The 144,179-nt window shown below is 35.3% G+C and overlaps 7 protein-coding genes across 32 annotated transcripts in view; 2 read left to right on the top strand and 5 right to left on the bottom strand.

Moving 5' to 3' along the window:
- The first annotated feature begins 2,492 nt into the window (after positions 1–2,492).
- LOC18433477 (telomerase reverse transcriptase) lies at positions 2,493–32,276 on the top strand. Of its 18 annotated transcripts, XR_016061595.1 has the most exons (16): positions 2,493–3,069; positions 4,119–4,193; positions 5,144–5,209; positions 5,364–5,562; positions 7,285–7,538; positions 9,165–9,294; positions 10,932–11,058; positions 12,127–12,223; positions 13,492–14,865; positions 15,644–16,152; positions 17,055–17,327; positions 17,752–18,028; positions 30,287–30,928; positions 31,089–31,185; positions 31,317–31,735; positions 31,836–32,276. XR_016061595.1 is itself a non-coding variant. In XM_020666788.2 (14 exons), the coding sequence occupies exons 1-12, from the start codon at positions 2,773–2,775 to the stop codon at positions 18,023–18,025; spliced, it is 3,675 nt and encodes a 1,224-aa protein (XP_020522447.1). In that variant the 5' UTR covers positions 2,493–2,772; the 3' UTR covers positions 18,026–18,028; positions 19,767–19,806; positions 19,934–20,662. The 18 variants fall into 18 exon arrangements, 9 of the variants coding, with proteins under 9 accessions (XP_020522447.1, XP_088731045.1, XP_088731043.1 ...); XR_016061592.1 differs by lacking the exons at positions 30,287–30,928; positions 31,089–31,185; positions 31,317–31,735; positions 31,836–32,276 and adding exons at positions 19,384–19,581; positions 19,713–19,806; positions 19,934–20,662; XR_016061596.1 differs by lacking the exons at positions 30,287–30,928; positions 31,089–31,185; positions 31,317–31,735; positions 31,836–32,276 and adding exons at positions 19,713–19,806; positions 19,934–20,662 and having other exon boundaries at positions 13,532–13,651; positions 13,849–14,865.
- Positions 32,277–41,841: 9,565 nt separating this feature from the next.
- On the top strand, positions 41,842–56,260 carry G4 (UbiA prenyltransferase family protein). 2 transcript variants are annotated; one of them, XM_088874923.1, is made up of 15 exons: positions 41,842–42,069; positions 42,192–42,286; positions 42,401–42,452; positions 47,198–47,285; positions 48,325–48,410; positions 48,538–48,624; positions 52,779–52,844; positions 52,946–53,029; positions 53,147–53,208; positions 53,377–53,452; positions 53,537–53,599; positions 53,698–53,779; positions 55,129–55,205; positions 55,557–55,604; positions 55,774–56,260. In XM_088874923.1, exons 3-15 carry the CDS (start codon positions 42,402–42,404, stop codon positions 55,834–55,836), a joined length of 933 nt encoding a protein of 310 aa, XP_088731049.1. In that variant the 5' UTR covers positions 41,842–42,069; positions 42,192–42,286; position 42,401; the 3' UTR covers positions 55,837–56,260. The 2 variants fall into 2 exon arrangements, with proteins under 2 accessions (XP_088731049.1, XP_006843631.1); XM_006843568.4 differs by lacking the exon at positions 42,401–42,452.
- A 1,427-nt stretch (positions 56,261–57,687) lies between these two features.
- On the bottom strand, positions 57,688–67,391 carry MSFC1 (Mitochondrial substrate carrier family protein). The gene is made up of 2 exons (XM_006843569.4): positions 66,815–67,391; positions 57,688–58,603 (listed from the first exon to the last, which is right to left on the bottom strand). Exons 1-2 carry the CDS (start codon positions 67,235–67,237, stop codon positions 58,070–58,072), a joined length of 957 nt encoding a protein of 318 aa, XP_006843632.1. The 5' UTR covers positions 67,238–67,391; the 3' UTR covers positions 57,688–58,069.
- A 2,972-nt stretch (positions 67,392–70,363) lies between these two features.
- LOC18433483 (ribosome biogenesis protein BOP1 homolog) lies at positions 70,364–87,637 on the bottom strand. Of its 4 annotated transcripts, none has more exons than XM_088874925.1 (21): positions 87,349–87,637; positions 85,280–85,397; positions 80,862–80,927; positions 80,649–80,729; positions 80,507–80,572; positions 80,128–80,196; positions 79,892–80,046; positions 79,448–79,565; positions 79,194–79,295; positions 77,547–77,706; positions 77,094–77,202; positions 76,889–76,991; positions 76,514–76,664; positions 76,261–76,393; positions 76,018–76,124; positions 75,864–75,934; positions 75,691–75,751; positions 74,141–74,368; positions 73,984–74,068; positions 73,683–73,861; positions 70,364–70,815 (listed from the first exon to the last, which is right to left on the bottom strand). In XM_088874925.1, the coding sequence occupies exons 2-21, from the start codon at positions 85,379–85,381 to the stop codon at positions 70,730–70,732; spliced, it is 2,232 nt and encodes a 743-aa protein (XP_088731051.1). In that variant the 5' UTR covers positions 85,382–85,397; positions 87,349–87,637; the 3' UTR covers positions 70,364–70,729. The 4 variants fall into 4 exon arrangements, with proteins under 4 accessions (XP_088731051.1, XP_011623040.1, XP_020522393.1 ...); XM_011624738.3 differs by having other exon boundaries at positions 85,277–85,397; XM_020666734.2 differs by having other exon boundaries at positions 85,280–85,386; positions 87,349–87,626.
- An 18,117-nt stretch (positions 87,638–105,754) lies between these two features.
- Positions 105,755–108,959, bottom strand: LOC18433484 (putative protein phosphatase 2C 53). Its single transcript, XM_011624739.3, has 4 exons — positions 107,988–108,959; positions 107,102–107,443; positions 106,558–106,737; positions 105,755–106,438 (listed from the first exon to the last, which is right to left on the bottom strand). Exons 1-4 carry the CDS (start codon positions 108,429–108,431, stop codon positions 106,277–106,279), a joined length of 1,128 nt encoding a protein of 375 aa, XP_011623041.1. The 5' UTR covers positions 108,432–108,959; the 3' UTR covers positions 105,755–106,276.
- Positions 108,960–123,008: 14,049 nt separating this feature from the next.
- Positions 123,009–135,326, bottom strand: LOC18433485 (large ribosomal subunit protein uL22y). Of its 4 annotated transcripts, none has more exons than XR_016061600.1 (8): positions 135,290–135,326; positions 135,053–135,089; positions 134,767–134,807; positions 127,712–127,922; positions 127,199–127,301; positions 127,009–127,076; positions 123,593–123,679; positions 123,009–123,392 (listed from the first exon to the last, which is right to left on the bottom strand). XR_016061600.1 is itself a non-coding variant. In XM_011624740.3 (8 exons), the coding sequence occupies exons 1-7, from the start codon at positions 135,290–135,292 to the stop codon at positions 123,620–123,622; spliced, it is 543 nt and encodes a 180-aa protein (XP_011623042.1). In that variant the 5' UTR covers positions 135,293–135,326; the 3' UTR covers positions 123,009–123,392; positions 123,593–123,619. The 4 variants fall into 4 exon arrangements, 3 of the variants coding, with proteins under 3 accessions (XP_011623042.1, XP_088731052.1, XP_006843636.1); XM_011624740.3 differs by having other exon boundaries at positions 127,692–127,922; XM_088874926.1 differs by having other exon boundaries at positions 123,009–123,679.
- Positions 135,327–143,742: 8,416 nt separating this feature from the next.
- LOC105420588 (protein FAR1-RELATED SEQUENCE 5-like) overlaps positions 143,743–144,179 on the bottom strand; it is a 5,130-nt gene continuing 4,693 nt past the window's right edge. For both annotated transcript variants that reach the window (XM_011624742.3, XM_011624741.3), the window contains exon 6: positions 143,743–144,179. This exon is cut by the window's right edge. The gene's annotated coding sequence lies outside the window, so the exon portion shown is untranslated.

Here is a 144,179-nt window from a genome sequence, read left to right on the forward strand (position 1 = left end):
TACCCGATGAAAATAAAAAGAAATGAAAGAGAGAAAAGGACTAGAAAAAAAGCAAAACAAAAAGGCAAAAGGCTAAAAGGCTGAAAATGAGATCTGCATCAGAGTTGGAGCCGCGATGTGCATAAAGAAAATACATATCTCATCCCTTAATAGACATTACTAGTTGTAAAATTGTAGATGGTAGAGAGAGCATCATCATTGTTAAAGCCTTTTTCAAGCTAATTGAGGACAGCTAAACGAATCTTGGTCATCTATTCTACTATATTAAGGGTCATACTCTTAATGAAGTCGTAAGTTCCCATATCTTTTATTATTGCTTTCAACCATGTTTAAAGTTACACCTCAATCTTGGTCATCCATTCTACTATATTTAGGGTCATACTCTTAATGAAGTCGTAAGTTCCCATCTCTTTTATCATTGCTTTCAACCATGTTCAAATTCACACTTCCTAACAAGTGTTTTAAGTTATCATATATTTTCTCATTACTTTCAACCCAGTTCGTTTGGTCCAACCCCACAATTTATTTATTTATTTTGGTAATTCAGTGGGGATGACATGCCCCTACCGATTTTTAAATTAGTGATAAGTTTTTTAAGCTGTCAACGGGAATGGAAGCTACAACGTGCAACTGAGATATGGGGTGTGTTACCACTGCCACCTGAACCCCTTTCCTAGTTTTGTGTCACACCTGGTGGAGATAGCATGCATCTTGCTATTTGCAATTGGCCTACGAATGCATCCGTAGCAATAGAGGTAAGGTGTGGCTTCAAATTTTATCATGGTATATAATTTGGATGTAAAATGTTATTAGGTTTATCTCGAAATCTATTTTATATCTAATTATAAAATTTTAAATTTTAAAAATGGTTAAAATCAAGTATATCTATAACCATATGACAATCTTGAAAATGGACGGTGTAGATAATATGTTGTAAAATGCACCATTTCCAGGACTTATTTTTCATGGTCATACATCTCGATGTCGACATGATCAATCAAAAGGTTTTTCAAAATTAAAACTACCTTTTTCGATGGATTTTTGAGGTGCATCCGTAGCTCTCCATTATAAGGTTGCAACCTTTTATAAACTTTTCCAATAATTATGACATTCTAAATTACAAATAATGATTATTCTCAAATTACAAATACTATTGATATGGGCTGATTTGAGGCTTGTATGGCAGTTCAACAGGTCGGCCCGCCTAAATGTTCCCATTAAAAATAAGTAATAAATAAAGACTATAAATTAATAAAAAAGTATGTAAGATGATCGTTTACTTTTCGTACAATGATATCACTATCACTTTTAACCACCAGATAAAAATTTAGGTGGTTGATAGTGCGTCGTTCATTGGGCTAAAAGTCAAATGAATTTTTTTTGACAGACCCTGAGCCATTAAATATTACTACCACATATAGGTATGATCTATTTAGTACAAACCACTCCTGCTATACATGATTATATAAAAAATATATTTGTTCCAATGCCGAAAACAATCAAATTGGTTATCTCGACGTTAAGATACATATCATCATCATCTTCCAAGCTTTATCTTAAATTTATGGGGTATATATATATATATATATATATATAGAAAAACTCTTCTTAACGTCTATAGGTGAAAATGAACAGTGATTTCGACTAGCCTCATCACTATTCAAACTTCATCGCATGGTCACAGTTATTCGATAGTGTTTTAATTTTATTTATTTTTTCTACAAAATAAAATTACTTTAAATTTGGAATGTGTGTACATCTTAGTGATGCACACCTAATAAAAATATGAAAAAAATATTTTGTGAAATATAGATTGACCAAAATGCCTCCCAAAATTTATGGAGGTAGTTTGGTCAATTTTTATTTACAAATTATTTGTTTTCGTATTTTTATTAGGTACGCCTAACTAAGATTTATACACGTTCCAAATTTCATATCATTTCGATTAGTAAAAAAAATAATGAAAAATAAAATACTACCAGACAACTGTGACCGTGCGATGAAGTTTGGATGGTGATGAGGGTAGGCGAAATCACTTATCATTTTCACCTATAAACCTTGGGAAGAGTTTTTCACACACATATTTACACCAACATTATGAAAAAAGAAGATTTGGATTGAAAACACTCGATGGAAATTGAGATCCTTTAGAAATAGTGCAATGCTTTTTTGGACCGTCGATTTTCAATATTTTAAAGTTTTCATAGATATGCTTGATCTACACTATTTTTGAAGCTTTAAATTTTATAATTAAAGATAAAAATATATTTTAAGACTATCCCAAAGATTTTTAATATTAAAACTACATTTCTCAACACTATTTGAAGGTGCGCCTTATTTTAATTGTTTAGAGCCTTGGTTATATACAAACGGCACCAACACATAAATCACAAATAAACCTCAGCTTCCCAAATCCTCCGCACCAACTAAACCCGTCCGTACGAAAAAATAATGACTCTTTTCGCCTGCGGCCCGTTAGAGTGTCCGACGTTCAAAAAAAAAAGAAAAGAAGCCCCCCATAAAGCTGCGCACCCATTGAGCGCCTCCCGCCATCTTCCGCTTTCAGAGAGAGAGAGAGAGAGTCCCCTGAGCTTCTGTGAGAATTTGAAAGAGTCCATTGATCTTCTATTAGATTTGGGAGGCTTTTTTTTAGATTATATCCCTCTGGTTCTTCTTTTTCAGAGCCGTGCTCTTTGTTTGTTATTCCTCTGTTCGGTAGTTTTTCTCTGAGTTTAGTGAAGAGTTTTCTCTGATTTTAACGAAGCTGAGAGAATGAAAGCAAACCGTTCCTTAGGGATTCTCAGAAGGGCTTATGGAAGAGATAACGTGAATACTTTGGGGGAACTGATAGTGAAAATGCTTTCAATAAGGCAGGAAGATTTTAATGGTGGATGCGGGTGTAGTGGGTCTGGGTGCTTGGGATGCAGCCCTCAGCCATTAGGGTTTCTGCTCAGAGAAGGAGACCATGAAGAATATATTGACCTGGTTACTAACACCCTAGCAGTTGCTCATGAGCTTCCTCATCACTCACTACCCTTTCTCTCTCAAGTCCAATGGCAACAGGATCAGGCAAGTCTAGGGTTTTCTTACCGTTTATTTTGACATGTATGAGACATAGCAAGGCTAATAAATCTGTTGCAATGGACCTAATAGGCAGGGGATGTCAATGTTTTTTAAATATCATGGTCATTATAACATAACAAGTTAAATATTAGCTAAGTCATTGAATATAAATTTGTAACAGCCTTTATTCAAAAAGGTAATTGATATCATGGTAATGTTCTTGTTGACTCAATATTTTACTAACCTGCAAAAGATTTCTGGATGTATAAATATTCACTAAATTATTGAATATAATTTTATAGCAGCCTTTGTTGAAAAATAATTGACATTATGGTAATGCATAATTGACATTATGGTAATAATTTTCTGTTGGTTCAATATTCATTAAGTTTCAAAATATTCATGAATATTATGGGTGCTTTCTGAAAACATAGATATAATGGGATGCATGATGGATATAACTCTTCTTGTCTATTTTAAACTTGTTATCATTAGTGGCTATATAGCCGGTGCTATATTTGAAATGGTCGTTATTTATTCGCAAAAGATGTTCGTCACAGTCCTCTTGTGATTCTTACTTGAAGTGAGGGGCACGAGCCCTTACTGTCATAACAGCCATTATTTCCAGGGAATGTCGGAGTTATATGAAAGTACCAACATGCTGTCACGATCAAAATTGCACTGTGGGGAGGCTAACCGAAATTTCCTTTCCATATAGGTGCCACCTATTTTAGCTTTTTCCACACACACACACACACACACACCCATGTATGTATAATGTCAACCGAGAGCAATCTAACTTGGGATTTAGTGTTTCAATCCAAGCCCAAACCCGATTTCAAACAACCATAGTATATGGTCCATCACTTGTGATTACACCCTTAGCTTTTGCTTATTGTTCCCATATTCTATCTTTACCATGCTATTATTTGGTTGCCTTTATTCTCTCTATGTTTTAACTTTTTAACGGAAAGACATGTTTCTATATAAAATATCTGAGATTTGATTGACTTGCTAATCTTCTCTAATGGTTTATACATTTCCTCGATCTTCAGCTTGTTATGAGAATTATAGATATGGAAGCTTGCTCGACAGGGTCACAGAATGTGATATGTTTGGGTTATGAAAAGGTAAATTTGATATTTATTTTTTGTTTTTTGTAAGATTTTTCATGCCAAAATTATTAGGGGAAAAAAACTGTCATGTGTGTCTTAGCATTTTAAAGTTGTGATGCAGTTAATGTGTTTAAAAGGTTAATCTGCCTGAAAAATGCTTGACATGAAGGACAACTTGCTCATCTTCCCTCTTATCAGCATATGCTATTTTCTAACTTTTATATATTGTTTCTTTGCAACTACTTGTGATTGTTGTTGTAGCCTTGTTTGGCTGAATGGCACGTGTTTGACTCACTCGGAGTGCTACTCTTTTTCTCTCCTATCAAGCATATTTGAATACTTTCAAATGTTAAGGTCTGGGCAATTTAACATCCTGATGCTTTATTTGTACCTTCAAAGATAAAAGCTGAATGAAAAAAAATACTGGGATGAAATATATTCAAGCTAGTTTGTGCTTTCATGGGATGAGCCTTGTAAGACTCTATTTCTTCTAAATGTCCTGCATCACTGTCTAAGTCTTTTTGAGGGCTATATACTTATTACTTTTTAACTGTTTCAACACTTGTTTAGTGAGATTTTCTGTGCCCCTATCTATGTGTTTTCTCCATCTCGCTTGAAGCAACTGTTCATCTACTTTAAAGAAAATCACACTCAATTTTTTGTCTACAGTGCAACTATGAATTAGTCCATGCCTATAACCTCTGTGGAAGACCACTAGAATGATGCACTGTTGATGCTTATCTCCTAAATTGCTACATTTAAAACATGGTTTAAACAAAATATTCTTATACATCACTCTACACAATCTTTTTCATATGTAATTTACTCAATGTGTACTGATTGAAACATTTTTACAAACAAAATGTTGAAGTTGTTGTGATTTTCTTTTGCAGTATTGTGCTCTTGTAATTACCTTATTTTGTTCATGACAGTTCGGATGTCCCTGAGTGGTAATTTTCTTGCAGTGGACTAATTTCAGCCCTGTCATGAGTATTATGAGTTCTAGAGCTTGGATCCAACTATTGTCAAGGGTGAGATGAATTATCTTAAGTTAGGGAGAAGTCATCAACATGATGTTCTTTTTATCTGTTATTATAGTTTATTTAGTTAATTGTTCCCTTCTTCTTAGGAGATTACCTTGAAACGTAGAGACCAATACTAAGAATTTTTCCTCTGTGATTTCAGATTGGTGATTCTTACATGGTTCATATTCTTAGGCATGTATCTATATTCCTTCCACTTTCTGGTGGGAATCTCCTGCAGATGACTGGTCCTCCAATTAGTAATTCTCAGCAGCTTGTCAAGGGCACAGCTTCTATCAGCTATGTATCACAACTGAACATTGAGAATCGTGGCGTAAATTTGGGCATGCTTGTCAAATCTGGTAAGTTCGAAAGTGTAAGTGTATGTTATCTACTACTTTTATATTTCTATTGTTCTTCAAACACCCTTGTGGAAATATACATCTGGTATCAGTTATGCATATTTCATTGTCTTCTCAATTTCAGTTGAATCAATTCTTCCCATATGAGCAAATTAACTGGTAAAAGCTTTGGTTTGTGAAGTTATGCATGATATCTATTCTAATTGGAAAAGAGTTTTTGAAGTGCAAATTTCAATTCCTACTGGGAACTAAAAATACTGAAATCTTGTTGCTAGGCATTGTGAAAGATCTAGGATTGATCAGTGGAATAATCTATGCCTTTGTTTAGCATAATTTTTTCGTTAAATTGAAGAGCTTGAATTGTGATTCATTATCCTTAAGGAGAGTCGTCATGGAAAATCACCTATTAAACTGCACTCATAAAGCTAGCTCTGTTCTGAGCAATGCAACAAACATCAATTTGCTATTTTTGTCTGCATTACTCCTTCAGGGATCATATGATATTATTGTTTCCGGTAAATTTTGTCTCTATGATGTATATCTCATATTATGGATAACGATATTGATCAAAGAGAGTTTGCCAAAACTAGTTGTTTGTGAGTTTTGGTTGCAGATGGTCTTCTCCTTGGGAGGGTGTTGAGATCTTAGTTGCAGAATCCTTGATCCCAAACCTATTGTGAGGAGGACAAGATTTGGCTGACCTTTTGTCATTGAAATGTGACTCTTGCAATGTGCTTAGGTGCTCCTATTATGGAGCTGACTGCTGAGAGTGGGGCTGGGGCTGTGGTGGTAGTACCACCTGAAGCCCAGTTAAAGGTCACAGCCTCCATTCTTACTAACATTTTAAAAAAATTGGCACTTTCCAAATACGGGTAGGGGCCTTTAGTTCCCCCAGATCTTCCCTCCAAAAAACAAAAAAAAAGCTGACTGCCCCGTAATGTCAATTGATACCATATTGGTGATCCTGATTAAGCAGGAGATAGATGCATGAAATACAATGTGCTTGCAGTTTTGGGGGATATCAATTGGTGCCAATGTGAATTTTGTGGGATAGTTTGATATTTTAATGTCCTTGGGATGTTTGGCATTTTGTGTTTTGGTACGTTTAATAGTTTTATATTCCTCCTTTTTAGTCCTGGATGATTTTTATGATGAACTCAGTTTGTTGAATGACTGTTCAGTGTTACATGAATCCAAATATTCAATGGACACTTCAAAGGAAGCTGTTTTAGGTTTTGAGGAACTTTGGTGATAGAAAAATGTTTAATATTACCTTTTATTGAACTATAAAAGCTATTTCTTCATATACTTGGACTGCCCATTCAGGTTCATGTGTTGTCATCCATGTACTTGCTCATGTGTTCCATCACCTATGTACTTGCCTTTTGTTATTTGTTTAAAGAAAACACTCTTAGGATTGCAAATGAGAGATTTGATATATTAGTAATTTATGTGGGAAATGCTCTGAATTTCTTATGTATTGTTCTTAGTTGTATTCTATCCGTGGATTTCCTTTGAGTGGTTTACACTTGGGTGACTATAATCCCTCACCATGCATGTAGCCTTTTATTCTGTCCTTGTAAAAATTTAGGTAACTATAACATCTATAATTCTATAGGCAATTTGGATTTCTTTTTTGGGTGGGTGTTCTGAGCTTGACTTTAAAAAGCTTAAATGGTTGATTTCCACTTGGCATATGCCTTTGCCTTCATATCCATGCAGATTGTGGGTTGAAGGATCGAGCTGGTGTAAAACGAAAAAGGGATACTACTACCCTGCAACTCAATAGTTCTTTTGGCACTTGTCCCTCCTCGGTTTCAGAGACTACCACGATTGACAACAAACAAAGAAAGCGCAAAAGACCATTTAGTTTTCAAAGGAGGAAGCTGCATGGAAAGGGATTCTGTCCTTCACATGATGAAGACATTTCTGCTACTACAATAACATCTAGCAGGCCAGGTTTTCCTATTGAAGAGGTGCCTCGAAAAGGAGCAAAGAGTGTAACTTGGAACATTTTCTATGTCTATAAATTGCTTGGGAGTCCAAAAATTAGAGAAGCATTACGTTATTGATTTTTTTAAATAATTAATGCTAGCTTTAAATGTAACATAGTGCAGTACTTACTTGTACAATTGTCAAAGAAGTTGGAGAGATTACACTGTAGCATCTGTTTTGAGATTTGTCAAACTGATTGAGTACGTTGTCATGGAAAATGTTTTAACCTGGGTCAAACATAAGATATTTAGCAAGTAGGAATACTGTGTTCACTAATATATCAACACAAGGGGTGCATAATTTGATAAATTTAAGTAAGATGTGATGTAAAGAAAATTTCATCCTCTAACGGTGTTGCTACATTATGCTTGTATGAGTGCCTCCTTGGAACAACTTATGTCAGCTAATTGTCTCACATTGTTGGGCTTGTATATGAAATTTTCCTGGAAACCATAACCATTAAATCCTTGTTTTTGGGATGGTTTCTCTAAAAACCTCGTACATTTAGGAAATTGTACTTGTCAGATCTAGGTCATGCATATGGTCAGAATTTATCCAATGGTATTTTGTATGAGGAAAACAAAGCTACGCCTCAATGCTGAAATGCGTGATGAAACCCTTGTATACAAGAATGAAAGAACAAGATTAAAACACCCCATAAGGGTGATAAATAAACAAAAAAGTTAAATAAATAGTCTGCTGCTGATTGGTTAAACTGGCTGCTGTTATGTGCCAAAACCGGTCAAAGAATAATTGACAAATTTTCATCGAAGCCGACCCCAAATAGTTGGGATAAGGCTCGAATGATAATAATGATGATTCTCATGAATAAAAATATACAGAAAATGTAATTGTTGCAACATGATAGATAAGTATATCTATGTCCTTCGTCCTTTTGGTAGACATAGATGATTCAAGAGATTCTGAGGTATTCATATTTTTGGGTTTAAAAATTCTTTTTTCCCGTAAGTTTAATTATGTTCCTTTTCTTGAAATTTCATAAATTTTTTTTTGTGCTGCGATTAGTTCTGTTTTTGTTTTTTTTATTTTTTTGGTTCTCTTTTTTCTAGGAATTTTTATTATATATATTTTTTGACAATGATTTTGTTGTAGGATTTTAGTGGCTAAGATATTGAAAACCTTTCTTTTTGGAATTGTCACCAGGAAGGTTGAGTCAAAGGCCTTTACATTTGTTATTTGTGATAAAATTCTTAAAACACAAATATTATTGGTGGTTCATGAGATCCTGCATTTAATGGTATGAACTTTTTTGACAAACATCTGCGCTCAATGTCTCCACCGATGGGAAGAATCTCCTTCTAATATCACCCAAAAAGCTTCTCCCTTCTTATATTCTATCCTATGATGGGAATGTCCTAAAGTATAAAACTTAGGAGAAAATGGGCAGTACTTAATTGTCCTCTAATGAACTTCTGATCCATAATTGGTTTTTGGAAAATCTCATATTGTAGTGCTCAATTGAGTGCTAGCTTGATAGCATGCTTTATTAGGGTTTAATGTGCGAATAATATACCAAATTTATTAAAAGAATACAGCAAGATTGATATCTTAGGACACCAAGGTGTATAATTTCCTGTTTAATGCAGGTGGAGATGAGATGCTTTTGCTCCTTGGTATGGAAAGTAAATCAAAGAGTTTCAAGTATGACTAAAATTGATAGACAAGGTCTCCTCCATGATCCTAGTGTCTCTCCTTGTGCTGTTTTTCCTCCAGGTCGTATCCTTATATATAGAGATATTTAAGTTTTATAGTGGTGCAATCTCAAGCTTTCAATTTTTCGGAATCTTTCCTCAGTATTCATGCATCGCCCTGGTTTTCCATGCCTACTAAGGTTGTTGCATACTGCTAAAATGCCATTTGGTAGTATCTCTTTGGTAGATAAATCTGTAGGTTGCAGGATGCTAATATTTGGGTGAACATGAAAGCTATTCTCAATTTGTGGACTTAGCTTTGATATCTTCTTAATTGAGGAGAAATTAGATTTTCATTAATGAGAAATTGGGCTTATATTAGAGTTATCAATACCTTATATCCAAGTTCTCAGTACAAAATGACTAAGCTAACTTGAGGGCAGCATACTGGCAAAGCTACAAATATTTGTAAAAGCATTCTATGCATGTATGTACTTACAATATGCATCTAGCTCAAGAATATTCCTTTGGAAACTGGTGATATTTTGATTTTTTATTTCTATGCAAATTTGCATATTATGGATATTCTTGTAAAAAGGATTAGTATAGATGGGCATTAGTTTTTGTTGGATGGACTGTCTTTGTTCGGGCTGCCAGTGGCAGTTTGATGGTGGATGTTAGTTGTAAACGTGGTTTATACATGTGGAGTAGAGTAATTAGTTGTAAACATTGTTTATACATGTGGAGTTGAGTAATATAGTATGTTATTTTGTCATTTGGATCATATCTGGTCTCTTGATCTTTGCCATATTTTCATATAAGATGTATATATTGAGATTTTGCTAACTAGAAATTCCTATCTATCAATGTTTCCAAGATGCATGTTTTAAAATGTTATGCTCCATTCTTTATTGTGGTCTTGAGGCCTTTACCAGTCCTCCGTCCATGTTCTCTTACAATTTTTGTTGGTGTGGACTCCAGACTATTGTAATGTATTTATAGTGAAAAAAAGTGGTGACTTGGGCTCGTGGTCATGCATTACCGCAGGGTTATGTAGAATGAGAGAGCACGATTTTTTGGTGTCCCTTAATTACATTATATGCTGGTGTGTTCTACCTCACAGATGGGTTTGGTAGTCCCGATTGAGTTTTAGAAGGGTCACATAATGTGAATGCGTATGAGAAGATTTAGCATTACTGTAGAACAAGCCTTTGCACTCTTTTAAGTGTTTCAAGATGGTTCGAACTTTAGAACTCGAAGTTTGGCATCCTTGAAGCAAATGGAGTATGGGCAAAAGATACCCCGGTAAACCGCTGGTTGCTATTGCAATTTCCTGATGTGCTATGTTTCATTTAACCTCTTATCCTTCACCTTTTGTTCTCTTTATTGCTGTTCCATCATCATGTTCACGAATGGTTCTATTCATGTAGTCTGGTGTCTCCATAGTCTCACTAATCTTTCCAATGCCTTAAATGGATATCTTGGGATCCTTAATTATTAATACCTCTTTTTGTGACCCATAAAAAAAAACTGCCTTCTTTATGTCCTTATGTTTTTGTTTAATGGAAGATTGACTCCTTGCACTGCTTTCTGTTTTCTTTATTTGTAGTTCTTTTCAATTATATTTGGATTTGCATGTTTGTAGCTTGGTTTTATGGACTTTATTAAACTTAATTAAGTCGTTTGCTTCATGCTTCTAGCTGGACCTTAATTACATTTCAGATATCTTGAACAAGTTGAAGCCTAACAGATCAGGTGCAATTTCCCTTATCAAGCTTATCTTCAGCCTACCTGATGATTTTGATTCACACGTCAACTATGTTAGTGATTGTCCCTTTGGATCACCCTTGTAAGTATATACTTATCTGGGATTTTTGAGTGAATTATGAGCTTAAGAGTTTTGTATTGTGAAGTTTTTTGCCTCTTTTGTTTTCTAACCCTTTTGCTGCTTTTATTTAAGGGATTTTCAGCTTGTAGCTATATTAATAAAATTCTACCTTTAGAGCAACCTGGATCTGTGATATGCCTTAAGGCAATCATTAAAAAGCTCATAATATGGGTAAAAGAAAACACCAGGAGCAAGACAGTATAGTGGAGTAATGCTATTTGGTAAGATTTTCCTCCATTTAAGAACCAGAACTCAACTTAGAATTTCGGCCTAAGCAAAGTTGAGCTAACTTGGTACTCAGTAAAATTTTCAAATTTTTGCTTACTAAACAGAAGTTCTTTTTAGTAAGATATTGGTGTTGGAAAATAAATAAGATAACACGAACCATGTTTCTGCCATTCAAATGTGGGTTTTGTATAAAAACCAAGCAAATTGATTTCATGGAGCAAAATGCAGTTGTTCTACTTGCAGATCTATGAAACTTTATTGACATATTCTCTCTGCTGTGTTTCTTCACTTGCTCTAAACTTCATTCTTTACATTGTGGCTTCTTTTGTTGTTGCTTCCGAGGCAATTGACTGCAGATCTTGCTTGGTCAGTATGTAAATGTCAAAGAAAGCAATTTCCCATTGAAATTGTTACTCTATGAAATGTGAAACTTTCTTAATTTGTGCAGGGGTCCCTATTTTCTGAGATAACTCTTTAGGGAAAAATCGATTCTTTAGCTCATAGAATTGGATTTCAAATTTTATTTTGTAAGGTCATATTATCCACCAATACCTGATTTTTCTTGGCCTTTACATGATTTTAATTGATTTTGTGATTTGCATGTCTCAATGATATTTTTCATCTTCTACATCATAATTTTATGATTTACTCCAAGTGTGGTTTCACTCCATTATGTTCTCTTTCTATTTGACGGTTATAATTTTATTATGTTTCATGCAGCATATATTTTCAACTCAGCCTACCTATATTCTGCCATCCTTGAATGACTTATATTGAAATTTTCAATTTTTGTTGTGACAGACTCCATACACTTATGAAGTTTCTGAAAATTCTCATACACAATGCACAGCGATGTCAGTATCAAATTCTACTGAGAAGACACTGCCCTCTTCCAATTGTAAGTATGAACAATATCTGTAAGATTAAGATAGCAATGCATATTAGAGGTTGATTGGCACTGTATTTAAGGTTTTGAGAGGCGATTTGTGATTTTTTGGTATGCCTATGAATCTGCGGATCATTCAGAAAGGCTTCATATGTTATGGCTCAGATTTTAGTTGAAAATGGAATAAGAGTAGGATTTATAGGACCCTTTAGAAGGGTATGATGCATGAATGTCAGTCTTTGATGCCTTGGGATCCTTCAGACTGAACACATTAGCATAACACTGTTCCTTCTTCAGGATGGTTTCAACCAGTTTCGAACGATATCATCCATACCCTTTTAGCTGGACTTACATCAAAATTGCAGGAACAGGGCCTTGAGGACCTTTCATTGGGGAATATTATCTGAAAATATCTACACTATAGATGTTCTATCTGTTTCTGATACTTTAAAGCACATCATGATTCACAAAATTTGATTTTGTAATTATTGCCACCCATATCCGAGCATCGTTAGTGAACAACTCATGGGCTTCCTCTTCTTGTTTCCTGTCAAAGGAATAAGGAAGGATTTTTAGATACCATTGTGTTAAAGAGGCTACAATTGACTTTGTAAGTGCTAATCGCCTCTCTGTGCATGGTGAACATTATGATGCAAAGTTTTGCCATTGAGTGTCCAATCCAGCTTACAGGTAAAGCTTAGACTCCTTGCATTCTCATTGTTCTCAACTCTAAAGCAGTGAAACCTCTGATTTATGGTGTGTACATGAGGAAAAGCGACAATAATGCCACAAATACATGTGTGGGTTATTAATAAATAATGGATACGACTAAAGACTTTTCGATGCAAAATGTTGAATATTCCCTCATTATTATCAGCTAGCACATAGCTAGAAATGCAACATGTTCCTTTTCCTACTCCTTTGGCTAGTTATTGAGGATATACAAGAATTTAGCATGATAAATAAGTAAAGGTAGATGCTGCCAAAAGGCTCTCTTTCCACGTTAAGGTCCTATGTAAGAATATGTTGATACACCTTATCAAAATGCTTATATCAAGTCCATCAATGCAGTTATCTTAATTGTGCTGGTGAAGTTATCTTAAAGTTCTATCAGTTATTACTTTCTTTCCTGATCTGTCTATCCTTTGTTACAAGGGCATATGAAATTAAAATTCATGTCGTACTTGTATGCTGTAAGGCCTTGGTAAGTCAATTTTGCTAGTAAACTTTCATCATTTTTCATGTTGTAGTGTTGGCTTATGGACTTCATTCTTTTATAGGTTAAAAAAAACAGAAAAAAGTTATCTGACTCTTTCATAGGTGAAAAAGGTGGAACTCCGTTCCAGCTGTCACAAAGGGCTAGACCTCTGCGAGAATCCTCTAGGGAAGTCATTTGTAATACAAATGAAATTTGTTCCGAGAAGACTCCAAAGTTGGCAGGTGAGCAATCCAAGTTGAATGGATCATATAGTAAATATGAACAGGTAGCTTCATTTGTATGGGCTGTTTGTCGGAGTGTGATTCCAGTAGAATTACTTGGGTCTTCTAAGAATTGGAGGTCTTTGAAAAGAAATATTGCTAAGTTTGTACAGCTAAGGAGATTTGAGAACTTTAACCTTCAGCAGTGCATGTTCCAGCTCAAATTATCTTGCTTCCCCTGGTTGTCTAAAAGAACCACTACTACGTCCTGCTGTACTTGCACAGAAACTTTTATTGATAGTCATACTACAAGAAGTGGACCACCAGAACTTTTTAATGGATTGCAGGGCCTTCAAGATGTTGTCACGAAAAGAAAATTGCGAACTTTGCATAAAAAGCTGTTAGATTGTTGGGTCTATTGGATCTTTTCATCTTTTGTAGTACCTCTTTTACGTGCACATTTTTATGTGACGGAGAGCCAATGGGGCAGGCAAAAAGTTTTCTATTATAGGAAATCAGTTTGGAGACAAATAACAAAGAAAGGAATTGATTGTTTGAAAGAAAACAATTTTGAAGTTTTCACTTCAACATCACAAGAGGAGATTTTCCTTGAAAGGTCACTTGGATTTTCGAGGTTGAGGTTTATCCCCAAAGACGATGGAGTTAGGCCTATCTCACATCTTAGCGCACCTTGTAAAGCTCGTCTCCCTCTTCGGAAGTCATGCCCTGAAGATAGTTATCTCAGAAGAAAGAAAGTGATTGCAAAGTCTGGGAATCCCCAAAGAAGGGATTCAAGATTGAAATCCAATGGAATTTCTTTCAAATCTGTTAATTTTGTTCTTCGTGATGTGCATTCCCTCTTGAAAGCTATAATGGTTGGACATCAAGAACAATTGGGTTCCTCAGTTTTTGATTATAATGATGTTTATAAGCAACTTGTCCCATTCATTTCTAGTTTGAGATTGGGATCAATGTCTTTGCCAAAGCTGTATATCATTGTTAGTGATGTCTCTAAAGCGTTTGATGCAATTGATCAAGACAAACTTTTTGGTATTATGGAGTGGATTTTGAATAAAGATGAATATCCTCTAGAACAATATAAAAAAGTTTCATGCACGAGGAGGTCCTTAAAATTTCGTAAAGAAGTTATGATCAAGGAAAGCAACGATAGAGGTTTTATGCACTCAGCAGCAATTGTTGGCATGAGTACTTCACGATGTGGCCTGATTTATCAGGTATGCTCCTTGTTAAGATTTTTTATGTTAATTTGACATTTGTCATAGCACATTTATCTTTTGTTATTTTGTAGCTAATTTGTTTTCTTGAATTTTTATGCTAATTTTTTATGAAATTTATATATATTTAAATATTTCACTATGGTGTTCCTTTTGTCATTTTTGTTTTAATGCTTTGCTTATTGCTTGAAACTCCTATAATTCTTGAATTGTTGGGACTTCGAGCTTATGAATGTTAAGAAAATGAGGCTCTTCATTCGTAAATCATCTCAAAACTGCAATTTGTAGAATTCAGATGCGTTCAAGTAAATCAAATGCAAGATAGATATTTGTGGGCAGAAGATAAAACCACCACCTTCATTATATTGAAATATACAATTTCCTATAAAATGAACTAAAACAACCTTGAAGTCCAACAATGGATTTGAAAGATGTGAGAGATTTATTTTCATGGATTAATGGTAAAATGGCTCTTTCAAAAATTGATTTGAGTCATCTATAAAAAGATAAAGTTGAAAAAGTCTATTGTGTCCTTGCTTTTCTCTGTCCTCAGCTACTGCACATGTCTGTGTGCAACTGTGCATAGTCTATACAAAAACATTAGTGAGAAATATATGCTGAACTTATAGAACTTCTATTTATGTAGTATGAAGAAAATAATTTTTGAGAAGAATCACAACAATAATATTACATGTATATACATTCTCTTTTGACCATCCTGCAATGTTTTTAAATGGATTCCAGTAATTTTCAAATAATTCTATCTTAATCTTTTCAGGGATCTACTATAATGAAACGGGAAAAGCTTCTCCTTCTTCTCCATGAACATCTGAAGGGAAATATTTTGAAATTGGGTTCTGATTTCTATTTACAGAAAGTTGGTATAGCCCAAGGAAGCATCTTGTCATCCTTGCTTTGTTCATTCTATTATGGTCATCTCGAAAGAAACACCATTTTTCCATTGCTCGAAAATCATGAATATCAAAGGAATGTATGCAGAGGTCCCATTTTCCATAAGTATTTACTACTCCGATTTGTTGATGATTTTATTTTTATATCGACTTCTGAAGAGCAAGCAACTCACTTGTTTTCGAGCTTTCGTAAGGGCTTCCAAGGTTACAATTGCTTTATGAATGAGGAAAAATTTTGTTCTAATTTTGGTTCAGAAATCTCAAAAGATTTCTCAATGCAAGTTGCTTATACTGGTGTGGATGGTAACTCATTTATTCGTTGGAGTGGTTTGCTGCTAAACTGTCAAACAATGGAAATCTTGGCAGACTACATGAGGTTGGTTATTTGCATGTTCTCTTTCTTTTACATGGTTTCAATTTGTTATCAGCTTCCTTTATTTTCCTTGTTTGTGAGATTAATATAGTTGACCTGCTAATATTCTAGCATGTAATCCTTGATGCAGCTTACTATTGCTTATGGACAAGAAATATTCATAGCATTTTCATGGTCATCTCTTTTCTTCTCCTTGATGTTATCTTTTGACAAGTGTAAAATTGTGCACTGAGCCACATATTGGAGAACTATGTTCATGTCAGAAATGACATCCTCATGGAGTGTCGTGCTAAAGTGATTGGAGAAATTTAACAGAGTTAACATTGCCATGTAGCTAATCATTAAACTTGTTATCTTACTCTCCATCAGTATCTTGCATTTGATGGCTGTAAGGTGCCCACCTTAAACAATCAAAGTAAGGCGCCTCTTCAAACCTTGATGGAAAATAGTAGTTTATATTTTGAAAACTTTTATGATGGTTTCAAATTGATTTCCATGCCTAATTATGAAATTTAAAGCTCCAAAAATAGTGGACATCAAGCAGATCTATGAACACGTAAAAAAATCTTAAAAATAGAGTCTAGATAATGTGTTACAAGATGCACTATTTTTAAAGAATTAAAATCTTTTTTTTTTTTTTTTCATATCCAACATCTCAAAATTGGGATGATCAATTTTATGGTGGGTTTTTGAGGTATGCTCACTTCTACAGTATGAGGTGAACACCTTATATAGACTTTTTCCTTAGTTTTATTATACATTATCTAGAAGAAAAACACACATACCTATTTGTTCAGTCTTTGTTTATTTTGGTACTCAGTACTTACATTCTGGGAATTTTAAATTTAAGGGTTCGAAAGAATATAATTGAAAAAGTAATCGGAGTCATTTGGTTTTCTAAATAGGTATTGGGGTACACATATAAGCTCAACTGTCACTGTGTGGCGACAAGCAAAACCAGGCTCTCACTTGAAGGGGAAATTATGTGATTATATGAGACCCAAATGCCATGCATTATTCTATGACTCTAATATCAACTCTTCACCCGTAGTAAGATTGAATGCATACCAGGCCTTCCTTCTTTGCGCAATGAAGTTCCACTGTTATGTTCGATCCTTGCAGAAGATTCCTGGCCTCTGCCCAAGATATTACATGAAGATAATCTTGAGATCCTTCAGGTTAGACACTTCACAATTGTTTCCTAATGACTAGCATGAGCGTCTATGCTCTCTCTCTCTCTCTCTCTCCCCCCCCCCTTCCCCCCCTCCTTTTTCTCCTCTCCTATCTCCCCACATACACGAATTAATATTATTTCTCTGAACTTAAATTGAAAAATCTTCAGGTTTGACATATCACAATTATTTACTCTAATTACTATCATGAGCACCTATGCACATGCTCCGTGTGTATGTTTATGTGTGTGCGTGCTGCACACATATGATATTGTTAGATAATTAAAGATAATTCAGGTTGGTCATTTCACAATTGTTTCTTTTGGCCATTTGCGTGGAGTCATGGACAACCCTCTCTCTGCCTCTCACACACACACATACACTTTCTTTGATACTAGCACATGACCTACATATACACTTTTCCAAGCAGATACATGTACATGCTTATCAAGAGGAGAATGCATACTATCTCTCGCATGACGGATATAAATCCTGTATTTCAATTGAAAAAGAAAGAAGTTGAATGGCTTGGACTGTCTGCATACATTCGTATTCTGAATAAGAAGCATGCATTGTATGCGGAGCTACTTTGCATGTTGAGATCTAAACTGAGAAGTTATGGACATATGGATAAGGTCTCACCTGACTTATGCTATGCAGTTGATGATTCTCACTCCTCCATTCTTTGGAAAATCAAGTATTAAATGGTATGCCGGGCCCCTCTCCATCTAATGTATTTCTTTGTTGGCTCTTTTAGTTGCATACTTCATTGTTATCTCAAATGATTCTTTGTGTTTGTGAATCCTATAAATATAATTGCTCTCTCTCTCTCTCTCTCAAAATAATTTTCATGAACCATGTCAGTATACCTTGTGTTTTTCTTGCATGGGGCCTTTTAAAAAGTTCTATTTGGAGCACTAGTAGTTATTGAACTGCTATGAGATATGTGAGAAAAGAAAATAACCAAAAAGAAGATGCTTACTGTTTGTGTATTAAGCCATGTCTGAGTGACACATTTTAAATTTTTTTCTTATTGCTATGCAACAATACTCCTATTGTGTGGATTTTACATGCAAATTGATCATGATACAGAACCTCCAACCACCAAACTTGCCTTTAAATACATTTAAAGTGAAAATTACAACTCTAATTGGTCCGTTGACAAAGTCTAATGACAAGATACAACAAGGAGATTAGAACAATATAAGACTATACTCATGTACTCAAAATTACAGCACTATGCAAATTATTGCCAAGTTATGCACACCATGGAATTGTATCAAACACTTCAAGACCAATATCCTCTTCACCAAGACAAAAAATACATTTACATAATTGATTTGATCATGGAAAGCCAAGAATTGAGATCATTTTGTTTGATCTACGGCCATAGGATTAGGTTATAATTGCATTATGACATGGGCAAAATAACATTATCTTAAATGTGTTCCAAATAGAACATACTCAATTCTCCATGCTACAAAACATTTAATAATTCTAAATTATGGGAAGCCAATGGTCAAACCATTTGTGCCTGGGTCACATAATCGGACCTTTTAGAGACTTAATATTGTCCTATGGATGATAGCACAAATGGCTTTGATAAACAAGAGCTGATTTCACTAATATAATGACGGGAAGCTTTTGCACACTTAATCACCACTTAATTAGCTACAAAATGTGTGTGTGTGTGTGTGTGTGAGAGAGAGAGAGAGAGAGAGAGAGAGAGAGAGAGAGAGAGAGAGAGAGAGAGGATGACTAATCTTTGATGATGAAAATAATTTTTAGAACTTGCTATGGATTGCACATGTAAAATGGGAGTATATAGCCATGAAGTAGTCAAAATTGGTATAGTTTCTCAGGAGGGATATTCTATGATTATGCTCTCATCAAATGGTACTCAAAATTTCATCAAATGCTGGCTGTTATACTCAGAAAATTCTCAGAAAACAGGTGATGAAAATCTTTAGGAAATGATTCTCAATTTGCGTGAAGGATGGTCTCGATTATGTGTGCCAGATGCAGTAGATAAATAGTTTCATGGGCATACTCAACATAACAGGGAAGCATGGAGTTTATAAATGGCTATTATAGTGGAAAATTTACTGCAAGCAAATGGAATGAAAAGGAACTTATTCAATGAAGAGGACTAGGAAGGTTACCTTATGCACAAGACATCATAGATAGAAAGTTGTAGATCATATGGCCATGAGGGAGAGCATAACACCATAAGGAGGAGGAAGGCAACCAATGTGTGGGGGTGTGGAGCTTTCTCTTTCTTTCTCTCTCTCTCTCTCTCTAATTCAATTGATTTGAATATTTAATTTCAATTACCCAGATACCTAATTTACTCAATTACTATATTCACAGTTGTACATTTACATGAAATAGGTGCATAGTGGATTTGAGGCATATGGCCATGACAATACTAAATCTGACTTGCAGCTCTTCTGGATGTCAGTGCAAGTTCAATAACTTTGAAATGGTAATATAATATTACTTATTTAGTTATTTACTTAATAGTTAATACTTAATAGTTAATTTCATACATACTTAGTAATTAGTACTTAGTATTTAGTAAGTTAGTAACTAAGTGAGCTTTTTTCTATAAGGTGCCTACAAAGAAGAGGAACATATTAGAGTAAAAATGACTAAACGACCTAGTCTTTATTCAGTATAATCAGAAGTTGCAAGGGCGCCATCGACAACTGGGGCGTAATGAAAGGGAGGCTATTGAAGCTTTTGATATTGATGACACATGCGAGTGATTGATTGATGCCGATGATGATAAGGTATACTTTGGAGAGGCCTTGACCTGGGGCTTGGTTCATGAGGCTGTTGGGACATCAATGCCCCCTGTGCATACCACTCAGGCTCAATCTCAAAGCCAAAGGAAGGGAAAGGCCCAGCAAGGGAAGGCAATGGCGAAGAAGAGGAAGAGGATGATGATATCAAAAGAGGAGGAAGAGGAATAATAAGTAGATTAAGAGGAGAGAAGGGATGATGCTCAATATGTTGAGGACAGAGATGACTCTGATGATGATGGCACGGCATCATCATCATCCGATGCTCCTTTGGATCCACTTGAACACCTCGTGTGGTGATGCCATAGAGTTGTTTGGTTGACATTAGAGAATTGGGTGGTGACATGTCACATATATATTATTATTGTTATTATTGTTTGTTTGTTTTTGCCTTCTTTACTTTGTGTATTATTTCTAGACTTCTAGTTTTCTACAATGACATTTGGGATTTTAAGCATTTTAATGTCTTACAGTCTCTTTGAGACTTTGTATCCATAAATCTGTTATGTGATTGTACTATGATGTGATTGTTGTTTAGTTCGTTGTGTGTTGTATTAGTCAAAAGAAGTATTTTTCTATTTCTTTCATTGAGTGTTGATAAAGGCAGCTGATAATGGTGATGTATCGCACTTATTCGTTTGATTCATGTCCTTAGTCTCATGCCAAGCCATCTGTACTTTGTGTATGTAAATGAGTAAGCAGTGTAGTTGTATAAACTGCTGGTAAAGCCAAGTCTTCTTTCAGTTCTTTCGTGCAACTATATGAACTTTCTAATTGCATAATTTGCTGCTCAACAGTAATTGGTATTGTGTTTCTCTTGAAGTTACTTTTGTAGTCATAAATATTGGTAAAGATTTAAGACAAATTACCCTGTATCATTTACATATTAGGCTTTAAAAATCATAAAAAACGCTTTTCTTAGTCTTGCAGCATGCTTTCATCTTATCTCAGATTATCCATATAATTCTCTGTCCTTGTCTTGGACACATTGAAGGGGGAACAAAATGATTGGGTAACAAATTTACCATCCTGCCCCATCTGTTCACCTTCATTTTCTTGCATTTAGAAATTGATAAATAATAATGGGTGCAAACAGGATTTCTCTTTGTCCATCCATTCGCATTCATCTTATCTAAGATTGTCTGTGGAATTCTCTGTCCTTGTCTTGGATGGCAGTTATTGTTTAACAGCATTGAAGGGGGAAAAAAAGGATTGGATAACAAATTTACCATCCTGCCCCATCTGTTCACCTTCATTTTCTTACATTTAGAAATTGATAAACAATAATGGGTGCAAAAGGGATTCTCAGTTGAAGGTTAACAAGTGTGTATCTCTTTGCCCATCCATTCGCATTCCCTTGTGACAAATCGAGTTCCATTGTTTGGGAGTTGTTTGCTGGCAATATCATTGAACATGATTTTTGTTTTTATTCATGGAGAAGAGGCCTCGTGGTGGCTCAGAGCCGAATTGCCAACTTAAGTACCAAAAATTGACTAATAATCATTGATTGATGAATATTTTCTTAGAAACAAGAAAGATCAATGAATAATTCATCTACCATATTGCACATAAGAAGCACTGTACTACTTTATTTGTAGGCAATTTTGTTTATTCAATTTTCTCCTAGGTTTGTTGAATGTGAAGTGTGAATAACTCTATTGCCCAGGATTTTTTTTAATTCTCTCGTCTGTTAACTAGTTATAATTCCCTGTGAATGGCAGTTAGACAAGTTTTGGTAGTTTCAGATTCTTTACGGATATGTTGAGGAATTTAGATGGTAATGATATCTCTCCCTGTGATCCATGGTCCATATCTACCTGTTTCTTTCCCAAGCTTGTGTTTGTTGTATCTAATGATTAATTCTATATACACTCATACAAAGCAATGTTCTCTGCCCAACAAAACCTGCTAGTGATTCTTTCATGAGGAACTCTTTTAGATGTGTCATACATTTGTGCTTCAGTGTGAGAAAGTTACATTTTCACACTTCACCTGTCCCCGAGGGTTTGAATAGCCACTGTCGCCTGACAATTCGTGGCTAGAAGTACAGGTTCTGGAATTGATCCCTCAACGGCATGTTTCCGATCCAAAGGTCAGACCAAAAGAGAACCCTAGTTCCAACCTGAGGCCCGGAAACGAATGTGGGCCATGAAGAGGTTGAGGCACCTTACTAAAGCTTTCCACACCCCGGAAGAGTTGCTTTTGACCCTTCCTCTGGGGATCCACGCTGATTCCTTGTAGTGGTACTTGGTTCTAAGGGCCTTCCGCCAGGTGGCAAAGAGCCACCACCACTGCCCTAACAATTCGAGATTGCAGGTTCTGAGCCTGCATAAACCCCCTCCTTCGATTTTAGGTGAGCAGACTTTCGCCCAAGAGATCAGGCGAAATCCCCTGACCAAAGGAAATTTCTCATATGTTGCTCAAGGTGGGCAACCACCGAAGAGGGCATGAGGAAGATAGGAATATTGGATAGGGTCCCATTGATGAGAGTAATGCGGCCAGCAGAAGAGAGAAACCTGCCCTTCCAGCCTGCAAGGGGGCGGTCGAACTTGTCAATGATGTGGTTCCAAAGCCTGTGTTTGGGTTTGCCAATGCAAAGGGGCGGCCTTAAGTAGGTGGAGGCCCCGATGGCTAGTGAGAAGACTGACCATTTGGGTGTCTAGAGAGACACCGGTCCTGGTCGTTCTGGCTATGTTTACTCCGGAAACCGTGGCCATCACAAATTATTTGAGGAAGAGAAGACCTGTGGCAGACCACGAAACACCCTCGGGGGTGTTCTTGGTTTCCTTCTTTCACCGTATTTTACAATCCCCAGCAACCACCTCCACCCCACCCCTCCCCTCCCACCCTCCCCCCTCCCCCCTGCCACGGCGCTAGGGCATGGCTTACCCTTCTCACCCCAAAGGTTCAAGTTTTCAGCTGGATTGCCATTTCTGGAAGGGCCGTCACTGTGAACCATGGGCAATGTTGGGGACTTCAAATCCCAAAATCAGTGCATCATGTGTATTGACGCCGAAGAAACAAATGCCCACCTTTTTATCCATTGCGGCCTTGCACAATCCCTCTGGGGCGACCTTTTACAAGTCGTTGATTGGCATTGGGTTACCCCACCCTCAATCCCCCACCTATTCTGCTACCTGCACTCTCCTCCTTGGCCGAAGTCGGGTATTCTTTTGTGCCCTACTGTGGAACAAGAGGATCTTTAAAGGGGAACACCAGTCCATTGAGGTTCTCAAAGACAAAAGTTATAACCTTGGTTATTGTTTGGGCTAAAAACAACAAACACTTCAAGCACTCCTCTTCCTCGGACTTCTACCAGGACTGGCAGGTGCTTACACACTTAAGCAGTTGCATACCTCGTACATCCCTCTGGAGATCACCAAAACCCGGCCAAACCAAGCTAGAAATTTTTGTAGCTCTCTTGATTTGCTTGTCCATCAGCTGTACGTTGGTGTACAAGTCAATAGATATGTTTGTAGTCGTACGACTGTATTGTCTTGTAGATAATTTATTGTATAAGGATAAATCCCCCCTTTTATTTTTGGCGGATAATTTTTACACTCTAATATCCCTCTCTCTCATAGTTGCTGAAGCCCCTACTTGAGCTACTGCAGGAATATAATTTGCCTATTGGCCTGTTTTCAAGGTGTTGGGCTTAGTGATAGCCAAATCACTATATTCATATTTTATTCTAAAGATTAAGGATATTATAATAAATAGAAAATGGACTTTTTTGGGAATTGTCGTATAAGGATAAATCCCCCCTTTTATATTTGGCAGATAACTTTTACACTCTAATATCCCTCTCTCTCATAGTTGCTGAAGCCCCTACTTGAGCTACTGCAAGAGTATAATTTGCCTATTGGCCTGTTTTCAAGGTGTTGGGCTTGGTGATAGCCAAATCACTATATTCATATTTTATTCTAAAGATTAAGGATACTATAATAAATAGAAAATAGACTTTTTTGGGAAGCAAGAAAGTGATATAGAGAGTCAAGGAAGACATATTATCGATCTTTTTTAGGGTCACCCCTTTGGCGGTTATGGGAAGGGATCTCCAAGATCGAGATAGGCCTCCAAAACAGAGTCATGACCTCCGAGAGAGAGGCAATATTCCCATGAATTTTGGGTTCGTAAGAAAGGGGCCATCACTTGGTGTAATGGTAAAAGGCTCGGGTAGCCAGCGGAAGAGCACTGGTTTGAGTCCTGAGAGTGGCCACTTTGTGCATAAGCCAAATGTTAGGATCGTTTCCAGCCCACCCCGGGGCCCTGCTTAGGAGGGACCAGCACGAGGTTATGACCCTTTTTTTTGGGTTGGTAAGACTTCCACTTCTAGAGAAGAAAAATATCTCGATTGCTTTCGAGGTTATATTTCCAATTGTGGTATTGCGGTGGAAAAGAATATATTGATTGACGGTATTTCTCAATCGGGAGAGAGGGTTTAGAAGGGAAGATCAGTAGAAGTTTTTACCGATGTCTAGAGAGATGTATATCTCTTGTAACTCAAAATTGTAATATTTATTGAGATAATGGATTTCTACTTGCCGAGGCCGTGGATGTAGCCCTACGGAGTGAACCACGTAAATCGTGTGCTGTGGTGGTATTTTTTTTTATGTTTTCTTTATTTCTCACACTCGATTTATAGTTGTATTCATTTACTTCGCATTTAGCCAATCATGTACACGATCTTGAGTGGGATCCCAGCACTTGGGATTCACGGTTCTGCAAGCGAGGAGTTCCTAAGAACCCTACATAAGGGATGTGACCAACTAAGAGTTCAGTGAAGAGATGGGGAAGCTGATCGTGTTTATTCCATCTATATGCGAAGTGGGCTACATGGACACATTCAGTCGTGAACTATACCACTGTTATCTTGGAAAGGAAAGCTTGCCAACATAGAGGTGATGAAGACTGAGGTGATGATATGGTCTAAGACACTTCTATCTTGACAGAAGGCTCTAGGGTTCACTTCGCAGCTGGTGTAGGGAAGCCAGCTCATTGATGCTTATGTGGTGTGGGTGTTGATAACAAGTATACAAAATTGTGGCTTCGTTGGTTTAGTTACTGATTGTATTTTTTGATAAAGCAAGGATTGGATAATTCATGATGCTTTGAGTACAAAACCCAACGTTCCATGTTTCATGGCTGTGGGGGATGGATCAAGGCCTCTCTATCTTGGTTATCCATCAGTTGAAGAGTTGCAGGTGGAGGTTAGTGAAAATTTGGGGGCCTGCCAGCCCATTAAGCTAAATGGGCCTTAAAGTTAGGCTCATCCCAGCTCGGCAAGCCAAAAAAGTGGCCCTTACCTGGCCCATGTTGGACCTTTCCATTGAGGGTTGAGGGGCCCTTTTTGCATCACGTTGATTGGAAAGCCCCATAAACAGGGCTCATCAAGCCTTCATGCTTAAGGACTGGGCTGAAACCGTTAAGCTAACAACCCTTAAAAGGCCAACTTGGCCTGACATACCTTATTAAGGGGCCTGAACCTGGCGTGCCTGACCAGTGCAGCCCATTTTCACCCCCAGTGATAATGTTCAGTATGCATGGAGTGGACCAGTAAAGTCCTTGTCCAGAAAGATATCATGCTGGTGCAGTTACCCTCCTTAAAATTAACGTTTACAATGCTTGAAAGTGATGTATAGGGCTTCATAAAGTCCTGGTTGAATTCCAAAAGAGAAATTGGAAATCAATCACTTCTTGCTAATCAGATTAATGTAAGCAGTGTATAAATATCCATTTCCTAGCTCAAGAAAACTTCCCGACCCAAGTAGACTTATAAACTCAACTTGTTTTGGCAGCTACCATGTCGACCTCCCGAGTTTAAGTTTTAAACACTGAATTAACTACTAACATTTGCTTTTGCTAGAAAACAACTTAAACTGTTATGATTTGATGTTTGCCTTACGTCAACCTTAAAATTGCCAATCCAACTTTGAATTGTCCAAGTTGGATTGGCGATTCCACTTTGAAAAACCCTGTGATCATCCTAATTCTTCGGTTTTCATATTTTTATTTTGGTTTCGTAGTTTCTTTGCTAAGGCTAGAGAGTTTTGACTCCTGAATCAGCAAGTTGGACATGGCAGATTGGAATTTTGATTTTTGAGTAGCTGAAATGTTTAAGCATTGTCCCTTCAATTAAATCATTAAAAATTTCAACATATGTGGGTAAGGGGTATGGTATACGCACAATATACTTGATTATACATGGGCAGCAGCACATCTACCGTCCATTAAAAAATTGGATACGATATGATTGGCCAAGATTTGATATGATGGTTCATCGTCCCTTTCTTGAGTCTTGAAAGGAAGGTGGATTCGCTGCTTGTAACTCGTGTATGCTACATGCTTCTTGGAGAAGGGTTTGGATTTTGCTGAAATTTTGACAAATGATATGTATTTTGTGAAAATTAGTAGACAATTCATGAAAAAAGTATATTAAAATAGGCAATTTGTCAAAAATTCCCAAAGGTAACCTTTATTGTAAGAACTTTTTTTTAATGCTCAAACCATAATGATCAGAAACCAATTCCTTAATTAATCAACTTCCAAGGGCCTTGTCCTTTATAAATTAGGGCTATATTTCTCTGTGTATCCAAACGGTCTTTATATGTTTCTGGAGCATTTTAATCAGATGGTTTGGTTGTAAGTCAATCACAATGTCATACATTAATTATGACTTAACAAAATCAATATATATTAGCCCGTGACATTGTTTTGACTCATTCTCAAATCACCTGATCAAAGATCAGACAACCATGAGTCTTGAAATCGAATGTATGGAAAAACAAAAAGATTTTCTTGCAATCTAATTCATGTTTTTAGGAACATTGAACTTTCCCCCATCAGCCATGCTTGGCCACGCCTTGATAAAATAAATGGAACTAAAGGGCTTCCCACTGTTAACATAAAATACAACCAAAAAAAAGGAGAAAAAAAGAAGAAAGAAAAGTCCTTCATACAACTGTCCAAGTAAATTAGTAGTTGCAGGAAAAGCACATCACATCTCTTGAGCTATTCCTATTGTATAGCATACATGCAAGAGCATTCTATATACTTACTCCCTCTATTATTCATGTTGTCGTATAGCATACACATGCAAGAGCATTCTATATGCTTACTCCCTCGGTTATTTATATAGGAAGGTTTATTTCATGTTAACTTTTTGGATCTACTTTGAAGTCAGATAAAAGAGTATTTTCAGGAAAAAAAACATAGTTTGGTCTTTAGTTCTTAACTATGTAGATCTGAGCATTCAAAAATTAGGATATCTTCATTCAATATTAGGACGCTTATTTTGCCACTTTTGAGCCGTTTGTCTGTTTCCCCAACCCTGGCCTATGAGGTGATTGCACAAGTAACGGTGTGTTATAGTGGCGTCAATGGGTACTTGAGCGGGTTTTGGAGTTCTTTATGGGGATTTCTATAGAAGTTGTCTACCATGGCTTAGTTGAGGTTTCTTGGCAGATGATGGTGTAGAATTTTTCAAGGTTAATATTATGTTGTGTCAAGGTATTTATGGTTGTAGGAAGTACAATTTATATTTATCTATTTCTTTCTCTGTTTTCTTTTTATACTTACGGAGCTTTACTCATTTTAATTAATAAAATTAACACTTAACTATCAAAAAATTATCAGGGCACTTATAATTTCATAATCCATTGGATCATGTAGTAGTTTCCTTCTTAAAAAAAAATAGAAGATGCTCGTCGTTTTCCATGGAGGTTTCATGTCCTTTGGGAATTAGGAGTTCTCGAAAGCAGCCAAAACGAGTTTTCCGGCCGCCCAACCCAGACCTAGTATTAAGTGCCAAGTGCCGGCCAATACACATTAAAATATTTATTCATGGGCACGTTTGATACCTAGAAGTTTCAATTTTAAAATATAGAGGTTTCGATTTAAGGATGTAAGCCTATTTAATTTTAATATAAAGAGATCACAATTACTTATAATCAATGATGCAATATCCAATAACTTGGGTGTGTTACAAAGTTCGAGAAACTTTGAATTTGGTCAATAAAATAATTGTAGCTACTCATTTTCCATCCAATAGTCGAAATTAATTGTGACAGCCTTGTATCAAAGATAAATGATCTCATTATTTATGTTTTTTTATTATAACACTTTTTGCATTCATAAAAGTGTTATAAAAAATTAATTTTAAATTGTTTTCAATCCTGAAATTTTTTTTTATCAAGATATACCTTAACCTCTTAACAATTTAACACTTTTTGCAACTATTGCAACGCATGGCGATGTTTATTATGATGGGTATTCTAAATTAATTGAAAATATGTGGATAAAATGTTAAATAATTGAACCCCTTTTTCATATTCCAGTGGTCCTATCAAAGAAATAACCGAATCAATAAAAATAAACTTTTATGGGTATCTTGATTAAAAAACAGGGAAAATTACGTAGAAATCGGTTATAGTTTACGTTATTACGGTTATATCAAATAGTTTTCGTTATTACGCAACTGTTCATTTTTTATCTTCCATAACGCTACTTTTTTAAAAGATAACTTTGCCCATTTCTGATGTTCAACATCAAAATTTCTCATATTTTTAGATGTTAAATATTCGAATTTAGCCATAGGTCAAATGATGCTTTTTCCCATTTTCGGATGTTCAACATCCGAAAATGATCGATAGTTGAGCAAAAAAAAAACCTCGCTACTGTTAGCGAGGTTTTCCGAGAAACCCTAGTTACACATCCGAAAACCCTCGCTGCTACTGTAAACCTCGCACCATCTTCAAAATCTATTGTCGCTACTGCTTCGAAGTCTTCAACCCCCTTCATCTTATTCAACAAGGTAAGGTTTTTTATTTTTTTGCTTTTTTTTCATTATTATTTTTATTTCAAATAAATCATTGTGCTCTACTCTGCATCTAATAGTCCTAATGATTCTAAGCATCCAATGGTCCAAAAATACATAAGTATAGAAGTTACATTTTCGTGGTTTCATTTTTACGATTGTTTTTTTATTTTTTACTAGGTTTTGTTGTGTATATGATGAATCCCTAAATATACATCAGTATAGAAGTTACATTTTGGCGGTTTTATTTTGACTATTCTCTGCATCATTTTGGTGGTTTTATTTTTACTATTGGTTATTTTATTTTTTACTAGGTTTTGTTGTGTGTATGATGCATTCCTAAAAATACATTAGTATAAAAGTTACTCAATTTCTTACTGTTGGGAGTGAATTTCTTACTCAATCCCTAAAAATACATTAGTATAGAAGTTACTCAGTATATGATGTATCCCTAAAAATACATCAGGATAGAAGTTACTCATTATACGATGCATCCCTAAAAATATATTAGTTTGACTATTCTCTACATCATTTTTACTGGTGGTTGTGAATTTCTTAATTGTTTATTTACTTTTTTTATATAATATTGGTCTCTTTTAGTTGCATTTAATCAATTTATCAATTATATCAATTTTATGAAATGTAAGGTTGCCCCATTAGTGAAGATTTGTGTTGGTAAGATTTGTGTGTTTTTTTTATTGTTTTTCTTTTGAAATTTGTGTCTTCTATTGAATGCTTATTGCTCGTCTTTTGAATATATGAAATTGAATGGTTAAAAATGGTTAACCTGATATATGCAATCTGTAGTGTTAAAAATAGGTATTAATCCAGATTATGAGTGATAGCTTACCAATGGGTGGTTGGATATAATGAATTTTGGATAGAACAAATCTTTAATTATCAGTAATTAGAAAACCATTGGACCAATTAGAGACTTTCCCAAGTTGGCTTGGACCAACTAGAGACTTTAGTTCAATTTCAAGAAACAATCATTTTTTTCGTTTAATAATAGCATGTAATTATTGTTTGTTCACTTGTTATCCAGTAAATTTTTGTATATGTAACCTTATGATTAACATGTTGACCATATGAGATTTCAATGAATATGAATCGTTTATATCCCGATGGAGGATATCCAGGAGGTCCTCAGAACCCTAGTTTGCTGCAACTTCATCCTGGACATGCATCATATTTTATATGGGAAGGACATGTATATGCATATATATTCATTTGCCCTTTCTATTAATTTGTTATTCTTCAATAAATTGTACTCAAGTTCAAACATTCTATGAGAAGTACATATATATGTATTCGGACTAATATATTGTCTATTTGTTGTATTTCAGGAGAAAGAAGAAATTAGAATTGATGAGAATAGTTTTCAATTAAACGAATGGAAATTAAAAGAAGAGCAAGTTGAATTAGTTAATGCGTCTGGATTGGGTCCCTTGTCTATCATTCGGCCATACCGAATTGATCATCCTTTGGTCTCAGCCAATGTAGAGAGGTGGCGTTCTGAGACCAACACATTTCATTTCAACATTCATATTGGTGAGATGACACCAACGCTATTTGATGTATACGAGATATTAGGACTGACTGTGGATGGCGAGCCAATTACATGTCGTCCTATCAGTGACCTGCTATATTATATAGAAGAAAATTTGGGTATAGTCCCTGATGGCAACCTGACAAGCCTGAGGCATCCATGGTTGAAGGTGAATTTTAGGGAATTGCCACCTGATGCAACCCTTATTCAAGTTTATAGATATACTCGAGCATATCTGCTCTTCCTCATCAGTGTCACCATATTCGCTGATGTATCAGTTTCAACAGTGCCAACAAGGTACTTGTAGTTTTTTGAAGATATTGAGGGAGCCAGCAAATATGCTTGGGATGCTGCAGCCCTTGCATTCCTCTATCGCTCACTGGGAACAGCTTGTACATTCAAGCGAAGACATTTTAGTGGTTCAACCACTCTCATGCAGGTAACATTTTTTTTTGATATATGACATAAGCGTAATAGTTTTGACTGCTTTCCTAAAATATTAAATAATCTTCGTTGTTGAATTTATTACAGTGCTGGTCGTATGAGCATATTATGCATATGTGGCCCATATCGCCTAATATCTCTCCAAATTTTCTCAGGGCCAAAAGATGGGAGCCCTCGAAGAAATATCATGGCAATCCACATAACATAATGCCTCCCATCAGACAAGAATTTGATAACCTCCAACCTAATGATGTTAGTGTATAATTTGATATTGATTACTTCTGAATGTATTTAATCATTTGTAGTTATTTATATTGATTGATTGCATATCATATAGCAGGCAATATGGAATTTTTATTTCAAGCCTGATGAGGTCATTTCAGATGACAGGTAGGAGGCATTTGAAACTGCAATGTGCCTAAAGCTGTACATGCCAGATCGAGTACGGCGGCAATTTGGAGCTAAACATGGCATTCCTAGAAATCCCTTGGTTGTTGGTAAGAGGGCTAGCAGACAAGGTGGATATCAAAATTGGCGAAGTGTGAATGCAGATAAAATCCACCACTGGTTGTCTTGCCATGAGTGCTTGATGCATGATATTCAAGTAGATACTGACAATGGGTTGCCCTCAGAGGACTACAAGGAATGGTACAACCTAGTGTCCCATCCTCTAATACATAATGTCGCTAACCCACCCAAAGCTATATTGCAACCTCATAACTAGGAAGAAGAAGCAAAATATGTGGTTCCTGCTCATGAACCACAATATATAATGAGACCTCGAGGTTATGAGAACCAGTTGGTATGTTTATATTGACCTACAAATTTGTATAGTCTTGTATGTACCGATTAGTTTTATGAAATTGTTTAAATATATTAATTAGGTAATCTTGTTTGTGCAGGTTAATGCAGTTCAAGCATCTACAGTCATGTTAGCAGAGGCACTTACACTTGGACAAAAGTGGTATCCAGAAGTTTATAATCGTGTTAACAACGAATTTGAAACGTTGTCTAAGTTTGTGCCTGTTGATATGGATGACATAGAAGCCAGGATGACAAGTTTACAACTTGAATATCATAACAAAGGTGTACCTAATGAGGCCGGACATGATGGAGTGGGTGAAAGTAGTCGAGTTATAAAAGACCTAGCTACATCCACAAAACCAGCAGTTGAGGAGCCTAGAAGATATAACACAAGAAAGAAACAGTATCAGTCTAAGAGAAGGCGACCAATGTAATGGAGTCTTGACCCTTGTAATTTTGTTCATATCTTCATTTTGAATATTTTGGAACAATTAATTTGTTCATTTTGAGCGATGTAATGTATTGGTCTTTTTGACCCACCTTATTTGTTCAATGAATTTTGTTAAGTACAATTTGGTCTTTCTACTTTGTTAAGTCTGTGTTTTTTTGAAGAACACGTTGCTGGTCTTTGAGCCTTTGCATGTATACACACACACAGTTGAAGTCTTTGAGCCTTAGCATGTACCAAATCTATCAGTGATGGACTCATTGATAGGCCAGATTCTTGGAGCCTTGGCATGTACTGATGTCTTTGAGCACCATTATCAATTGGGACGAATCAAGAGCTATTAACCCTGAATTTCATACCAAAGGCGTGAAAGAATCTAAGTGTAGTGTGATTAGAAAAATGGAGCGAGGCGCAAATTGTGTCGAGAAGGCCGGGGGGGGAGGCTTTTGAGCTGATCTAAGAGAAGGGAGATCCAGTCGATTTGATATATATATTATATATATATATATATATATATATATATATATATATATATGAATGTTGGTTTATACATTCAATTGATGAATGTTGTTTAATGTATATAGCAACTTAAAACATTTTCGGATGTTGAATCCGAAAATGGCATATTTTCAAATGTTCAACATCCGAAAATGGCACTGTCAAAATCTAGGAAGTTCTGGATTTTGGCAGTTAGTTTTCGAATGTTGAACATCCGAAAAAATTTCCCTGTCAAAATGTGATATTTTCGGATATTCAACATCTGAAAACTGACTGCCAAAATCCAGAACTTCTTGGATTTTGACAGTGTTATTTTCAGATGTTAAACATCCGAAAATACGCCATTTTTGGATGTTCAACATCAAAAAACTGATTGCCAAAATCCAGAACTTCTTGGATTTTGACCGTGCTAGTTTTGGATGTTCAACATCCAAAACTATGCTATTTTCATATGTTCAACATCCGAAAGTTGTTTAAACATTGGATTGATCATATGGACATCATCAAGATGCATTGACATGATAAAAAAATGGACCCTAAGATTTGATGCATGGACATGAGAATGATGCTTGGACATGATAACAACGATTGACAAACTCATAATTTCAGAAGGGGCTCTAAATTCTCCATTTTAAGATTTATGACAACAACAAATTCCAATTGCACTGACACAATTTTGACAACAAAAACACTATATTCACTCAATTTATTAATTTATGAAAATCATAATTCCATACAAGAGTACAATATTAACATCAAGTTCACTCTATCGGTTCTTTGCATGTCCCCTTATTATGACGCTCTGCGCCACATTGTTTGCACTTGAAATGCCTGGTGATCGAATGTTTTGTCCTGTATATCCTTCGTTGCGTTTTTGGCCTACCGAGAAGGCGTGTAGTCCTTGGTGGCAACACTGTCTGGTTGTAAATATTTGTCAACTCAATATCATCCGGGACAGGGGCAAAGGGAGTTTCAAATGCTCTTCTAAAGTATTCTACTGTAAAATATTTAAAGCAGTACACAATGGGATTTAAATACATATGGTTAGTGGCCACAATAGCATGGGCACATGAAATGCCACTGAGTTGCCATTTTTTATAACTGCATATCAATGTGTTAAATCGACAACGTACTTCTTCTCAAGATACTAGATCTCAAACTGCGTGTCAATGGCGGATATAACTATGTGAAAAAATCGAACCTTCATCTTTCTTGTGTCAAGTAATTCTTGGGCCTTCGGTACTAGCATGCCTCTACAACTATTACCTAACTCACTCTTCTCTTCAAACCTGGTCATCAACTGTACCCTTATTTCTTCATACATTGTAATGATTGGCTTCTCTCGAGCTGATAAAATCCAAGCATTGAAAGACTCGGCCATGTTTGAGGTAAGATGACTGTATCTAGACCTTGAACAATAGGCATCTGCCCAATATTTGGGTGGAATATTCTTAATCCAATCATATGCTTTTGGGTCGGCACAATGTATATCAAACTTTATTTTTTCAAAGCCACCAATGATCGCTTTACGAGCAACCTTCAAAAACAGCATCATCAATACTTCACTATTTGCTGACCTCTTTATAAAGCCCTTGAAGTTCTCTCCCATATGTCGCATCCAAAATGATGGAAAACATATTGGAAAGCATTTTTGTATTGCTTCTGGTAGGCTTTTCTGTCGATTTGATATAATAGTTAAGGTATACAGATTAGGGTACCCATTCAATAGCTCACTCAATATACTTAAGAACCAACACCAACTCTGGTAATTCTCCTTCTCAACCACTACAAATGCCAATGGGAAGAGCCCATTATTTACATCTAACGCGATGATGCACAATAAATGCCTTGATACTTTCTTTTTAGGAAGGTTTTATTAATACCAATCCATGCCCTGCATCCATTAATAGACCCCATAATGCATGGACGATCGGCAATAAATAGTCTTTTGAACCTGCCTTCATTTGTGTGGATGGGAACTTCGGTTCACGGGTTGGTTCTTTTGATCTTCTCAATATACAGGGGGAGGTCATAGTATTGTTGTTCATGTGATCCATCTATCATCTCTCTAACAACCTCTTTTCCCCGCCAAGCTTGCATGTAGGAAAGCTTGACCCCGTGATCACGTTGAACATCATTTATAATGTCTTTTGCTTTAATTTTTGGTTGGTCAAGAAGACGACCTTTAATATTTTTTGGCACCCAATCACTAGGAGCTAGTGTCTGATGGACCCTCTCCATTAGACCACTACATGTGAGCTCCTTACCCATAGACTTCACTTAAAGTATGCGGTGCTGCCAACTCGTAAGTACCGCACTTGCCATGTGCATCCATTTGCCTTGCAACTTGCCCACACCTGTCCTAATTCAGTTTTGCCAAACTTCAAAATAAAATTATTGTGGATTGCAAAATCAACTAGATGATGCCGACATTCATTAACATTTTCAAAAAATTGCCCAACATTCAATTGAACCTCGTTACCAACTCCTCTACATGGACTCTCTAGTGGTTCAATGTCCGTCATATCACGCTCTGGTACGAGCTCAGGGTTGGGCACCACTCCAATGTTTTGATCTTGCTCAGGTAAAGCGTGATGCCGATTGTTGACAAAAAATAGAGTGTAAGATGAAGCGATAATTTTTGCACATATACGATTAAAATAAAGCAATTTACAGATAAAAAATAAATTGTAGATATACCTATTCCTTGAAGATGGGCCTTCAATAACAGATTCTTGTTGTGCCTCGGTAATATATACTACAATTTTCGAAGATTCCCCTCCCAACACAAAAGATACATCTATATCATCACTAACATCAATCAAATCAAGCCCACTAGTAGACTTGCGTTGTGGTACATAATAACTAATTTGTTTGGATTACACTTGATTAAATTTGCAAAATGACTTTTTAGTTCCTCCAAGGAACTATTCCCATTATACTTGACGACCTTCAATTTTCCTCCTTTATAAATAACACGTTCGTCATCTGCATTCGTCTCAAATGACCCCCTATATCGGAATACCAGTAGCACTCCCTCAGTAGCCATCATCAATACTACTGTATTAAATGAATAGCAAAGTTAGTGTTACAAAAAATCAATAAAAAAAAACTACAAAAAAATGGTATATTTCTAACTACTTTAGGGTTCATAAAAGCTGAGTATTGCATAATAAATTGAAATAGTGTACTACTAAAATTGTCAGTAGCCATCGTCAATAGTCATGTATTATATGAATAGCAAAATTAGTGTTACAAAAAATTAATACAAAAAAATTATTTCTAACTACTTTAGGGTTCATAAAGTCTAAGTATTACATAATAGATTGAAATAGTGTACTACTAAAATTGTGAGTAATAAACATTAAGCAAAAGAAAACAAAAATACTCACATAAACACAAAATAAACAACGAATTTTAATTCAAACAAACAAGTTTAACAATTATTTAGCCAAAACAAGGAATACAATGTATCAACAAGATACAAACAACAAATAATTATATAAAAAAACAACATCATCAATATTAAACAAATTTCATTTATTAATAAAAAAATACACAACAAATGTTATCCACAAAATAAAATATTCTAAATAATAGTAGATATATTATTCAACCGTATAAAGAAAGAGTAAGAACGGTACCAATCATGTCCAAATAGTGATTCAATTTCTTTAACTTTGTCGGTTACTGTATCAAGGGACAGTAAAGGGAGTACGATGCTTCAATGATTGCTTTTTCCCAACTTTATAAAAATAAATTTCCACCTGTGCGTGGGAAATGTTGGCGTGCAAATATTTCAGATGTTGAATATCAGAAATTCTCAGAATTTTAATTTCGGATGTTCAACATCCGAATTTGTGAAAAATTTGGATGTTCAACATCCAAAATTGAGAAAAGTCACTGTTGTAGCCGCGGTTGTTTCGGATGTTGAACATCTGAAATTTTCACAAATTCGGATGTTGAATATCTGAAAAAGGGAAAAAATGTCTTTTAAAAAAAACACGTTATGGAAGATAAAAAACGGACAGATGAGTAATAACGGAAACTATTAGGTGTAATCATAATAACGTAAAGTATAACGGATATGTATGTATTTTTCTCAAAAAAAAATGAGGCATTGTACCTTTTATCTCCCAATGGATAATCGCTGATTTTGTTTTTTAGGACATTCACATGTCACCTTCCTTTTATGTGTTCAATGTCACCTCTTTGCTCAAACCTTTTTTAGGTGGTTTTTCTATCTAATCATGTCCTTGCTTTAACTTTTTCTAAGTGGTTTTCTATTTAATCATGTCATTTCTCTTTTTACAATGGAGAAAATTACAAAAAGGGAAATTATTATAAATATACCTATATTTTAGCTTATTTGGAAAAAAAAACCCCAATTTTCAAAAACCTCGTCTACACCATTTTTCTTCATTTTTGGATTTTTTTTTACGAAAATAACCTTCACAGTAGTCGTTTTACCATAATTCATATTAAGTTTTACAGTATTTAAACTACCATAATAACTTGAGTAGTATTACAGTAATTAAAATACCGTAATAACTTGAAGTAGTATTATAGTACTTTAAGTACTGTAACTGTAATGTTTTCATTTTATACGATACTTTAACTACCATAATGTTTAACTCATTTTATAGGGCACTTTTAGTCCCACGTACCCCTCTTTGTCTCAACTTTCCCCCTCTATCTCTCTCAATCGCCCCAACAAACCATCTCTATCCCGTCCTTATCTCTATTTCATCTCCATCCATCCCTAAACTTTCTGTCTTTCTCTCCATGCTACTTTTCTTTCCTTCTTTCTCTCTCAAATATCTCTCTCTTACATGTAAAACCCCTCTCTCTTCCAAATCTTATCTCTCTCCTCTCCCTCATTGGTGGAGAAGGAAGCTTTACATGGTGCCTAATTATGGTAGAATAATGCAGTAAAGAAAATGTTATCTATTACAGTACTTACAGTACCGTAATACTACTTCAAATTATTACGGTATTTTAATTACCGTAATACTACTTCGAGTTATTACGGTATTTTAATCACCGTCATACTACTTCGAGTTATTACGGTATTTTAATCACCGTAATACTACTTCGAGTTATTACGGTATTTTAATCACCGTAATACTACTTCGAGTTATTACGGTATTTTAATTACCATAAAACTTAATATGAATTACAGTAAAACGACTACCGTGAAGGTCATTTATTAAAAAAAAACTCGAAAATGAAGCAAAAGGGTGTAGACTAGGTTTTTGAAAGTTGGGTTTTTTTTTTTTCTAATTAAGCTAAAATATAGGTATATTTGCGATAATTACACTTACAAAAAAGTCTTTCCAGACAACCTATTTCCAATGAGTTTTTAAGCAAATTGTACCCCAAATTGAACTTTTATAGCAAATACCCCCAAATCAAAAAGTAATATTTTTTAACGAAAATGCCCATAGTGTCGGACTGCATGTCCAAAGTGTTGGACCGCCTCTATTTTGTGTTTGACCGCATGGTTTCCAGAAGCGCAAAGTGTCGAACCACCCCCATTTTGTGTTGGACTGTATGCCCAATTGCCAGATCTCTCCTATTTTACGTCGGACCGCATGTTTTCCAAAAGCAAAGTGTTAAACTGCCCCCATTTTGTGCCAGACTGTCCCTATTTTGTACCAGACCGCATGCTTTCTAGAAGCAAAGTGTTGGACCACCCTTATTTTGTACAGGACCATATGCTTTCTAGAGGGTATTGTGGTCTTTATTTTTTTTTTCTATGACTTAGGGGGGGTATTTTCTAAAAAAGCTTGGGGTAAAAAGTGAGAAAAAAAAAGTGGTTGGAGTAAGTTGGATAAAAAGTCTATTCTTAAAGGTTATATGTAATTTTCTCTTTGAATTATCTCTCTCATAAGTTTTATCTCGAACTCCTTTTTCTCTGATGTGTTTCTTTCTTTAACTCATTTTTTATATAAAGGAAAAAATTTATATAAGGGCCGACCCTAAACAATTAAATTAAGGTGCACCTCAAAAATTCGTTAGGAGAGGTATTGATGCTAAAAAATATTTAAATCGATCATCTTGACTTCAAGATCTATTTGACATGAAAAGAAATAGATTTCAAGTATTGAAAATAGTACATTTTGTACTATATTTTTTGATCTTCAATTTTCAAGATTTTCATACGTTCATTAATATGCTCGATTTATACTATTTTTTAAGCTTAAAATTTTATAATTAGAGATGAAAACAAATTTGTAGGCCATTATAAATATTTTCAATACTGAAACAATACCTTTCAACACAAGGTGCGCCTACTTTGATTGTTTAGGGCCTCAATCTTCTCCAATGGTGTCACTTTCTACTTTTCACTCTCTAACCTGCCCCTTTCTCTCTCTAACTCTCCAGAAACTATACCCATTCTTTATCAGTGGCGCCTTTTCTAGCCCTAAATCGTCTCTCTAATCATGCTCATTAGCTCTAACTCTTTGACTCATTTCATTCTCTAATCATACTTACTCTCTTTTAACTATGCCTGACTTTCAACTCTCTATAAAGTTATCTTTCTAACCTTCCTCTGTCCCACTCTGACCTTATACTCCCTCTAAATGTGCCACTTCTTTCTCTTTCTAAATGTTCCCACTCTGACCTTATTCTTCCACTAAATGTTCCCACCATGATAATAGGAAGTTGTTCCCACTTTGATAATAGGAAGTTAGGGGAGGAAGAAGGAACTTCGCCATTACTATTAATTACTGCACAAGTTATGTGTTTGATGCTTGGAACTTATACAGTACTGAAATTCCACCTAGAATTTCTTTGTTCCCTTGTGTTTAAGAAAAAAAGTTCCATCTAAAATGATAGAACTTAAAATAGGAACTTAATTCCTCATACCCTATTATGCCTCCCTCTTTATAATTATATTGATATTATTAATTTATATTTGTGTTTGTATTGTATTATATTATATTATATAATACAAATAAATGTTAATAAAGTAATTTATTATATTATATATTATATTAAGTTATATATAATATATGTTTTACATTTTATTTTATAATATATAATATATTTTATTTATATAATAGATATTTATAATATTATTATAATAAAAATACATATTAATATAATAAATATATAAATACTATATATAATATATTATATTATGTTATATATTATATATTTATATTTAAATTATTAATATATTTTTATTATATAGTATATATTTATGTAATAGAATATATTTTATAATATATTATATAATAAAATAAATATAAATTGCACTATATTATATATTATACATACAAATAAAAATAAAATAAACTATATTATATATAAAAATAAAAATAAAATAAACTATGTTATATATTATATTATATATAATATATATTTATATATGTTATACATTTATGTAATATAATATATTTTGATTATATATTATATAATAAAATAAATATAAACTACACTATATTATATATTATAGTATGTTATAAATATCATATATTGATATTTAAATTATTACTATATATTTATTTTATAGGGTAATTATTGCTAATCTACCTATATTTTAATAAAATTGAAAAAAAAGTCCAACTTTCCAAACCTCGCATGCACCATTTTTCTGAATTTTCGCTTTTTTTAGGATGAAAATACCCTTTACGGTTGTCTTTTTACCATAAAATATATTAAGCTTTACGGTAATTGAAATACCGTAATACGTTGAAAAATTATTACGGTAAAAATAAAATAAAGTAAAATACTGAAATATGTTGAAGTACGTAACGTGTTGAAGTAGAATTACGGTAATTAAATTACCGTAAAGGTTCCCACATTATTTACGGCAATCTTAGTACCGTAATGTTTTCAATTTTCATAAACAGTGGGACAATGAAGAAAAAGGTTTACATAGATAAACCAATTTCTATAGAGAGACAAAGAGAGATAACCTCAATTCGTGACATGCCATTCCCCAGGAAGGCGTGCATCTCTTCCATAATCTCTCTCTGGAAAATTTACAAAATTTCGTCGAAATTAGATAATGAGTATAACTCAAAATTCTCAAGAATGTGAAATCTTGGCCAAGGTTCATCCTAAGAGTTGATCGTAACATCCTAAGAGTGAAGATTACAGTGCTTCCAAGGCAAGTTCACAGAACGCAGGAGGAGAGAGGTAACCTTGATATTAGCTTTGTTTGAAGCTTTTCAATCAATACGGGTTTGTAATTGACAGGAAAAATGTTACGGTAATTAAAGTACAGTAATACTATTACGATAATTAAAATACCGCAATACTACTTCAAGTTATTACGATATTTTGATTGCCGTAATACTCATTTAACTTATTACGGTATTTCAATTACCGTAAAGCTTAATATCTATTATCATAAAAAGATTACCGTGAGGGTTATTTTGGTCCGAAAAAAGCCAAAAATTGTGAGAAAGGGTATAGGCAAGGTTTTGAAAAATTGAAGTTTTTTTTTTTTTTCCAATTATAGTAAAATATAGATGTATTAGCAATAATTTTCCTATTTTATGCTAATATATAATATATACTTATTTAATATAATATAATATATTACATAATATAAAATATAATATATGTTAGTTGTATAATATAATTTATGTATGTAATAGATATTTACAATATAATATATATATTATATGTTATTTTATGTCTGATATAAAAATAATATTTACATAAATATGACTTTATATTTCGACGGGAGGTTGTCAAACACAAGTACTTAGAACTTCTTTGATATTCCAACAAATGTCTAGAACTTCTTTGACATTCCAACAAGTTATCAAATATATACACTTAAAACTTTTTAAAATAACTTCTTTCTTCCCTAGTAAAAAAAGAACTTCCATTTTTTTTTTGGGACATTTACCTTCCCGTTATCAAACTGGCTCTTCCCTAGTAAAAAAAGAACTTCCATTTTTTTTTTGGGACATTTACCTTCCCGTTATCAAACAGGCTCCTAACTGTGCCTTTTATATCTCAAACTCCTCTCTAATAAATGTACATTTTCCTAACCCCTTTTGTCACTCTAATCTCGTTATTTGTCTCTCCAAGTCATCTCTCTAAGCCTTCTCTCTCTCTCTCCATAACGGCAACGGACACTGCACCGGTAGTTAAAGAGATAAAACCTCTCGTCAATGTCGTTATCGTTTTGCACTCTCTTGCTTGCCTCTCTCTCTAACACACTATGGCTTCCCTGTCCAGTGGGATTGCCTGTCTTGGAATACCTCAACCCCAGGGCTCTTGCAGAAAGATAGCTTCTCTGCAACCTGTTAACCATCCTCTGCATTCTGCATCCCTTCATATTCATCGCAAATTTCGTTTTTTTCCTGCTTCAAGACCAAGGTTTAGTGTCAGAGCTACAGAAACAGATGCAAATGAAGGTGCCTCCTCCTCTCTCTCTCTCTCTCTCTCTACAATTGCATATTCCTTTACTGGTTTTTTTGCGGTCCAACTGTGTCTGGTTATCGAGTGCGCTTCAGAAGTTCTTTGGTATTGTTGGCAGTTAAACCTTCAGCTCCGGATAAGGTGCCCGGTGGAAATAATGGTGGTTCCAGCTTCAACCAGCTTCTTGGCATAAAAGGAGCATCGCAAGAATCGGTGAGTTTACTCCCTTTATCTCTCTTCTCTCTGTCTCTCTGTCCCTCTCTCTCTCTCTCTCTCTTCAAATTCTAATTCCAAGTCATTCTTGCTTATATGAGCTATGAGTTTCAGAATGGAAGTGTTTCAAGGCAGAATTTCAAACGGCAATGAGCTTGAGGATTTGGTACAAATTCGGTGGCATTTTCTTGATAGTGGTTTCATAAGCATTTTAGAGTGTTTAGGTTTCTTGTTGAAAGAATTTCATGGCCAAATATTTTGTGGAACATGCTTATTATTTTCCTAGCAGGGATGTTTTGAAATGTGTTCATAACCATTTTAGAGTTTTTCGTTTCTTAATTGGAAGCATTTTAGACTTTGGATTGAACATAGTATCTGAAAGATTGGTGGAAATTGCGGATTATTCCCCTGAACTGGACTCAAAACCGGTTTAGATTGTTCATGAATGTATGAGGATTAAAAAATCTGTCAATTTAGTGGCATATGTTCTCAAGCTATTCCTGTGTAAATTTGTTGAAAACTTAAGGCAATGGAAACTGAAATTTCATGACTCTTTGATTCTGTTATCCCAAAAGAGTTGGTAATGCAAGTTCAAAGCATCCATATGCTAAATCAATATTAGGTTTAGGGGCTTTTGCTTCAAAATTCGGGAGTATGTTTTCAGAGTTCTTTTTGTCCCTGTTCTCCTGTCGAGCTCCGCACATGGCTTCTTAACCTCTCAAATTTTATAATATTATAATCTCTCTCTCTCTCTGCCCCCCCCCAACCAACAATTAAAAAAAAAAAAAAAACCAAAACAAAAAGACTATTTGGATTGAAAGTTGAACATTTGGATAGAAATGTCGAAAGCTTTCAATATTTGTAAATATCCTGGTTCATACTTCATAGCCCTCTAATTGGCTTCCTCAATGTATAGTGTGATTAATGATTCTATAATCTTTGAACAAATACTTTGATTAGCGCATGTATTTGATTATCATGCGATTGAGTTTAACTGAGCTGGTTTAACTGAACTTAACTACTCATTCAGCTCAATGACTGTAATCTTTATTTATTTGTTTATTTTATATGAACATAATGGTGCACAAATACTTCAAAAAGGGTGCTGTATCTGTGTCACATACTTCAAAATGTATGCAAAATCACCCAAAAAAAAAATTTGTTTTAATCATGTTCACATCCGTACCCATACCCATTCAAGCATTACAAATATTGAAAGAATATCCCCACTCAGAAAAAAACAAAAACATCTAAGGTATTTAGCACATATATTTGATTATCATGCGATTGAGTTTAACTGAACTAGTTTAACTGAATTTACTCCTCATTCAAGCTCAATGGCTGTAATCCTTTTTTTTTTTTTCTTTTAACTGAACTAGTTTAACTGAACTTACTCCTCATTCAAGCTCAATGCCTGTAATCCTTTTTCCTTTTTTTTTCTTTTTTGATGAACACAATGATGCAAAGATATTTCAAAAAGGGTGCTCTATCTGTCACATACTTCAAAATGTATGCAAAATCACCAAAAAAAAGATTTTGTTTTAATTATGCCCATATCCGTACCCATACTTGTGCATCATTGAGGACAGCTAAAACACCAAAAGATGAATGACAAGGACAACTAATACTATGGGGCATAGCAGTATTAGGATCAAACTGGTGGAGTCACTTTAGTGTTTTTCTATCTGAACCAGTTTGAAGTTCTGCTACCTGAGTTAGCTCCTGCTGGCATGGTTGAATCCAACGATACGAAATGGTTTTATTACTATTTCTACTGTCAGATAGTTATGAGATAGTGAGACCATCTAAGTAGCACTGTTTTTAGGGCAATGATTCTCTTATGCTTGATCTTGAACTAGTACTTCACTAAGCCAGTAACCACATTGTTCTGGTATATTCCAGTAATTTAAATACTAGCTTTGGTATCCTTTTTAAGTCATTCTCTTCTATGATTGATGGGCTTTTGGTAAAAGCTACTTAAAATACAAGGCAATTCATGGTCCTTGTCTTGATGTAGCTAAAGGGCAACTATACTCTTTTTTCCTTCTCCCAAGAGGGGATTTGAGTGACAATGGAAAGGCCATACCACGTTATCCAGGAAGGATATTCAATTTATCAATTCTTCAGAATTTTACATGCTCATTGCACTACTTACCATATCAAACTCCAAACTGCTAGTGGTGACAATGTTTGGGCCAAAAATGTCTCATAATACAAGTATGTATTTGATAACTCTCTTGTAGAAATTCGTGAATTCTCTACACCACTGTACCAATTTGGGCTGTATTCATCTTCATATTATTCCAATTACTCCACCTGACACTGGCTCTTCCTTCTCTTAATTAGTAAAATATTCAATTGAAAGGTGAGACTTGATGAACATCCTTAACTAGGGCCTGCCTATTTAAATAATGATCAACCATGGAAAATTCATCGAGCTTATCAACCATGGAAAATTCACCGAGCTTATCAACCATGGAAAATTCACCGAGCTTTTGCCTTCCATAACCTGATCTGATCCTTCCGAAAATCAATTCTTGCCCCAAACCATAGGAAAGAACATACTTCCCTTTTGAGCCCTAACAACTCCCGATTTTTAGGCAAATTAGTTAGTCAGGATAAAGAACCAGTGTTCCAAAAACCACTGGGCGGCGCCTATACAGCTGGGGGTCTAGGTCGCCTAGCGCCTAGGCGACCACCCAAAACCTGGGCGGTCTAGGTTTAAAAGGGGGCAAATAGTGTCCAATAACCTTGTTTTAGGTACATATTTTGTACAAAATATGTTTATTCATGCATTTTTTATAGTCCAAAAATGTTTCACTTGGTCCCATGAGATGGCCTTCAGGCTTAGGAAATTTATCTTCTTATTTGCTCTTTACATTGATTCTAAAGGTAATCTCTTTGAAACATCTCTTTCCTATTTGGTCCTGTGGTACTTATATTTGGCACTTATGTTAAACAAAGAAACAAACAACAACTGACTAGGATGCTGATGTTGAAAGCTTTGACAGGACAACATATTGACCCTAGGACGAAAATTTTTCCTTTCATAGCACCATCCATCTAACCCCTCTATCAGTGTAACCACATGCTCTAAATGCTCAATTGACATGCTAGCATAAACCAAAATGCATAGTCTTCAACTTCTCTTGACCTGTAACTAGTAAATATACCCCACTTATTAGTGAAACAGCTTTGGCCTTTAAGGAGGAGCTTGGGATTCTTTGGGGTTGAGTGTGGGAGAAATGGAATGGCGATCATCTATGATGCAGGGATATGCCTTTCAACATCGTTCAATCATTGATTTTTTGTTGTTTTGTATATTTCTTAAAGTGTCCAACATGGATACAGCATCCATTTTGACATATCTGTACATCATAGCGGATCAGGGAGTTGATGTGGTGAAAAAGAATCTCAAGGGTGTGGAAAAGGATGTGTTTTCTAAAAGCAGATTTCAAGAAGGAGATTAAGTCTTGGATTGTTTATGAGGGCATAAATATAATGATTGGATGTATGGTACAATGTGGAAGCGATGAACATTTGATTCCTGCATATAGCTGGTATGGTCCCTCATCCTGGAGGAAAAGAATGGGGTTTTGGGTGGTTCATTTCCTTTTCTTGAGAGGGTGATCTGCTGGGGTGCTTTTTTAGAATAGTTTATCCCAGTTAGACTTCTTAATAAAACCAATGGAAATCAGATAGTTTGAGCTTTTTTTTTTAGTAAATCCGTTCTAATTCTCTAGTGGGCAGAGGGGTGGTACGTCTTGCCCTTTTTCTCTTTGGATGGAGGTCACACGAGATGAGGTTATTGTGGACTAGCTCCAAACACCATCTTCAAAGATGTAGAAGTTGAAGTCCAATTGTTCCCTTCACGCATAGGGTGGACAGCAGCTGAAACTGTAGGTGTTCCCTTTCTTGAGATGTTCTCCTTCTATATTGTCCTTACACAAAAGCAAACAATGAGAAATCTTCCTGAACTTACTTCAGTTTTTTTATTTTTTCTGAGTGGTTATGCCCTCATAGGTGGATGTGCCAATTAGATACTGGTCTTGTACATAATTGGTCAAAATTGGTTCTTTACTTGGAAGCTGTTTGCAATTTTAGGGATTCTGTGATTCTGTAGGTTGTTAACTTCAAATAAATTTTTGGCTTCAGACCTGGTTTATGGACTAAGCGAAGAATCTGACTTTCTTGGGCTAAGCTGCTGTTCGGTATCCTAAAATTTTACTTTGATAGCGTCTCCCAAGATGGGCCTCTTGGACTGGGTGGCTTAGTTATATAACCAGCCAAGGCAGAGCTTAATAGGACCCTTATAGGACCTACTGGATTTTGTGACCCTGTTGAGGCAGAAGAACAATTTCAATATTTTGTCTCTATGGTCTTTTGCTTTTTCTTCGGTCCCTTGATTGTGGAAGTGTTCTGCTCAATGTTGTTCAATGGGTCTGCAGGTTGATGGAGCGTCTTTGTGAAAATATCATGAAGAATGCTTTTAAGAGTGGGGATGGAAATTCCGATCATGGAATGGGGGGGGCATTCTTTATTTAGGGACTTTTCCTTTTCTCCTCTATTTTTTTCTTTTCTCTTTAGGTTTGTTATTTATGAAGTTCTCCTTTTCAAAAAAAATATTATGCTTTGCTATTGACGTAAAGCATTCATTACAAACTACTGGGCAATTGCTTGAGCCACCGGTATGTACCAAATAGTACAGTATCATCCAAAAATTATCTTTAAATAAATGTATATTGTTAGTGAACCATGCCTGTAAGAATGTAAGTATAAACCATAGAATGTGTAGCATTGATATAGCTTTTTTTTTAGAAACCAAACAATACAAAAAACTAGTTGGTATATTATAATCCTTGAAATTCTTGGTTTCCGCATTATGAATTGATTAAAAATATGAATTTGCAGAATACATGGAAGATTCGTCTCCAGCTAACAAAGCCTGTTACTTGGCCTCCATTGGTATGGGGAGTGGTTTGTGGAGCTGCTGCTTCTGGTATGTGCTTGAATCCTAACAATTTCATGTTTTGTACCTTCTCCATTTGTGGTAGAAGAAGTAACAAATATGTGTAATAAGCAACATGTGATCCTGAAGCTTAAAATATTTTTTCTGCTTAGGTGGACATTTTACGCAGGTTGAAGTTATGTAAACATTTTTACATATATATATATATATATATATATATATATATGTGTGTGTGTGTGTGTGCGTGTGTGCATGCATGCACCAGATACATTCATATGCTTGCACACACGCACTGAGCATAGCAGACTCCTCTTTGCCTTTTCTTTTTAAAGGAAAAGCAAACATATTTTGAGCTTCTTATATGGGCCCCATATCTGTTGTCCACTAGACAACATAGATGCATCGATTTTGATACATTGTGAAACAAAACTTGAGAAGATACTAATTCAGACAACCAACCATTTATATACTTGACTGGATATACAAATCTTGGCAATAAGGACCCTTATGTTAAGTATTATGGAACTAATCAACCAAAGAAGATAAAATTGTACCATAATCCTTACACAAGAAGGCAAAATGAAACTAATCAATTGTAGAAGATAATTTAGAAGATTACCATCTTGGGATTCCTCATTCTCTCATAGTGTTCCAAATACCATAAGATAATCAATCTACTAAAAGGGGCCATGCCAGAGTTCATCTGTTTATTTTGCTTTGGAAGCTTGAGCTTTTTGTGTACTTGTACCATTGCTTTGAGCAATATCTCCCACATTCTTTCTATTGTTTGTCCTTTTCAAATATTTCCCCAATTGATTGCCCATAAAATTATCCTTAGGATCATTCACATCTCTAGTTATATAATTACATAGTTTGGGTAGCACATTATGAAGCATACTATTTTAAAGAGCAAGCATCTAATAGTTAACTAATCAATTCCTTTTGGTTAACAAAGAAAAGGCACAAGATGTTTCCCTTGAATTATTTTTTTGTTAATAAGATTAGGCATCTATCTGCATTGTAGATAAGTGAGTCCAGCATATCATTTCAAGCCAATTTCTCAATGCAGGCAACTTTCACTGGAATATAGAAGATGTGGCAAAATCTATTGTTTGCATGTTGTTGTCTGGACCCTTTCTTACTGGTTATACACAGGTAAGTTCTTTACCATAACATCATGAAATTAACTTATATTAGTTATCCGGCTTTGACTCTCAAATCTTTATTCTAAGTGGATTTCATATTCTAGATTTTTCTTGAGTTACTCTTGTGTTGTATGCAGACCATAAATGACTATTATGATAAAGAAATCGATGCGATTAATGAACCCTATCGTCCAATTCCATCAGGAGCAATATCAGAGGGTGAAGTAAGTGAATTACTCTCTGGTTTGTTATGATCATATATTGCATTTTCTCTTCTTTGGTTGACTCTTCTGCAGCTGGTTGTGGTTAATTTCATCGGTATCTAATTGCTTATCTTGATCATCAACAAGACTTGAGCAATTTAATGGCAAAGAAACGGATAATTGCATTTGACTGGAACGATGTGATTCCATTGAAATTGTTGGTGGTATAAGACCAATGGGCTAGAAATGCATTCTTTTAAAAACTTTCCATTGTATAAAAACTCAATGATTTAAATGCATGAATATCTCAATACAAAACCATAATACATATATTCCAGCCTACAAACATGGTTTATACACATTTGAATAATAAAATTCAACCCTAATAGGTCCCTTACAAATCCCCTACTCAAAAACTCAATTAAACTGAATACAATATTCAAATATGCACATTATACATCTCTACAACATATTGCATGACTTGCACTCGCAATTCCTCATTATATCAAAATTATATGATAATTTCATCTTCATTCTTCATCCTCATCATATATCATAATATCTCATACACATCATACTCTTGATCATAATAACGCAATAAGATTTCAATTCGCATAAACAATAATGAATAGCATTAAAGCTCATACCGTAAGATTAAAAAGCAATCTCAATATTCACACAACATACTCAATTGAACCAATCATAAATCTATTTAATAACTGTAAATACATCAAATTAACATGCAAACATACATGGAGAAACCATGGTTCGAACCCCTTGTGCCCGGGCCACGAAAGGGCCTTTTGAGGACTTAATTTTGTCCCATTGTCTAAAGCACGGGTGATAATAATAACTCAAGGAGATCAATCCAATGGGAAGCAATAATCACATTTATTTCACTTAATAGGGATCAAATCATGAGAGAGACATGTATCAAAATAACCCTTCCAAGTTTGAGAGAGATATTACACAAAATAAGAAAGTTATGGTGAAACTACACTATGTGGTCCATAAGGGACCACACGAACTTTTCAACATTAAAAAGATAACTCAATGGACTATTTCTTATGCTCAAATATGATGAAATAAACCTCTCATCAGTTGTATATTCTCAGTAAAAATTTCAGAAAAATAAGATTAAGAAATCAAGTTGAAACTACTCAAGATCATGGAGTAAGTAAGCTAGTCCACACATACTATGTGTATGGACTACTCTATTGTTTTGGGACTCTTCAAATATCAAGTTTTCATGACCAAAAATGAAGAAAGCTACTGTAAATTAAGAATTACAACAAGCTTTGATAATGGAAATGAGGTAGGAATTAAAAATATGAGAAGAAAAAAATACCTTAATGAAGCAATAGTATGGGCTTGATCACATAAATGATGGACTATTCTATGGAAAGGTTTCAAATGAAAGCTCAAGGAAGAAGATAGTCTCATGGGTGACCACATTTTTTTCAAGGGCTCTCTCTCTCTTTCTCTTTAAAGTGAATACTCAAGTTAGGGTTATAATTGATCCCATAAGTTACTTTTATACTTAGATCATAAAGATGGATTTGATCTTGATCCTTGATGCCTTAGATTAATAGCACATGAGAGGTTTTTATCCAAGCTACTCTTCCATATCTTATCACCAAGATCAATGGATGAGCTTTTGACACCTTTCACTCCTTAAAACCTAGGTTTATAGTCATTTTACCTTGAAATCCTTAGCTTCATGTTTTATTTCCCATTAAGTCCAAATTCATGTTTACACTTATACCCCTGGTTTTTGAATAGTTTGTGAGAGTCAATAAAATAGAAGGATATGGACATAAATGTAATATGAGACATCCACACATGTGAATAAAATATCTTATGACACCACCAATAGGATTTTAACAACACTAACGTTTCACATGGGTCAAGTCCATAAGGTGGTGCCACATAAGATACACTTACATGCTATAAAATCATATGTGGATAATAATATGAATTAAATTAATTCTCAAAATTTCATGACTTCACACATGCCAAAAATGATACATATGAGCCAAAAAAAAAACATGTGACTTAAATCAAACGTAAGTCATAACAATATATAACACTTTAAATAACAAGACAACATGTTATAACATAATACCAACAAAAGAATTAATGATAAATAGGTCCCCACATAGATATGATGTCAGCATGATGTCATCCACGATTGGGGAGGTGGGGGTGCCACATGGCATCCCTATAGCTACTTGGGATCCATGTGGCATCCCCATAGAATGTCTTTGTTTGGTATTTATGTCAAACAAATTTGAAAATCATATTTTATTGTTTAAAAAAAAACTGAAAAAATCTCCAAAAATCCTAAAAATTCTCTAAATAATTTCTCAATATTATTACACAATTTTTCATCTATATAAAATATTTTCTCATCAATTTTAGATTAATATGGAGTCTCTAGACTTATAACACTAGTCGGAGTCTTCCATTGGGCTAACTTGAATGACGTTCCACCAGTATCTCAAGCTGACCCAATGGAGCTATGCTCCATAGTCTATGACAGGGATACATAATTGCTCACATCAAAGTCGCTGAGCCAAAGCTTCCCGCCACCAGGGGTTCAATGGATTACTGGTGTACTCCTGTGGAACATGTTCCTACTCAAATACAGGGGTCCTCTCAAAGCACATGCGCACTAGCTCTTCTAAGTTGGATAATACTATAGAAGAGTAGCTTCCCCACACGACTGTGGGTGCACATGCCATGGAACGGTCTCGTGTCATGATACAGGCTTATGTCCCATTAACCGACCATTCCATACAGGGGGAATACTCTTTTAAATACTTGGGGTTCTATTATTCTCGATTAGGTTCTCCAAGTCCTGGCTTATCACATCAACTATGAGGCATTCCAATCAATATAGTCCTGACTGAGAGGTGACCCTCACACCTCCCTGAGAGTTCACACTCTCAAAACGTATTTTCTCAATGCCTCAAATACTCGGGGTATATGAATCTAGGCCCCAGTGCGTCAAGCACCTAGATTTAGTCTCTCTCTAACTCCCATTGAGCGTAAGACTATTGGTTTTAAGGCCTTGAAAGGCCACATAATCAATAGAAATTATATATTTATTTTTGTTACAGACGCTTCTTTATGTAATTCAGTTTATGTATCTGCCTAATATATTTCATATTAGTTCAATAATCCTTATCTTAATTAGCTGATATTTTCTAAACGTTTAGGGTAAACAAAAGTACGTTATTCACACTAGCAGATGAGGAGCTGTATATTCATTAACTTGCTCATGTTCATGAGTAGCACCACCTGTCACCATTCCTTATCTGTCTCGCTCATACTTGGATTTGTCCTTTTCAACGGATAGAGTTGTATCTTTATGTATGTCAGAAAATGCAAAGATATTTGTTTTTAGGTGCATGAGCTTGTGCACGCTTGCCTATGCATGGAAATATGTATGACATATTGCTTAAATGTGCATAGTACATATGGATATGTTTACCCGCATGCAGACAAACAGATGTATCTGATAATGTGTTCTCTTCAAGTCATTTTGAGATCTCTATAGAAAGGATACTGAAGGAGATAAAAAATAAAATATTTTTTTCAAGGATACATGATCAAAACTTAACTTTAGATCCATCATATCAAAGTCCAATTATTATGATTTTCTAAACGTTTAGGGTAAAAAAAAGTACATTATTCACACTAGCAGTTGAGGAGTTGTAAATTCATTGACTTGCTTATGTTCATGAGTAGCACCACCTGTCACCATTCCTTATCTGTCTCGCTCATACTTGGATTTGTTCTTTTCAACGGATAGAGTTGTATCTTTATGTTTGTCAGAAAATGCAAAGATATTTGTTTTTAGGTGCATGAGCTTATGCACGCTTGCCTATGCATGGAACTATGTATGAAATATTGCTTAAATGTGCATAGTACATATGGACATGTTTACCCGCTTACAGACAAACAGATGTATCTGATAATGTGTTCTCTTCAAGTCGTTTTGAGATCTCTATAGAAAGGATACTGGAGGAGATCAAAAAGAAAATATTTTTTTCAAGGATACATGATCAAAACTTAACTTTAGATCCATCATATCAAAGTCCAATTATTATGATTTTATTGTTAATCTCATTTGGGATTCCATTTTTTTTAACAATTTGGCATGTTATTAGGTGATTACTCAGATTTGGGTTCTGCTCCTTGGTGGCCTTGGTTTGGCAGTTCTGCTGGATGTGTGGGTGAGTCTTTGTAATAAGCGTTTGCTGGGGTTTTACTAACTTGTCCTTGATGTGCTACTTCCACTTAAGTACCAACTTCTGAAACATTAGTTTCATTTCAGGCAGGGCATAGTTTTCCTATAATTTTTTGTCTAGCAGTGGGTGGATCCTTATTGTCATACATATATTCTGCTCCACCTCTTAAGGTTCATCTTTTTCCTTCTTCCTTTCCATTGTAAATTTCGTTCCTTTATAGAGACATGCTATGGCATGAAGAAGGAATCTTCTTCATATCTCTCGATATTAATATTTTCTCCTTGCAGCTCAAGCAGAATGGATGGATCGGAAATTTTGCGCTAGGAGCAAGCTACATAAGCCTGCCTTGGTAGTTTATTCAGTTGGAAGATTTCTTCTTGAGAGTTGTTGACTAGATAATTTCCACCCCTTGATGAAATGACGTCATTTTTACCCTTCCTTATCAAATCAAGTTTGACTTAGTCATGCAAAATTATCACCTGAGAGGACCTCTATGTTGAATGCAATTTGTTTATAGGTGGGCTGGTCAAGCTTTATTTGGAACCCTTACTCCTGATGTAATCGTATTGACAGTGTTGTACAGCATTGCAGGGGTATGACTTTTCTTTCGTGCTTGTTTTCCTGAAATTATTCACTGTTCATGGATCATCGAACATGGATTTTGTTTCTCAATGCAGCTAGGTATTGCTATCATAAATGACTTCAAAAGTATAGAAGGAGATAGAGCACTTGGTTTGCAGGTCTCTCTTTATTCCATACTCATTTGTCCAACAATATAACGAGAACATGGTCTGAGGTAGTTTCTTACATCTTATGTTATATTTTAATGTTCTAACAGTCACTTCCAGTGGCATTTGGTGTTGATACTGCCAAATGGATTTGTGTCGGTGCAATAGACATTACACAGATATCAGTAGCTGGTATGTTGGTCATCCTTACTAATTATTATATGAAGCTTCTGAGTTACTCTTTTCTGTGTGTTCCTATTTGGATCAGTTGGTTTCTGCTGTTCATCTGAACACTTGGTAGATTGCACATGTTCTTTTCCTGCTATTTTCCTATTTTTGTGGGGATTTTCTAGTCTTTGTTGAGGCATGCTTTGACCCTGAATTATTTAACTGTAACTTTACAACTTCTTTCTTCTATGAATCGGTGTCTCCTGCATTTTATATATTCTTTTAACCAAAAGAAATGAATCAAAGCATGAGAGGATTTTGCTGTTCAAATATGTGAATCTGCAAAACAAATGATAAATGAAGAGCAAAATACAAGGAGGTCAATTATAGTACAAGACATTTGAGGAAGAGAATGTACACTGCCTATTATTTCATCAGATCCTACATAAGAAGGCATACAATAAAAAAAAAGAGACGACTACAAACAACAATATATAAATATATAAACCCAAATGACCTTTTCATTATTGGGCATATATACATTTCCAATAGTGCGCTTGAGAAGAAGACAGATACAAGTCAAATAGTTTGCACGATGGGATTAAATTAACAATTAACATACCCATATAACCCATCCCGCCACCCCTCCACCCACCCTAAATCCCAGAACTGATGTGACAGATCCATTGCCAATGTGCTGGTTATAGCCAAAGTATAGATCTGCCAACTGCTATGAGCAGACTTATTGCCAAGAGATGTGTAGGTAAACTTTTCCTGGATGAAGTGACCATCAACCTCAATTTGTTCGGGCAGGAGCACTTTTAGACTTATCTTGGAGTCTACATGTTAAGGGATTCTTCTAAACCAGCAGGGTGCCGGGTCTGAGTGAAAAACCTCAGGAACCAACTGTGCCTCACTGGTTCCAATGTTTTTTTTTTGAGAAATGGTTACCTCACTGGTTCCCAATGTTAGAACAATATTTTAAAATCATTACTATCAAGTTAGAATAGTCATTGTTCTAACCATGATATCAATTATTTTAAACGCATAAAGAGTTAAACATCTGCGTGTTTGCTTTCACAAACTGTTACCTTTTTTTCATGGCTCAGCTCTGAGTTCTGCATGATTAGATTGGAGGACTTCGCCTATTTGTTCTTCAATTTTCAATCCCTTAAATGTGATGTTGAGTTTTGGGCCCAACTCAGGTTTTCTACTGTGGATAGGTTAGAGATTATTATGCATAATACACAATTTTCCACATTGTAGAATCGTGATGAGCTCTCTTCCTTTCCATTTTTCTTTTAACTAAAAAAGAATGCCAATGGATATACCTGCGGATGCCGTTGATTTTTCTCTGTTGTTAAATACTGCAGGTTATCTCTTAGCAACTGGAAAAACATATTATGCATTGGCTTTGATGGGCTTGGTCATTCCCCAAATGATTTTCCAGGTAGAGTAACAAGTACAGGTGTCGTCGAATTGTTTCTTTTTAGGCTTTTCTTTGATATTAGTTTATTAGATGGCCCCACAATGAGTTGAAAGTATCTGCACGGACCACCATAGTGCCATTGCGAATGGTTGTAATATATGTTTAGTGTAGAATAGCCTAGTCCTGGCAGCTCTATCCAATTTTCAGGTTTAGGTAGTAGTTGTATCGGGACAATTTTTTGGCCTTTGGCTGAGGACTCTTCATGATGTCTTCCAAGACTTAAGAAGCGCAGAAGAAATTTTAGGAGAAAATATTTTCTTTTCATGGCAACATATTCAGCATGCACTAATATATTGGTGGATGATGTTTCAGTTTCAGTACTTCCTGAAAGACCCAATAAAATATGATGTCAAATATCAGGTAACCTCCTCTTCCCATTGATTACGTCTTGATTTATTTCATTTTTAGACGGGGGTAAAGTAGTACTATCATCCAATGGAGTTCAATTTTCATCTGCTTGATTCCTACCCCCCCATGAAATTTAAATAGAAGTCCTTAAAACTGGTTTTTGTTCATCTGTTTTTCACAGGCCAGCGCTCAGCCCTTTCTTGTACTTGGTATTTTGGTGACAGCCTTGGCATACAGCCATTGAAGTATACGAATTTGGAACTTCCACTATGCTTATCAGTTATCACATTGATATGCTGCAAAGCGATTGTGTGCTCCTGTGTCTGATATGAGGATGACTGTGGAACAGCATTTGGATGCATCTTTGGGAAATCATGTACTGGTATGCAGCATAAATGAAGATCCCTGGATGGAATAAGAGGGACCAATGATGTATAGCTGTGGTACTTCGCAGTGCAAGGTGGGTTTTTCCTTGGTTGGTGTATATCTGGTTTCCCTGAATAACCATCTCATTTTTGCTGGAATATATTGCTTAGTGTCTCTCTCTCTCTCCAGAAGCGAGGGGAAACCCTTGAGGTGGTGAATAAATAGTAATTCATGTATAAGACCATCAGCCTGTTGAAAGTTTCAGGCTATTAATGCCAGTGTTTCTCTCTCGGTTCTAGAAAGAATGTGAACTGCAACCACCAAAGAGTTCACTAATTATTCCTTGCTTAGGCCGAGTATGATTTTCTATATGATCGAATCATTTTATTTTATGTTATTGTATTTAAAGTTGACAAAATCCAAACAAAAACAGAGCATGGCAGTTGGTTAAATGCTGGATCCGAATTTAGTCATACGAGTAATATATTCGAGCTAATCGGAAGGATATAAATAGGCACTTCATGTGCTTTAGAAAGAATATCCTCTTTTTTCCAAAACGTATTCGGGCCAGAACAACTTAGCAAAAGATCGAGATTTAGCATGAGACATGAGTGGAATGGGGACCACATTTGTCTTCTCAGGTTGTTTGACTACTGCAGCAGCATCCAATGCGTCTTGTATACCATAACTAAACCATCAAAAAGAAAAAGAAAAAAAGAGCATGAGGAAACCACAAGGGCTCAGTCCTTGCACCCGAAGTACTTGCATTCTGTAGGCACTGCATTCCTCAATGTAGAGAGAAAGGGAGGGAGGGAGGGAGGGAGGACCTTTACATCGATTATTTCAACTTGAACATTGGAAAACCTTTACATCAATTATTTCGACTTGAATATTATGGTTGTGGAAAAAAACGAAAGAATTTCAAGCTCTAAAAATGGTGTCCGTAACAAATTGTTTAAACCATCAATTTTGCCCTAAAAATAAGTGTCCATAGATTTGCAAGAACTGTTTTTTTTTTTTCTCAAATTTTATTGTTGGTGTTGGAAATTGATTTTAAGAGTCATCATAGAGATTTCTTTTGCCAAAAGTGCTTTCTGGACAATGATTTGAGATGAGGTTTTACTTTGTTTTCTTGAAGCTTAGGCCTCATGGAAACCTCATCCTATATTGAATCCAACCAAATTGCACATACTAAAAAGATGCATTGTGGAAAAGAATCTGAGATGGTGAATGATCAATTTTTTTCCCTTCATTTTCTATAAAATCTTTTATGTTTGGAATAGAACAACCATGCAACACCCATGCTTTCTTAAAGAGAACAACTATGTAAGAAGAGCTACGAAGGCATCTTTTTTTTCTGCCTTGAGTCATTTAGGATGAGATTTTACAATGGAAGAAGAAATTGAAATCCTACATGTTAACTACTGGGGAGTTAGTTTCACATTTTTCAAGCATGAATAGGGAGCTAATTTTACGTTTTTCAAATATGAATGCACTGATGGCTGCTTAGAGACACTTAAGGCTAGACTAATTATTAAAGGACACAATCACATTGTTTGAGTCGATTTTTCTGAAACATTCAATCTTGTTATTATGCCTACAAGTATTTAGATTTGCTCACCATAGCTACTGTTCATCACTGACCTATCAAAACATAAAAGTTTGCTCTCCATCACACCTTTTAAATTAAATAAAAATAATTTTGCCCTCCCCATCCTTAGCTACGCAATGCAATGTAATCTAAATTCATTATTTTGCTTAACCATAATGTCGATTGATTTAGATACAATTGCAATGAAAGCAAATCGAAGCCCCAAAATCTCATTCTTGGCCCCCAAAATTACAAAATTACAAAAAGATCTCCCAATGTTCTTTTAAAATACATCCCTTCAAATCCTCACATAAACGAATTCAACAAAGCAGAGGTGGAATAAAACCGACGACCCCAATTCTCGCTTTTATTTCATCTCCAAGAAATAAGATTCCACACAATGAAAAGGACTAATTTAGAGAAACCATCAGAGAGGAAACAGAAGAACCTTTCATCTCGCCTTCTTTAGATCCAATTATACACTGGCCCATGCATGCATCTTCTTCACTTAGAATTACAGTTATACAGTAGCCTTGTGTATGTATCTCCTCTCGTAGAGGCCTGTGACCTGATCAGCTACAGCCCACATGATGGCTTGGCCTGGAGGTATTCTCATAAGCCTAGGTAACAACCCCTTCCAAAGCGCCAATAACCCTTCCTCTGCATATATAGTTCGAATAGCATGAACCATGCCTTTATACTTGATTTCTCCAGATTTGCTTTGAGCCATTAACCTTGTTTTTACTACATCAAAAGGTCCAGTGCATATGGGGCCAGCAGTTCCTGCTAAAAAACCTGAAATCATTGATTGCCATGGCTGCAAAACCTTGCCATCTCCTTCATGCTTCTTCCAGAGTACAGTGTCAAAAGCATTCTTGGCTGTGAACATGGCGGCTTGGTTTGTCCCATTACGCATCACTGTAGGGGCAGCCCCTGCCCATAGACCTAGAAAACCTTCTTCACGAATGATCATCCGGGCACAATGGATGGGGCCCTTGTATTTCAGGAGTTCAGGGCTTAGTCCTCTTTGCTGTTGCAGTCTGATTTTCACCACCTGCAATAGATTTTGATTTGTATGGTTGGTCAGTTAGTTAGGCGGGTAGGAGAGAGGGAGGGATGTAAGCTGGTAATGTTGAAAGGTGCAATTCTTGTTACAATCATAGAGAAGCAATTATGACCAAAAACATGGATAAAAGAACTGCAACAAAACCGACAGGAGGAAGACATATATATTAGAAATAATACAAGAACTCACCAAATCACAAGATTACAACCCATATTCTACCACTGTATAATATAAATTTATTATTATAATTAAAGATAAATATTTTATGAGCTTCTTGACCTATGGAATAGTTGTAGCCAGGACGGCCCCAATTGAACCATCAAACAGCCAGCATTCAATGCCAACGGTAGGCACAGTTGACCAATTTTTCTTTTTCTTTTTTTTTGCATTTTTTTTGTGGAAGGTTTAGTTTAGGCGCACATGCCCCAAAAATTTCAGATCAATCAGATTCATAAAAAGAAAAAATAAAATAAAAATCAAATGCTCACATGCCACGTTGGCCATCCAGATCAGCCGGATTCAACCTGAGCTGTTCAGCCAATATTGTTCCATAGGTTGGAAGGCTCGCAATCTCCATTTTTTGGCTAACTCCAAAACATTGAGACTTTGCCAAGCCAGACTTCATCTCTCATTGGGCAGATATAATCAAGTTTACACCCCCCAAGCCCTCTCGTTCTTCCCATTGGTGTTCTCACAATCAGGGTGCCATCAAATTAAACTTTGATGGCTGCTCGTTCAGTAATCCAGGACCATGTGGATATGTTGGAATTTTCCATGATTTTATTGAATAACATTTCTTCCTTCAACAGCTTTCTTGGCATCGTTGACTCCACTTAGGCCGAAGCCAGTGCTTTGCTCAAAGGTCTCTTTAGGTTTGACCCCAGGTGGGGGGATAAGTTAATTGTGGAAGGGGATAATAATGCCTATATCATTCTTTGGGCCAACAAGAGAGCCCAGTGTCCATGATGTCTCACTCATATTTTTCACTGTGCTCTTCATTTCTGCAGGCATTCAAGTCAGCTTCCAATCTGTCATACTTGGCAGAAGGCTAACACCGAGGCCGATGCTTTAGCCAAAGAGGGTGCCTCCATCTCATAGCCCTCGCCAATTTCATGACCTTTTTTGTGTTTTTATTCTTGACTGATTGTGGTTGCCTCTCTTCTCCACCTCTCCTCTCTTTTTTCCTCACTCTCTTACCGCTTTCTTCCTCCATCTCCTCCTCCACACCCCCCCCCCCCCCCCCCCCCACCCCACCCCCCTCCAAAAAATAAAAATAGAATAAAAGTATGCATCACTGAATCCTTGTAGGTGACCCCAATCCCTCTCCTGCCACTGTCTTTCTCCTCCTACCCTGAAACCCCTCCATGTTATTCTCTTCTCCTCCTCCTTTCTCTCTCCTTCCTTCGTACCCTCTCTCGATCTCTTCACCCACTTCCCCACTCACTTCTACCCAAATTAGCCTAGTATCTCCACTCCCTTCTCTTCTCACCCCTCTCCGCCCGGTCCTCCATTTGATTCTTCGCTTTGGGGTTCGGAAGTACACATTGATTGATTATACAATACAGTTTTTTGTATAAGAGCACCCAATTTGTGGGTTGCCATTGTCTCACTACTCGTGAGAATGTTCTGTGCTATATATAATTTAATAATATATTGTCACCATCTTCAGAAAAAAACATAATTTTGATGTATGGAATCTTTGCCTTGTGCTCTCTAATTCTAGCTCTCTCAATATTGTGGGGCCCACCATGATACTAATTCACAATCCTAGATCTGTATTTCTACCCTTGTATCATTTGGTCACCACAGCCCCCTCCTCACAAGAGTTCTATAAGGGAAATAACTCGTTTTATCAATTCTTAACATCCACTAATCATTTGCTGCCGCAAAAAATCCACTAGCAGTCGGGCTTATTATTCTTTCATTTCAGAACGTAGTTATCTTGAGTGGGATGGGGAGTGGAAGCAGTAACTGGAGTGAGGAATCACTTGCCAGAAGCACCTTAGTTGGGGAGTGCCATGGCAGCCCCCTTAAAAATTTTAGAAATAAATATACTTTTAGAATAATTGAAGGATATTGATGCTCGAGTTCTCTATCAAAGTTGATCTAGAATCAAATTGATCCCCATTATTTAAAACGCAAAATATACCTTGTGATGCATTATATAGATGCACATTGGACCCCATCAAATGAGAGGAGAGATTTTCTTTAACAACCCTAGTAGGAGTTCCCAAGAAAAGGAGGAACCCAAGAGAACGGAATGTGCTGGAAACATGTTCTGGCTGCCAAAAAGTGAGTGGGAGTACCACATTAGATGGAAGATCCAGTACACGTCTCAATTGCAATGTTCTATATGGGTCCCAGTCCTTTGGAACTATGTCTATGTTGTAGTCCTCATGGGGAGTAATAATATTCGATACTTCCATGTCGAGCATATTGAATTTTTATTACGCAAATCTGAGATTAAAAGGATAAGTATTACTGGGATTTCCAGGAAGACCTTGGACAAGTTTGGTCTTCATGAATCCATGGGAATAGCCACTCCTAGCATGCACAATACTCATCATATCTCAAATGTAAATTGTTCATTCATGAATCCACATGAGTTGCCACTCCTAACATCCACAATACTCATAGTATCTCAATTGTAAATTGTGGCCAACATCTCAATGACCCTAAAAAAGATATAACTTTTATTTGGGTGCCGCACTAATTTATATCAAACTCTACTAGTAAAATGTGTGAACTTTAAGGGCAACGGTTCATGCAAACCTACCTTAGCTTTCTGAATGCAGGTAATTGCATTTGAAATCTGCATCGAACAATCTCGTGAATTGGTTTATACCACATCCAGTTCAGTTCAGGTTGATGCCTTCTCAAAGGCTTTTAGCTGCTTATTTCTTTGACAGATGCTCAAGCTTTTGTACTGCAACTTCAATGACTCTAAATGGGACAATAGTAAATGGTACATAACAAACAAAAAATAACCTAAAGATTAACCTAGGATTTAATTCACACTTGTGAATTTCTAACTATATAAAGTTGGCATAAGCAAAACTTCTCCCACTCAGCCATTTTCTGATGTAAAAGAGCAGTTCAGATAGCCTCCAATCCAATATCCCATGTACAGAATCCCTTTGGTCAGGAAAAGGTTTCAAGCCAAAGAAAACTCTATTGTACATTGCCGCGAACCCCCGCAGTACCTCCACAAAGCATCTGTCGACAAATTATTGGGATCCAACAGGTATCCAACTCCAACGCATAAAATCATGTTTTATCTCATGGTCGAACACAAACTCTACTTTTATACTGCATCAACTTTGGAAAAGGTGGTCCAATATTGGTCATCTCCTTCCTTTTTGATGAAAATCAGGATTGTAAAGTTCCTCTAGCGTTAGAACCTTTTCCTCCAAAAAAAAAGTTCCTCTAGCATTTAGGGACCCAATTTAGCTGAAAATTTATTAAGAAATTAAATCCAAAGCTCCCCAACCAATCTAGGAGTGCAGAGTGAATAGCTCGGTGTGCTCCACTATCCAAGGATGTAGACTTTTCTACTCCCCTGCTTATTATAAAACACAGACAAAACTCTCACAATCCCATGCACAAATGAAAAACAGAAAATCATTTATTCTGAACAACTCCATTCTGTAATGGAACTTTTTTTTGAATGTCAAAACAGCTCCTAAAGGTCAGGATCCCTTTGATCAGGAAAAGGTTTCTATCCAAACAGAACTCTATTGTACACATTGCTGTCGACAAACCAACTCAGTGACTCCACAAAGCATCTGTTGACAAATCATTTGGTCTGACAGGGATCCAACTCCAATGCATAAACTCATGTTTTAACTCATGGGCAAACGCAAAGTCTATTTTTATACTGCGTCGTCTTTAGAAAAGGAAGTCCAATATTGGTCCTATGCCTCCTTTTTGATAAAAAACAGGATTGTAAAGTTCCTCTAGTGTTTACAAGCACATTTAACGGAAATATTATTAAGAAATGAGTCCATTACTCTCCGATCCATCTAGGAGTGCAGAGTGAATAGCTTGGTGTGCTCCACTTTTCAAGGTTATAGGCGGTTCAGCTCCCCCACTTATTATGAAACACAGCCAAAACTCTCACATTCCTATGCACAAAAAGAAAAATGAAAATCACTTAATCCAAGCAACTGCATTCTGTAATGGAATTCTTTTGAATGCCTAAACAGGTCCTAAAGGTCTGAAACAGTGAAGAACCAGGACACAGGGATCAGGACAAACTATGCTCCCGAACCTAAGTTATCTGATCTGACTCAGCCGAGTTGGTAGAAGACTTTTGTTATAAAATTACCAAAGACAGTAAAAAAAGGTGAGAGTAGGGTGCTTCCGATGTTCTCCCCACACTCTCTAGGGTCCCGATCCGAGCCGACTTGGTGGAGTCCCGAGTTGGGCCGGCCATTTTTTATCACTGATCTGAAATATTGAGAATTTAAGAGACGAATTAGCACCCTGATAAGCTGCAGAGTCCATCTCACAAATAAGTTATCATGTCTCCATTGACCTCTAGTTTAACATACCCTTGATTTCTATGTCCCATCAGTTCTCTAGTTATTTTTCCCAATTGCATTCATACATGTACCCAACAGAGATGAATAGGTGGGGTACATTAGCTTGGTTTCTGGGAGGGACAAACTCAAAGATTTAAATACTTGATCTCCATACAAACTGGTTTCAACACCATGGGAAGAACGGCCAAAATGGACAGCTAGACTCACATGATATATTGATTAAGGAGAACCTCGAAAGTTATAATCTCTATGTACAGGGTTCAATTCGTTAGATACTATTATATATGTACATTTCTAGGCATCAGCTATTACGCACCATTGATGTAATCATGATCTGGTTTAATAGAAACACTAACAAGCAGCATTATTATAAAAACAAAAAAGAACAGAACAAACCAGAATGCAAAAGGAGTAAGATACAGTTTTCTTGACATTCTCAAGAATGAGATAATGCTCTCACCAAACAAGGTCAATAGTTGAGTTTATAACCATAGATAACCATAAAACTCTAAAGCATTAAAACTCATCGCTCAGATTATATTTCAATATAAAATTAAGAAAACACTACTTCTATGCATTTGAATAGGTTTCTCTAAGACCTTTCAATACTTATAAAAAAAGTGAGTGTTTTTACCCCAAACAAGTTTTTAAAATAATTTTAAGACTAAAATTTTAGTCTTATTATTCTTTTTTTCATTTCCGGATTGATGACTTAAGTTTATCTCAAAATAAAAACCTGCAAGTTCAAAAATGTTTGCTAAGCTCAAAATATCAGGATAAATAAAAAAGGAAATTACAATGGGGAATGTGCTATGAATATTTGCAGCCTTTGAATTCCCACTTTCACTAATGAGCCAGCATAGCAATTTGCTTTTCCCCGAGTATGCACAGAAGTTACTTGTATGGTTGTACATCTGTCCCAAATTTCATCAAAACAGAGAGCCATGGGGTCAGTGTCTCTCCCTTTGTCCATGATATAACATTGGTGGAGACTACTGCTGGCCACCTTAGGTCCATTACACTCTCCCTAGAGCAATGCAATGACCTTCACTTCATTAGAATCAGTTAAACCTACGGGCCCTGAAAATGTGATTAAAACATCTCCCATATGGTTTCGAAAAATCCTTCCAACACGGGCAGGGCCTGAATTTCCTGCTGAACTGCCATCAAATTTGAGTTTGACTGTCCCAATTGGAGATGGCACTAATTGCTTGGTCTTCTTCATATTGGTTTTGTAAGAACAAAAAATGTCCACTTGTTTTGCTCTGTCCTTAAGAGTCCAACAAATAGCAGCCTGGCATAGTTTTTATAGTAAAGTCCTCTTGAAGGAAAGGGAGGACAAGCTGTTCTCTAAATAGAGCAGCCGCGGTAACCTGCATTATCCATGAGAACCTGAAGATTTCCAAGAAGTGTGCCCAAACCTCCTATGCAGCATGTAGGAAATGGTTACTAAACCATCTCTTCCTGGTTTTAGCACATAATGTCTCCCTTGCGCAATAGCTGTGTAACCCTCTCCATCAAGTTGTTGATTTCCTTGTGCAAACGGATTAGATTGGGATCCCTACGACTAAAACTTCCATGACTGGCCATCACAATCTCTAACCGTCTTCGAACCGAGCTCTGATACTACTTCATGCACGACGGAATGGTGGGGAATTAAATCCACCTTTTCCCGAACCTCAAACAAGAAAAAATCAGCAATAATGGAGGAAAAACATACATGTAAATAATAAAAAGAAAAAAGAGAGAAGAACTTTTTTCTTTCATAAAATAAAATTCATTCCAATAACATAAGCATCCTAGAATGTGATGTCCCACCTTTCATAAGCTTATGAAACCCTAAAATTAACTAGAGATCCAAGTAAACAATTTAAGATTCAATACTAAAATTTCAGAAATACCCCTGTGAACAGTAGCCTATGAATACTACCCATAAATAGTACTCGTGAATAATAGAAAAACTCAAAATAAAAAAATAGAACTATAGGAGATTAACCTCATATTATAGTTCGTAAAAAAATTAACCCTAATAAAATAAAAGATGTACACCCACATCCATGAAATTAACAAAAAAAAACTAAATTAAATATTTCGATCATCTAGCTCTTGATCTCCATCAGTACTAAATATATGGAGATTGATCATTAGTTCTGTGGCCCTAGTTAATCATAATATCTAACTCACGACTTTTTCTATTCAGGCCATAAGTAAGAAGTTGTGAATCCCCTTAATTTGATAACCATAATACTCCCTCATGATGCACAATCCAGCTTACATTGGATCATACATTCCCTCCCAATGAAGCCATCTAAAACCATGAAACATAGGCATTTCCTTTATTTAAAATTTCCCAAGAAAATCCACCAAGGCGCTTTTCAACGATCAATATAATACCAGAAGAATGCAATCCCAACTTCAAATGAATCCACTCACATCATTTCCCAATTCTCATATTAGAACAGCGTCTCCTTCTATTTGGCTAATGGCACCTGCTTTACAATGCTTCCAATTACAAAGTATGAGTATCTCGGAGAAGTTTCCAGTGCAGATGCATGACTTGCCATTTGAGCATCTACCCCAAATAAAATCCATCAGTGTTAAATCTCATGCAAAGCGAATACTTCTATATAAACCTAATTATATCTTCAAAACTGCTCAAGTAGAACCAAGCCGCAAGGCTCCTAAATAGAAAGATGATCGAAAGGAAGTCAGGACAAGACAATGGACCCCTAATTTTTCTTTATAATTACAAAAAGGTATCTATCAAGAAAAAGATACAAAGTGAACATGGGACAATCAAGGAGAAGAGCCCATAGTTCCTAACTGACTGGCTTGCTATGATTTGTCTCCCAAACAAAATGTTACGCTGCCCCAAAACTCTCATCATTTGGAGTTGATAGAGAAGGTTGCTGCATGTGCTGAGGATTTCAACAGCTCCATTGCCATTATGTACTAGTACTGCCATCTCATAGCATGAGAAGTAAAATTGCCATTTCCATTTCCCCAAAGCTAACACTGACACAAGAAAACTATTCTATTTAGTTGGTAATGTAAATACATGAAATTTGATTGAATTGATGGCATATATGCTTGACTATTCAGCATAAAACCTCTACCAAACCAACATCCACTACCTCAACATGTGCATTGGGACATTCTAGAGAGAGAGGGGTGCTGGCGCGTGCACACACACACACCGAGATTTTCACATTAATGTGATTTCAAGCGTGGGCAGTGTCCCTCCCTTCCACCACAGTTCACAAAGTGTCTGATAGGGGGAATTTCAAAGTTCACTTATGATTCATCCCAAACATCTCAATGAAAGAAACCGTAATCCAAAATTCTCAGTTTGTAATGCAATTTTCGCCGCCAACCGTAAAAAATATTTGCCGCAACCGAGACACATCAAAAGATGACGTCCGAGGTTTAGTAACCGTGGGTCGAATTCTAGCATGCAAACCTTATATAGAATCAAATTCATTATATAGAACTTTCTTCGTAGATCAATTCAAAAAGAAAAACTCAAAATCTGAAATTATTTCCACAACTCATGCAATCCAAACCTTGAAGGCCACTGTAGTTAGTGACAGAAATCCGCAATTAAACACAAACTGGATTATGATGGCAAATGAAAATAAATTACAGAGAGAGAGACCTCAAATGGGGTAACGATAAGCAGAGCCTCGAGCACTCCCGCCCCAAATCCAGATGCCATTCTCGCTCCATTGCTGAGCTTCCCAGTCTTTGTATCTACAAACACAGACTGAAGCAAAGCATTCGAACCCATTCTCAGCGTGTATTTTAGGGTTAGATGAGTCGCAAAGGGTGTAAGACCTTTCCATAGCGCCCTAATTCCCTCTGTTCTTGCAATGGTGGTACCACAATGGAGAATCCCCTTGTAATTACCACTGGTATCAAGCTGCAACCTAGTCTTTATCACATCAATGGGTTGAAGGCAACAGGCCTCAACTATACCACCGAGTGAACCAGAAATGGCTTTCACATAAGTGGGACTGGTGGGTTTCTTCTGAGAAGGAGATGAGGGCCTGGTCTCTGAATCAGGCCCCTCTCCTGCCATCGAAGATATCGAAAGAGAGGACAACAGCCTCCCTTTCTCTCTCTAAAAAGAAAGAGAAGAATTCCCTTCTCTCTCACTGGTACATGAAAAATGCTCCCTGCAACTATACAGAGGAGAAGAGCAAATTTTAGAGTGAGAGAGCAAATTGTAGAGTGAGAAAGACGAAGGCGAATTGCAGTGACCTGCTTATATGAGCGTCCTTTCGCTCTAAGGAGTAAGGTGCACGTGTTTTAGAAACGAGAAAACTAACTACCCAAAAGATATTCTACTCCCATAGGAGCATACTGTCCACTTACTCCCCCGGATAAAACCCCATGTAAGATCAGTTTTAAGAGCCCAAAATCTTGGAAGATAACGGATAACCTCTTTAATATATAGATTAACTTCAATAAAATTTTCCTAATTACACTATTGAATTTCTTGATTAAACATTAATATCTCAAGATTGAATAGGTTATAATATCTCAAAATTGAACTATCCAATTTTTAGAAGGTGAAATCTAAGGGTTAGAAAACTCAAAGTTAATAAAAAAAATTTGGAAAATAATTATTTAGTGATTCTAAAATTATCAAATTTTCATATTGAAAAAATCCTCTCAAATAAGTTTTCTGACAAAGAGAGTAGAAGTATACTATGCTCTTGAGGGAGTATAGTACTGGATGTCTCCCTCTCATTGGGTCTAAATAGATGGCTGCTGGAAAAAATTCATTGCACGTGCCACAAAAATCCATTCAAGGGGAAATCAAATGGACAAATATAGATACGTCTCAACTTGGACTTTTTTAGGTATCTCATGATATTTTTTATATCAGATTATTAATTTTAAAATGGTTTATTTTTTCATCTACCTATAAATAAAAAGTTCACATTTTAAAATTAAAATACCTATACTTCTCACTTAACGAACCATTTTTTCCTCTCCAAAACCATACGCATTGTTTCTCTCTCTCTATGAAACCCCCCATATCACTCCACCCTAATCCCTTACCAACTTCTCCCTCTAGGAAGACGACTCTCTCAACCAAAACCCAGCCATTTTCCTATCTAAATCTAAGTCTTAGAGGAATTTTTAACCCAATTAACGCACTCTCCATTTGGTGAGATTTAAATCTAAGTCTTAGAGGGATTTTTTTTTCTTTTTTAAATTTTGTAGATAAATTTAATGTGGAAAAAGTTTATATAGAGCCAAGGCTATAAAAAATCAAATTAGAGCCCACCTCAAAAATTTCATTGAAGAGGTTGTTAAATGTCTTCAAATTGATCATCTCGTTATCAAGATGCATGGACATTAGAAATACATATAAGCATTTTGGATCGTTAATTTTAAAGAGTTTCAAGTTTTCATAGATTTGCATAATCTGCACTATTTTTTAAGCTTTAAATTTTATAATTAAAGATGAAAATACATTTTAAGGCTATCGCAAAGATTTTCAATATTGAAAACTACATTTCTCGATATTATTCAAAGGTACGCTCTATTTTGATTGTTTAGAGCCTCGGCTTTATACAAATCGCACCTATTTAATATTATTAGATAAAAAAGAAAAAGTTGATTGAGTTTGTAAAAGTAAAATTGTTTCATGCGACGCATTTCTACATTTACTGTCCCCGACGTATAAAGCATCCATCTTAAAGACAGATGCAAATAAGTGGTCCAACTAAAAATAATTAAAACCGATGGTCCAAATGTTTTATTAATAGAAATATTTTTTTAAAATTCAAATTTTATTTATTTATTCATATTCATGATCTCCATATCGGAGAATATTACATGTCCTTAAAAACTTAAGATTTTTAAGAGGTGACTCATTTATGCATGGACTTATAGAAACAGTTAAACAGTGTGCTTTGTAAAATCCTAGATTTCAAAGTTTACTGAATGGATATTTCCGATTTATTGTTGGATATTGACACATGTTAACGATACAATGTGTAAAGCTTGGATTTTTTTTGTATTTTTTATTTGATCATTAAGCATGTGTAAAATTAGAATCACATGAATGCCACAAACATAGTTTTTTAAAAGTGCAGTCCTTTTTATTGTTAAAAAAAACCGGATGATCTAATCGATAACCATCCAGTTAGATCAGAACCAATCCCTTGGCAGTTCCGATTTCGGACGGTTTCAATAATTAGTTGGTATTTTAAAAATAAAAATTCAAAAAAATATATATAAATCTCAAAATAAAAAATTTGATTTGTAATATATTTTTTAATATTCTTTACATTATGGTAAATATTAAAAATTGTTTTGACCATTAATACTCACTTTTACATTTTCCAATTTTTTTTGAAAATTTTTAAAAATATCCCTAAACACAAATTGATGCTTTAAAATCTATTGTTTTTCATTAATTTTTAACTCATTTGAATATATTTCATTTTAATCATTGTTTATATGCTTTTCATATTTTAGTAAATTTTTGTTTAAATATTTTTTATTTTTTTCAACAATTTTTTGACCACCCGAGACTTGCCAAGTTAAGACAGTAGAATCGACCAATTTACCGATTAAGTTAAACCGCTTTCAGCCCCATATCCAATTAATCGTTCCGGTTCGATTTTACGAACACTTAACCTATTATATTACAATAAAACCCTACCCCTTTCCCTTGTCTGATAAACCGTCTTCTCTACACTGAAGCTGCCGCAAACCACCACTTCCAACCCCTAATATTACCATCACACTAATCCATTATTTTCTCTTTAAAGTGAGATTGCCTATAAAGAAACTATTTATTTTTGTACATGCAGATTACCACCATTTTTGTTCCTTAAATCCAAAATTATAAAAGTGTCATTGAATAGACACAATATTCCAAAAAAATCCCCAAACTTCATGACTCACTTCAAATCATCCAAATTGCCATCGAATGAACGGGAATGATTACAAAAGATAAATGATTGTTTTTATAGACAATCCCCTAAAAAACACCCCAATAAACATTAAATTGCTTGGAATCAATAGCTCTCTCTCTCTCTCTCTCTCCATTTTCGCTCCTCTTTCATCTCCCTGGCAATTGGATTCTCAACATTTAACAAATGCAAGTGTATAAGCCATCACAGCCGGAAAAAATTACAGCAGCTCGCTCACATGGGCAATAAACAGCTACATAGAAGTACAATGAAAACCCAAATCACCTGCTTAAATAATTCTTTCTAAAATATAGCACAAAAATCATCATTATTCTCATACAAAATTGCAGATGGCAACAAAATTGCTTTCAGTGGCCTGAGAAGGGACAAATTGTAGAGTCCCCCAACTCTCTCTCTCTAAACAATGGCTGGAGAAGGGGCAGATTGTGAAGTGCCTCTCTCTCTCTCTCTCTCTCTCTCTCTCTCTCTCTCAACAATGGCTAGGAAAGGGACATTCTGCACCCGCTCTCCCTCTCTCGAGATTAAACGACATAAAGATGGCATAAGAAACAGGATGTGAATTCCGACAGCCAAAAATTTCCTCTTCGCTCACAGTTGGAAGTGTGCAATACGAATTAGTCACAGTACAGCCTGATAACTGAGTCAGCTCCTGCGGTAAACAACCATGGTTGCTTGGGATGGAACTTACAGTCCATAACTCCTACACAGCAAATAATACAACAGAATGACACTTTTAGATAAGTGAACCCGCTACAAGAGATAAAAGTGCATAAAAAACTAAACCAACTCCATTTTCTCTCAGGACATTGCCATACTGCAAACGGAAATTTGGGCTAGCATTTTTGTTTCATAGATTATAGTCATCATTTGAAATTTTAAAATATTTTGGCAATTTTTTCTTTCAGCAAGTGGTCTATCAGCAAAACATCCAAATAACAAATTTAGCGTCCGAATTTTTTGATAAATGATAATAATAATAAGAGAAATTTATCAAAATACCCATAAGAGATTAACTATTTAACATTCTACCTATATCTTTTCATTTAATTTCAAATACTGATAAAAGAACACAAGATCTTGCATTGGAATAGTTGCTAATGCTTATAATGTTTAATAGTTTATCTCTCACGGATATTTGGATAAATTTCCCTAATATTAATAATAGTGACAACAACAGCAGCAACAACAACAAAGACGACGACTCCAAAACTCTAGGTTTAATTTGAATCCAATTCAGAGGTGTCTTTTGCTAAAAATGTTGTTCTTTTTAAGAACTAGGCAAGTTTTCTATGCTTCCCCTACAGCATAAAACTTATATACTTCCTCTTATCCAACTGTCTACTCTGAATGGAGCGTTAAGATTGCCCCAATCACAATGTCACGTCTCTACGCTATTTTATTTTTATTTTTATTTCTATAAACTATTTTGACACCAAATTTTGCACGTCAAATCCTCTATTAAACTCGCACTAGCGAAAAATATTAAAAAAATATTTTCAATAAAATAAAATGACCAAAATACCCCTGAAAGTTTCAAAGGGTATTTTGGTCATTATATTGTTTTTAATATTTTTTATAGGTGCGCCCCAATGAGAAGATGGAACGTACCAAATTTCATATTCATACAATTTGTATAAAAAAAACTAAAAATAAAATACTTTGAGAAGTTGGATCTAAGATCAAACGATGATCAAAATTGAACAGCTGGATGATAGGGGAAGCATAGATCTTCTATGCCGTAGGGGAAGTATAAAAACCTTTCCCTTAAGCGCTTCCAGATTGGGATTACAAAGCAGGAAACAAGTAAAAAAGCTTTAATATAAGCAAATGACGTCTCATGTAGTCGGGAAGTCAGCCTCTACTTAAACCATCAAGTTTTGTCTTTTTTTTGAAGAGATTGATATCAAATTTACATAAACCTGAACATTAATCCAGAATGAGGGATTAAATCCCTTAACTATAAAGACCCACGTAGATATGATCAAAACAACAATTACAGGAAATCCTTGGTCAAGAAAAATATGCTTGAGTACATGTATATGTGCAACAGACATACTTTCAACCAGTGCTCCGAATTAAGCAAAAACTTGGCTTAGTTGGTCACTGCCCAAACCGAGTCGACTCGCCAATTTAAAAGCTAACACACAAAACACTTGGGCAAGTTCTTTGGATTTTGCAAGGAGTAAGAAAAGAACACAGAATATCCATGGCGAGCTTTGAGCCTAGGTCGCCACCATGCTATACTACACTCCTATTACTCCAAATATCATTTACATAACAATAAGACAAGAAAATGATAAAATCTTGGGTGGAACTAAGTTTTTCAATTACAAAGCTCAGAAATTTGGCCAAGTCGAGTTGACTTGGCCAGTGTTTCCGACTTGTAACAAGTTCTTAACCAATGCTTTCAGCAGCCATTCAAAATTAGAGCACATGAGCAACAGTTTGTGCAGGTTTGTGCAGGAAAATAACAGCACAATAACAATCATATTTCATATTGGTATTGAACCGCTAATCATTGTATAGTTTGCTACAATTGTCTACTGTATTATAACATTGCAGGGTTAGAATTCTGAACCTAAATTTTCAATCAATTGATTTGCACCCACATACCCCTCTAGAAGACGAGAAACGTTTATACACTGTCACAACATTAGTTCAACATTAAATAGCAATGGTGGGATCACCAAAGAAATGAAATGGGTTGACTGCCAAGGGATACAACAGAAAACAGTTTACTGCTTTCTTTCTATAGAAGGTTCAAGGATGAGATTTTACTGGAAGCAATAAGGTAATCTCCGTAATCTCCTCATACGAAATCCATACAACTACAAATGAAGCACTCCAAGATATATGCATATGTATAACTTACCCATACAAATTCAAGTGATTTTTTGTGAAGAAATAACATCAAATAGAGTCCAGCGAGCAAAATGAAATTCAATCATAAAGGTCAAAAAAAAAATTGAAAACCAGATACGGGAAAAATGAACTCAATTAGTCATGAAAAATGATTTCCAAAGCAAGTATGCAAAGAACATTCTAATTAGCATTGTAGTCTTCATGCAAGATTGATTTCCCAACAACATCAGCATCCCCAAAACGGTATATATCTAATTATTCATATTTGTGACAAGTGACAATTCCTAGCCCCAAACTTAATACCTATCCTTATATATGAAAATCAAATAAAGATAAAGATAAATAGAATCCACATTGTTAAAAGCACTCCTACTCTAAGTTGTGTCTTCACAAACTGCTGCAAAAACATGTCATTCACAAGAAATGGAACTAGCAACTACCATACAATGACTACAAAAAGCACTATTTTTATCAAGATTTTTAGAACTACTCAGATGCTTAGCATTTAATAGGTTCAAACCCAAGTACTCAAACGGAACCAAAGGCAACTAAAAAAGTGAAAATAACTTATTCCAGATCAATAGCAATGAAACATAAGCTCAACTCTTAAGGAATAAAGAAGTTAGTAGATGGATCATAGTCCACAAAAAAATATTGTGACAGAGGAAAATGAGCATAACCATAAAATGGAAAATTAATGCTTACCTCGACCATCCACGCTCTTATGCCCTTGCAAAACCTTTAGTGGAACAATAAGAGGGTTCTGGTTCAGATCTGAGTAAACCATACCATGAAAAACCTGGGCTGTGCAGTCATCAGAGCATGATGTAAACAGAGGATAGGAACGATGGAAGGCCACATTCAGAATGTCCTTCGAGTGATTCCTGAAAATTTGCGACCCCGATACAGTGAGAGTGAATATTTTAAAAACATATGGTATGAATGGGAAGTTAAAAGTAGATAGTTGACCAAATGAACGAGGACTATTTCAAAGCTTCCTTCTTACTTCAATGTTTTGTATGCTTGCGAAGAAAGATCCAAATCAAACCAACATAGTTTTCCTTCTCTGCTCCCGATGATCAGATTGTCACCTATATGGATGGCAATCTATAAATAAAATGCAATCTATAAAAACCAACCCATGAAAATTGAGAAGAATTTACCTCCAGGATGGATTGCAAGGGATGATATCTCACGTAGCCCAGTTTGCAACTTCTTAAGAAGCCTTATTTTCTTAAGATCATAAACAAGAACAACCCTCTTGGTTGCAATGAAGAACGTTGGACGAGAAGGATGGAAAATAGCAGAAACAGGAAGTCCATGCAACTTCCTGATTGGAATATGTGTTTGCTTCTTCGATAGCTGGTGCAACATTATTGCTCTAGAATCACGTGCAAAAATAAATTAAGGAATGCCAGAGTGAGGAAATCGATTAAACAAGTTGGCACATAAATGAGGATAGAAACAATAATACTCAAGAAGAAAACAAGTTAATAAGGACCTTCTCCAATTTGGGGATGCCCTACAATAATGGTTTCCAAGAAGAATGAATTTAAGCCAGAGAAAAAAATACACTCAATGGTTGGTCATCTACAACTTTGTGTTCCCCAAACACAACTTAATTGAAGCTCTCTATAAATGTTTTTCCATGAACATGATGATGACAAGTCAGGAAGCACGGGAAACAATCACTTAATACATCTGAGTCCTTTGACATGTCAAGTATTCAAAATAGCGTATCAGCTATAATTTCACAGACAACAAAACAACCAGATGGCATTTCAAGTTATTAAATCACTACCATATCCAGTTCAAAAAAGGACCCCTTCAACCCCACCTGAAACAAACCCCTAGGTCCTGATACAGATAGCCCTGAGAATATTTAAAATTTTAAAGAACATTTTCCAGATGAATGGCCTCTAATAAGAAGGAGAAAATTTGTGGGGTGAAAGATCTGTTAAGAGACTTGAGATAAAAATATTGGAAGCAAACGTATTAGTCGTAATGGGTTATCAAGACCAAAGAGTGTATTCCATTGATAGATTGGCTTATACATGTGCAGCAAGGAGGCCATTGAATGAGTTGTCCCCAGACCCCATGAATGAGTTGTCCCCAGTTCCCAGTTCACAATTTTCAAATGAACCATAAGCCATTGATTTTGGCCAATTGGAAAACGAAAGGAGCCAAAGAGGCAGGACCAGAATAACCGTCTCAGGTGCGGAGATGAACTTGTGCAGCTATTCTCATGACCAGAAACTGCATACTGTGAAGCCAAAGACTGAAATCTAACTTCAAAATCATGATAGTTCCTCACAATAAAATATTATAATTCAAGTGTTACGAGTTAAAAAGATGCAAGCGCGGCAGAAAAAAATTTAGACCAGAAGTACATCTTAACAATCAAGGGAAGAAGGGACATCCTGATTCATAAACAAGCAGTTAAAAATGTTTAGACAAGAAACAAATTTTCAAAAGAACGATTAGCAAAAAAGGAAGTTTCAAAAGAAAGCCTCTCAAATGAAAAGAGAGGTTTTGTCACTCATAATTAGGTGAAACCACTTTAAACTAAAATTAGATAATGCATTCTAAAAAAAAATTCCAAAAATAAAATTGTGTTGAACTATTGACACATGTTAAACATGTTTTAAAGAGTCTGACATAAAAATTTTTGATACGTGTATATTTGTCATGGAGTATAATATTTCAAGGATATCACTTGGTACAACTGTTGTGAAGTAATCTCCTTTACACTGCCAGGCAACCAAAGATACAGTCTGCAACAACACATGAAACTATGTCAAATGGCATGCAAATTTCACTGAAATCAATTGATAAAAAAGGAAATCAGGGTTCCCATGAGTTCCTGAGAAAGAAAAGCATAAATACCTTGAAATGCTTCAATTTGATACCATCATGCTTGTCATGTTGAGACCAACTCACAACAGATTGGTTTTCACCTACACATTTGCACCTATTTGATTAAACAAATACATAACTAAAAGGTCACCAAAAGATTAGACACATCAAAAGTTTAACATACCATTGTCATCTGGAACAGAATGTGCTTCAACATGCAATAGTTCTTTAACTTTTTCTTGTTCCTCTGCAGTTCCTAGCCCTAAATTTAAAACAAGCACCTCTTGCCCCCTTCAAGGTACATAAAACCAAGTTCAGATGAAATGTGATAGTCCGGCATATGGAACACATTATTTTCTTTTGATAAGGGTAAAATGCATCACATTTTAGAAGCAAGCTGAATGAGGAAAAAAGGAGTATAACCGACATGACAACAGCTAATATTGGGAGTTCAGGCCGAGGATTCCATGCAACATGCTGCACTGGTACATCAAACTCCCAAACTCTAAAGCATCTACCAGTTGCCACCTCCCAAACACGCACAGTTCTATCGCTTGAACCTTTTACCATCAAAATGTCGAAGTCAATCATAAAATATAAATGAATGCAATGGAAGAAAAATGGAAACAGCTACTTGCAGTGTAACAAAAAGATAAGTATCCAGGTCTTAGTAACCGAACCAGAAGCAATCCATTGGCCTGATGCTTCCATGGAAATTGAAAGAACAAAACTACTATGACCTCGGTACTCAAGAAAACAAGTCACCGGGTAAGGTTTGAGATCTTTTGGGCTCGGAAGCTTAGGCTTCAAGGATTCCGGGTCGATATTAATCTGAAACAGAGGTCAAAATACAGAAAGAAATTCAGTGGTGGGTTAGAAAAAGAAAATAAGATAAATATTTACTGACAACCATTCAGTTTCTTAAATTTGTGCAATGAGACTGTAATGCAACCAATCTGACCTATCCTCATTGACACATATAATGGTCTTATGAAAGCATAAATAGAGTAAATAAAATAAATGACCGTTAAGCTTTCAGCTAGCTCCGAACTCACCCGCTTTTTCCTAGACCTTGGACACAAATATAGATCTAAGCAACGGTCAAAAAATTCCCTTAGCAATTTCTCATGCGCCGGAATAACTCTATATCGTTCATACCTGCCATATGCACAAGAGACATTTAATACTAATCCAGTCATAACCTTTAGGATTTGGGTCTTAATGTACACATTCAGAAGTTGTGAGTCAGAGCAACAATACCGTCTTGGAATAAACTTGGGTCGATCTTCCTCATACATCAACTGGTAAGAGTTGATCTCTTCTTGAGTAGGAATATATTCCATGGATGGATTATATGACTCATCATGGCCTACACATAAACAGCAGATATAGAAGTTAGACCTTCTGATTCTTAAATGAACATTAAGGGAAAGCATCGTCTTGCCTAAAGATTATAGGGTACACCAGAAAATTAAAAAATAACATTTAGACGACTACTATAAAATAATGATGTTGGAATTTTTCCTCAATCGAAATAATAATTTGGAAACAACGAAAAGGATTCCTCCAGACATATCTATATTTTCAAGGTAGATAACAAATTAGTTGGTTCTAAATTTCACAATTTAGAATGTATGTAAGAGAAAAAAGAATATGAAAAGATGAATAAACTGTATTGACAAGTTGCATAATAAGATTTCTTCAAAATTATACCAGGTAAATTTTGTTTTGGTGCTTGAATATGACTTAATCTTTGTGATGCTTTTTCCGTTGGTGCAGACTCATTATCCCATATCATATAAAACCGCAGTTCTTCCTTCTTTTTCTCAAATTTTATTAACCCTTTCCGAATTTTTCTGATATACTCAACAACCTGAAACAAGTAAATAAATAAGTCAAACAAACAACTCAATTGCAACTGCAAACCAGTAAACACAGAATGCAATCCAACTACTAAGTAAAATCAATAATAAATAATGACAAAAATCTATTATGCTGCCCAGGCTATCATTTCGTGATGGCAAAAAATAATTATTGGAAAAAGAACAGTTGTTCCAAAATGTATATCCATAAAGTCACCATAGAACATTCTGCTCATGGTGAGCTTAATCAATGCATGTCACCCCTGACGGAATGATTTGTCATCTAAGTATCCCCATCAAAAGCCTCAGAGGTGACTCTTGAGCACCTCTTTGAAGACTAGATAGAATCTTGTTTTGAGTTTTCTACAGTGTCTGTGACTCAGCTTATATATATGGCTGTACACCTTGTATAGCATTTTTTGGAACTCATAAGGGGTTTTGATATTCGAACACCTAGTCTGTGGGTGTTCCATTTTTTGTAATCTCTACACCTTATCAATACAGTCAACAGTATAAAAAAAAAAACTCATAGGTTTACGCTATTGTGAACTTCTCAAGCTTTTGGCATACTTAGAATCCAAGGACCATCATCTTAAGGAGAATCACAACCTTCAGAGCTATCCAAGGAAGCATAAGTTAAACTCAGTCACACCAAGTAGTCAAACCAATATTTATTTCTAATTCGAGTAATAATACCATTTCATACTCAATCCACATTAACATAAATTGAAATTCCAATCTAAACTTCGAGTAAACAAATCTGTCAGTTCCACATGTGAATATAAATTCTACAGTTCCTGGTTCCAGACTTCCATTCAAAATCTGATGTACCAAAAAAGACAAAAGTGGGCTGCATCAATATCAGTGAAGACTCCCACTTTCGTGAGAGTTTCTCAAAGCTTTCCAATTGATAATTGTAATGCAGAAATGTGTCTACAAGTCAAAGCAAGACACCCATCAATTTTCTAAGCCAGCACCCACAAACTGACTTCCATCTATTTGCATCACAGGATCCCTGCCCACTTAGAAAGAAGAATGGGCAGAGCCGAGAACCCAAGTAAAGAGAGGACACAAAATCATCACCTTGCCACTTTGAATTTCACTAATCATAAACATGGAACACAAAATAAAGGACACAGCATAGTGAAGATTCAGCATGATCAAATACTCAAGGTTTGGCGTCGACTTATACAAGTTATACTCAACCTCTTTACATGTAAATTAAAAAGACTAATAAAATAAAGATCAGTGTACCCCATAAATAAAAATATGATCTAGAAATTCTTCCTTAGGATACTTCAAGAAGATAAGAAACTTTACTAAAATGAGGTATGATTTTCTTTTTTTAAAAGGCCAGTGTGCTGAGGAAGTGAAATTCTCAACATTTATTTAAAGGTCAAAAAATAACACAAGGATCCTGTAAGTTATGTCTCCAGTGACCAGTAACATGCAGTTCTACCAATGACAACATCTGTAATAAGGAAAACACTAGATGTACCTTTTTATGTTCCCATTTCGAAGGAATAAAACGCCTCTTGGGCTCTGGAGCATTTGATAACGGATGCCCTTTTCCATCCCAGGTGAACCAATCAACATAAGGCTGAATGAATTTATGAAGAAAACCAAAAATGAGGGAGCGATTGCATAGAAGCATCTGAATCAGATTAATAAAAAAGAAAAGTAAAATAACCAAAATACAATTTTCTTCAAACAATGAAGGAACTGTAGAAAATCAGTAAACCCATTCCAAACCTCATATGGGTTAACTTCAAGATGTGGGGTTTTTCCTCTTAACAATTGACGAATAATCTTTATCTCGTCTTTTGTCAAATCTATCTCTTCATCATTGTACTCGTCATATAATTTTCGCCTACACAAATCTCATGCATGTCAAAGAATAAACAATAGAGACATGAAACCCTTCTATTTTGCAAATATTCATTTAATATTTCGAAAGGAAAAAAATAACATAAAGAGGTGTAGCCCAAGCATCTCTCAACAACAGCTTTCATGGGTCAACATACACCACAATATCAAAGCCATTAATCATCAATGAGTTAAACATGTTTACAAACAGATTTACAGCAAGAATCAGCTTTGGTTAAGGAAACAAGTTGCAAGAACTCATTTTGCCCTCTCCCTTTAAAAAAAGATGTGCCAATTCATACAACCAATATGAACTGCAAAAAAGCTTACCAGTTCTTTGAATCATCAGTACTTGCAAGAAAGGCATCAAGCATATCCTTCCTAGCTTTCTTTTTAATCTTCTTCCCATCTCTATCATATCCTATGTGTTCCTCATCCTTGTACCATTCAAGAGGAACATTCCCTATTGTATTCCTTGGTGAGACCTAAAATAAAAAAAAATGGTATTAGAGGTGAAAAATGGCTATATGAAATTTTGCGAAACAGAAACGATCAATTCTATGTACCTCATCTTCCGAAGAGTCACTTTCTTCAGCTTTCAGATCTTCACCTTCATCTTCTCCACTCGAATCATTCTTTAGAAACCCAAAAAAGGGGTGATCCCCAAAGAAATACAAATTACATTTCTTAAATGATGAAAAAAAGACAAAGCAGTTACAGAAAAGGTACAGGATTTAACATGCAGGCTCATAACTTTAGAAGAAACAAAGTTTAGAAGAATAATGTTATCCTAGTAAACTCTGGTAAAAATAAAAGGTGCTCAAGTATAGAGACACAAAAGGCACAGTTCATTTATAGTGAATATAAGATTGGAGAAAAATAGAACACAAAAATCTGAGCAAATTTTGTGAAAAATAAGGGCAAAAGTAACAGTATCTTATGTACCTCAACTTCCGCAGACTCACTCGCTGCAGATGCATCTTTCCCTTCATCATCTCCACTTGAAAGGTACTAGAAAGACATAAACTTAGGAGACAATATTGTATATGCAAGAATTTATGAAACAAAAAAACACATTTATAAGTACCTCATCTTCCAAGGTGTCACTCTCTTCAGCTTCTGGATCTTTACCTTCATCTTCTCCACTTGAATCACTCTTAAGAGATAACTGCAGTAGAAATAAGAAATAAAATACTCATGTGAACATAAGGACAAGAAACATTCATGGAAAGGAAAAGGGAGTGAACATGCATGCTCATACTTTTTGAGGGAAAAAAAATTTGTAAACATTTATAAGTACCTCATCTTCCGAGTCAATCTCTTCAGCTTCTGGATCTTTACCTTCATCTTCTCCACTTGAATCACTCTTAAGAGACAATTGCAATAGAAATAAGAAATAAAATACTCACATGAACACAAAGGACAAGAAACGTTTATGGAAAGGAAAAGGGAGTGAACATGCAAGCTCATACTTTTTGAGGGAAAAAAATTTATAAATACAGTTTTCCAGGTCGATTCAATGATGAAAATAATGATGAACGAAGCGATGAAAACCAGTTGATTTCTTGCATAAAAAAGCTTAGTAAGAGTTTGGATGGACCAAAAATCATAACTTCGTAAGAATTTTTAATGACAAGCCAATAATCTGCCGCACAAGTCTTTGAACAGTTTGGGCGAACAAAAAATTTTGGCTCGCATCCAAAAGTGCCTCTGTTTCCAGTCCAAAACGACACTAAAAAAGAAATTGGTTTGGACTAATTTTTTTTTGCTCATGGGAGTTTTGGTTTATAGTTTTAAACTTTTGGGGCCCAGCCTCTTTTTTTGCACTCTCCTGTCCCTTCACTCATACTCTCATCTCGCTCTAAAAAGGGTAAAATCCCCAACTTGTAAACACCCATATCTCTCATCCCTTGCCCTCTCGCTAATGCTCTCTCTCTCACTGGTAACATCCAACTTGTAAGACACCCATCTCTCCCTCTAACAGAAGAAAAGAGGGCCAGGCCGAATTGGGCTGGCACTAGCCTTAGTTTGGCGCTTGGGCCACGGTTTGTGGCTCAGGCCCAACTTTTTTAAGGGCAGGAAAGCTGCTTGGCCCATTGCCAACCCTTCTCATGGAGCACTACATAAATTGCACTTAATACTCAGTCTTGTGCACTGTGCACCATGCACCGTGCACTTCGCAAATCACTCAATGTGCACTATTCATGTAAAAAGTGTAGGCGCATTGCCCACACTTATGACAAGCTTTGTGCACCCGCTCACAGTGCAATGTGTACTATGTTCCCCAAAACACATGCGCATGGAGCACTACATAAATCGCACTTAGTACTCAGTCTTGTGTATTGTGTACCGTGCACTTCGCAAACCACTCAATGTGCACTATTCATGTGCATGCACAAAATGGAAATGGGTGCGTATTAATTTTGTCCTCTCCTTTCTCTCACTGAGAGGGTTTAAATAGGCTTCCTGAAATGATAAGGATGAGAATCCATGAAGTATATTCAAATCGTTGACTATATCCATCCATCTCTTATTTCTCTCTGTAATTGTTAAGAAACATCTCTCTCTCTCTCTCTCTCTCTCTCTCTCTCACACACACACACACACAAACACACACACACACACATACACACGCAGGTACAACAACAAGTTTGACGCACTTTTTTTTTTTAAATATGAACAACTTTGATGCACTTGCTATTGCGAATCTCCTCTCTCTCTAACTACCAAAAAATTGCCCCCCCTCTTCCAAATCTCGAAATTGCCCTATTTTTCTGGTTGTTTAGAAATTTAACTAAAACTTTAATGGTGGAAGAAGATGATCGGGAGTTGGAGAAATATTTGGAGCTCCGACTAATGGAACAAAAGTTGTCACCATGGGCCATAGCATGTTTGTTTCGTGGACGTTGCGGCTTCCACAAATTGTAGCACTCCAACGTTAGTAGATGAGCCGTTTGGAAGCTGCTTCCAGCCCCCTAAAAAAAGACATAAATTGACATTGTTTTTTTTGGTTGCCGCAAATTCCATGGTAACCCATGGAAGCAGCGGCTTCCAGACTTTGTGGAAGAGGGGCCTTTGATAGTCCCCTCTTCCAAAGCCCCCTTTTCCAAAAACAAAAACAAAGGCATGTTTGTTTCGTGGAAGACACTGTTTCCACGAACTGCAGCACTCATGAGTTTGTTACGAAGGAGTGGAAAAGGTATTTGGAAGCCGCTGCTTCCAACAACTTTAGAAAACAACATCAATTGACGTTGTTTTGTAGAGGCCGCCAATTTCATACCCATGGAAGAAGTGGCTTCTAGACTTTGCAGAAGAGGGGGCAGCCCCTTCTTCCATGAAATAAACACACCCTAAATGATGCCAAAGCTTCACTTGGCGAATGGCCTGCAACTTCCATTTATTTTATTGTTTCTCTTTTTTTTCCTATATTTGATTTTTTAGTTGTTTTTTAAGACCTCTAGAAGCAATGGCTTCCAAATAACTCTTCCACTCGTGTAACAAATGAGTGCTACATTACATGGAAGATGCAATTTCCACGAAACAAACACAACTTCGTTTTTGTTTTGTTGAAGATGAGGCTTGCTAAAGCCCCCTCTTTTACAACGTTTGGAAGCCATTCCATGGGTTACCATGGAATTGGCATCCTCCAAAAAACCAAGTCAATCGACGACGTTTCTTGAGGCGGTTGGAAGCAACAACTTCCAAATAGCTCTTCCACTCCCGCATAACAAAGGGGGAGTGCTACAGTTTGTGGAAGCTGCAGTTTTTTAAGTGACCTAGATGAATATAAGTGGGCCCAATCCACATTCTCCCACAATGTCCAACTGTCATGCATTTAGTTCCCAGTTTTCAACCTCGTGTGCCTTTTCATTGATTTAATTGGTGGCTTCTTTTGGAATGGAACAATACATGAAGAAGCTAGTGAGAAGAATACAATACATAACATTAACAGTTTGAACTGACAAAAACATAAAGGAAAATGTTTACATAAGGCCACATCCCATCTACAATAAGTAAGGCTGAGGCCTTTTTAATGTTCAAAATACTTGGATGGTGCACATTTTTACACATTAGTTGATGAGGAAACTGGGCAATAGAGGCCCAGTTTCCTTCTCATATTTTCCCCCAAAATCTCCTCCTTGCCTCTCTCTTTCTCTTCTCTCTCTCTCCTATCTCTCCTTTATCAAATTAGGTTTTCTCTTCTCTATCCTTCATCAACTACAGAGAATCCATGATGTCCCTCACTGTTTTTTGTCTTATCCTCACCCAAAATCCTTTCCAAGCAAAAATGACATCATTCCTCTCTCGCCTCAACAAATCGTTCAAAACTATGCATTGTTAAATTCTCCACCAAACCCCACGAGCAGAATAGTAGAGAAAGCTCTGTGAATCATCGAAGGACTAGAGCAAAACCAAAAGGAAGCAAATTCACTCAAACCCACTCAAGTGTCTAGCCTAAAAAAACTGTTGTGTCCATGAAATAGGGAATCAAGGTTTCAACATAGGTTTCCCTCTTGAAGTTTGTCTTTTCATATTGCTATTGTGTGGGATGGTGCGTTTCCCTCTTAAGACTTGTGAAGTTGAGATTTGGTGGGGTGCTTTCTCTGATATGTGTGAAGTCGGGGTTTGACTATTTGATGCTTTGACGATTTCTTCTCTCTAAATTTGGGTTAGTGTGGAGTTTAGGAGGAGAACAAATTCAATAAGAATAGGATTTTTGGGGGCCTTAGACGGATGTGGAAAATTGTTAAGCATTTGTTGGAGGAAGAGTTTGTGAAGAAGGATTCGGGGTGGGCTGAGGAATTGGAGATCACGGTGAAGAGTAGGTAAATGGGATCCAGGCATTGAGCTCCTTTGAGTTTCAATATTTGTGGGAGGTGTACTTGCCATTGACGATCCAACAAAAGTATTTGTCAGAGGTGTATTTACCATTGCGGATCCAACAAAATCACTAGCTGTCAGTTAGTGTCGAGTTAAAAGTTCCTTGTATGCTTTTGCCTGACTTTCACCATGGATTTTTCACCCCTTCTCTTACTGTCTATTTTCTTCGAATTCATTTTCATGCCAGATTTTTCTTTTTTCTTTTTCTTTTTCTTTTTTGGGGGCGAGTCAGTGGGGAGAGGGCCCCTACCCTTGGTTGGAATTGAGCCTAGGACGTAGCGTTGCAAATTGTCAAGCGCTAACCAATTAAGCCCGGGCTCTTTTCCTGATTTTTTTCATAGATTTTTCTGTGTTATTGTAAACTAAATTAATGGAGATCTTTTTAGCCTGAACAATCCGCCTTCAAAGCATGAGGTTCCCTTCTTTTTGCACAGATAGTTCTCAAATTTTGTTTCAGATCAATGAATGGAGTCCCATCTAGTGAGTGAGGTGTCAAAGTTTTGTTAATAAATTGAAAGTCTGCACTCCAATGGACAGTTTTTCTCTTCCTAGCTCTTCCTCATCAAAATAGAAGAGAGGAGAAAAAGAGAAGAGACGATTTGATGCAAGGAGAAAGAAGGGAAGAGAGCGAGTCAAAATACTGGAGAGCACAGGGGCACTAGGAAGCTTAGGTTTTCTTTCAATTCGGGTGCCAAATGTGCACCATCCAAATAAATGGATGGTGTTGATGGTTGCAGCTCTGCTTCAATAAGTGGCTGCAGCCTTATAGAAACAGCATCCAAACATAAATAAAGCATGCTATATCAACTTCAAGCATTTGGAATGTATATGTACCACCCTTGTCCATATTTCGTTAGAGATATGATTCTTGTGCTTGGTCAAGAGCTTGGGGTCCTCTGGACCTCCTTGAAAGCCTCCATTCGGCAATTGATTTGCCATATTCCCTGAAAGCCAACTGTACAAATGCATCACATGATATTTGCAATATTGTGCAGTATAAGACTGTCGATTATTAATGCAATTGGCATGAATCACATCAGTTTTTTGTTTTATAATTCAACAAAACAAGGCATTCAACAAAAGGTCATGTGATGCAATTAAAAGTACTGAGAATTGCAACATCTTTGTAAACCATAATAATTCCCTATAAAAAAGGAAAGACGTAATAATACACAAGGGGAACAAAACTATACAAACTGCAATAGCTTTAAGCTACTGGAGGATGGATCATAAGAAGCGAGCACAAATGCTTGTTACCAGGCACAATGCCATAAAAATAGATAATAAAGTCTTTATAAGTAAAACTGAAAGACACGATGAATTTTCTCACTCATGCATAATGAAATGGGAAAGCAACGGAAATGGCACATTGGAATAAAAACATATAACTCATTACAAATACCATTATCTTATAAAGCTCAAATTAGTTAACCCAGATCATGAAATTTACAAGTAAAGACTAACTTATATGTTAGTTTAGGGGTAATAAAACAGACAAATTCCCTCATGATCAGCAGATAAGATTCCCCATGTGAAAGCTATATTTGCCATGATCCAAATAATAGAACAAAAGGATGTGGTTTTTCTCACCACACCAAGTCCAATCCCCATTTAAAGAAAAATCAAATTCATTATTTCGAAGGAAGGGCAACAAAGGAAAGAATTCACAAATTCAAAACATAAGAACCAATAAATAGCAAGAGATAGACAATTAAAGGGGGAGAGAGAGAGAGGCTAAAATAAGGATTCAGAGAGAGATAAAGTGAAAAAGTAAAAGAAAGCAATCACCTAATAACAACCCCAACAAAACCCCGCCTTTGAAGGTCCAGCCCATGTACATAGTGGAACATGTTTAAGCATCCCATGAAGAGAATTGTGTATGCTTATTCAACAAGCATTTATCTATTGACGGTTTAGAAAACTAGTCCACATACTTAAACAATTTTTTAGGCTCCCGGAGAACATCAAGAAGAAATATTGTTGTCTATTCAACAAAAAAAAAAATTGCACAACAAATGTTCTCAAAATAGTAAAAAATCTATCTAAGATGCCGACTACATCAATGGAAAGATCATAAGTTTTATATGTGCTGGCTTCTTTGTAGGGGTAATCAAGACCATGTCCACACAAACAATGGTTAGGGCATTATATACCGCATGCCCCTGTTGAGCCAAGAGCATAGTTTCACAGTTCGTAAGAAGAAAGGAATGATTACTCAACAATTCAAACACCATAAATTGAATCTAAATAAACTATTTGGGCATTTATCACATCTAGTTGACTGCCAATGAATTCATCCCATAAACTACATAGAATACTGTATTAAACAAAAAACCCAAATTTTGTAACCAAGGAACACTTAGGAAAATAGAAATAAAATATTTCAGAATTTTGAACCTAACAGCATTCCATTACTTTCTTACCAGTGCCCAAAATCCCCATTTTAATGAAAGATGCCCGTAAAGCTCTATTTTGAAATAGAACATGTCACTGTTTATAAAGAAGCAATACTCAACCAACCACATTTTGCATTACATTTTTGGGTTCAGACATTAATGGCTTTGAGGAAATTGCTTCAAAAAAGGGGATAAAGAGAAAAACCCAGTTAAAAAATATATAATACAAAAAAATTGCTTAGACAAAGCCAACAGAGATAATTTCCAAAATAAGGCGAGAATTATATATTGAAGCTCTTAAAACCGGATGAGGTGCCAAAAAAAAGAAACCCAGAATAATTATTGGAAAAAATAAAAAACATAAAAATCACATAATGAATCCACTAAAAATCAGGTATGGAAAGAGAAAAAGAAGCCTCTTTGAGATTAAGCAAACCCATAAAATAGGCTTTACCATTTAAGCATTAAGATAGAGAGGGAGAAGGTGGGAGGCAGGGAGAGAGAGTATACCTGGTCTGGAGTTGAAGGCAGCTTCCTCAAATCCTCGCCTACAGCTTTTAGAGCTCAAACAGGAGAGAGAGAGAGAGAGAGAGAGAGAGAGAATGGAACTTTGGTTTTTGTGAGAGGGTTTTGTGGTATTTTAGAGCGAGAGACAGAGAAATGAGAAAGGTTTGAGAGAGAGAGGGCCTCGTGGAAAGAGGGAGATTGAGCGACAGAGGTATGATTTAAGCGACGTTTAGAGCTATGAAGTTAGAAAAGGGGGTTAGTACGGTGATCTTGATGGTGAAATATGTTATTTGAGTATTAAAAATCTTTTAAGCAAGTTTTAGAGCTATGAACTCAGAAAGGGTTGCAAGGTGCATCTTGAAATTGCGTTGAAATATGGTATTTGAGTGTTAAAAATCTTTTTCGTTGGCCTGAAATTTTATTTTTATCTTTAATTGTAAAATTTGAAGCTTCATATTTTCTTTGAGGTCGTGATCATTTAAAGATTTTTGGGCATAAAAAACAACCTGTTCTAGTGAATTTTTTATGGGTAAACTTTTTCACTCAAAAAAATGACATTCAAACATAATATGTTCGTAATATATATATAAACAATGATCCAATGCAACGGTTGTATCAAACTATAATGCAACGGTACTTCTAAAAAAACCATGTTTGTAATAATTGTATAACCTCAAATTCTGCACACACACTCTCTTCATCTCAATAATCAATCTCAAAAAAAAAAAATGCAATTTGAACCCTAGATAGGGTCAAAATGAGTCCCCCTCCAAAAACGAATCTAGACCATTCATTTTGTAAATTTCAAGATCTTAGCCTTTATAAACTCAAAATCATTTTTCTTTTTTAACATTGTTCATCTAATGATAATAAAGCAATCCAAAAAAATTAGAAATGAAAAAATCCTTCTAAGGCCTAGATCTAAGCATCTCACCAAAATGAACGGCCTATATTAATTGGGCTAAAAAAATACTTTTTCGGTTATGTTTTCATTTTTTTTTTTTTCATTAGAATGAAAAGAGTGTATATTTCAAAATTTGGATCAAACAAATGGCCATAAGATGGTTTTTTAACGTTGTTGCATCATATTACTATGCAACGGTTTTTTATTTTTGTGAGATGCTTAGATCTAAGCCTTAAAATGATTTTTTCATTTCTAATTTTTTTTTATGGCTTTATTATCATTAGATGAACAATTTTAAAAAGAAAAAATGATTTTGAGTTTATAAAGGCTAAGATCTTGAAATTCACAAAATGAATGGTCTAAATTCGTTTTTGGATATGACACATTTTGACCATATCTAGGGTTCAAATTGAACATTTTTTTGGGGGGGGATTGATTATTGAGATGAAGAGATTGTGTGTGCAAAATTTGAGGTCATACAAATGCCACAAACATGGTTTTCTAGAAGTATCGTTGCATTATATTATAATACAACCGTTGTATATATATATATATATATAGAGAGAGAGAGAAAAAGAGAGAGAGAGAGAGAGAGAAAGAGAATAGATGTCGTCAGCCCACGGGCTGACTGCTATAGTGTCAACCAATGGCTCAGAGGATTTGTATTAAAAAATAAAAATAAAAAATCAAATACAAAATGAAGTCATGACCATTAGATTTGGCCCATATTCAACCTCGGCCATTGGCTAACACTATAATTCTTAGTTCGTGGGCTGATAGGATATTTTCCCATATATATATATATATATATATATATAAAGAAGCATCTACAAAACACTTATAGGTGAAGTTCTATTGTACTTCACCTACACCTCATTACCGTCCAAAATTCATCACATGGTCACAGTTTTTAGTAGTATTTGAATTTTTATAATTTTTGTACTAATCAGACTTATCTAAAATTTGGGGTGTGTGTACATATGACCAAGTCTCACCAAAATAAAATATTAAAAATATAATAGTCATGAAATAAAATGATAAAATTGCCCCTGAAACTTTATAGAGATATTTTATGCAAATTGCATCATTGAAATTATTTGTTTTATATTTTATTCATGTGCATCTCATTAAGGCGCTCATACTTACAAAATTTCAGATCATTATAAGTTGTAAAAAAAATATTAAATTTCAAACATTATTAGACATTTTGTGATTGTGTGATAAACTTTGAACGGGAATAAAGCTGTAGGTGAAGTACTGTAGTACTTCACCTATAGGCGTTTTGTAGTATTTTCCTATATATAATGAGATCATTTACCTTTTGTATAGGAACGTCACAATTACTTACAACCATTTGATATGAAATCTGATAGCTTGGGTGTGTCACAAAGTTCGAAAAAATTTCTTTTGAACTTTGAGTTGGGTTAAGGAAAAAAAATGCAACCACCCAAGTTTACATCCGATGGTCAAGATCAATTGTGGCCACCTTGTAATAAAGGTAAATGCTCTCATTATATACTTTCCTATATATATATATATATATATATATATATATATATATATATATATATAAACCCTTTTTCCATAAACCTTGCCTCCAACAAACCATCATTGCCCCAGTTGGACCAAACGCGTCAAGAGGCAAGACAGACTTAGAGTGATCTGACTTCGGAACCTTCCCAAAGGGAAGGCTCCGATGTTGCCCCAATAGCCACCAAAACCCTCCCAAAAGTCCAATGGCGAAGCACCGAAGGCACTTAAGTCACTGAACATGCAGCCCATAAGACCAGAAGCCTGACGCCATTCCCCTTGACACCCAACTTCGGACCTCCCTTTAAGTTATAAATGACTAGAAGTCTAGCAGCAGTGCCAATGCTGTCAGCTCCATTTCAACTAGCGGCCTCAAGACCTCCACCAGGTGGGAAACAACCTGATCAACATGATTGAGATGACACATTGACAAATCAGCCTGTACGCGCTGACATGGCAGACCCGTATTGACACGTTAGACGTTAGTACGGCCTATGGTTGTCTAATTTATATTGGACGAAGGTACAACCATAACGGCGTACTAGTTAGTATCTTGCGACACTCCAAATGCCGCCAACGCTAGTGGGAATAGCTTCAAGCAGTGATTGGTCCATCAAATCCAGACCAAAGTTACCAGAGTCGCACTACCAATGGGTGACCCATTGCATAGCGCGACTCAATTGATGGATGCTATGAGCATTCTTTGGCGTGCTTTGGGCGTATCGCATGACCAAACATTGATGTTATGGGGCGTGCCTGCTTTGAGAGTATTGCAGGGCCTACCTGTATGATTGATGTCAGTGAGGTGCATACTTTGTGTGTATTGTATGACCAAGATGGATATGAGTAGGTGCCTACTTTGAGAGTATTGCAGGGTCTGCCTGTGTGATTGATTCTAGTGAGGGGTATGCTTTGGGCGTATTGCATGACCTGACCATCTGTTTATTGTGAAATGAAAATGTGCTCTATGATAAAGCAAGAGTATATTATGTTAAGACAATAACATATACTGTGAACCGTGTTCGGTTATAGATGATTGAATGATAATGGGAAGTGCATTATTGTTAAGTATCATGATGGTGTTCATTAAGGAAAGGTTTTCTAGACAGTTACTCCTTATGATATATGTTATTTGCATTGTGAATGTGAAGGATAATTATTGTATTGATCGAATGAGAATTCTACTACCTGAAATGATGCATGCGATTGATACACTAATGAGATTCATGATTTATCTGATATTTATATTGTGATAGACTTATTAATGATGCTTTGTACCTAGATCTACTTACTAGGTTTTATAGCTCATTCCACTATTTCTTTCCTCATTGTAGATTGATAGCGGCAGGTTCAGGGGCTTGGAGTCAGTGTTTTGCGGCTAGGAGAAGCCAGATTCTTGGAGAAGGTGCTTAGATCTTGTTTGTTTTTGGGCAGTTTAGCCCGGAGTTTTTATTCATTGTGGATATGTGTAATTTTGGGCCCAGATGTCCCAACTGAAGTGTAATATTTTGGAAAAAATTTTATATAGTGGATTTTTTGTGTATAGGATTCTCTATGTTCTTCTGCCTGTTGAATGATTGTTTTAGTTCTTTTCCATGGTTTGCTCTATTTACCACATTATTAAAGCGTTGAGTTCACTCCGACCTAAGTGACGTACGCATCGAGATCACGGAACCGCCCGATCATCCTTTGTCGAGTACGAAATGGGGGTCGGGGGCGGGGTCGTGAGAACAGAATGTGACACATGTCTGAAACAAGATTTCAAGGTAGTCGGAATGGCGCCGATGCCATTGTCAATGGCGTCAAACACTGACATGGTTGTATCAGCCACATTAATGAATAGTTAATGTTTATTGACTGTCATTTTAACTGCATTAATGACATGGCATCATTCCCATTACCACCAGCACCAATCCATATGTCGCCAGAACTTTGATGGTCCGAAAATTGCACAAAACCGACCTACATGCTGTCATGGGTCCATTTTGCATATAAATAGCCCTTTTTACTTCATTCTAAAGGTCTGAACTTTCAAGGATTTTGAGCCTAGATTATGCTCAAATCCCTTTTTGTCTTAATCCTAAGTTTGAATTTGAGAGAAAAGCCCCAAGATGAACCCACTTAAGCAATCTCCCTTTCATCCAAACCCTTCAATCCAAAACTAAAATATCAACTCCACAAAGCTACACTATCAATCGCAGGCGGTCCGGATAATCAGACATTCTGGGCCCTCTTCCTCCTAATTCGACTTGCCCCATTAAGAATCTAAAAACTTGGGATTAGCTGTGCAACCATCCGATCTAAATCGGTACCGGGCCTGGGGGCTTGGCCTAAAGCATCATTTTCTTTTCTCTTCGTTTGTTTCTTGTATTTAGTCTTCTTTTAGATTTTTTTATACATTCTTCCTTATTTTTCTCTATTTATGAGTTATTTACCTTTTCTTGTCCTCCATTTAATGTAGTATTTATTACTCATAGATTAGCTATATTTAATCATCTATTTCTTCTTCTATTCTCTTTATTGTAATGCATTTTCATTTTCTTCATGTTATTTGTTCTTCTTAGTTTGTTACATTTATTTCCTCTTCTTATTTTTTTTGTTTCGTAAGATAGATCTCTCTCTCTCTCTCTCTCTCTCTCTCTCTCTCTCTCTCTCTCATTTTTCTTTTCATTAAATAGTGATTTTCTCTTCTTTTATCATAAATACTCTTTCTAGTTTATTACATTTATGTCTCTTCCTTGTTTTCCTCATTTGATAATATAGACTATCTCTCTCTCTCATTTTTTTCTTCATTAAATTGTGATTTTCTATTCTTTTTTAATAAATACTCTTCCTTGTTTATTATATTTATGTCTCTTCCTTGTTTTTCCCATTTGATAATATAGGCTCTCTCTCTGCTCACCCTAATTTTTCATCTCTTTTATTGTGATGTTGTTTTCTCTTTTCTTGTTATACTTATTTCTTTTAGTTTGTTTGTGTTTGTTTTCTTTACCCTTTTGTTCACTTGATGGTATAGATCTTGCCATCTTATGTACCTTCTCAATTAAGTATTCACTTCTTTCTCTTTATTATGATGGTTTTTCTTGATTAATGATATACTCCCTCTCTTTTTCTATCTCATAGTCCAAGTCTCATTAATTTCCACTTCCCTTTTTTTTTTTCTTTCGTTCTTCAATACTATTTAGTTTTCTTCCCTTATATCTTGTTCGATATTTTAGTCTATTTTTTTCTCTTCTTGTTGTACTTTTTTTTTTTTGATTATTTATTGTCTAATACTAATCCATATTTATCTACTCCTCTCTCCCCTTTTCAACACATTACTCTATATTTTTTTCTATTTCATTCATCTTAGTACACTTTCTAACACTCATCCCTTCCATCTATCTTCTATATCTATTTATATTACTCTCCTTGCATGTTATCTATTAGTATCAATTGTATTTCTCTCCCTCTCATATTTATTCTCTTTCATGTTATACTATTATTTTTATTCTCATATTATACTCATATATCTTTGTCTCGTCGATAGGGACCACTTTTCCTTTCTCCTTCATATTCACTCTCTCATTTTTTTTTATCTTCTGTAGCTGTTTCATTTTATGTCATGCATGTTTAGTGTAGATGGTAGCTTAGATCTAGTAAGCTCTATGCTTTTTACTTTATTATTCTTTTTACACTTTGTAGTTAGATTCTTCACTTATGTTTATTTATATTTCCCTAGCGTAGTTGTTTACTTGTAGTTCTCCTCCCTTTTTCTCTTTCTAAATCGCTTCTTCTAAAATCTCCCTTTTGTTTCAAACCATTTTTCCAAGGCTTTCTTTGTTGAGTTCCAAGGTTAAAATAGGAGGGAAGCCGGCTTTGTTGGCAATCTGAGAGAGATAAGGGCTTAGGACCGGTTTCTCCTTCGGAGAGTAATTTGACAAGACCCATACTCTTCCAACTCTTTGATTTGTTTGCACCCAAAACCAAGGTGGGGGCGAAGTCCCTTGCCTGTATTTTCGAGTATAACACTAACTCACCAACTTCGTTCAGAGTTGAGTTTCGCCATTGATGTTTCTAGAGCGAGAAACGTTGCTTGCTATTTGAATCAAAGTTGTAGCCCCAATGCAAAGGTGCAATGTGTGCTATATTGGTCGCTCTAAAATGTGAATTGCCAGATTTAATCAACTAAAAACAATGTTTTAAGAAAACTCAAGACTCCAAGTGTACAACCATATGACAACACATTTGGAGCCAAATTCGCTCATGCATTCCATATAATAAAAACACAGGTTTTTCATATATCATATACTGGGAACAAAAGGCTTCAAAAATTTAATTATCTGTTACAATTTACACCAGCCTGTTTTAGGCTGAATACCTTGATTCGAGCCTTGAAACCTATATATTCGATTCTAAGAATGAAAATATACATTCATATATGAATGAAAACAATACCATAGGCATATGGACCCGTATACTTGAACTTAAACACAGGGATACTGACGTATGATCTACTCCTCTTCAAGATCGTGCTTCAAGTGGGTTTGGAAAACTATAATATCTCTCTCTATATCAGATATGGCACAGGAAACAGTCATAAAAAGGACTGGTTCTGGTGATACAATCACTTTCTATCTCTCTCTAACACTATTATGCTAAATCGAACCCCCTTCTTCATTAATGTTGAGAAAAATAAAAAGAAAAAAAGAATTACGTGGTTCGACGTTTTTGCCTATATCCACTAGAAGGGAGATTTCTTTCTTATTTTCTAAGACTCCTTGTTTCCCTTACATTATATAGATTACAACTTCAAAACAAAGAGAAGAGAAAAAATAGGAGGTGATAGTGAGAAATCCCAGATTTTGAAGTAACCATTATAGACAACTTGTCAATATGGTTACAGCCTCATTGCCAACGATTCCAACACTCCCCCTCAAGTTGGTGCGAAAAGATTGAAAGCACCTATCTTATTAAGAATTTCTTTAAATTTCTCCTTCCTAATGGCTTTTGTAAAAAAATCTACAAGTTGGTTTCTATTGTTAATGCAAGGAGTTTGAATGATCTTGTCTTAAACCTTTTCTTTGATGAAATGACAATCAGCCTCAATATGCTTAATTCGTTCATGGAATATAGGGTTTGATGCTATGTGAATAGTATCTTGATTATCACAATGGAGCTTAATTGGAGTGGAGTTTTTTAAACCAATATTCTAAATTTGAGCCAAATGAGTTCACATGTTGTAGAAGTCATAGCCCGGTATTTAACTTCAACATTAGATCTAGCTACAACGCTTCGTTTTTTATTCTTTGAAGTGACTAAATTTCCTCCTGCAAAAGTACAGAATCCTGTAGTGGATTTCCTATCAGAAATATCTCCTGCCCAATCTGCATCACAATATCTCATAATAGTAGTATGGCCATTTTTCTTCATTAAAATTCCATTTCCTTAAGAACTTTTAAGATACTTTTAATATCCTATTGACAACTTCCATATGTGTAGTGCAAGGAGCATATGAACTGACTAACTAGACTCACAACATGAGTGATGTCTGGTCTAGTGATAGTTAGATAAACTAATTTTCCCATAAGTCGTTGATATCTTGAAATATCTTTGATTGGTTCTCCATCTTCAAGAGTTAATTTCTGATTTATTTCAACTGGTGTTTCAATAGAATGAGCGCCTAATTTACAAGTTTCCTTTAGCAAATCCAAAGGATATTTTATTTGAGACAAGAAAGAGCCCCTTTTTTAGTATGCAACTTTAATACCCAAAAATACTTCGATTTCCTTAGGTCCTTTAGATAAAAAAACATGATGCAGATATTTCTTAATGAGAGAAATTCTAACATCACATCCAGTGATTATGATGTCATCCACATAAACAAGAATAACAACTTTGCCTTGTTTTTCGATTTTACAAACATAGAGGAGTCAGCAGTGCTCCTAGAGAAACCTTGAGAAATAAGTGCAGAGCTCAATTTGGCATACCAGGCTCTTGACAGGGCCGTAGATAGTTTTTCTTAGGTTGCAAATTTGAGTTTTCCTTTGGATGACCTTGGGGAATTTTCATGTAAACTTCTTCTTCAAAATCTCCTTAAAGAAACACATTTTTAACATCAAGTTGGTACAATGGTCAATCAAGGTTAGTTGCAATGGAGAGCAGAACTCTAACAATATTCATTTTAATAACAGGAGCAAATGTTTCTTTGTAATCTTCTCCATATGTTTCAGTAAACCTCTTAGCAACCAACCTTGCCTTGTATCTCTCAAATGTAGTATTACTATTGTACTTTATTTTATATATCCATTTATTCCCAACAACCTTTTTCCCTTGTGGTAACTTGACAAGTTCTCATATGTGATTTTTATTAAGAGCAATGAGCTCTCTTTCATTGCTTTTTTCCTTACAGGGTTAGAAAATGCCTCTTGAAAGCTAATAGCTTCCTTTTTGGCAGAAATAAAGCTAAGGTAACAATGATGTTCTTTAAAGATTCTAGAATGATCTAAAACCTTTTGAATGAGATATTTTGAAAAAACTTGGTAAGTTTGAAAATCTTGAAACTTACTTGGAGGTCGAATGGTACGACAAGGGCGATTAGAGTCAACAATAGGCACCATGAGAGGGAGGAGCCATTGTATAAGGGTTGATGACTTGAGGTTGATCTTCTTCTTGAGTGTGTCTTCCATCATTGGTTCTTTCATGATTAGTATCGGTTTTAACATAGTATTCACTAGTGACAAGAGGCATAATATAATTCTCCCCTTGAAGCTTATTTTCTTCATCAATTTGGGTTTGAGGAAAATAAAGTTCATTTTCTCAAAAAATAACATGACGATAAATAATTAAATGCTTCTCCATATTATTGTAACATTTATAAGCTTTTTTTGGAGGAGAATAGCTAAGGAACATACAATTTTGTGCCCTAGGACTATGTTTGTCAGATCCATGATTGTGCACATAATAAACACACCCAAACACCTTCAAGTGAGATAACGAGGTCTTCTTTTTTCTTAGCACTTCAATGTGAGTTTTTTCGTGTAAAAATTTATTAGGCCATCTATTAATGAGGTAGCAGACCGTTAACACAGCATCACTCCAAAAGCGCTTTGGGACATTAGATTGAAACATTAGGGATCTGGCAACCTCTAAGAGATGTCTATTTTTTCGTTCAGCTATCCCATTTTGTTGTGGGGTGCCAACACATTAGGTTTGATGAAGGATCCCATTTTCTTTAAAAAAAAATAGAAAAAACATGATTAACATATTCTGTCTCGTTATCATATTGTAAAATTTTGATTCGAGTCTCATATTGAGTTTCAATCATCTTATAAAATTCATGAAAAGTTGGGAAAACTTGATCCTTAGCTTGCAAAAGATAGACCCAAATAGTTCTTGAGAGATCATCAATAAACGTTAAAAAATAACGGTGTCCTCAATATGAAGGGACAGGTGCAAGTCCCCAAAATCAGAATGAATCCGATTAAAAGAAGTTGAGGAAATCCTACTTGAAGTCTTAAAAGGAAAACGAGTATGTTTAGCAAACCAACAAACACCACAACTTTCACAGTCCAAATGCAAATGAAAAAAGAGAACTCCCAGTACTCTATCTGAAGGATGACCAAAACGCCAATGCCACAATTGCCTCTCTGTTACCTTCTTTTTATTAGAAACCAACGCCATGGACATCCAATATGTAAAGACCTCGTTCCAACCGACCCTCACCAATCATCCTCCCCATGGCCCGGTCTTAAAACAAGACATTGGTATAAGAAAAAATAACATTGCAATTAAGATTTTGTAATTTTGCTAACAGAAAGGAGGCTTGACGAGAAATCACGTAAGTATAGAATATTAGTACTTGGATGATTGTGAAAAAATGTTGTTTTTCCACTTCCTTTAACAGAAACCATGGACCCATTAGCAATAGTAACATGAGTATTTTTTTGAGATGTATGATATTAAGTTAAAACTTGTTTAGATCCTATCATATGGTCAGTGGCACTAGAATCAATAATCCAATAAGATAAAGAATGAGAAAGTAAAGAAGAGTTAGCTAGCTCACTACAGGAACTTTGAGAATTAGATGCAACGGGAGCCTTACTAAAAGTTTGAAGGAGTTGATCCAATTTCTCAAGGGTTTGTTGAGTATTGTTCTCGGCCTGATTGACCATCTTCCTTTTTTCTTGGAATTCTATTTTCTTTTCTGGATGCAATTTTCAACAATTTTCTGTTGAGTGTCATTCCTTTTTGCATTCAGTACAGTAAGGTTGATTTCCATTCCCGCCTTTGCTACGGCAAGAAGTATTCTTAGATGGTAAGGCTTTTCTAGACCCTTCAATATTTTCAAATTTCAAGACAGAGTGATCAGATACATCATTTTTATTTTTAGCATCATCTGACATTGTAGCTCGTCGTGTCTCTTTTCTAGAAAAAATGGAACAAACAATGCTAAAATCTGGTATCGTAGGTGTTAAGAATACTTGACTCCTGATACTTTCATACTCAGGACCTGAAGCCGAAAGCAAAGCAAAGGTCATTTCTTGGTCCTTACGAGTTTCAAGAGTGTTAATATCAGTTGTAGTAGGTAGATAATAATCAAGTTCATCATACAAGCCACGCATAGTCCCAATTAATTCTCCAACAGATTGTTCCCCCTTTTTAAATGCTTAATCTATTATCTAATTTGATATATCTTGGAAGCATTATTTAAGTTGCCATATAATTCTCCGACTTTATTCCAAATGACATTAGCAGTAGGAAGAAACTGAAGCCCTTTGGCTAGTTTTCTTTCTATAGAATTCAACAACCAAGACCTTACAAGGTCATTGTTTGTTTGTCATTCTTCAGAACTAGAGTCATTTGTATTTGGAGCCTTCTTTTTTGACCCAGTTAGGTAAGACAACTTTTGTTTTCCACTAATAAACATTTATGTAGAATTGGACCAAAAAATATAATTGCTCCCACCCTTTAAAAGTTCTGAAGTAATTTTCAAATTTGGGTTGGATTCTTTGAGTTTGAATTTTCAGCCATGAAGAAAGAAAATGTAGCCCAAAGAAAATTACTGATCTTGGCAAAGGCACACAAGTAAGATAAAAAAAATAATCCGTAGCTGAAGAATTGACCTGCAAGGCTTAAGGGTTGAAAACGTGGTCAAGAGTGCTGCCACAACAAAGCCCAAGGCAACCTGCTGCAAAAAAAAACAGGCCACTAATCCAGCTTTCTATATATATATATATATATATATATATATAATTATTTTATTTTTATTTTTATTTTATTTTTTTCTTGATGAAAAGTGACAAGCTTTTTCTTTCCTAGAGAAGTTTTAACTGCACACACGCACGGAGATTTGAGAAGCAAATCGAAAAAATTGAAGCCATGGAGATTTGGGAAGCAAACTTCGTGCCCAATTAATTAGGTTGCAAAGATTTGGTTAAGCAAATATCCCTGTAAACCTCGTGTAAAACCTCATCCACAATAAGATGTGCACCAATGGCAAAAATAATAGTAATCGAACATGTGGTAAAAAGAGGAAATGAAGGGAATGTCTCCGCAAGGATGAAAAAAAAGCAATAGAAAGAGCAAGGAAAGGCGATCCGCTTGCAAGCTTTTTGGTGAGCAACTACGGTTGGTTTTACGAAGCTATTGTCGAGATGCATAGCTATTGCGTATACTCTGGACTCAATAGAGGGCAAGGAAACTTTTGGCCGAAGGTTTTATTGCGCTCTGATACCATGTTGAGAAAAATAAAAAGAAGAAAGGAATTACATAGTTTGGCGTTTTTGACTACGTCCACGAGAAAGGAGATTGCTTTCTTATTTTCTATGACTCATTGTTTCCCTTACATTATGTAGATTACAACTTCAAAGCAGAGAGAGGAGAAAAAAAAGGAGGCGATAGAGAGAAATCCCAGATTTTGAGGTAACTGTTATATACAACTTGTTAATACGGTTACAATATCATTGCCAACTATTCCAACAATTAAGGAATGAGATTAATATAGATTTGTCAACTCTTAACAACAAAATATTCAGTCCTTATCCATCGACTGGTCTGCATCCTCAAAATCACGAAGTGATAAGCACGAAAAGTGCGCCTATCTTTTGATCGTACGTCTTCAACTTCTTAATCCACTCTTCAAAGTGATAACTATATATTTCAAATGCTCTTACATGTGTCTACTGATGACAATCACACATCTTAGTCAATGCTCATCCTCAATTTGAATTTCACGGATCCTAGATCCAGCAAGGACATCACGTGAACAAAATCAGGGATTTTGTTATCTCTGATCGAACATAAATTAAGCTTCTGCAATATAGTTGCAACATATCTTCATATTTCTTCAACTGTTTTCATATAATAGATCCATTGATCATGAGATTTGGAGGGATGAAATATGACTCAGATATGAACACAACGGTCCAAGTTCCACTTTAAATAGATGACGGATAAGAGATATCTCTTTCGTCGAAGTTAACCTATTTATGTTGGAAATTACGTCAGCAGAACCAATATGATACCAGTAGATTGCAGGTATAACTGCTTCTTAATGGCAAATCCTTTGAATTTGAAATTTGGTAACCTGAAAGAGGACTTAAAGACAAACGCATTAGTTTAAGTCTCACTTTAAATGGATCACAAATGAGATAACAAAACTAAATATATAAACTTTTAGCATCTCCCAATTCTCAAAATGCACATGAACCAGAGAGTTATAGATTCAATCGATTTGATAAAACATAAAATAGGCATCCCTACTAATTTGTATTAAATAAAAAGATTAAGCATATACATATAGAAACCCATAGAGCTCTAGTTTCCACTTGAACATGCATGTTCATTAAATAAAGAATTAACACTTTAATCTACAAAACCAAATGCAATGAAAAAAAAAATCAGATTAACAAACTTTTTTTTTATCTTTAGATTTACTTTTTTGTGAAATTCAACAATGGATCATAATAAACAAACAAAACAATCGTTGAGATCATATCTATTCATTTCTAATAATCAATAACAATTGAAAATTCAAGAGAATGAAAACAAAAAAATCCTTTATCAAAATTTGTGGTATATTCATAAAAAATATGTACCTTTGATACAAAATTGAGGCAGAACTGATTGAAATGGCAGAACCCTAAAATATGTGGTACATTCATGTAAAAAAGCAATAGAAAAAATAAAAAATAGATTGTAAATGTACCTTACTTACATGAGAAATAACGATCATGTGGCGATGGGAGATACAATTCAATCCGATGGAGAGAGAGCCAACGATCTTGTGCCGATGGGGAGAGACAGAGGGTGGGTTTACGGAGGCAAAGCGAGGGGGAGGAGAGAGAATGAAATTTACTGACAGCACAAAAGACGAGAAAAATTTAGGGTTTTTAACCTAAATATCGGTCTGATGTTTGAATGAGAAGCGGTAAACATGCGATCTAATGTTAGAAACATCGGACCAGGGGCAAAATTGCCAAAAAAGGAAAAATATTGGGGATTATGTCCTTCTTGGTAATATCAGCCCGTTTTTGGGCCATTCCGTTATAACCGACCTTAAATCTGGTTCGAACGTAAATTTCCTAATAATAATAATAATAAAGTAAAAGCCTCACCTCAAAACTCACAAAAAATCATAGTTTCAGTATCGGAAAACCTCAAATTGATCATCTTGATCTCAATCATTATGATTATGAAAAAGGATTAGGATTTCAAGTTAGAAAGATTGTATAAATTGTAACACATTATTTAGATCATCAATTTCAAGTATTCACAGATCTACAAGATCTGTACCATTTTTTTGAGCTACGAATTTTGCAATCGGTGCTGGAAATAAATGTTAGAGTCATATTAGGAATTTCCCATGCCCAAAGAGTTTTATGGACAAGATTTCAAGGTGAGGCTTTACTTCTTTTTTTATAAGGCCTAGGCCTTATAGAAACTTCATCCCAAAGAAAATTCTCAGACTTTGCGTGCGGTCAATATTACATCCCCAATCGACAATTTTTCATCTGATGATTAAAGGGTAAATGCAACCTTTTTGTCCAAAGTTAACAGTCTTAATGTATACTTTCTTATCAAAATTTCGTAATCATTATTAAATTTAAAATCACTTGGCCACTGAATAATTCACACTATTCCTTTCATTATCATCATATGAGCCTTATCCCAACTATTTGGGATCAGCTATATGAAATTATGAATCTTGTTCTATTAGTGCACTATATCAAAAGAATTAGACAACCATATCTCTTCTTACAACTTCTATCTATGTCCTTTTGAGCTTTCTCCTTGCCCATTTACAATATTCCACTTAAATTAATCACTTCTCCAAATCGATATTGTTCTAGACTACCTAAGTCTGCATTTCCTCATCTTATTGCCTATTGGAGACACCCTTAAGTTTTTTTAGATGTGTTCATTATGAAATCCATCACTTCTTATGGTGCCACTCATCCATTTCAACATCATCTCAACTACACTCATTCTATGGATATGTTGTTTTTTTACCATTCAACATTATGTCCCGTAAAGTATGGTTGGTCTTCAGCTGTCTTATAGAATGCGACGATTACTCAAGACTCCAGAAGCACATATATACTTCGTCCACCTAGCACATATCTACTTCGTCCACGTAGCTCTGATTCTTGCCCGACATCTCCCTTCAATCGATCCATTCTCATGGACTACGAACCAAAATATCGAGAATAGTTTATTTTAGGTACCTTTGGCCATCAATCTTAACTAATTCCTTGTTTCTACTCCTGTTATTATTAAACTTACATCCCATAAATTCTGTTTTTGCTTGGCTAATTTTAAAAAATTTGGATTCTAGAGCACCCTTCCGAAGTTTTAATTTTGTGTTGACACCATCTCTAATCTCATCAATCAGAGCTATATTATCCACTAACAACATACATCAAGGTACATTATACCGTAGATGTCAAGTTACCTCATCTATAACCAAAGTAAAGAGATTGGAGCTCAACGTTGACCCTTGATGTAGGCATACTGTCACTAAGAACTCACATATCTTTACACCAATTGTCTTTACACTAGTTAGCACTCCCTCGTACATATCCTTTACTATGTCAATTACTCACCAACTCTTTTAAGATCGTAATATTGATATATCTCTTTGCTGACTCAGTAGTGGAATTGAGCTTACCAAATCCCTTAGGATCCCATTAAATAATTTTATTAATACATATTTGCTAACTCAAACTAAGATCTGAGCTTTGAATGTTTCTTCCATATTAACCCTGTCAAGTGCATAAATTCCAACAAAAAATATGGGCCCGGATTTTATAGTATTAATGCGAATGGGCCAGGCCAGCTCCTTTATGGGTCTTGTCAGACCGAGCCAAGTCCTGAATTGAAGGCTCATCAACTTAAAATGCAAGATCAAGGGCTTAATACCAAGGCCCGAGAGCTCTTGACAAAATCTGAGAAACTTGACAGATCGTAAAAGTAGGGAAGCTCTTCTCGGTGAAGGCAAAGTGAAACTGAGTTCCGAATTTCGTGAAGGTCAGTTCAACTGCTCTGATTCCCATAATGCTTTTTCCAATTCTTAAGCACAGTAAAAAATTTTGACTGGGTAATGAGTTCAAGGAGAGCACAATTTCGATGGAAAACTGAAGTCCTTACAAAAAGAAATGGTGTGGAAACAAAGGGTAGTTTAGTTGAGCCTGTAACATCTATGAAAACAGGTCTTAAAAAGGCTGCAAATCAAAACATCAATTGTCAAAATAATTGGGAATTCAACTCAGTGGAAACCACTGGGAGACATCCCCAATACATTTGCCAGAAACTCGGGTAATGAACACCAAGAGCCATTCCCAGCATTTATCAATCTATTGAGCCCCTTAGTGAAGTTCGAACCATAGGCAAGTAGGAAACTACTATTTGAGTTAGAGATTTTCAGAAAGGCACTTCAATTGGGCTTCACAATGACACAGAGGCTTGCCAATCCATTGTCTTCAAAGCGTTAAACGCCCTCGTCTTGGCCACAAGTTAATTTATCTTCTCAACACAATTGTGAACGCGCTACTGTAGAAGATATTGAAAACCAAGATAGAAATCAATATAACTTAGTAGACTGTTTAGAAAATTGCAAAACTGTGATCAAAGTTCATGGAACTTTGTAGAGATTTTTAGCAAAGTTTCCCCCCTGATTTTCTGATGTTTCTCAAATAAAAATCACATGGCATTTATAGAAGGACCTAACATCGTGCATCTATCACTTGAATTAGGGGGGAACTGGTTTGAAGTGCAAAGATAGGCAGGAGTAGGTGATACATGGTTGAAAGAGAGGAGACAACACGGCCAACTCAAACTTTATCAAATAGTCAATAAATTTTAAATGTGGTTTGAGGACTTGTCAATCATTGGCATCGTGGCATAGGAATTGGGCTCGTGCTTGAGTGGTTAGCAGTTGCCGTTCTCAAATTCGATTCCTACTCTGCTCTAACGATCCAAAAAAAAAAAGAAGAGATTATGATGTAATGATCTATTTGTGCTTGAATAGACCAAGGCAAAAAACTGTCATATCATGGTGTCAAATTGTGAGACAGTTGTTTTGCCTTAGATTAGTTAGAAAATGTTTTGAAATCAGTCTGAAAGTCCAACACTATGCATTGCTCAAAGCAAGTTCTACAAGTTAATTCAGGCAATCAATCTTCCATGTAGATCGAACACTCAAAGATCCGACACATATATGCTCTTAAAACTAAAACCCAGTCTTGGAATTTAATACACTCCTTGCTACAAGTTTAAAGCATGCATTGCTCCAAGGAGTTCTACAAGCTAATTCAGTAGATCAATTCTGCATGTTGATCAAAACTGAAGATCTGATACACGCTGCTAAAGCTAAAACCCCAAATTCTAAAAAAATAGGCTTTAAACACAATTAAAGTTGAACAACTAAATATATATACAGCCTTCATATAATTGCTGCCTTCAGCACAAATTTCGGCTGATAATTCTTCTAGTGTATGCAGAGAATAAGGAATAATTCTACCATGCTTATTTTTAAGCCTTGTTTTTACCTTTTCTGCAAAAAGGTGTGATAGCTCGGCTATAAACATTTCTTTCCAATGGTCTGACTTACTATATTCTCTTGATAGTAGTCTTGAGAAAAATACATTTTTGTACCATTTATAATGGGAGAGTGTTGGACATCTTATATTTGATAACAAATCTTCAGATCTTGCTGCCAACAAAGCAGTACTTCCTATAAAATGGAGGGTGATAGTATACATCAGTGTATTTACTGCATCTCCTTTTTGCATTATATTGTCTTGGCCATTTTCACTTTTGACTATCCATTGTTTTGAGATATTTAATATTTGATTTTTTGATTCCTCATCCATATGAAAATCCCACGCCATCTTGTGAATCCACATATTATGGCTTTGGCTATCTCATGGTCTTGGTTTCCACTTGCTTTGCAGGCAGTGGTATACATGGTCATATGTTTCATAAGATCTAAGATCTGATTTTCAGCCATGCCATGTACATAAAGATAAAAAATCTTAAAGCTTTATAATCTCTAACTTTATAGTCCCTAACATGTATTGACAGACCGGCTTACAAAGAGGGGAAAACATGGCCTAAAAAAAAGGGTATTTTGGTAAAAAAAAACCCTACTTTTTTAACCCTAGAGGTTAGTTGCAAATATGAAACTTTTGGAGTTAGGAATGTGATTTACAAAGTATTAGAAGGGTATGAAACTTTTGGAGTTAGGAGTGTGATTTACAAAGTATTAGAAGGGGTGGCATGCCTATAATTAGAGGCAAGGGGGATTTTTAAAAATTTCCCGTAAAAATATGCCTCTCAGATATAAATCAAACCAGGATCCAAGCCCAGTAAACCTAAGAAAAAAATGATCTCCTATTGTTTGCTTTAATTTTTCTTTTAGAGGAACCAAAAGTTAAATTGTTACATAAAGTAAAATTTCATTATAGAGAGAGGTGAATAATTGAGCGAGGATCATGCACGTCAAAATTGAAACTTGTTATTAAATGACACAATTGCATAATGAAGTATAGCCCAACAGGCAGTCCAAACTGAAACAACTAAAGATTGCATGAGAAAAGAACAATGCCAGAACACATGCTGGAGCATCCACTCCTCCCATCCAATGTGCTGAAAAGAACTTTATTTCTGATCTCTCCAAATAAATTGAATAAACTGATAATACTTCTATAGTGTTTTTGAGCTATGTCAAAAGTTGATCTTGGTCACGAATTAATGGTTAGACATGAATTATGAGAGAATACTAAAACTCCCCGGTTTTTGCAGCCATATAAAAGAAGCTGCTTTTTTCTTCAAACTCCCCTTTCCCTTGCCTTTTTCTGTTCTTTCTACTCTGGTTTCTTGCCTAATCTGTGCTGTCCACTACTATTCTCTCTTGCTCTGTGGCCTTCAATCTGATCCATGCTTACACCCATGTCCCCTTTCTAATTAGGAAAGGAGTGTTTTTAGAATCAAAATGACTCCATAGAATCAAATCATTCATAAAAATAGGCCCAACTGGATTATCATCACACTGATATCATCCACTGATCCTCTGCTTAAAGATAAATCCACAAGCTTTTTACAGGCTGATAGTGGAGATGGCTTATCAGTAGTCGCACAAAGGGGTCGAGCTAAGTCTATCGCCTCCTGGTTACCGACCTGAGAGAAAACAACAGAGAGGTTAGATTCCCAAATCAAAATAAAAAATGAAATATCTCTAAAAACACAGCGGACAGCACATCAACAAATAATGAAATTGCTTCAATTGCAGTGCATACCTTATCCCATAGCCCATCTGAAGCTAAGATCAAGAATTCGCATTCAGGGGTTATACTTAGGATCTCTGTCTCTGGTTCTGCAGAGACCCATTGTTTCAAATGCTGATCTCCAATCCCTCGTGACACAGCTAGGCATCCCTGTAACCTCCACACTCCACGGCAGATATCAACATAGCCACCCTGCAAATTTTCCAATTAGACATCAGTTTCAGAGATCACTCTAATTGAGAAGGCACCAAAACCCGTTTAATTTATCAGCCATGTAATTGTGATGCAGAAGAATCAAACACATTAAAATTACAGTAGAGAAAGATTATTGTTCCGAGGTTAATGTAATAAGAAGTGACCAAAACCCATTAAAATTGCAGGAGATTATTGTAGTAGAGAAGGATCAAACCCATTAAATTGTAATGGAAAGATTATAGTAATTACCAGAGGTTAATGTAATAAGAAGTGACCAAAACCCATTAAAATTGCAGGAGATTATTGTAGTAGAGAAGGATCAAACCCACTAAATTGTAATGGAAAGATTATAGTAAATTACCAAGCTTTCAATTCTTTCTTTCTCGTCTTCTCTTGACGGCCTATGATCAGAGGTGAGGGCTTCAGCAGTTCCACCTCTGCTCATTACAGCGCGACAATCGCCAGCATTTGAGACCACCAAATTGCCTTCTCGGATTAATGCTGTTACACAGCAAGTGCCACCTCGAGCCTTCTCTCTCGAGAATTCTGAATCAGTGAATAAGTATCCATTCTTAACAGCATCGCCAATTCCTTCTACACCATCACACTTGGTCACGTGCTCCATTACGTTCTTCCCCATGTTTTCTGCAGCAAACTCGGCTGCTCTTTTTCCTCCGTGGCCATCAAAAACACCCAAGAAAGCCTGAAGTAAAACACCCCAAATCAGTCATAAGATTGCAGGTACAGGAGAGGGAACTAAAATTACTATGAGAATTCATGAATGAATTGCTTTTCATTTAATTGATCCAAATAAGGGAAAGCCATAATTTGGTTAATCTTTTGCTTCGCTTAGGATCACTCTGAAATATTCAAATTGTTTTTCATGAATAGTTTTTCATCAATTTTCTCAAAACTGGGTTTTTCTTCTAATTTGTTTCCAAGAATTGTGTCATCAAATTGACATGTGAATTTTGATGTTTTTCGATCAATTTGTCATCAAATACCAAAATTGGGATTTTGTTTTCTAACTCTCCAAGAGCTGAACTTATTCATAAGACTTAATCTAAGTTCATTTTCCTTCCATGGTTGCCTTTCCATATAAACACAAAGAAGAAACACCAAATTAGATTCTTTTTCCAGTGAATTCGTGCAAATTGATTTCAAAATCGAAAATTTATCCCTACAAGTAGCAGTTTTCAGCAATGGATCACTGAAACAAGAGCTATGAAGAAGGAAATAAAACTAACCTGTTTCGAATCGCCACAAAGGTCAAGGGTTGCAGCATAACAATCCTCCATCACTGCTCTCCTCCCTCTCTTACAAAACACAGAAAATCGGTCGCTTTCTGTATGAACCTCCTCAGGTCCCTGCTCAATCGGCTCAAAACCAGAAGTACAAGGAGAAGTAGAGGGGATCTTAAGCCTCGCAGGCCTCTTCCTCTTCAAAACCCCCATAACCCCTTCTTCCCCACCACAAAACCCCAACCCTTCTTCCTCCCAAACCCTGATTCCATTGCTCTTCTGTCGCAGAGAAGGGCTTCCACCTTGGCTCTCCTCTCTGAAACCAACCCCACATCGTAAAGGGGAGCCTGGATAACCAGGCTGAAGGTGATGGTGAATGTTTAGGGTTAGGGTTTCCAACGGAGAACCGGTCTTGAAGACTGGTGAACCTGCAACTACAGCACAGGACATGATTTTTTTCTTGAGAGAAAGTGGGGTTCACGGATTTTGCTTATAAAAGGGTATGGAGAAGGGGTAAGATGAAGCAACCGAGAAGAGTCAAAGTGCGTGTGGTTATTGCGTGGCGGTCTCAGTTTTAACACGGCGAAACAGTCTTATCTCCAAATTTCTTTCCCAAAATCACACTGTAATCTCTTTCTCTCTCAAATCACACTCTCTCTCTGTATCATGCTATTTCCTTCTCCTCAACTCAACCCTAATTTTCTCTCTCTTCCTATATTTCCTATCTCTCCTGCTCTATTTTAGGCCCCTAGACAAGCGTGCACACGTCTCTCTCTCTAGGAGTTTATCTCTCTAGATTTCGCTGATGGATATCACTAACCAGTAACCACTCCAGGCGATTAGAGAGAAAGAGAAACATGTTAAATGACTGAGTCCTGTCTCTCCCTTGCTCTATTTTGGGCCTCTCTCTTCTCTCTCTAAATTTGGCTCATGGGAGAGAGAAAAACGGTTTCAAAGGAATGAGCTGGCCTTCCTGCGTGTTTCTCTCTCTAGATTTTTCGTATTATGAAGTTCGACAGAGAAAGAGATGATGTTAGAGAGAGAGAAGACCATGCGTTAAATGGACGAACGAGTTGTGCGCGTCTTGTGGGATAAGAGAGAGCCGTTGCGTTGTGGAGATGTCTTCAACGGTCAACTCAGTCCTTAACGGTACTATTATTCAACTTACCGTTTACTATATATGTGGATGAAGGAAAAGGGAGAACGCCTTGTGATCTTCATGACCACGTAATGCGTGCTGTCTCCATCACCGTCCATGTCTTCAATTGGACAGTGATGAGCCTCAGCAGCGGATTCCGTGAGGACTTGTAATATTGAAGTGTAGAGTAAACATCGTGGCTTAAGAATAGGTTTTGCCGAGAGTTCGTGATGAGACGAAATTTCCGATGGTAATTAGGTTCTCCATAAATCGTTGACGATATGGAGCATGTCGGTGGTAGAGGTCTCGGACTTCATTCTCATCAAATGACAGGCTCAAATACCTATTGGCTTACCATAAAAGGGCTAGGGTCGTCCCTATTGGCTTACCATAAAAGGGCTAGGGTCGTGACGGCAGCAGTGTATCACCCCACATCCTAATTAGCAACCCACATCTTAGTTACCGCTAATACCACCTATTAATATTTTAAAAAAGCCAACCCCTATTTTCCCCACTTAATTACTAAAAAAAAAAAAAAAAAACTAAATGACATAAAAGAGTATGAATTATTTAACAATTTTTATTTGATAAGTAATTATTTAACAAATACTTGCATCTTTTATTTAATTCTAAAATATACATGGCAAGCTTTGTATGCTTCCCCACTTGTTATATTGCATAAAACCCCATATGTAGACTTTCGACACACTTTGCCCCACACTAACTTGTTTTAGCATATTTTTCTTAAAAGTCAAGTTTTATAGCAAATACCCCCAATACAAAAAGTTCATTTTTTTTATGAAAATACCCTTCACTTACATAACAAATCATTTTTGGATCTCAATAAAAGAAAAGGTCTGACCATCATTAATCTAGAAACAAATGGTGAAGTACCGGACCGTTCCTAATCAGTGACTTAAGCACCGGACCACCTCTTCCAAATGCCGGACCGCCATGGTAAAGTGCCGAACCTTCCATTCAAAATGGAATGCTAAGATGAGCCCATCACATCTCTATAGTATTTTTTTTTTTTTACAAACTATTTTGAAACTAAATTTTAGGCATCCACTCATCTATTAAAGTCGCATATATATATATATATATATATATATATATATATATATATATATATCCATAATAAAGTAAAACAACCAAAATACCCAAATACCCTTCACAGTTTCAAGGGCTATTTTAGTTATGAAAAAGTATAGAATGAGACTATTTACCTTTGATACATGGTGGTTACATTAATAATGACAATTGGATGTGAAAATGGGTGGCTGTAATTATTCCGTTGACTAATCTCAAACATCAAAATAAATTTTCTCGAACTTTGTAACATATCCAAGCCATCTCAGTATTGATATGATATTCCATTTACAAACTTATATACTTCCCCATATCCAACCTTCCATTCTAAATGGTCTCATTGCATGCAATCCTTTTAGTTATTATATTTTCTCAAAATTTTGTCTTTAATATTTATTTTATGTACGCCCCATTGAGATGATAGCACGTGCCAAATTTCATATTCATATAATTTGTGGAAAAAACTAAAAGTAAAATATTATGAGGTGTCGGATCTAGATCAAATGGTCAGTGGCACACTTGATTTAAATTGGACAGTTGGATGGGGGGAAGTCTTCTATGCAATAGGGGAAGTAAAGAAACCTTTCCCAATATGCATAACCGTGCGTTTGAATAGTTAGAAAACAGTAAACTATTAAATTGTTGAAGTATTAAGTGCATTTTGATATTTTATAATTGTGAACAAGTTTTGAGTAAATTTCGACAAGGTATTTTAACCATAAAAACATTGTATATACTCATTTTTTAAGGGTGCAGTTTGCATACGAATGCATCCGTTGGTGTAGAGGTAAGGTGCACCTTCAAATTTTATCATGGTATATAATTTTGATATAAAATATTCTTAGGATTATCTCAAAATCTATTTTTATATCTAATTATAAAATTTAAATTTAAAAAATGATTAAAATCAAGTAGATCTATAAACATATGAAAATCTTGAAAATGGACGGTGCAGATAATATGTTGTAAAATGCACTATTTATGAGGCTTAAAATCTTTTTTATTTTTCATAGTCATACATCTCGATGTCGAGATGATCAATCAAAGGGTTTTTCAACATTTAAACTACCTTTTCCGATGGATTTTGGAGAGGCATCCGTAGTTCTACATTATAAAGTAGCATCCTTATATAAACTTTTTCCTTTTTTGAATGGAACAAGTTTACACTGGTTATCAACCTTGCTAAAAGAAAAGATTTCATTAATCTAGACAGTGCGTGTTAGTAGGGGTGGCAATTAGCAAAACCTGAGCTAGGCCCACCCCAAGCCCTAGTTAGGAGGCCCTAATCCCCATAGAACTGGCGCATGCCAGGCGTGGCCTGACCGAGCCAAAAGGCCGTCGCCCAAGCCCGGCCCTAATTGTCAGATCCTCATAGAGGACCACCCTCTGGCATGCCCATTTGTTTCAAATCAAATTTGGCACGTAAATTTTCATTGACCAAGACCGTCTGGCATGCCCATTTGTTTCAAATCAAATTTGGCACATAAATTTTCATTGACCAAGTGAGAAAATTTCCTAAAAAGCTTAAAGTGCGATGTTTTGAACTCAGTCAGCATAGTTGTCCACTTCATGAGCAGCTGCATCTGACTTTTAAACACTTGAAATCAAATATTTTTTTTGTTAGATAATTCTTTTGGTGATGTTGGGGAAACTACAAATATTGAGGCCTAATAAATCAAACTCAATGATTCTTTTTTTCCATGAACAAATGAGCCATGTTCACCACATTTTCTCTAACATTAAAAGCACCAATTTTGAGGTTCTATTTCAAAATAAATATTGAAAATCTTCTCATTGTGTCCAAAAGAATGTGTAGTGAGAAAATTTCCTAAAAAGCTTAAAGTGCAATGTTTTGAACTCAGTCAGCATAGTTGTCCACTTCATGAGCAGCTGCATCTGACTTTTAAACACTTGAAATCAAATATTTTTTTTGTTAGATAATTCTTTTGGTGATGTTGGGGAAACTACAAATATTGAGGCCTAATAAATCAAACTCAATGATTCTTTTTTTCCATGAACAAATGAGCCATGTTCACCACATTTTCTCTAACATTAAAAGCACCAATTTTGAGGTTCTATTTCAAAATAAATATTGAAAATCTTCTCATTGTGTCCAAAAGAATGTGTATGCCAAATTCGAGGTGAAACAAATGGCCCTATGCACCAAAATAGGTGAGGTCCTTGTAGCATCCGCCCAAAATTTAATTATTTAAATCTTTTTTTCTATTGGTTAATTAGTTTAATGGTGTAGTTGGGTAAAAGATAAAAAATTAACCTAATATGCGCGGTAGATGGAAATAAATTCTAGAAAATAAAGTAAGCACATTTTGTCATTTACTTTTCTTATGATTCATCAAGTGGTCAAAAAATCCCATATGGCATTATTCCCCAACATCAAAACTAGTGAATTACCAAATGAATGCCTTAAAAAGTGCTCTCATATAAAAATTTAATCAAAATTTATAAAAAAAACATTTCTATTAATGGTATTTAAAAGTGGATAAGCCTTACCTATAGAAGGTTATATGGTAAAGACTTAATACCTTTTGAAAGGGTATTAAAAAGGGGCACATCTTTTAAGAAAATGCCAAATCGACACCATCTATTTGAAATGAACGGTGTAGATTACCTTCTTAAAACTTTTTATTTTAAAAGAAGTTCCATCTATTTTATGTTTGAGAAATATGTCAAAAGACACCTACGATATTAACCTTTTAACATTTTATCCATATGTTCTGATGTAATTTCAAAATAGCCATCATATGCACATGCGTTTTAGTTTGAATAGTAGAAAAAGAGTATATTAAATAGTTGAAAATTGAGGTGCATTTTGATAAGTTTCTCTTTATATATTTCATGCTTAAGTCCAACTTTTTGAGAGCATGTTTTTTGGTTAAATTATGCTCAAATTTTGTGCATCTCTACTTTTCACTATCATGCACTTAGAAAAACTATAAGGTAAAATAAATTGATCAAAATACATATACCAGTTTTAAAGGTATTTTTGTTACTTTATTTTCTTTAATTATTTTCTAGTATTTTTTATGGTACGTGGTGATGAGAAACATGAACACCCCCAAATTGACTTTAATCCAACAACCAGAAAAACAAAATCAAAATACAATATGAGCTCTCAAAAAGTAAGACATGAGTGCAAAATAGAAATAAAGTGTTTATTTTTAATTAAAAAAATAAAATAAATATTTTCCCTAAAATTTTATAAATTTAATTTTGGGACAAGTAATATGTATTTCAAAACAAACAAACGAATGTTGCATTAAGGACTTCAATAGAAGAAAAAAAAAAAACTATAGTTGATTACTAGGACTCACTTTTCTAGTTTTGTTATTCTTTGGACTTACATGGTCATAATGGATCCCTCCACGGGGGTTAAGTACTTTTGATTTCAGATGACCATTTGGGGTTAAGTTTCCAAAGAGGATCAATTAAGGGGCACCAATAACTTACCAACTTTTGTAATTATATGCCAAAAAGTCCACTAAGAAAAAGTGCAACTTGACAAGAGAGTGAGTAGAAAGATCAGTGAGATGTGAACGAAATGTGAAAGGGGGTTGGTACATTTCATATGCGTTTTAATTAATAATTTAGGGAGTCTCCCACTAGGGAATTAACATACATTAATTTAAGGTGTTATGGTCTTTCATTTTCTTGACAAAATATGTGGGGGTACCTTTCATCCCCAATTAAATAAGATGAAGAGGGTCTTTGACATGCATTAAAACAAGAGGGGTCTCTATCAATTGAGGGTGTAAAACGGATTCGGTGACTAACACACCTAAAGTATATATTGCTCCTTCCGAGAAGAGAATATAGCAAGATAGAAAAGTCCATACTAGATATAATAAAATAGGAAATTGGATATTCTACTATTGTATTATAACTATATATTGGGAAATTTAAAACTAACACATATTATACGGCATTTTAAGTACGATAAAAACTAACCCATGTTATACGACATTTAAAAATCATTTTTTCATATTCATATTTATCTCTTTCATTATTTTATTTTCTTAATGTTTATCTCTTCTTTCTCTCTATAAATATTTTCTCTCACACAAGTTGTTATACAAATCTCATTGGAGAGAGAAAGAGAGTTAGAGAGAAAAAGAAGAAACAAAAAAGAATTAGAGAAAGAAATAAAAGATAAATATTAAAAAAAATTAGAAAGAGAAAGAAAAGATAAATATTAAAAAGAATGAGAGAAAGAAAGAAGAGATAAACATAAAAAGAATTAAAGAGATAAGAGATAAATATAAACATGGTTAAAGAGATAAATATAAAGAGTAGAAAATGGTTTACGACGAGTGCCGTATAACATGTGTTAGTTTTTTCAGTACTGAAAATGCCGTATTACATGGGTTAGTTTTTACTGTACTTAAAATATCACATAACATTTTAGTTTTTACATAATAAGACTTTCTGTGAAGGTTATTTTGGTAAAAAAGATACTAAAATTAAAAAAAAATGGTGTGGACGAGGTTTATGAAAGTTAAAGGTTTTTTTGACGAAAATAAAAGTATATTTGTGATAATTTCCCTTATATATATATGTATATATATATAATGAAAGCACCACCACAAGCTTTGTTGGGTACAATAGTTTTTTTTTATCAAAAAGTTTATTTCTCTATCTGAAATTCTTCATGGTATCATAACATCATCATCCTCTTTGTCCTTCAGCTAAGTAATTTCTCGGTCCAAAGCAGGAGGAAACCTTGTCTTGAGTCATGTTACCTCAATCTTTTACCCTCCCTGACCCGACCCAGGCCTGGATTCAGACCCGAGAAGTGGACCTCACAGGTTAGGTCTGGGTCCAATCTTTTACCCTCTCTGACTAGACCCAGGCCTGAATCCAGACCCGAGAAGTGGACCTTGCAGGTCAGGTCTGGGTCCAACAGATATGGATTGAGTTTGGGTCCCGGTCCATCCTGCACCTCTACCTATATAAGTTATTCTAATCTGGACCCGACATACTCTACTTCTTGCTCTGGTCCAAACCCTCCTGACTCCGAGCCGACCCATTTGCAATGGCCAGGTCACATGGATGGTGACTTAGAACCAGCCTTTATTTCCATCCAGAATTTACTTGTGCATGTTCCTACCTAAGTTGTTGAGTTTCATTTGATCGGTGGATATAACACTATAAAGACTTTGAAGAACATGTACCTTCCCTTTATAAAATATTATGAATTCGAATTTTCTTTGTCTTACTCTTTTCTTGGAACCATTTCACATTAAAAATTGGGAAGAGAAAGGGGTAGGAAATGAGGTTGGTCAATGAGGCACCTAGATCTCACCAATTTTATAAAGAAATCATGCATTTTCTACCCACAAGTTTCACTAGAAAACATTAAGGAAAAAGTTGTTGGATAAATAGTCCACATAAGTGTGATTAGTACGTAAGATCTGTGATAGGTATTTTTTAGGGCATTTGGTTTTGGATTGCTTCTTTGATTCTTCTAGTAATGAGCGTTTATACTATGCTCCCGTAGGGATTAATATTTATATATTTCCTCCCTTGGGCAGAATGGCGAGTTGGGAGGAAATTTTTTTTTAACTTGGAATTTGGAGGACCACATAATAGCTGCTAGATTTATTTTAAAAAGAAAAAACAAAGGATTTTGAGTTTTCCACCGCTTAGATTTCACCGTCCAAAGATTGGACGATCGCTATTCAATCTTGAGCCTTTTTTTTTTTCAAGCTCATAGAAAGTGTGATTTGGAAAAAAATTTAGTCAACTTGTTCTTTGAGTTGAACAACTTGCATATACAAAATTTGAGGTACTGAAAATACTCCTCCCTTGGGTAAAACACAAGGTTGTAAATAGATAATATGCTCCCACAGAGCATAAGATCTTTTGGCATTAGGAAACCAAGTAAAACAAAATTTTGAATTTCGAACAATAGGATGAGAATTTGCTTTAAATCCTGTTTGAATTAATTTTAGTTCTCGTGCATAATTTAGCCAATCAAATCTGGTTTTTGAACGAGTTTTAATTTTAAAAATCACGTCTATATCTTATTGCATTATTAATTGAAACATTCCCTTGGTTTAATAGTAATTTATTGTTTTAACTAATGGGAAAAGATGAGATTCGCCTACTAGCTCATATGAACATATGAGCCCAACGTCCTAGATTGATTTTGGGCTAATCTAACGAGCACGGATGTCTGGTAGTATTTGAATTTTAGGTTTTTTTATAAAAAATATAAATAACTTGAAATTTTAGGCATATACTCATATAAAATAGGTGAATCTTCGAAAAAATATCAAAAAAATATTTTACATGAAATAAATTGATCAAAATAACTTCGAAATTTTTCGAGGGGTATTTTGGTCATTTTTTTTACGGACAATTTTTTTATATATATTTTTATTAGGTGCGCTTTGATAAGAAAAACACACACGTAAAATTTTAAGTGATTTGGATCTCTAGAAAATAAAATAAAATTCAAGCACTATTGGACAGTCGTGATCGTCAGATCAGCCCAGATTCAATCTGGACCATTGGGCTCATATGTTCATATGAACTAGTGGACTAATCCCATCTTTTTCGTTAACTAATCCTCCCTTAACAAATTCAACTACCCAAAAACATACGTTTGTTGACATGGCTTTTTTTAGCCCATTATTTTTAGGCTAGTCCAAAAAAAATCATGTTTTTATACCCATTTTTGTTGCCAGGCAATTGGCCAACTACGACTCAAATGAAGGACACGGTTTCTACGAGGCGCTGGACTCACATGTAGCAATACGGGCCTCCTTAATAATTTATTTTTGAAATAGATTTTGATCATAATTTTAGGGAATATATAGAGATTATTCATATGTAAAAATAAATAAATTTTTTAAACTAAAATTTAAAATTTTTTGTAGGAAATATTTGAACCACTAATTTTATTTTTTCTTCAGAGGAACTATTATTCTATAAGGTTGCAACCTTAAACAATCCAATTAAAGCACACCTTAAAATTTTATCATAACATATAATTTTGTTGTAAAAAATTCTTAGTATTATCTTAAAATCTATTTTTTATATCTAATTAGAAAATTTTAAATTCCAAAAATGGTAAAAATCAAGTAGATCTATAAATATATGAAAATCTTGAAAATAGACGGTCTGGATAGTGTGTTGCAAGATGCACTATTTTTGAGATTTAAAAACTTTTCTTTTTCATCTTCATAGATCTCGATGTCGAAATGATTTATTAAAGAGCTTTTTCAACATTAAAACAACATTTCCGATAAATTTTTTAGGTACACATGTGATTCTACATTTTAATGTTGCAACCTTATATAAACTTTTCCCTTATTTATATCCATCTTTGAATAGATGGTTTATGCATTGGGGAATACAAACGTAGGAATGCGTTTTCCAATACATGCAACACTTTTCCTCAAGGCCCGTTTGGTTCTCTGAAATCGGGTTTTTAGGAGTCACGTTTCAACTAAAACTGTGAAAAAATGGTGACCAGATCGTTGAAAACGAAATATTCTGCTTAGAGCATTTGAGGGTAATTAATGGCTTAGTTTCCTTTTATATGCAATCTAGATAACTAACGAGGGATTCATGGGGTACCTCAATATTTATGTATCAAAACGACATGCATTGATTTGTTCATCGAAATCAAAATTTCATGATGTCAACAAAATGCCCTCCCTTTTAATATTTCTTGATCCCTTGACCTTTCACTTGCCAAAAAGAAAAATAAAAAATTATTTGTTGATTGACATCTTCAATGGAAGTTGACAGGATCCCCCCTCAAAATCCCATAAGACTCGCTCTTTTTGCGGCGGGCATGGAAACCCAAAGGCCAGGTGGGACGAAGTTTGGAATTCATTGGAACTTGAAAATTCTAGGTCTCTAGAAGCTCCAACTGTTGATATCAAGAAGTCTTGAAATACTTGTTTGACAACGTATCTGACACTTCTCAAATATAGAGATCAGACTTCACCTTGATCTAACAAAGCTTCATAGAGATTCGACTTCACTTCTTCTTCAATTAGATAAAAGAGAAAAGAAGAGAAAGAGAGGACAAAATTAGATGGTAAAAGCGTTGTGATGTGCAGCGAAAGCAATACTATAGGAACTTTGGAAGTACATAAATAAAAGATGTTTTGAAGGAAAAAGCAAATGCAATACTAAACTCTGAAAAAATTGGGGTGGTTGCTATAGAGTTGTTATCAATAAGAGATGAGTGGTGGGGTGTTTGTCGGATTGCTCTCACGTACGAGTCTGACGTATTGATCAGAGAAAAATATGTGAAAAAGACAAAGAGTAGGAGTATTGGAAGCATCGCAACATGGTTGAATTAACTTAATTTTGATGAAAACTCATTCGGAAACCCTGCACCAGCTGGTCTGGTGGCATTACAAGGTACAATAACGGTTTGTTACTTAAAAAATATTATGCTCCATTTGGTGTGGCAACAACAAATGGGGCTGAGCTGAGATCAGCTCTTCAAGGTTCGATGGTTTTTCAATAGCGTGGTGGATCGTGTAACAAAATTGGGAGTTCAAGCTATTGTGATGTAAATTTTATTTTTTGACTTTTTCATTGTTTTGATTTTTTCCCAATGATGTAATGGTCAAATGGCTTTTGTTATTGCTGTAAAATGATGTTGAGTCAATAAAATGTTATTTTCTGTCACAAAAAAAAGAAGACAGAACCAGAAAACATGTGTTTAGAAAGAAATGGAATAGAGAGAGGGCACATCTAAAAAAGAAAAAGAGTTACACAGCCAAAGGCCTCCACTAGACAGAGGACTTAGAGAGAGAAAAAAGACAGTCTGAAATAGGGACTTAGAGAGAGAAAAAAGACAGTCTGAAATAGTGAGAGAAAGGCCTCCACTAGAGAGAGGACTTAGAGAGAAAAAAACGTCTGAAATAGTGAGAGAAAGGGTACTTTAGAGAGAGAATAGAATTAGAGATAGAAAGGGAATGCTTAAAGACGGTGAGTTTAGAGGGGAGAGAGAAAGGACATAGTTGGAGAGAGAAAAGAGTTAAAGAGGGTGTCTGATTGGAAAAAGAAAGGGGCTAGAAAGTGTTGAGAGAAAATGCACTTAGAGAGAGAGGCCCTAGGGAGATAAAGGGTACACTAAATATAGAAATAATTATTGGAAATGTATATAATGAGATACAAAGATGTTACAATTATTTATAATTATATGATGTGAAATTTAATAGCTTAAGCGTGTCACAAAGTTTGAGAAAAGTTCTTTTGAATTTTGAACTTGGTCAATAGAATAAATGCAGGTCCCCAATTTTACATTTAATGATCAAAATTAATTGTGACCACTTTGTACCAAAGACAAACTTGGTCAATAGAATAAATGCAGGTCCCCAATTTTACATTTAATGATCAAAATTAATTGTGACCACTTTGTACCAAAGATAAATGGTCTCATTGTATAATTTTCCATAATTATTTGTGTCATTTAAGACTAATTACATGATTATTTTAAAATAACAAAAAAAAGATTTGAACTTTTAGTTCTTTAAAACTTAGATATGGACATGGTTTATTTTTTGGCTTGCAGACAGTGCATTTGACTTTTTTTCTCTTAATAGTAGAAGGGGATATATCCCCAAGAGAGAGTAAATAGACAGTGTTGTCTCACAAGATTGAGATCTTTTTTACAAGAAAAATTATTGCTAATATACTTTACTTTTAACAAAATTGAAAAAACACCTTAAACTTCCCAAAATCTCACCCACTTTTTTTCTCAATTTTCGCGACTTTTTGGACAATTAATAGAATTTATTGTATTACCTTGAAAATGTATTACGATACTTAATACTTTAATATGTATTATTTTATACGGTATTTAAAATACCGTAATAACTTCAATTAGCATTACAGTACTTTAAAAATCGTAAAAAGTAAAACCCATTTTACTATCGCAAAAACTAACCCATGTTATACAGCACTTCAAATGTTGTAAAACCTTTTCTCATATTTATCGCTTTCATTTTTTTTTTATTTTATGTTTATCTCTTATTTCTCTCATTCTATTTAATATTTATCTCTTCTTTCTCCCTAATTTTTTTTATCTCTCCTTTCTTTCTATAAATCTTTTCTCTCTTTGGGATATTTGGCCTTTACCTGTCTAAATCTTTTCTCTCCTTGGGATATTTGGCCGTGTCCAAATTGGCTGATAGGGTAAGATTGTAAAGAGAGAAAGAAAAGATAAAAAAGAATGAGAGAGAAAGAAGATGTAAATACGAAAAAGAATTAGAGAAAAAAAGAATTGATAAGAATTAGAGATGAAATAGATAAGTATATAAGAAAATGGTTTACAACATTTTAAATGATGTAAACTTTTTTTATATTTATCTATTTCATCTCTAATTTCTTAAATACCGTAAGCCCTTTTTTTTACGGGAGATAGAAAGAATACCGGAGATATAAAGAATAGATCAACATAAAAAAATTAGAGATAAAATACTTTTCTGTTTATATTTATCTATTTCATCATTAATTCTTTTTATGTTTATCCATTCTTTTTCTCTCTAATTCTTTTTCATATTTATTTCTTATTTCTCTCTCATTATTTTTTCTCTTATTTCTCTCTCTACGGTCTTACTCTACAAGCCAATTTGGATACGGCCAAATATCCCGCTTAGGGAGAGAAAATATTTAGAGAGAGAAGGGAGTGATAAAAAAACTTAGAGAAAAAGAAGAGATAAATAATTAAAACAAGAGAGAAATAAGAGATAAACATAAATAAAATAGAGATGAAAGAGATAAATATAATAAAGAGAAAATGTTGACATATAACATGAGTTAGTTTTTACGATGGTAAAAAGAGTTTTAGTTTTTATTGTACTTAAAAGTACAGTAATTGGCTTACATAGGTTTACATACCGTAATGCTAATTGAAGTTATTGGTATTACGGTACTATAAGTACCGTAATATATTTTCAAGGTATTACAGTACTCAAAGTACCGTAATTCTATCAATACCTTTACGGTAGAAAGATTACCGTAAAAGCCATTTTCATCCAAAAAAATCGTAAAAATTAGATAAAAAAGTGTGGACGACATTTTGAGAAATTTGGGGTTTTTTTTCCAATTTTATTAAAATTAAGGTATATTAGCGATAATTTCCCTTTTTACGACTACGATTTTCCAATGAATTTTGCTTATACTAGCCCAAATTTCAATTTTTTAAAGGAAAATTAACATTAATATCCCTATTTATAGGGATATCACTAGTTTTGCATATTTAAAAAATGTACCAAATTTTTTAAGTTTACATAAATGTCCTTTGTTTTTTCTTTTTTTTTTTTCTAACTTATGTTTTATCCAACATGCCCTTAACTTCGGTAATCAGAGTACCAAAATAAGGTTGTAGCTTTGCAGTTTCCAAAAGAATGTTCGACACTTGGATTACTGTACATTGTCTTCCCTGAATATTTTTTTGACTACTTCTTGTGTCGAACTAAACCTCTTTTTCTTAGAAAAACAAAAAAAACAAAGACTAGTTTTCATAGTACTGAACTAGTTTATTTATTTATTTTTAACAAAATAAAGTATGGTACTACAACTAGCGAACTAGTTTCTATAAGAAAAAAAGAACAATATACAAAGAGATCATTTACTTTTTATACAAAGACGGCACAATCACTATTGTCTTTTAGATTTCAAAGTGAATGGTTGTAAGAGTATCATTGAATAAACTCAATGATTAAAAAATAAAATTCTCAAACTTCTTGACCACCCCCAAACCATCCAATTTGATATCTAATGAGTAGGAACAATTGTGACCTCCTTATAATAAAGATAAATAGTTTTTTTGTATACATTCCATAAAAAAAAAAAAAAACATTTTGTTCATAATGATTGAATGAGACATTTAACTAAGAATATATTTAAAAAATATTTGGTACTCCTAATACCAAACTTTATGTTTGCAACTACATTGCTACAATCTTAATTTAGTGCACTGAGTACCAAATGGCATTTTGAAAGAAAAAAAAAGTTGGAAAAAGGGCAATTTATTTAAAATAAAAATTCATAATATTTTTTTGAATACCCCAAAAAATGAGGGTTTTTTTTTTTTTTTTTTTCACTCCTAGCGTTGGGGAAAGGCCAAATTCTTTACTTCATCCCACTCTATACATGATGTTGGTAATAACAAAGGGCCTGGTCGCTTCTATCTCTTGCTCCAAGCCTCCAACCTTAAGTTACACGCTCCACGCACACATGTATATATAAGATAAAACCATCATGCCTAAAATGAATAATAATTTAAGTTATGCTCTGAGCCTTGATCAGGTTGTTGAAAATAGTTATTACTACTTGAATTTTAATTATTCTTTCACAAAAATATTTACATTAAAAATTTTAGACAAACACCACAACACACCATATAAAATTGTAAGAAAATATTTTTAAAAAACTTGAAATAACCAAATTACCCCATCACTTTCCAAGTTTAAGAGTTTGATCATTTTAAGTTTTAATATAAATAAATATATATATATATATATATATATATATATATATATATATATATATATATATATATATATATATATATATATATATATTTATTTATTTATTTTTCTTTTTTTTCTTGTAATATACAAGCCAAATTTTATTTTAGTTCAATTTGTAAAACAAGATTGTAATTCAAGTAGGAATATGCATTTCAACGATTCGATTAATATCTAATTTCTGGGAACACAACTTCTACTACTATTCACTTTAGGTGACCACTTTGGATTTTTCATACACGCGCAGATTCCAAGTTTCTTAGTCCTTTACTTGGATTGAGCTGGAAACATAACTTATACTATTATTCATTTTAGGTGACAACCTGTTGTTAGATTTTACACACAGATTCCAAGTTTCTCAGTCCTCTACTTGGATTTAGAGAGAGAGATTCCAAGTTTCTTAGTCCTCTACTTGGATTTAGAGAGAGAGAAAGAGAGAGGGTCCAAGTTTCTCAGTCCTCTACTTGGATTTAGAAGTTTCTCAGTCCTCTATTTGGATTGAACTCTGACGAAAGAGTCCATTGGACGGGCTGAGTCTAACATTTCCTACTTCTGTAAGGGTAGCAGAGGAAGGCATACGACTTCCTCCCAAAGAACAAAATAGCGGGTACTGCTGCCATTTTTTGACCATCCATGCCACCCAAGCAACTCCTTCAACACCTGCTCCGTAATGAAACCAACACACTTCGAGAAACAAACAAACATCTCTCTCTGACCCAAAAATAAGAGTTATGGCTCCAAAAAACAAAATTGACATTTCTAGGAAGACAAATCACTGAATGAACCACTATCCATAACGTCAAGCCAACCCTATCAAGAAAATAGAACTACAGGCAAATTTGAAAACTAAGAAACAAAACCTGACTCTCTCTCTCTCTCCGTACTCCTCAAGATGAAGCCCCACTGCGAAGTTTCTTTGTCTTCTTGGGCACCACTTGAGTTTCCGCCTGCAACCACACACACAAAATTATGGTATGCAAATGCAATCATAATAAGAAATCATTAACATAACATGGCAGTGCACTGTGACTCGTCCGAGTCGACTTGACTCAGGCAAGTTACTCAGACACTCAACCAGTACAGTGCACACTTGTATTACCAAGTATGCCATTTTCATTCAAACAGCGCCCAAATGGCCTGTTGGCTAGTATGTACGCTTCGTTGGCCTCACGTTCAAGGTTCAAATCCCCTCAGACACCACCTATCATTTTTTTATTAAAAAAACTAGGCATCATTAAAGTAAGGTTCAACAGGGTTAATTAAAAGAAATACATCCCCTCAGACACCACCTATCATTTTTTTAATCAAAAAAACTAGGCATCATTAAAGTAAGGTTCAACAGGGTTAATTAAAAGAAATACAAGGTCATTAGAGTAAGGGGGTTCAAAAATAATATATATGGGCATGGTTCGATCCCTCAACTTTTTGTTGAGGATCCATGTCATTTAACTAGTGTACTCCATGTGGGTGTTGTCCCACCCCATGTGAATGATGTCACACCCTCCTAATGACAAAAAGTCTCCTTACAAAAAAATATTCCATGTACAAAACAAAAGTATATAAGTGTCCAAAATTTGTTGAGTACAATTATAAAATCCTCTATAATGCAAGCACCCTAACATTAACTTGGCTCGGCCAATGTACAAGTACTGAATTATTTCTCTTTTTTTTTTTTTTTCCTTAATATGGATTGGACTTGGTTACTTGGACTTGCCTGAGTAACTTGGCTCGAACAATGGACGAGTCACTTGGCCGACTCGAGTGCCCTTACCTTGTAACACGATGGAATTTCGAAAGCCTATCTATTGAGGTCATCACCTTGATCAAACGTGTTCAGGTCATAACATTGTCATGTGGGTCATCACAGGCCCCCTGATAATTAAATTGAACGGCGCTAAGGAAAGCGGACCGCACCAAAAATATCATTTAATTTAACTGAATGTCCCCTCTCCTTGCATGCTGCCCAATCCACGAATTGGATAGTGATGACCATTTTTTGTCAAGGTTTGGTGATAGCCAAACTCACCACTCCTATCTTTTTCCCTAAGGGGCATGTTTATTATTAAACACTGCTAAAATGTATAGTGAAGTTGTGTCGGGCTCACTACTAGTACCACTTTCCCATGAAACAAACATGGGAAAGCAGTGTGGTCAATAGAAAATCTCCCTTGGAGAGCGATTTCTGTTTTAACAAACGTGCCCAGAAATATTTATGTTTTCCAAGACTCCAATGTTCTAGAAAGATTATGGAAAAGTTTATGGTGCATTCCCCACTGAAAATCCATCTTAGAGATGGAAGTAGGATTTGAAAAGCATCCCAACTGATTCCTTATTCACTTCCGCTTTAGATCCATAACTATGCAGCTCAAAAATAGCTCAAATCCGAAGAACTGTTAGGAATAAGTATGAACAGCAAAAATAAAAATAAAAAATCAACAATAAAGTCAAATCATTTTTTGTTTTTTTCATATTCATGATTATGGAAGTCAAGATTATCAACCTATGAAATTTTAGATCCAAATCTCTATGCTTTACTTTTGGAAGGAGACTGGATTTAACTAGGAGTGTAGGCTCACACTGAAAACTTCATTCTCATAGTACTTGGGTAAAAGGCAAAGGCGATTTCTTGGGAGGCAATAAAAGAACCTTAATGACTTCTATACCAAGCGATCAAAGAGAGGTAACCTTTAAGTCACCTTTTAGGTAATGACAAAGGTGATCTTCAATAGAGAAATGGGTATTGAAAACAGAGTGTGGCATGCACTCCTAGAGTTGAAATTTTCTGACAGGTTGCAAGAGATATATTTCTTCTAAACTTAAACAATAATCTTCATTGATATAAAAGATATTACTTAGCGAAGCTGTGGACGAACCGAACCACATAAATCTTGTGTTTTCTATGATGTGCCCTTCTTTTTTGTCTTGATTTTCTATGGTTGTATTTGCACTATTTCGAAACTAGCCGATTATGCACACGATCTTAGTTAGGATTCTGGTATATATGGCTCCTATTTACACATGCAAGTGGATCCTCAAAACTGATCAATTATTTACTAGCTCAGACTCCTGACCAGATCTTAGAATTCAAATCAAAACATGAAACCAAATCCACATTAGTGCAAAAACTCAATGTACCAGCAACCATGACAGAAGAACAAAAGAACCCAAGGACAAGGTGTTAAACAGAGAAAAAGTCTATGTTTACAATGAAGGAGAACACATGATGAAGTTAGACTCGTACATAGGTTGAGATGAAAAACTACGAGGCAAAGAAGTTGGCCAAATTTTCACAATGAGTTCTTCAAGATGGAAAGACAAAAAAGATCTATCCAATGAAGGTCAAAGAAGCTAGCAATGTGATTTTGCATGAAGGTGGAGATGTAAGATTTGATAATAGCCAAGATCACAACTCCTAGGTTAGCCTAGAAAAGTTGAGGGCATCATGGGTTTCTTGGAAGAAAGATACCATAATGATTGATAATAAGGGGATTAAAGAAAGGTAACAACCAACCTTTTAGGTTAAATCTTTGGGTCACCCTATTGGGTCATGAGAAAGGAGATCCAAGTGAGACGTGGGTATGCAAGAGAGAGGGAGGCATGATCTCATAGAAAGAGGATATGTTCACCTAGGTTTTAGGGTTGTCTACTCTCTAGCTCTAGAAAGAAAATCTATCAATTGCTTTCAAGATTATCTTCCAGGACAGCTGTGCCAGTGAAAAAGGGGGAGATCGATTGGCAGAGCATTAGTCAATGGGGAGACTGGATTCTAGACATGAGGAATGGCAGGGTCTGTCAATAATTTGAGGGAGGAACTTCTCTTGTAATTCTAAACTATAATTTTCATTGAGATGTGCACTTTAACTTATGCAAGCATAGACCTATCCTCTTTAGGATGAACAATGTAACTCTCATATTTTTGTGGTGTGTCCTTTTTTTTTTTTTTTTCACTCGTATGGCTGTATTCGCCTCTTTTGCATCTAACCAACAATGTACATAATCTTTAGAGTGCATTGGTCTATGGGGATCTTGTTTCCACACGTAAGTGGGTCCTAAGAACATCACCCTTACAGCCATGCCTGCTATAATGATCATTTGAATGATAACACATTGGATTGGTTGGCAATAGAGAATGTTTGTCCTCATTTACATTCATCACAAACGAACGTTTTACGCATAGTGATGACCCAATGGGACTATGTTTGTTCATTCTATTATAGCACAGTTTCAGAATAATTAAGCTTGAAATAGAACAGATTCATTGAATGGGAGTTCTTACCTCTTTCTTAACAGAGGCGTCCTTTTCGGACAATATCAACTCAATATGGCAAGGAGACGACATGTAAGCTGCATTCATCAAAATAACTCATGTCCCTCAAATCCACATATTAACATGTCTCACTCAAAATTTGAAAGGAAACGGTATATAGAACCTAGAACGGTGGGCAGGAAACAACAACAAAACTTACGGTTGATCCTTCCATGGGCACGGTAAGTTCGGCGCCTCTGCTTCTGGGCTTGATTCACCTGGATGTGCGATATGCACAGTGTATCCACATCCAAGCCTTTCACCTGCAAATCAGAAACACATGAAATCAATGGAAGATGAATGAACCTCCTGTAGTCATTAGAAAAGTGCAGGCCATATGAGTGTGTGCGTGTGAGAGAGAGAGAGAGAACATTACAATCAGCAGAAGAGAGCATTGTTTGCTGCTTTCATTTCAAAAGTGCAGATCAAGGAGGCAAAACATCGAAGTCAATAGAACATGAATGTTTCTGTTATATTTGTAAACGATGTGTGTGTGTTCATGAGAGAGAGAGAGAGAGAGAACGAAGTCAATAGAACATGAATGTTTCTGTTATATTTCAAAAGTGTAGACTGTGTGTGTGTGTGTGTGTGAGAGAGAGAGAGAGAGAGAGAGAGAATTGGAGAAGGAAGGGTTGCAAAACTAGAGCGCATACATCTGCATTACTCTCAGCACCTTTGAGCAAGTTCAAAATGAACTTCGCAGACTTGACAGGCCAACGCCCTTGCCCATTTGGATGGCGGTTCTTTGCTTGAGCAGTGCGCCCAACACCGCTACAAAAACGCTGGAAAGGAATCGCCTGCTTGTGAGCAAGAACACCCTCCAAATACCTCTTAGCCTTGGCCAATGGCAGCTTCCTGATGGCATGGGCTGTCTCCCTTGTGTTCTAGAGAAATAAAACCACCCATGCTCAACAATAAATCCATAAAAAGCGAAAAAAAAAACTGAGCACAAAAAAAATCAACTGATCAAGAGATTCTCATGGTAAATTGAATTGCCAATATAGACTTAATATGGCAAAATTTGCTCAGAAATATTTTCTCGAAACCTTGATGATGTTAAAATGATTCGAATGATGAAAATTCTGTTAAAATGATAGTGTAGTATAGCGTCCATCATGGACTCATGGCACAGTGAAGTACATTATCACTTATGAAAAGTAGTCAAGGTAAAAATTTGTAGGGAAAGTATCAATATAAAGAGTAAGGAGTTTTACCCTTTCCAAAATCATTCAGGGGGTCAAAACGCCCCAATTAGCATAAGAGCTACAAAGTTCACTTTTTAGTTTTTCATTTCACTTGGGTACCTCCTCAGAAAATATATTCAAAAATACCCAAATTGCGCTTGTTCAAGGTTGGAAGCCTTGATCAGTAGGGAAATTTAAATAATTGACGCACCCAGACGTTGTTTGGTTGGGGCCTCTTAGGTGGGTCAAATTACTAAAAAGCCCCTAGTTGTTCAAGGTTCCCAACCCTGAACAGGGCAATTTGGATCTCTAATGATGAGTGGCTTGTTAGTGGTTTCTTGTAGCTAACGAGTCGTGGCTTGTTAGCCACAAACAATTATTGATATAGTTTTCCAAGTCCAAACAACAAGGTAGCCTCCAACTCCCCTTATCCACAATTTAACCACTGGATGAGAAAGATACTTCTCTCCAAACAAATTCAGCATCTAGGTGCATCAGACTCTTAAGACTGAAGATGGTATCATCTCTACAAAACCCCAATTTCTAACAATGAGTCTCAATTGCCCGCAGTACGTACGCTATAACCTCTTCCACAGTCTTCTTTAATACCCCGCTCAAGGAGTCATGATAGGAAGGGCCTTTATACCCCATGTCTATGAATGGCACTGCATCCAATATATGCTCGAAATAGACGGAGTTAAGGGCATTGAAAGGAATAGGATAATGATACAATTTGGTGGTGAAGTTCCCAAACCTATATGATTTTGCTGTCCGAATTCTCAGCCAAAATTGTAGTGCAAGTGGGAATGAGAGGAATTTGAGTGTTTGGCAATGCACCCACACTGACAAGCCAAATAGGTTGGAGCACAAAGGGCTAAATGATTTGGTTTTTGGTTTCCTAATGTGTATCTATTAATTGTAAAGTTCTAGTGTTCTTAGTTATATATATATATGTCTAAATCTTAGGGATGTTATGTTGTAGGACTGATAGCAAACAATATCTTTGGACCCAATTGACCTGGAGATGATCAATACATTGGAAGAATGGGTCATTGAGAAAGAGATGCCCACTCTTGAAGGTGTTCTTTCTTTTTTAGAGAAGTTCACTATAATTGCATTAATAATTAGTAAAGACTATAAGGTGATAAAAAAGTATGGTGACCCCACAGGGTCACTCTATACAAGCCCAAAAGGAACGAAAAAGTACAATGGGGAAAAAACTATTCAGAGGGTCTTCAGAGATGAGGTGGGCACACAAAAACTAGTTCCCCACAGGTGAGTTGGAGGCAGCCCCTTCCTTTGCCAAAGCATCATCCTCTGAATTGGCTTCTCTGCAAACGTGGGTCCAAGTGGTACTACAATTCCTAGTTCGATGCACTATTTCTTCGAAAATGTCATCAAAACACCACGGCTAAGATGAGCAATTTGATGCCCAGGAGATAATATTCTTGGCGTCTCCTTCAACTACTAGATTTGGACTCCAAAAAGGAGGTAAAATTGGATGGAGATGGAATCACCACATAAGTAAAATTTAAGTAAATAATTTTATATTTTAAGCTTTTATGCACTTTAAGCATGTAACTGTGCATCTTAATAGAAATGTTTTTATATAAGGTTGCAACCTTAAAATGTAGAATTTCTCCAAAGAAACAACCTTAAAATGTAGAATTAAAGTGTACCTCAAAAATCCATCGAAAAGGCTGTTTTGATTTTGGAAAACCCTTGAATTGATATACGAATATGAAAAAGAAATCATTTCGAATCCCAAAAATAGTGCATCTTGCGACACATTAGCTGGACTGTCCATTTTTAAGATTTCCATATATTATAGATCTAATTGATTTGAGCTATTTTTTAGTTAAAATTTTATAATTAGAGATGAAAAATAAATTATTAGCTCATCCTAAGAATTTTTTACACCATAATTGTATCTAATGATAAAATTGGAGGTGCCCCTTACTTTGATTGTCTAAGGTTGCCACGTTATTCAAAGCACACTCATCTTAATAATACGTAAACTTTCTCATAGGTGTAGAAAATGACGATGATGATTTAGAGGTCAATATTGAGGAAACCAACGATGAGAAAGGAGATGGAAATGAAGTTGATGAAGAAGACTGCTAATTATTTTTTATGCTTTTATTATATCACTTGAATTTTGTAATATTGTAATGGTAACAAGCTTTTAAGGCCCATGAGTTGCAGATTTTAAGGTTGTGGACTTGTGGTTTTGTACGTTTGTTTAGTCTCGACTTATGATTGTTATTCATTACTAACGATTTACTTGTTGCCTAATGAGTTATTTTTTCTCCTAAATTTTTTTGCATTTTTCTTATTTCTTAGATTTTTTACTATTTTTCCATAATTTCATTTATTTTCATATCTTTTCCTTATTTTACTATTTTATAAATTTTAAATTTATTAGACCGATCGGACAGTTGGACCGGTCCAGTTCGACTGGTCGAATCAAACAAGTGATGTCACTGGTTTGGTCTCAGGTCTGATCCCAAAAACATTGCAATTAAATCCAGCAATTCAAAATCAACAATATCGTGATTAAATATTATCTACTACTGAAAATAGCTTTACAAGACCAAAATACACAAAAAATGTGACAATCATGGATACGAAATAATGTTAGCTGAGGGCAGAAAAGCAAACCGAAAAAAAATCTAAAACCCTAAAAAAAACCTATAGAACTTTGAGATAACAAAATATTGGTAGGGAAAACCCAAACCGAAAAAAATATAGGGGTGATTGAGGAAAGGCAAGATAGTGTACCTTGATGCAAGCAATCTGAATGCTAACTCTGATTAGAGTACTTTTATATCCACCATAGCTCCCGCGAATACCCCAATTTTTCCTCCATGACAATAAGAGCTACAACATCCTAAGAAACACTCAATTTTTTTGTGCTCTTACTTGGGTAAGAAGATGATGGTTATTAGATGGAGAATAGAGCTATGAGAAGAAAATAAAGAACAGAGTGAAAAAAGGAGCCCTAAAAATGGCAAAATAGGGAAGAATTGTTGGGTGGGGCTTTGGTGTCTGCTCAGAGAGGAGAGATTCGAAAGAGGTGGAGGAGAGAAAGGAGGTCTTCAAATGGTGAGGAGAGAAAGACAGAGGTCGTAGAAAGAGAGATCAATGGGTAGCTTGCTACTATAAAGGCATGATTTCGGATAAGCATGCTTTGCTCATGCTTTTTTTTTTTTTGTGACATTAGGAATTGGGGCCTTGTGGGAAGAGTCATATCCCGGATATATACCCCATTTCCGTACCAAACACAATTTATAGTCTTGAACCTAATATATGCAAAAATGTGTTGCATACCCTAGGATAAGCGATCCATTAGGGTTTCACAGGATCAGTATCACAAATCCAATCGCATCTGATTGAACAAGTTTTTACATGTGCAGTAGTGATTCTTGTCTCTAATCATACCTGGACTCCAAGCAATCATAAACCTGCCAAAAATTTCAGTCTACAAATAGGTATCCATAAAATTAGGAAACTAAAGCCTCCTATCATGAAAAGGAAGTCACTTAATATAAAGAAACCTAATCAACTAAGGAGACAAACTCAAAAATTACAAAACTACTTCTAGAAGATAAAATAAAAAAATAACTAAAATCCTAGACCTAGTTAAACCTTAAATTAGCATTCGTTTCCTCACCAAACAAAATAACCTTATTTGAATGCCAAAACAATTGAATTAGGGAAAAAGGATAATGATAGTAGTCATAGATCTTCAAAAATTCTTGGAAGCGAAGCGCTTTGAATCACTCCAAACAGACCTCCTAGTAAAAAGTAAAGCCTTCCAAAAGCGGTCTGTGTCTAGTATCATTGAAGAAAAACCTCAAAACTTGAGACAACAAGTTTTACAGTCCCATGATTTGTGGTTGTTAAGAGGAATAACACGAGGGAAATACATGTGTTATGGAAAAAGGCATTAGGTGACCAGAGTCAGGGTCAAGTAGAAACTCCTAAGGAGCATAAAATGAATCTCGTGCACAACAAGCACAATGTCACAGGGAGGAAATCCTGGTCGCCCAAGACATTGGTTGCTATGAATCTCAACATTCACAAGCACTGGACAAACAACCACATGGCCGACACAAAACCATTGCTTGAGGTTGAGACACAAGCATATTTCGTCGTATAATTAACCATTATTCGTGATGTACTAAAAGTACAAAAAAACTGAGAGGTATACATTAAGGGAAGGAAGGGGGCTGGGGGGAAGGGAGGAAAGTGATGAAGATGACAACCTAAAGGTCAAAGAAATGTATAGTTTGGGTAAACCACGCTACTTGCAACTAAAACTCTCTAACAATGTAAGCGCATTGAGCACCCTGCTTGGCTACTTGATCTACTTCACTATTTGCCTCCCAAAATTATGTTGAAAAGATAGTTAACCTATTCTCAAAAAATAAAAAACGTTGAAAAGATATCTCATGTGTGCATGCGAAAAGCATGCTCTCCTCAAAATAATTCAGCCACAATACATGATAGTTGCTTTTCACCCCAAGCCCATGTAATCATACATATTTTGAGAGTCCCCTACCAATACCTGGATTTGGGAAGCAGGATGACTCTCTTAGGCCAGTAAAGAGGGCCAACTCTCTGCTGTCATGGAAGCACAGATGCCCAGTGGTCTAGAATTGGTCATCCTCTTGCCACCCATGCTATCTCCAATTATACCATTAAAACTACATGTAGCTGTCACTTCCAGAGGTGACTCCCATATGGCATTCCGTGTCACTATTGGACAAGTCCTATAGATCAGTCATAAATTGTGAGTCCCATGAATTTATCCAATCGTTGGGCCAATGATATGGCTCCTTCTCAAGTCTTCTCAGAGAACACTTCCTCATCCCCCCTATTTCCATTAGAAATAGCAAAATTGATTATTACATTCCTTCCAAATGCTCCAAAGTCCAAATAATAGTGATGGAGCATAATCTGCATAAAATACGCCCTATAGGAATGGCAATAGGAGTTCTCAAACCACTTAGCAACTGGTCAGCCAATGACCACATCACTCAAAAAAGAATTCAAGATCTGAGTAACCTTCCTTCAATTCTTTTTGAGACCAACATTACTCAATTTCCATAAGGCTATGTCTGTGTCATACCTGACTTCAATAAAACTTCCAATAATAGTGATCCACATAGGCATAAATCCCCTTGTAACTGACTACTGGTGCTCCCACTTAATTATCCAGTATTCTTTAAGTCTTATCCCTAAACTCCAAAATATTTGATTCTTCATAACAAGATTTTTGGACCTGGTTTCTCCACCTTTGATGAAATGAGTTATTGGTTCCAAATTGATTATATAATGTAAAGGTGAAGCTATTTGGGAATTCGAAAAGGTACGAAGCTTGTCTACATCTAGTTGCACCTTGCACAAGGTTATAAGTAGAAGCATGGAATCAACATTGATGGTTTTTGCCCCTATTGTGAAGATGACTAAAAACATTTTTTGGGAAATTACCACAAGGAGAAAGCATAAGACACGTTTTCTATTATTTTCTTTCTTGAAAGAATAAATAGTGTAAGAAAAGTTAGGCATCACTTTTTCTAGTTATAGGATAACTATATCACCATGTCCATCATGCCCAGACTTCATCTCTCATATCTATGAATCTTTTATTAACCATTTTACATATACTCCATCAACTCAAACAAACATGGCAAAAAGTAAACTCCAATTCATTATCAGGAAAGAATAGAACTTTTGTTTCAATAATTCAGGAAGCACTAGTCTTGGATAGTTTGTATTGGTCATTACAATGTTGAAGGAAGTCGTCGTTTGTATACCAAAAGCAGAAATAAACACCTGGTGAGTGTATTGTGGATTAAAAAATCCAATTCAAGACTAGGACTGCTCCACATATATAGACATTAACCAATTTCCAATCAAACCAAAACACATCATGAAAATTCTGAAAATCATAATGTACATTTTTCCAATCAAAACCAAAACGCATCATGAAATTCCTAGAAATCATAATTTATGTTCTAACTACTTCATTCATTTAATCAGACAAGCCATTGATCTTATGAGATGTTTACTAATGTGGGTGTCTGGTCCATGTGATACTTGTTAGCAGCGATTACATGCAAACCCCACCAGATTAATCCACTTATGTTGCAAAACTGTAACTGTATTTTATACACTTCAATTAATAAATGGTATATATAAACTATACGTGCTCTATAAGTGCAGTGAATTAATAAAGAACTGTTGCAATTTATATCAATGCAATAAAGAAAACCTCTCCTGATCAAAACCATTCCACTTCAATCTACTCAAGCATATTAGCAGAGAATAATAATAAAAATCAAGGATTTGAAGACTAAACTAAGCATAAATGTCCCTAAAATAACCAACAACCTTACCTTCGTCTAAGAAAAAATCTACATACCATCAGAGAGTAAACATTAATGTTACCATCCCTTTAACAAAAAATCTGCTTAATATCAAAGAAATTACAAGTTATTGCCATGATCAGAGTAATCCATTTACCATTTCCACATACCTTAAAGTGAACCCTTAGGTCGGACCCTCTGGCCTTGCAGGCTGCCATCACATAACACTATTTACATTAGAAAAACAAATGCCCATAGAAACACCGGGAAAGCACCAATTTCAGAAACCACACCAGGGATTCAAAAAAAAAGAAAAGGAAAAACTGAAGTTTGTAATCATGCGAGAACACATATACTGAAACACGAATTAGATCCCGGATCTAGAGAAAGTGAAAAATTACAGTTTTTCAGAAGGAAAGATATGTTCAAGAAGAGAACACAGAGTAGAAGGATTACATTTCGTAGGGTTGTCTGGCTCCCTAGAATACTTCACCTGGATTCCAAAACACGAATTGATATTAAAAGATTTCAAGAGAGAGAAAGAGAGAAACACGAATTGATATTAAAAGATTTCAAGAGAGAGAGATTAATTCATTTCAGGAGAGAGACAGGAAATAAAAGATTTCAGTAGAGAGAGAGAGAGGAGAGAGGCATGAACTAATAGATTTCAGAAGAGAGAGAGAGCGAGAGAACCATTGCTGAAGCTGAAAAAAAGGCCAAGGGCTAAAGTGCACGCATCAGTATGGCTGTCCTCCATATATAACCATATGAAACAAGAACATGTGAACAACATGTAGTAATACAAACAGTTAGTTGGACGGTGATCGAAGGAAGTGGGCCATTGGAAAAGTGACGTGGGCCGTAGGATAGGTCCTCTCTCTCTCCATCGCCATCGAATTCAACGATGACGGTGATGTGCCTCATGGCTCGATGAGATGTGGTCATGAGGATGAGGACGAGGACTTAATGACCTATGCTATGAAAATGTTTTCGTGAAACACATTTCATATGAAAGAACTTTCTTAGGTCAGGAGGTATGGCAGTTTTCGTGAAACAAATTTCATATGAAAGAACTTTCTTATGTCTGGAGGTACGGCAGTTTTTTCACACCAGTTAGTCCATTTTATGGTAAATTATTCTGCCTATTGATGTGACAGTTTTTCACACCAATTAGTCTATTTTATAGGAAATTATTCTGCCGATTGGTATGAAATACCTATGTGCCTCTTAAGATGGGCAAGTTCTTTTATATGAAAATTGTCTTATAAAATCTTTTTCACAGCAACCGAACATAGGAAATGGTTAAAATAAGCCCTACGATTTATGGAAAACAGTAAAAAGTCTCACCTCAAAATTCACCAATAATTGTAGTTCCAATGTCGGAAAACTTTCAAATCGACCAACCCGACCTTGATTGTTATAGCTATGAAAAGAAAAAAAAAAAAAGATTTCAAGGGTTTAACATAGTGTATATTGTAACACATTATCTAGATTGTTCATCTTCAAATATTCACAGATTTGCAGGATTTTTACCATTTTTTGAACTATAAATTTCATAATCGATGGTGAAAATTGATTTTAGAACCATAATAGAGATTTTTCATTAATTTCATATGCCTAAAGTATTTTAGGAACGAGGTTCATAAAGCATAGCCTTATAAAAACTACATCGGCTAAAAATCATCACCATTCAAAAAGGATGACATTGTATAAGTGCCCTCCTTATACGAAATAAGCAGGACCTCTAAAATTTGCCTAGAGATGTAGTTCCATTTCAAAAACCTTATGATGGCTTGAAAATTTATTTTTATCTCTAGTTATGAAATTGAAAATTTAAAAATACTACAAATAGAGCGTATCTAAAAAACACTTGAAGATGTTGAAAATATGATGCAGAGCAAACAAATTAATTTTTATTATTATTAGGATTTTTGAGTTTATCTTTTAACTCGAGAGTTGGAAGTGTGCAATGATAGGTGGGCATGAGTTGTATATGAATTGATGTTGATCAGTTAGTTTAAGAACGTAATTAGGATAAGGTTAAATATGGTTAGTTCACGAGTATAAATAGGATAAGGTTAAATTTAAGGGGTTTATCTTTTGGCAATGCGGCTATCTATTGAAGAGGGTTGGCTATGGGTAAACGTAGCTATCTATTGAAGGAGAAGGCGGCTATCTATTGAAGAGGGTCGGCTATCGGTAAAACGTAGCCATTTATTGAAGGAGAAAGCTTTGGCTAAAACATGGTTAGGTTAAGCAAGAGAAAAATAACGGGAGAGATAAAATATGAAAGTCCATTGTTTATCTTCTATCTTAAATTATTAGTCTATTTAAAGTGATATCTCTCTTAAATTTTTAGTCTATTTAAAGTGATATCTCTCTTAAATTTTTAGTCTATTTAAAGTGATATCTCCCTTCATTGTAATGGGTGAATGAGTTAATAAATTTCTTCTCATGAAGAGATTATTTTGGGGTGGATTCCCCCCGAGACTTTGAGAGATGAAATATTCTCTCAAACCTTTTCTTTTTTTTAATTATTCTCTCAAACTTTTTCTTTTTTTTAATTGGAGTGGATTCTCTCTCAGACCTTGAGAGGTAACATATTCTCTTCAACCTTTTCTTTTTTTTTATTGTTATTATTTTGGTTTATTTCTCTCTGCATTAATTTGCATCAAAATATATGGTCTATATCACATTGTTACAAGTCGCTCTCGAAGTCAAGATGATCGATTGGAAGGTTCTCCAACGTCGAAACATCATTTTCTAAATAAACATCTCAAGATCAAGATGATCAATTGGAAAGTTCTCCAACGTCAGAACACTCCCTTCTAGAGGATATTTGAGGTGTACCTTACTTCAATAAAACATACGCTATCAATCTTCGAAGGTAATTTTTATAAGGGCTTAGAATGAGGCAGTGAGGGGAAACCTACAGGTTGAGACACTTACCTCCATTTGTTTCATTGTAAGGGTGCACAAAGAAAACCTCATGCTTGCTACAAATATTGTGGATATGAAACCAATAATATCTCAACTTTAAAAGGGATTCTTTGCTCATTCTTGCATCACGTGATTGTATTCAAAGAAGGAAAACGGTTTGATAGGGCTGCAGTACACTTAAAACAAGTAAAGCGCCACATTGAAAATTACAAAATCTTGATCACATTAGCTTAAGCGCCACCTTGTAACTCATTGAAAATTACAAAATCTTGATCACATTAGCTTAAGCGCCACCTTGTAACTCATTGAAAATTACAAACCTTGATCACATTAGTGAAAGAACAAAAAAAAAAATTTAAAGCCCTAAAAATAGTGTACATTGCAACAAAATATCTAGGCTATCCATTTTGCCCTAAAAATAGATATTCATAGATCCACTTTGCCCTAAAAATAGGTATTCATAGATCAACATAATTTGTACCATGTTTTTTAGTTTCAATATTTATTATTGGTATTGGAAATTGATTTAGAGCCAAAGATTTATGTTGCCTGAAAGTCCTTTCCAGACAAGGATTTGAAGTGAAGTGTGGCTTTATTTTGCTTTGATAGAGCCTAGGCCTTATAAAAACTTCATCCTTCAAAGAATCACCTTAAACAAGGAAATTCTTACTAATATACTTATAGTTTACTATAATCGAAAAAAAAAACCCTAAATTTTCAAACCTACACTCTTTCTCACAATTTTTGTCTTTTTTTGGACCAAAATAACCTTCATAGTAATTTTTTTACCGTAAAGAACATTACGGTAATTAAAATACCGTAATAAGTTGAAGGAGTATTATGGTAATTAAAATACCATAATACCTTAAAGCAGTATTACAGTAATTTAATTACCGTAATAACATCACAGTAATTTAAATACCGTAATAAGTTGAAGGTGTATTACAGTAATTAAAATACCGTAATACCTTAAAGTAGTATTACGGTAATTTAATTTCTGTAATATTGCCCACGCCTCATTAAAAGAACACAAAAGACTTTCTACTCTCTCGGGAGTCTATTTTCTATTTACTTCCTCGACAAAAATCCATGCTAGCTGTATTTTTCAAATCTCAAATTTTTGGGATATAATCTCTACTACTTATAGAATAATTTCATCAAAAGAAATTTTCCAAGTAAATTCTTCTGTATATTGGAAAAACCTAACACTTCAAGATTGAATAGAAACTATCCAATTTCCAAAGAGCTAGATTTAAGTGTCATTGAAGCCACAATTCAATTCTTTCAAAAATAATTTAGTAATTTTTATATGGTTCTCAAAATTTTAAAACAAAAACATTCTTAAATAGGTGTTTTTGAGCGAGAGAGTAGATCTACATGGTGCTCCTATAAGAACATGGATTTTTTTAAAAAATACAGCTTCGAAGATGACTACCGTGAAGAGAGGATAGGGGTAGCCCTAATATTAGCTTCGGTTGGAAGCTTTTCAACCAATAGGGGTTTAGAAATGACCAAGAAAGTATTACGGTAATAAGAATACCATAAAGATTTATCCACATGTTACAGTAATTAAATTACCGTAATAATAATTCAAACTATTATCGTATTTAAATTGATGTAAAGTTTAAAATGTATTACGGTAAAAAGACTAGCATGACTGTCATTTTGGTCCAAAAAAAGCCGAAATTTGTGAGAAATGGTGTAGACGAGGTTTTGAAAAAGTTGGGGTTTTTTTTTTTTTTTTTCTGATTTTACTAAAATAAAGGCATATTAACGATAATTTTCCCTTAAACAATTATTGTTGACTATGCATCTCAGCTTCAATGATCCTTAATCATTGTAGTACTGATTTGATTGCAATCTTATCTACTATTCATGACACACAAGGACTTACCTCTAATTTAATCGAAGGCCTTAAATTACCAAAAAAAACTGCCATAAAAAATTGAGTTTGATGAGATCATCCTGAGAAGGACTCCAAACAACACAAATCCTTCTCTTCACAACTTCTTCAATGCTACAAATGAAATCAGAACTCAAAAACCGATGCATTCATTTCTTTCTGGCATTCAATTGATCATAGTCTCCATAATTTTTCTCTTCAAACAATCTATATCCCTAACAATCCCGTCTCTTTCCAAATTTCCCTTTAGAGTAACTTATATGAAAGCCTTCCATGTCAATTTCCCAACTATAGTAGTAAAGAAATATTGATTTGATCAACAATTTCAGTAGCATGTCATGCTATCGTACTCCCAAATTAAGACAAGCCAACATCCAGATTTCATAAATAAAAGGACACCTCAAAAAAAACGGTGTTCCTCATTCTCCTTATCCTATTTACAAAGGGACATGGTTTCTATGCAGCCAGTCTACATAATGTAGAATGCAAGCTTGGCAATAAATATATTTTTTAAATATAATTTGATCCTAATTTATTGAGAATATATAATCTTTAACATGGAGATCATGAATATGAAAGTAAAATAAAATAATTGAAAACGAGAAATAATAATTATATTAAAAAAACATTTAGACTGTTAGTTACAATTGTTTTTAGACGGACCACCTATTTGCATCCATCTTTAAGATGGATGCTTTATACCCTGAACCACATGTTGTAGAAATGTGGTCCAAGCCGCATAAAACAATTTTTCTTTACAAAGTATACACAATATTTCTTGTGACATTTTCCCTCCTTCTAAGATATTCAGCAATAAGGTTTTACAAGATTGGAAGCCACATAAATGGGTAATTTCCAAATTTTAGTAATTTTCACTAATTTGCATTTATGTCTATCATAAAACAACTTCATACACATTGGTTTTGCCGAAAACACACTATTTAATTGAGCTTCCGAAATCGTTTCATATATTTTTTTACATTTTTTGCATCTGTTTGACAAATTGGGAAATCACTGTATATGGGACTCTATTATATCTACCTTTTTGTATTGAGTCCACTTCTTGATGTTGCTACATCGCCTATCTTCAAATATCGATTTTCTTTTCTTAAAAAATAGCTTAGGATACTAGAGTTTTAGATAATACCCACAAAAAATAACTATTTCGGTCTTATGTATATATAGGAAAATGGTCGAGTTTAGAATGAAACTGGTTGTTCCACACCGTAAAACAACGATTCTCTACAGTAAAACGGCATATCAGACCACCGATTCACCAATCCGGACTGGTTTTTGGCAGGTTCATTGGATTTTCATGTATTTTTTCGCCGGTTCACTATTTTTTTCGCACAATAAAACGACGACCGCAGATTCACCGATCCGGACCAGTTTTTGGCTCAGAGAGAGAGAGAGTTCAAAAAGAGTAATTGATGAAAGTTTATGGGTTAGAATTTGTTCATTGTGTGCCCTTTGAGATCTCTGATTTTTTGCTGCTTCTCTAAATGGATTTTTAGACCATGCAATCAAAGAATTCTTGTTGGAACTTTTTTTTTTTCTTGGTCAACCCCATTAGATAAAACCATAAAATTCTCTGAACTGAGCCCTGCAAGTTATAACAGTTGCACTATTGTTTGTTGGTTATGTGTCTTCAAAAATAGTGTTCTTCTTGTTCTTGTAGGGTTGGAATCTTCGAGTGCCAACACCAGTGACCTCTCACCCCAAAATCATAAATCATCACCCTGAAAGCATAGTTCTTCACGAATGAATTCATTGCTTTGTGTTCGAATACAAATAAGAACCTTAGGATATTTCCAAAAAGGAAAAAATTTATGGGTTTCACCTCAAATATTAGGCGCACCTCAAAAATTTCATTAAGAAGAGGTTATTTTGATGCTCAAATATCCTCAAATTGATCGTCTCGACCTCAAGATGCATGGACATGAGAAAAAAATAGATTTCAAGGTTTGAAAATAGTGCATCTTGTAATGCATTTTGGACCGTTAATTTTCAAGATGTTCAAGTTTTTATAGATCTACTCGAGCTATACTATTTTTCAAGCTTTAAATTTTATAATTAGTAGTGACAATATATTTTAAGGCTATTACAAAAATTTCTAGTATCGAAACCACATTTCTCGATACTATTTGAAGGTGTGCTTTACTTTGATGGTTTAGAGCCTTAGCTCTATACAAACCGCACCCTTTTCTAACAGTGCCTTAAGATGATCTAATGATGTGATGAATGCATCTAAAAGAAAAACAACCAAAACCCTAGGAATTGGGCTTGGGCTTGAGCTTGAGCTTGAGTGGTTAGCAGTTCACGTAGTAACGCTAAATCTCAAGTTCAATTTCCAGTGTTGAATTTCAACAAAAATAAACAACCGAGGCCGACATCGAGAACATGAAAAACAAGAGTGTCGCCTATTAGCAGCCCTTCGTGCAATACTTGAACATCAAGATCAAGTTTTGTAAGGACAAAAAGCAATTCAAAGAGTTTATGTAAGACATCAACCTTATACCTCAAGGCAAATATCAAAAACACATAAGAAAAGGTGGTTTCAATGCTAGAAAACTCGCGATGCAATCATTTCGACCTTTAGATATATATGGTGATGAATAAAGCCTAAAATAAATGCATCTTGTAGTGTATTATTTAGAGCATCCATTTTCAAGATTTTCAAGCATTAATAGATCTGCTCGATTCATAATTTTATAAAATTTTAAATTTCATAACTAAGATAAAAATAAAATTTCATAGCTTCGTAAAAATTTCCAATACTAAAACTGCATCTTTCAATAAAATTTGAAAGTATACGTTACCTTGATTGTTTAAGATTGACACCTTAGGCAAACCGCACCCAGAGTTTTTCATCCTTGATAAGTTACAATATACCAATAATCTAGGACACATATAAATCGTAAAGCGGGTTTGGTTGGAACAGGGAGAAAAATGGGAAGGAGTAAACGTTATATATTTTAACACTATGTGCTCCATTTGTTTATAGCTGCAGGCTACATTTATGCACTTAAATGGCTTGACTGGGTGTTTCAAAACCCAGATCCGTGGGGTGGATCGTTCCCATGGATCCATGTCAGATCGCTGATCTAGATCGATTTGAATTGATGATTCAAAAAATATTTAAAAAAATAAAAATAAATAAAATTTAAATTTCTGAAGGACCTAAAAATACATTGCAACATTACATAAGTCTTAAAAAAGGAAAAACAAAAATAAAAATAAAAAATGAAGGAGGGAGTTTCCTCAAGGGCAGGTGGGGGAGTGGACCAGGCCCTAATACCCTCTTCTTCCTTCTTTTTGTTTTTTTCTTTGAATGTTAATGTCACTGATTCCTTCCAAAACCAATTTGGTTCCAATAGATTAGTTTCTAGTCCAGATCGGTGATTCCCAACCAATCTGGATCGCCCATTTTGAAAGAATGGCTTGACCAATTTGCACCCTTATGGGTTGGTATGTGGTGCCATTGAGCCATAGTTGTTGAATGCTTAGTGCTTGTGCTTGAGAGAAATTCCAAAGCCTTATTCTCTACCCCCAAGGCCACCAAGTTCAAGTTCATGGGGACATTGAGCATGTGTGTGAGTTAAGCAGAGAGAGAGAGAGAGAGAGAGATATGAACACGTTACTTCAAACTTATACTGAGTGAGAGAGAATGTAGAATGTAGGGGTTGCTTTTAATTGGTACAAACCTTGGAAATAACTGAGTTTCAAAGCCCCAATCAAAAGCCGATATGTTCATCAATCAAAGCAATCTCTCTCTCTCTCTCTATTCATTAATCAATCAATCTCTCTCTATTCATCAATCAAAACAATCTCTCTCGGTGAAGAAAGTTATCTTGAGTGTAGATATTTGGATTTGGTTTAGAAATTTCGAAAAGCACAACAAATTGAGTGAAGAAAGTTAAAATTAAAGGACGTTTAACCCCCTTTTTTACTTTTTTATTGCCTAAATTGCATTCACCTTCTGCTTCAGTTAATAACCTCATCATATAAATAGAGCTTGCAATGCTTTTTTTAACGTACTTGTGAGGTTCACAACATGAGAGAGAGAGAAGGTTGCTAAAGAGAGGGAGTAAGATGAGAGAGAATAAGTGCTTTTTCAAGGTTTAGATAAATTCTGTACTTTGGGTACTGGAAAAAGGTATTATTTAACTTGGGGGGTCTATGGTTTTTTTATTGGGGTCATTTGGGATTATAATTTTAGAGAACGGGGTATGTCATTTTCCCAATAAAGATTTCCACAATACCTTAAACTTCCAACAAACACATGCAATGTATCATATGGAGATTAGAAGCAAGATGTAAAATTCAACTAATCGGTATATCATAATGTACATAAACCTGCTTTCCCATGTATAAACCAGCATTGGTATCTCATAAAACTGCATACCAGAATACTGACATACAAGCATATACCCAATCACAAAACCAGCTCGGCATCAGATTGGCACAAGAGCACATAATCACACCACCGGCTTGCTCGCACCTACTCGTTCAGAAAACCGGCAACATGGAGATTTTGCATACTGAGAATAACATCTACATCTTGTGTCCATATATGAAACCATCACATGTCAAATGTACACAGGCACATTGTGTTGAAGTTTGTTGCCAGACTAACACAAATTAGTTTCATCAAGAAATCAATATTTTAATCATGGACTTCATTTATGGCCCATTTTAGGGCATCTTCCCAAACAAAATCTCAATGCTCGAATTCCTTGT

The sequence above is a fragment of the Amborella trichopoda genome, chromosome 8 (assembly GCF_054954075.1).
Source record: "Amborella trichopoda isolate Santa Cruz 75 chromosome 8, AtrichopodaSantaCruz75HAP2 v2.0, whole genome shotgun sequence".
In the NCBI taxonomy this organism is placed as follows: domain Eukaryota; kingdom Viridiplantae; phylum Streptophyta; class Magnoliopsida; order Amborellales; family Amborellaceae; genus Amborella; species Amborella trichopoda.

Coding starts and splice junctions, on each gene's coding strand:
- LOC18433484 (XM_011624739.3), bottom strand. CDS start 108,431: ATGTCCTGTGCTGTAGTTGCAGGTTCACCAGTCTTCAAGACCGGTTCT. Junction 106,738..107,101: donor AAGAAAGAATTGAAAGCTTG/GTAATTTACTAT, acceptor GAAAATTTGCAG/GGTGGCTATGTTGATATCTG. Junction 106,439..106,557: donor CAGATGGGCTATGGGATAAG/GTATGCACTGCA, acceptor GTTTTCTCTCAG/GTCGGTAACCAGGAGGCGAT.
- G4 (XM_006843568.4), top strand. CDS start 41,874: ATGGCTTCCCTGTCCAGTGGGATTGCCTGTCTTGGAATACCTCAACCC. Junction 53,030..53,146: donor ATTCTGCTCCACCTCTTAAG/GTTCATCTTTTT, acceptor TTCTCCTTGCAG/CTCAAGCAGAATGGATGGAT. Junction 53,600..53,697: donor ATAGAGCACTTGGTTTGCAG/GTCTCTCTTTAT, acceptor ATGTTCTAACAG/TCACTTCCAGTGGCATTTGG.
- MSFC1 (XM_006843569.4), bottom strand. CDS start 67,237: ATGGCAGGAGAGGGGCCTGATTCAGAGACCAGGCCCTCATCTCCTTCT. Junction 58,604..66,814: donor TTATCGTTACCCCATTTGAG/GTCTCTCTCTCT, acceptor AATCTATTGCAG/GTGGTGAAAATCAGACTGCA.
- LOC18433485 (XM_011624740.3), bottom strand. Junction 127,923..134,766: donor ACCTAAGGGTTCACTTTAAG/GTATGTGGAAAT, acceptor TTATTTCTCTAG/AACACAAGGGAGACAGCCCA. Junction 123,680..127,008: donor ACGCCTCTGTTAAGAAAGAG/GTAAGAACTCCC, acceptor GTGTGGTTGCAG/GCGGAAACTCAAGTGGTGCC.
- LOC18433477 (XM_020666791.2), top strand. CDS start 2,773: ATGAAAGCAAACCGTTCCTTAGGGATTCTCAGAAGGGCTTATGGAAGA. Junction 5,563..7,284: donor GGGCATGCTTGTCAAATCTG/GTAAGTTCGAAA, acceptor ATATCCATGCAG/ATTGTGGGTTGAAGGATCGA. Junction 12,224..13,491: donor GACACTGCCCTCTTCCAATT/GTAAGTATGAAC, acceptor ATTCTTTTATAG/GTTAAAAAAAACAGAAAAAA.
- LOC18433483 (XM_011624738.3), bottom strand. CDS start 85,381: ATGGCAAATCAATTGCCGAATGGAGGCTTTCAAGGAGGTCCAGAGGAC. Junction 80,197..80,506: donor GTGAGTCTGCGGAAGTTGAG/GTACATAAGATA, acceptor GGGTTTCTAAAG/AATGATTCGAGTGGAGAAGA. Junction 76,665..76,888: donor CAAGGTCTAGGAAAAAGCGG/GTGAGTTCGGAG, acceptor CCTCTGTTTCAG/ATTAATATCGACCCGGAATC.